The sequence below is a fragment of the Helianthus annuus genome, chromosome 15 (assembly GCF_002127325.2).
Source record: "Helianthus annuus cultivar XRQ/B chromosome 15, HanXRQr2.0-SUNRISE, whole genome shotgun sequence".
In the NCBI taxonomy this organism is placed as follows: domain Eukaryota; kingdom Viridiplantae; phylum Streptophyta; class Magnoliopsida; order Asterales; family Asteraceae; genus Helianthus; species Helianthus annuus.
The window spans coordinates 12,744,486-12,888,145 of NC_035447.2; the positions used below are offsets into that span (position 1 = coordinate 12,744,486).

At 36.9% G+C, this 143,660-nt stretch overlaps 12 protein-coding genes and 2 long non-coding RNA genes across 44 annotated transcripts in view; 10 read left to right on the top strand and 4 right to left on the bottom strand.

The window, feature by feature from the left end:
* The window catches only part of LOC110910732, a 1,876-nt gene extending 248 nt beyond the window's left edge, over nt 1-1,628 (bottom strand). Inside the window, exons 1-2 of the long non-coding RNA XR_002576427.2 lie at nt 1,446-1,628; nt 1-378 (exon numbers count right to left, since the gene is read on the bottom strand). The exon at nt 1-378 is cut by the window's left edge and continues 248 nt beyond it. This is a non-coding gene — a long non-coding RNA (uncharacterized LOC110910732). The remainder of the gene's footprint in view (nt 379-1,445) is intronic.
* A 1,133-nt stretch (nt 1,629-2,761) lies between these two features.
* LOC110910730 lies at nt 2,762-14,411 on the bottom strand. 7 transcript variants are annotated; one of them, XM_022155335.2, is made up of 14 exons: nt 14,157-14,411; nt 11,717-11,835; nt 11,552-11,636; nt 11,372-11,474; nt 11,078-11,243; nt 10,577-11,004; nt 9,933-10,014; nt 7,736-7,912; nt 7,601-7,654; nt 7,382-7,474; nt 6,362-6,427; nt 6,053-6,099; nt 4,132-4,740; nt 2,762-3,290 (listed from the first exon to the last, which is right to left on the bottom strand). In XM_022155335.2, exons 2-14 carry the CDS (start codon nt 11,831-11,833, stop codon nt 2,951-2,953), a joined length of 2,367 nt encoding a protein of 788 aa, XP_022011027.1. In that variant the 5' UTR covers nt 11,834-11,835; nt 14,157-14,411; the 3' UTR covers nt 2,762-2,950. The 7 variants fall into 7 exon arrangements, with proteins under 7 accessions (XP_022011027.1, XP_022011023.1, XP_035840067.1 ...); XM_022155331.2 differs by having other exon boundaries at nt 11,717-11,914; XM_035984174.1 differs by having other exon boundaries at nt 11,717-11,845; nt 14,144-14,411.
* A 15,136-nt stretch (nt 14,412-29,547) lies between these two features.
* LOC110914791 lies at nt 29,548-29,927 on the bottom strand. The gene is made up of 2 exons (XR_002578596.2): nt 29,865-29,927; nt 29,548-29,782 (listed from the first exon to the last, which is right to left on the bottom strand). It is a non-coding gene; the product is annotated as an uncharacterized LOC110914791 (long non-coding RNA).
* A 1,803-nt stretch (nt 29,928-31,730) lies between these two features.
* LOC110910728 lies at nt 31,731-37,456 on the top strand. 21 transcript variants are annotated; one of them, XR_002576416.2, is made up of 12 exons: nt 31,732-32,026; nt 32,328-32,501; nt 32,570-32,687; nt 32,807-32,923; nt 33,048-33,152; nt 33,802-34,012; nt 34,718-34,821; nt 35,454-35,553; nt 35,635-35,732; nt 36,150-36,217; nt 36,705-36,801; nt 36,900-37,456. XR_002576416.2 is itself a non-coding variant. In XM_022155328.2 (5 exons), the coding sequence occupies exons 1-5, from the start codon at nt 34,824-34,826 to the stop codon at nt 36,478-36,480; spliced, it is 501 nt and encodes a 166-aa protein (XP_022011020.1). In that variant the 5' UTR covers nt 34,057-34,823; the 3' UTR covers nt 36,481-37,456. The 21 variants fall into 21 exon arrangements, 1 of the variants encoding a protein (XP_022011020.1); XR_004881657.1 differs by adding an exon at nt 33,502-33,715 and having other exon boundaries at nt 31,731-32,026; nt 36,150-37,456; XR_004881658.1 differs by adding an exon at nt 34,962-34,994 and having other exon boundaries at nt 31,731-32,026; nt 34,718-34,865; nt 36,150-37,456.
* Nucleotides 37,457-45,543: 8,087 nt separating this feature from the next.
* LOC110910727 (acyl-CoA--sterol O-acyltransferase 1) lies at nt 45,544-46,944 on the top strand. The gene is made up of 2 exons (XM_022155327.2): nt 45,544-46,211; nt 46,332-46,944. The coding sequence occupies exons 1-2, from the start codon at nt 45,599-45,601 to the stop codon at nt 46,763-46,765; spliced, it is 1,047 nt and encodes a 348-aa protein (XP_022011019.1). The 5' UTR covers nt 45,544-45,598; the 3' UTR covers nt 46,766-46,944.
* Nucleotides 46,945-50,966: 4,022 nt separating this feature from the next.
* Nucleotides 50,967-51,606, top strand: LOC110914790. Its single transcript, XM_022159510.2, has one exon. It carries the CDS (start codon nt 51,213-51,215, stop codon nt 51,504-51,506), a length of 294 nt encoding a protein of 97 aa, XP_022015202.1. The 5' UTR covers nt 50,967-51,212; the 3' UTR covers nt 51,507-51,606.
* A 3,071-nt stretch (nt 51,607-54,677) lies between these two features.
* LOC110910725 (formin-like protein 20) lies at nt 54,678-56,853 on the bottom strand. Of its 4 annotated transcripts, none has more exons than XM_022155325.2 (4): nt 56,682-56,853; nt 56,443-56,535; nt 55,225-55,440; nt 54,678-55,142 (listed from the first exon to the last, which is right to left on the bottom strand). In XM_022155325.2, the coding sequence occupies exons 3-4, from the start codon at nt 55,330-55,332 to the stop codon at nt 54,837-54,839; spliced, it is 414 nt and encodes a 137-aa protein (XP_022011017.1). In that variant the 5' UTR covers nt 55,333-55,440; nt 56,443-56,535; nt 56,682-56,853; the 3' UTR covers nt 54,678-54,836. The 4 variants fall into 4 exon arrangements, with proteins under 4 accessions (XP_022011017.1, XP_035840070.1, XP_022011016.1 ...); XM_035984177.1 differs by having other exon boundaries at nt 55,225-55,734; XM_022155324.2 differs by having other exon boundaries at nt 55,225-55,354; nt 56,682-56,852.
* A 2,152-nt stretch (nt 56,854-59,005) lies between these two features.
* Nucleotides 59,006-64,615, top strand: LOC110910724 (transcription initiation factor IIF subunit alpha). The gene is made up of 10 exons (XM_022155323.2): nt 59,006-59,161; nt 59,245-59,427; nt 60,875-61,030; nt 61,650-61,795; nt 61,889-62,262; nt 62,432-62,547; nt 63,364-63,507; nt 63,608-63,856; nt 63,940-64,131; nt 64,221-64,615. The coding sequence occupies exons 2-10, from the start codon at nt 59,257-59,259 to the stop codon at nt 64,308-64,310; spliced, it is 1,638 nt and encodes a 545-aa protein (XP_022011015.1). The 5' UTR covers nt 59,006-59,161; nt 59,245-59,256; the 3' UTR covers nt 64,311-64,615.
* Nucleotides 64,616-67,282: 2,667 nt separating this feature from the next.
* LOC110910723 (phosphatidate cytidylyltransferase 1) lies at nt 67,283-73,564 on the top strand. Of its 2 annotated transcripts, none has more exons than XM_022155321.2 (11): nt 67,283-67,425; nt 69,568-69,885; nt 70,910-71,061; nt 71,171-71,312; nt 71,882-72,038; nt 72,141-72,188; nt 72,268-72,354; nt 72,617-72,745; nt 72,831-72,887; nt 72,972-73,055; nt 73,146-73,564. In XM_022155321.2, exons 2-11 carry the CDS (start codon nt 69,578-69,580, stop codon nt 73,233-73,235), a joined length of 1,254 nt encoding a protein of 417 aa, XP_022011013.1. In that variant the 5' UTR covers nt 67,283-67,425; nt 69,568-69,577; the 3' UTR covers nt 73,236-73,564. The 2 variants fall into 2 exon arrangements, with proteins under 2 accessions (XP_022011013.1, XP_022011012.1); XM_022155320.2 differs by having other exon boundaries at nt 67,287-67,425; nt 69,542-69,885.
* A 584-nt stretch (nt 73,565-74,148) lies between these two features.
* On the top strand, nt 74,149-78,224 carry LOC110910722. Its single transcript, XM_022155319.2, has 4 exons — nt 74,149-74,317; nt 74,503-74,576; nt 75,082-76,732; nt 77,484-78,224. The coding sequence occupies exons 1-4, from the start codon at nt 74,149-74,151 to the stop codon at nt 78,152-78,154; spliced, it is 2,565 nt and encodes an 854-aa protein (XP_022011011.1). The 3' UTR covers nt 78,155-78,224.
* Nucleotides 78,225-103,498: 25,274 nt separating this feature from the next.
* LOC110910717 (uncharacterized protein DDB_G0285917) lies at nt 103,499-107,964 on the top strand. Its single transcript, XM_022155318.2, has 3 exons — nt 103,499-103,974; nt 106,782-106,916; nt 107,639-107,964. Exons 1-3 carry the CDS (start codon nt 103,657-103,659, stop codon nt 107,744-107,746), a joined length of 561 nt encoding a protein of 186 aa, XP_022011010.1. The 5' UTR covers nt 103,499-103,656; the 3' UTR covers nt 107,747-107,964.
* A 434-nt stretch (nt 107,965-108,398) lies between these two features.
* On the top strand, nt 108,399-111,075 carry LOC110913306 (mediator of RNA polymerase II transcription subunit 11). The gene is made up of 3 exons (XM_022158147.2): nt 108,399-108,653; nt 108,718-108,834; nt 110,884-111,075. The coding sequence occupies exons 1-3, from the start codon at nt 108,564-108,566 to the stop codon at nt 111,073-111,075; spliced, it is 399 nt and encodes a 132-aa protein (XP_022013839.1). The 5' UTR covers nt 108,399-108,563.
* A 5,837-nt stretch (nt 111,076-116,912) lies between these two features.
* On the top strand, nt 116,913-117,482 carry LOC110913304. The gene has a single exon (XM_022158146.1). The coding sequence runs from the start codon at nt 116,913-116,915 to the stop codon at nt 117,480-117,482; it is 570 nt and encodes a 189-aa protein (XP_022013838.1).
* A 6,212-nt stretch (nt 117,483-123,694) lies between these two features.
* On the top strand, nt 123,695-126,281 carry LOC110910716 (cytosolic Fe-S cluster assembly factor NBP35). The gene is made up of 3 exons (XM_022155317.2): nt 123,695-123,846; nt 123,939-124,040; nt 125,152-126,281. Exons 1-3 carry the CDS (start codon nt 123,801-123,803, stop codon nt 126,063-126,065), a joined length of 1,062 nt encoding a protein of 353 aa, XP_022011009.1. The 5' UTR covers nt 123,695-123,800; the 3' UTR covers nt 126,066-126,281.
* The last annotated feature ends 17,379 nt before the right edge of the window (nt 126,282-143,660 follow it).

Genomic DNA, 143,660 nt, shown 5'->3' on the forward strand with positions numbered 1-143,660 from the left:
AGCTTTCAAAGAATGAGGCTTTCCACGCTTCTTTTTCAACCTTTCCTCGTAGCTTTTTCTTGACTAAAATAACCTTTGGAATTACAAGATCTTTATACTTATCTACCTCCATGTCATTACTGTTAGTTGCATGCAAATCGTAACCAAGAGCATAACAGATATCCTAGATGAGTCCTTACATTAAACATGGTATCGTTCTTCTCGAAATTAGTCACACAAGCCACTTGTGCATCAGCCATTACATACTCTGACCCTCCAACATGGACTTTAGATGAAACGAGATTGACATCCAAGACAACGTATTCCATAAGCTGTTTAGAAGAAATGAGTGATATAAATGATGTCCTCCGGTATTTCTCAACAGCAAGAAAACAATGCCTGAGAGTTAATGGGTCAAGTGAAGCGATGAATAATACTATCTTAGTTTAATTAGAACATGGGACGGTGAAGAAGTTACACATGTTTAATGCAGTTGCACATATGTAAAATAAACACAAATATTTGACATGGGACAATTTACACATGTGTAATTCAACTGCACATATATACAACATATACATATAGGTGGCAGTTAATAGTTTACACATGTGTAATCAACTACACATATGTAAAACAAGAATGCGTATGTGACTGAGAATAGGTTACACATGAGTGATTCAATTTCACATATGATGGAGAATAGTTTACACATGTGTAATTCAACTGCACATATGTAAAACATACATAAATATGTGACCTTGACCAACTTATACACGTGTAAATCAGCTGCATATATGTAAAACATTCACAAATATGTGACAATGAACAATTACTCATATAATCAATCAGACTACTCCACAAAGATAAAGTGTATATGCAACTAAATTCACTCCAAACTTGAACACTAATGAAATCTTCAAAAAGAACCATATATGTTTTTCAAATAGTGTAATTATAAATCTAATACCTAACACTGATCAAAATTTCAGTTTTAATCCAACTTAAAAATTAATTATCAAAAATTTTTGTCTTGAGTGTTGCCAAAGATAAACATAACCATAAAAAAATATATGAACTTTTAAAATTGAAACCCATCACCCCCAAAATCCAAATCCATTTTTGCTCAGAGCTTATTGTGTGTAGCAAAAAAATGTGTTTCAAAGATACAATCAGTATTAAAGAAGTAGACCGGTTGTTATCAATTTCAGTTGCATCATCCTCAACCTTGAATTACACTGTCTACAAGACCTCGATGACCACACCCTTTATATTCAATTTGGAAATCTAGGAATCCTAAATTCAAAAGGAAACAAAAGCTTATCTAAAACTTCTATGTATCTTAGGCTATAAAATTTCTACGATCAAGCAAATCTTCTCTACCACTCCCCCAATTACACACACCCTACAAACCCTAACAATAGTAGTGATTTCAGAAATTGATGGGAAAAAGAACAGAGTAAACCAACCTGGATTATGAACACATGGAATCATCACTATAACACTTGGAATCACCCTACTTGTAATCACGGAATTGCTTTGTGTGTAATCATGGAATCCCTCTTTGTGAAATTTCTCAGGGAAGAAAGAGATGAGAGATGAAAAGTCTCTGTTTATGACATAAGAGGCTATTTACCAGATTACCCTTTAAATTTAAATAAAGGGAAACAAAATTGATTGGCTGAGAAGTGTTCTCATAGTTCTCATAAAAGATGGATGTTCTCATTTAAACCCTCCCCTTAATTTGAATATCATTATTTAATAGGAGAGATAAGAATAAAAATTATTATTTAATAGGAGAAAGATTTGAGAAAATAAGGGTGAGGAGAGACATCAGAGAATGACATGGGTGTTCTTGAAGGTTTTCTTTTTTATATATGGTATAGATAGATACAACTATATATGTAGGTCGCGTAATTATATTTACTTCATGCGTAATGATGCGTAATTGTGATACTTTAATGCGTAATTATTTTACTTTATGCTTAGTTATATATGATCGTAATTATCATACTTCATGCGTAATTCTCTCTATCTCTCTCTCTCTATAGAATGAAAACTCAGCTAAGTTATGATAACCTTGAAAACCCTTGTGTAGCACTATCTAAAACGTCTTTTTTATAAAAATAAAAAATAGGGCATGCATGTAATATACATATTTTTAGCATTTTGGGCAAAAAATGAAAAAAAAATGTTGAGTGGGTTTAAAAAATATTATTAAATTAAGTTTCATATGTTACATATATAACAACTTTGTTTTTTATAAGACGACGTTACACGCCTATTATGTATGATTTTTTTATTCCGCTAGCGCTTTTTTATTTACTTTTTTTTGTCTAAAAAACGCTTTGCGTACCCTAATTTTTTTTATAAAAATACGTTGTTTTAGATAGTGTGACACAAAGTTTTCAAGATTTTCTCATCTCAAATAAGTTTCCAAAGCAACCCTTCCTTATATATATATATATATATGTTACGTGTGAGAGAGAGAGAGGGGGCACACCATCATTCGTTATGCATTTGGAAATCCAGAAATAAAGGCCCAAAAAACAGCCAGCCATCTCCAATGGTGATGTTCGGTTTCAGACGTCACATATATGCTACATTGCCTTGCCACCTCTGAAATTTTCCATTGGAGAAGCTTTTACAAAAACCAACGGTTGTGCACTAATATAGTGGGAATACTTTTACTAGATTAATAATGTAAGGGTGCTGATATTGGAATGGTTGTGGTATGAAGAAGTAATTGGTGATACAACTTGCTTGCTAGCTAGCTATCATATGGTTTTAGGTAATTAGTATTTCGAGATATTGTTTGGAATTTTAAACATGATATATCAATCTTAAACATGAGTAAACAAGTTTATTATACCTGCATGCCATGCTCAATCGTTTCGCCCCATCATATTTCCCAAATAAATAAAAGGGGGGTTAGAAAGATGTAGTAAAAAACTCGTTCAGAACCACATAGGATCTATACAGGTAGCGTCGATAGTAGAAACTCGGGCTGCAGCCTTTGCAGCAGTATCCCACAAAACGGACAGAACGGTTTTGACAATATTATTTCACTCTTTTTGTGCACGGGTGGAGGGTATTTGAGCAATGTGAAAAGAGTCTCCGGAGCCAAATTCGAGACCCATCTGTTGCAAGACACACAAGACCATAACGGAGAAAGAGGACACACGACCATAGAAACCGCACATCTTGCCAGTTTATGCTTCTCGGCTCCTTCGCAATACGCAACCTCTGTATCGTCAAACGGAACCCTTGCTGAACAGTAGCTACAACACTCCGTTTCTGCTTCTGCTACAGATCTGCATACATATATACTTGCTAGTAAAAACAAGAGTAAAGTACACGGACGGTCCCTGTGGTTTACCCAAATTTTAGATTTGGTCCCTAGCTTTCCAAAAGTACACAGATGATCCTTGTGGTTTGCGCTTTGTAACGCATTTAATCCCCAACTTTTTCTAAAAGTGCATGGATGGTCCCTGTGGTTTGCGCTTTGTAACGCATTTAGTCCCTAACTTGGACATGCTAAAACCTTTAGATTTGTTGGCTGGGGACTAAATGCGTTACAAAGTGCAAACCACAGGGACCATCAGTGTACTTTTGGAAAGCTAGGGACCAAATCCAAAAGAGTTAATAAGCCAAAATGGTCCCTGAATTTTGCTCACTTTTGTCAATTTAGTCCAAAATCCAAAATTTTTAAATCTGGGTCCCTGAGGTTTGCATTTTATTGCCATTTTAGTCCAAATTTCAAAAACTCTCTTTTTTGACTGTTGCAACCAGCCTATTTTGTCCTTTTGTGCAGTGGTATTTTGGTCATTTTTATGAGATTATAACAAACTCAGATCAAGAACCCAGAATACCCCTGCGCAAAAGGACAAAATAGTCTGGTTGCAACAGTCAAAAAAGGGGGTTTTTGAAATTTGGACTAAAATGGCAACAAAATGCAAACCTCAGGGACCCAGATTTAAAAATTTTGGATTTTGGACTAAAGTGGCAAAAGTGAGCAAACCTCAGGGACCATTTTGGCTATTAACTCAATCCAAAATTTTGGTAAACCACAGGGACCATCCGTGTACTTTACTCGAAAAAACTACAGGTAAAAACAGCGACAAGTAAATCATTGTCTTTACAAAAACACTATACCTTTTCTCAATCTTTTTGACTTCAGAAGCAAGGAGTTTTACACGACTTTTTACCGTATCGACATTTTTTGCGACCCACAGTCGCATTTGGGTCGATCCAACACATTGCTCGTCACTGTTTAGCATCGCCGAAAAACTACAACCAACAAGCCTTTCTTGAATATTTTTTTCACATGTTTCAAGAAGCGTAACCCATAGCTTTGAATCATTCAACTTGGCTTCTTTAAGTATAACATGCCTGTTAATAACATTAAGTAGATGCAACTGACGTGAAGTCAAGTCGGAAAGACATCGATAGACGTGCGGCAAAACGCTTCCAAAAGAAGGGGCACCCTCAAATCCAAGACTGGACGTTAGCCACTTAACCAGTATTTGTTCTACGTAGTTAACTTCGGATTTTGTGAAAGCCGATAATGCTGCTATCATGTCCCATACGACTAAAGGCTTGTCGGGATGACGTTCGTACTGGTTTAAAGACCATATAATGTTACGCCCCCAATTAACCAAATCCGTGTTAGGAAAACCGGGGAAGTTTTCGTCGTTAGATTCGCTATCGTCTTGCAGCTTTTGCCCGCCAATCCAGAAGAACTCAACAACAGCCTTCTGTGACCTGCATTAGAAATTATATATGCTATAAATATGCTATTTTGTCAACATCAAACAACTTTAGCCACTCAACTTTAATAATGACATTTTTAGCCCCTTAACTAAAACAACTTTAGCCCCTCAACTTTAATAATTAACAACTTTAGCCCCTCAACTTTAATAATTAACAACTTTAGCCCCTCAACTTTAATAATTAACAACTTTAGCCCCTCAACTCTAATAATGACATGTTTAGCCTCTCAACTTTAATAATGACATGTTTAGCCCCTTAACTAGAACATCAAACAACTTTAACTCTCGTGATTTGCTTATTTTTATCTACGTTTCGAACCCGCTGCGTAGCGTGAGTGGTAACCCACTGTGCAAACGAGCCGAGCTACTCGAGCTCGGCTTGAAAAAAAGCTCGAACGAGCCGAGCTTAAACGAGCTCGAGCCCGAGCCCGAGCCTAAAAACAAGCTCGTTTAGTAAACGAGCTCGAGCCCGAGCTTCGCTTATCGAGCTCGAGCCGGCTCGCGAGCCTTAACGAGCTTTCTTTTTATATAGTTTTTTTATTAATATATTGAACATATATTTAAATAATAATATTTACCATTTATATAAATATAGAAAATAACTAAATTATATGTATAACAATAATTATAATTAATAAAAATAAATTAATAAATACTAAACGAGTCGAGCCCGAGCCCGAGCCTAAAAACAAGCTCGTTTAGTAAACGAGCTCGAGCCCGAGCTTCGCTTATCGAGCTCGAGCCGGCTCGCGAGCCTTAACGAGCTTTCTTTTTATATAGTTTTTTTATTAATATATTAAACATATATTTAAATAATAATATTTACCATTTATATAAATATAGAAAATAACTAAATTATATGTATAACAATAATTATAATTAATAAAAATTAATTAATAAATACTAAACGAGTCGAGCCCGAGCCGAGCTCGAGCTTGAAAAATTACCTTCGAGCCGAGCTCGAGCTTTAGAAATAAAGCTCGAATCGAGCCGAGGCCGAACTCGAGCTTTCATATGTTAAACGAGCTCGAGCTCGAGCCTGGTCGAGCTCGGGCTCGGCTCGGCTCGTTTGCTCCCCTAGACTTACAAGAAAGATCAAAACCAATAAGCTTTTCTGATTATGCAACATTTCGCCTTGTGGCAGAGTTAAAAATCCACAATTACATATAATAATTTTCAAGATTATCAAAATGGTGGATCTATCATTCTACATTGTTCTATAAATTCTCTTGCATTGTTCCCTGCACCTCCATACAACACATGTGAACATAATTGAAATATATAGTGTAGAGCATTAAACTTACCTTTGCTCATACATTGGATTTAACAGATTGACATCAAAGCTTCGAACCTGCAAAATTTGGAAAAACTATAGTTTAAGAGTAGATCTATAAGTATATGAGCTTATTTGCTAAGCACTTTGTCGAATACTTTGCAAATTTAGCAAAATGGACATGTAAAAATGACTACAATACTAATTTAATGATATGTTTTTAGGGACAGATGAAGGGTCAGATGTGGGTGCATCACAGGGTGCAAAATAATGATATATGGATGACTTGACAATTTAATATATATTTTTATAGATATATTTAAAGGTGAATAAATCATACCACAGCAAGCACGAGATTCGCAGGGGATACTGCTATGCCAAAACAGGCATCGGAAACATTAGGGACCTGCCAGAAGATTTATGCAAATTATCTGCCTTTAGTAGTCATTATAAGATAAGAATTACGGATATTAGACTATAATGAAACTCTTTCATCAAACCATGTCCTAGGCAAACATTGCTTTTAGAGTAAAGTACACAGACTGTCTTTGTGGTTAACTAAAATTTTGGATCGAGTAAACTGCCATTTTAGTCCCTGTGGTTTGTTCAATTTTGCCACTTTAGTCCAAAACTCAAACTTTTTGCATCTGGGTCCCTGTGGTTTCAGTTTTATTGCCATTTTGGTCCAAAAATGACATCAGGTCATATTTGTCTTATAAAATCCTGTTATTTTGTCATTTTCCGAAGGGGCAAAATGATCATTTCTTTTTTACAAATAAATACCATATTTTATAAGACAAATATGACCTGATTTGCCCCTGAGGAAAATGACAAAATTACAGGATTTTATAAGACAATTATGACCTGATTTCATTTTTGGACCAAAATGGCAATAAAACTGAAACCACAGGGACCCAGATACAAAAGGTTTGAGTTTTGGACTAAAGTGGCAAAAGTAACCAAACCTCAGGGACCAAAATGGCAGTTTACTCTTTTGGATTTAGTCCCTAGTTTTTCAAAAGTACACGTGTGGTTTGCACTTGTAACATATTTAGTCCCCAATTTTGCCAAAAGTACACGGATGTTCCCTGTGGTTTGCAGTTTGTAACGCATTTAGTCCCCAACGTTTAGTGACTAAATTTGTTACAAAGTGTATACCACAGGGACCATCTGTGTACTTTTGACAAAAGTTGGGGACTTATTGCGTTACAAAGTGCAAACCATAGGGACCATCCGTGTACTTTAAAGAACCTAGGGACTAAATCCAAAATTCTGGTTAACCACAGGGACCATCCGTGTACTCTTGCTTTTATATTGAGACAACAAAAAATGCTACAAATAAAGAAGAGCCAAATCATACATCGGTGGACATCTTAACGCCAAGAATATTTGGAGGTAAAGGCACTTCGTGGAGCGAATCTCCTTTTATTAACCAACTATGCAAAGAATTATCCTGTGAAAAAAGGCACATAAGTTTTGCTATGAAGAAAGTTAACAATGCAAGCAGACATGCTACGTTTAGCTATATCATATATTCATATTGTATTGTTTATGCACATTACATGGTCGAATTCGGTACCTGGCTACAGCTGTACAAGCATTGTCCATCATAAGCCCAAGCCAAACCTGTAACCTGATTCACCACCAACAGGATAACGTATTGAGTTTTATGCACGATAATCAATATTATTAGAAGAAAGTTGTGGAAGCTTACAACTTGGTTATGTGCATAATGCGACGCAGATACATCAAACTTTCCGATCGAGGTGTGGTAGGTCGCTATTTCTATAGATCCGGAACCTCTGCCGACAGCCAAGATTATCTTGTGTGGGGAAGTATCGGGAACATGAAGTGAAAGTACAGAGGTAGGGCCTGATCCAACATTTGTAACCTATTTACATTCAAAAATAGATATATCTATATTAATGGAGCTCATATGAAAATAATTAGGGCTACAAACGAACTGAACGTTCAGCGAAGGGTTCATAAACCTTTCGGCGGGAAGTTCGTTTGTGTTCGTTCGTTTAATAAATGAACGGACACGAACAAGAAATTTCGTTCGTTTAGTTGAATGAACGAACATGAACAGAGGCTGCATTGGTTCATTTATGTTCGTGAACGCTTGGTAACGTGTTCGTTTATTTTCGTTTGTGTTCGATAGTTCATTAGCGCTTTTAGTGTTTATGATTTCTTTAAATACTTCAAAATTCCAACAAATAAAATATTAAATAAGTATCACTGTACTATATATATTACGTACAGAGTTAAATGCCCGGATAGTCCCTGTGGTTTGCCTTTTTTTCACCTTTAGTCCCTAACTTTCTAATACTACAGCAATAGTCCCCAACTTTTCCAATTTCGTTCCCGGATAGTCCTTGACACGAATGGGGGTTAGTTTTCTCAGTTAAACTGATGCTAAATGACTATAATGCCCTTACTATTAAAAATTAATAAATAAAAAATTTAAAAAATACATGTGTCAACCCACCCCACCCCACCCCCACCCCACCCTTTTTCACTCTACTGCAACTTCCACCATCACCACTACCATAACACTTCCACACCACAAAAATCCAAACCACAACCACCATAATACCTCCACCCCGCCGTCGGCGGAAAAACGCACGACCATAACATTTCCAACCCGCCGCCACCCACCCCACCCCTATCCCTTCCTCTGCCGATAAACCCACCCACGACCACAAAACGCCAATGAACCTGCAAATTTTCCTGTTTTTCAATCACATCTGCAGCCATTTGATTCACCTCGCTGGCTTCTTCGTCCGTGGGCTTGTCTATCTCCATTTTATCAGCAGCAACAGAAGCTGCAGGGACTTAAACAGAGTGCTCTATTTTTTCGCCATTGATGAACACAGATATGTTGAACTGTATGATGTTGTAGATTATCATGGTCCGATTGTTGTCAGCTTTACTGCTCAACTTCTCTACAAAATGTGGGACAATTTTTGACTCCTGAGAAGTTTGTTCTTGCTGATCAATGATATGCTGATCCATTTTATCATTTATATCTGATTCAGAAGTTGTTGATGTCACCTCAGATTCATCATAGTTCATATAATCTTGATTAATCTTCAAATGTTGGCACGAACTGTCTGATGCAGAATCACAATCTTCCTCTGACCAGAACGATAACCTTCTTCCCATTCGATGTCGGAACACTCCGAATCCTGAGCGCCTTTGTTTACCTTGTCATCACAATTATAGGCTCTCTAACGACGGGGTAAGTGGTGGTTGATTGGAGGCGGTAGGCGGTGGTTGGAGGCAGTGCATAGGGTGGAGGTCGTGGTGGTTCTCCGCTGGATCCAGTGGACACGAGAGAGAGAAATAAGGGATAGGTTTATAATAAACCATGTGGGCCCCACCTGAATTATAATATATTAATTATTTTATTTTAATGACTTAATAGTTATTTTTATATTAAGTGCATTTTAGTCATTTCACACTCACTTAACTGAGAAAACTAACCTTCATCCGTTTCAGGGACTATCCGGGAACAAAATTGCAAAAGTTGGGGACTATAGCTGTAATTTTAGAAAGTTAGGGACTAAAGGTGAAAAAGGGGGCAAACCACAGGGACTATCCGGGCATTTAACTCTTACGTACATGAACAAGGAACAGTTTGTTTGTTTCAACTTGTGTTCGTTTGCGTTCGTTGCCTAAAATTAGCAAACGAACAACATAAAATCTCGTTCGGTTAGCGTTCATGAACAGTTCGTGAACACTTATATTTCCTTAACAAACGAACACGAACTAGAAAATCTCTTTCGATTAGTATTCATGAACAGTTCGTGAACACATATTTCCTTAACAAACGAACACAAACAAGGTCTTGTTTGCGTCCGTTCGGTTCGTTTGCAGCCCTAGAATTTATACTAGTACAAAATACTTACTTCCTTCAACAGAGAAAAGGAAGCATGACTATCTTCAGTGGACTTGAGGATGTCATCGATATATCCCCGCCAGAGTTTAACACTGAAATCGCCAAAAACAGAATAACCAGTGAATCGCAGCGAGTTAGCACTAAATGTATAACTGAAAAAAAAAAACAAGAGTAAAGTACATGGATATTACGGAAATTTTGGATTTGGTCCCTAGCTTTCCAAAAGTACACGGATGGTCCCTGTGGTTTGCATTTTGTAACGCATTTAGTCCCTAGCCAACAAATCCAAAGGTTTTATAAAGCATGTCCAAGTTAGGGACTAAATGCGTTACAAAGTGCAAACCACAATGACCATCCATGTACTTTTGGAAAAATCCGGGGACTAAATGCGTTACAAGGTGCAAGCCAGAGGGACCATTTGTGTACTTTTGGAAAGCTAGGGACCAAATCCAAAATTTTGTTAAACCACAGGGACTATCCGTGTACTTTCGGAAAAAGCCGGGGACTAAATGCGTTACAAAGTGCAAACCACAGGGACCAGCTATGTACTTTTGGAAAGCTAGGGACCAAATCCAAAATTTTGTTAAACCACAGGGACCATCTGTGTACTTTAATCAAAACCCAAACAGGATAAAGAGTTGAAGACCAACTCACCTGCCATCGGAGGATCCGGTGGATATTAGAAGCTGAGGTGATCCGTCAGAAACAAACTTCGAGAAACCGATTGCCGTGATCCAAGAATCGTGCACTTGGATAGATCCTATGAGCAATGCAACCGGAGGGGGATTGCTTCCCTGTGTTATGGAGTAGCGTTGCGGTCCGTCGACTCTCCAAAACGATATTTTTCCACTTTTGGCACCAATGGCAAGTATACAAAAGTTCCTTGATGACTCACGATCAAGCATCGGGGACCACGCAACAACCAGTGATGAAAGCATTGCACTACGGCGCGCATACTGCTCTGCGGTTATAAAGGGGCGATTTTTTTGTCTTCTGCTTTTGTTTCTGATTCCGATATGAGCTATCGGTGCATCATCATCATCACTGTCGTCTTGCTCGGAACCGACTTGAGTAGCTTCACACTTGAAAGAAAATTGACTAAAGATCATTGCAACGAGACATTAGATAGCAAGTTAACATTATTAGTCAACTTACATCTTCCGGGGATTCAATGTGAGCTTCCGCATATCCATTTTTTGCAAAATATGTATGTAACATTTCTGATACATCCATAACCTCTACCCACTCTGCAGAAAATTCACGAAAAGGGGAGCGGTAAACCTTAACGACCCCTTTAGTGGTGCAAACAGCAAGCAAACACCTATACGGAAATATAATTGACACAACGTTAAACGTTTCTTGGGGTTATTACTGGAAAAAGGTGAAACTTATAGCCTATAAGTCACTTTTACACTGCTTCATGCCCTGATGGATCATAGAAGTGCGTACCCAGCATTAGGAGCCAATCCAAGAGGAGACCAAGATATTGAGCGTACAAAAGGACGCACATCACGAGACAAACACGTAGGCAACATACAACCAGAGGCCACGTCTGTGAACATTATATATCATATAAGAAAACATAACATAAGCACCAATTAAAAAAAAAAAAAAATGATTCAAATGTACCTTTTCTCTCAATAACACCAATTGGAAAAGGTTTGCTGTCGGGAATTGTGATTAAACCTTTAGGTCCAAATGGCATAGCAGGGTTCTGGCAAAAGATAATATGAATGTGAAATAAATTGAAGGTTTAGGCGTCAAGCTATAATAACACGTAAATGATAAAATTACCATGATGGTAACAAAGTGTCCGGAGGCAACTGCGACCAAGTTTTCATTCGACCATGCAACTGCATTTGAGTACGTAGGTGATGATACAAGTGCCACCGCCTGGAACCTTGAGGCCATCACTGCGCCCAGCTAATACAAGAATTTGTGTACACAAATGTAAGTTTGAACTGAGAATATTGGTACCGAAAGTGCATTGACCTACAATATATAAAATTAGAAAATGATATATACACCTAAACATACATGCATATATCATAAAACAAAATAAAGATATCAACTGCAATTGAATGTGATATAATCCATGATCCATATTGGTGCATTGAACTATAAGTTTTTACTTTTTAGTAGAGTAAATTACGATTTTGGCCCCTATGGTTATATCACTTTTACCCTTTTAGCCCAAAAAAGAACTTTTTAACATCTGAGCCCCCAACGTCTTTTTTTCTAACCCTTTTGGCCCCTAACACTAACCCCGTCCATTAAATGTTAGGGGCAAAAGAGTTAGTAAAAAAAGACGTTAGGGACCAAAAGGGTTAGAAAAATAGACGTTGGGGGCTTAGATGTTAAAAAATTCTTTTTTGGGCTAAAAGGGTAAAAGTGATATAACCACATGGTCCAAAATCGTAATTTACTCCTTTTTAGTATTAAGAACTTGCACCCCTCCCCACATCTTACATTTTCGTATTTGGGTTACTGTTATCTGGTTTATGAGCTTCACATGATTAAGAAAAAAGAACTGTTTCATATATTACACATGATAAAGATATTTGTTTTTGGGCTATTGGTGTCTATTTTTTTCAAAATGCGGTCTTCATTTTCCATAGGTAGCATTCGTTTCATGGAATGAAATGGAATCTTGATTCCATTTTTTATTTCGTTGGTTTCAACTTTCAACAAAAAAAATGAATTAGAATTGAACAACGACATAAGATAGAGAATATACATTCTAATTCCATCCAGATTCTGTTCCCTCTCTATGAAACAAACACACCTAAATTCCAATTCCATTACATTCCATGAAACGAACGCTACCATAGTCTTAAGCCTCTTTTGGTTTAAACACTAATCGTTTCCATTTACATAGCATGCTTCAACTAAAGGGCTTATATAGTTCAGTTGCGTCTAATACGGGCAACAAGCTGCACCGCTAGCCCTTTTTGAATAGCAAAACTAAGTCTTTAATAAACCACATTCATAGATTTTTGGGCCAACATGCACTATGAGATTGATAACCAATTGATCCATGAGAATTTGCCTAAACACTAAAAATTAAAAGAAGCACAGACAGACAGAAGAAACAGATGATATATGTCATAAAAAAAAAAGAAAATGATTAATTAGGCATTTAATAAATCAAAACTCTTTTCCATGCTACTGATACCTATAGATTAGACTGTGGGGTGTGGGGCTTGGGTTGGGGCGTGGGTTGGGGGAAAACGCCCAAGCCATCACCCCTTGGGGCTTGGGTTGGGGCGTGGCCCTTGGGGCTTGGGTTTGAAGCCGGGCGTGGGTTTGGGTTTGATGTGGCGGCCTCCTATTCGCCTTGGGTTTTAAATTTTTTATATATTTTTTTTTCTTTTAATAACCTGCCAACCAACGCAGTGCACCCACGCCCCGCCATACCCCACGGACACGTCACTAGGCGGTGGGAGGGCTCGAACTCCACGTGTCAACTCATGCCCCCAACCCAAGCCCCACCATACCCCACGGTCTTAAATTCAGAGGATGCATTTATGTACCTAAACGTTTCTATCTGATGGGTTAATTTAGAAGCAAAGATTATAGGTAAAAGGATTTTGCAGACCTGCTCTATTGCTCGACTTATTCAACGAGTCGACTCTTGACTGGCATATAGATTAGATTAATTAGGATTCTTCAGAATGCCTCCATTAATACCAATAGACTTGAGCCTGTTGTTTGCCTTTTTTTTCTTTTTCAGTTTAGGTTCAATCTGACCCTGGTACTTTAATCCATTTTATTTTTTAATAAATTTATTTTTCTCTAATTTTTTTTAACGGCAAAGATTACATAAACGAGTTAAATGCTTGGTTGGTCCTTGTGGTTTGCAGATATTGCAGACTTGGTCCCAGTGGTTTACTAATTACAGAGTTGGTCCAGTGGTTGCAAATTTTGCACTCGGAGATGATCCTTATCAATAACCCATGTTAATGTTCTCAGTTAAATGTATGCGAAATGACTAGATTGCCCCTGAACAATAAAAAAAAAAAGATGTCCACCCTCATCTTCTTCCTCCCCTCCCTCTAAAACCCACCACCGCCACCACCTTCAACCCACCACCACCTAATACAACATATTATCTATCAGTCTAAAAACAGGTAATCGTAGAATCAGTTAGGGCACATTTTCATCATCATTTTTTGTAAGTTTTATTAACCAAAATCAATTAACAAATGAAAAGTAAGTTACAGTTAAAGGAGACCTGAAAATGGGGCGGAGAAGAGCTGAGGAGTCGTGGAGCCAAAGGCGACGGTCGTTGGAGAATGAATCGGAAGCGATTGCACTGCCGACCGGGCGAGTCTGGTGGATCCGAACCTGGTCAAGCCACCGCAAATAGGGCTCCGGCGGCCCGTTTCTTCGTTTTTATCAACGTCGGCGACATCTACCAGCTTTGCATTTCAACTGCTCAAATTTAATTTAACTGAATACATAATAGAGTTAAATGCCTTGTGGTGGGTTTTAGAGATAGAGAGAGGAAAGGAAGAAGATGAGGTGGGTGATTTTTATTTTTTGTTTTTTTATTATTTAGGGGCAATCTAGTCATTTTGCATACATTTAACTGGGAAAGTTAATATGGGTTAGTGATAAGGATCATCCGAGTGCAAAATTTACAATTACTTGGACCAACTCTGTAATTAATAAACCACTAAAATCAAGTCTGCAATATTTGCAAACCACAGGGACCAACCAGACATTTAACTCTTACATAAACACTCCTTCTAAATTACATCAATTCTACCTCATACCAAGATTTGAACCCTGGTCTCTCTCCAAGAGGCACAAAACCTCTACCACCCACCAAAGTAGTGATGGCAAAAAAATTTTATTATTTTATTTTTTTTTAATAATAACTTATGTAGTTGTGTTTATTAGGCATTTGGGTTTACTTTAACTCATTTTAATTTCACCTAAGTGTTACATCAACCTTTCTTTCCCATTTTATTTTACCACACTCCAATGAAATGGTTTAATCCCGTAAACTTCATTTGAGCATATTTTTTAGTGGTTTATGGTTTAAAAAAATAAAGAACAATTAATTCAGTCTCTTAACAACTGGTTATAGTGGTTTATGGTTTAAAAAAATAAAGAACAATTAATTCAGTCTCTTAACAACTGGTTAACATGTTAACATACAACCCATTTAATGTCCTTTAACATAAGGAGGAAGGGGTTTTTTCAATCTTGGTTACATGTCATGTCACCGTTAACACCTCAAATGTTAGAGTACACTCATGGCCTTAGTTTCGATTAAGGTTTTAAATGAACACGAACGAGACCATGTTCGTATTCGTTTGTTAAGGAAATGCAGATGTTAGTGAGTTGTTCGCCAACACATGTCAAACAGAATTTTATGTCTATGTTCATTTGTTAAAGAATTTTATATGTTCACGTATAGTTCGAAGACCCTAATCACGAACACAAACAAACGCAAACGGACACAAATAAACACAAATGGACATTAAACTTGAAATTAAAAAAAAAAACACCATTAACCTTAAAGATCCGACACAAGAATACAACCATCAAATAATAAATCAAGAATTCAAGACACGAGAATCTACTACAAGCACCATATAATAAATCAAGTTTAACTAACTTCGGGTAAGAGAAAATCCTCTGATTCGACTAACTTCGAGCCATTCTGTGACAACAGGTAATTAACGGTTTCTAATTTCGCGATTAACGAACGTTTAAGGAGATAATAAATAGTGTTTAAGGCACGAGTTAACCCAATTAGGCTTTTGTAATGCCTAGGAACGCTCATTCGACCTTACAGTACGCGAATGGTGAATTGCGGAGAAGTTGCATAACGATAAGCGGTAACGAGCGGACACCGTACAAAATACTGACAACGCCGACTAATACAAACTTTGTACATATAATTTATATTTGAAGGTTTTGTTTTGCGAAATATTCATGCTTTCGAACAACATAAAACGCAAACGTGAACGGAAAACGCGGAAACAGTAACACAACGACAATCAACGACGAAACGAAAGCATCAGGTTCGCGTATTAACTTAAAAACTGAAGTATTTTGATATATTTAGTTTCGCTTTAGAATTTTAATGTTCGCAGTTGAAAATGGATCGAGAAACGGATTTAAAAGCGACAATCTGCGCCGTTTACGCGAATTAACGCGACCGACGAACGAACGCGTTCAATATCAAGCTCCGACGTGATATTTAGCGGTTCGACTCTAAGACTTTATTAAACGACAATTTATGACAATCACGTTTAAAAACGGGCTTCGAAAGCGTGTCGGGCCGCGTGAAACGGGCTTGTGGGCCTAGGGCCCAAGCTCACTTAAAACCTAACTATAAATAAGTAGTAAACCCTAAAATCCCCTCATTTGAAACATGAGCACACAACTACAGAACCCAGCTCCTCTTCTCTGCGTTTGTTTTTTTTAGAACCCTAATCCACACCAACAGTGCACTCTCCTCTCTCTGATTGATGTAATCCGGCAGTCGGCGGAGCACCGGCAAACAGATGAAGGTCGGCCACCATTCAGGGTGGTCCGACGATGACGCAGCCACCCTCACACGCACACCGACTCCTCTCTCTCTCTCTCGTTAAACTCCGGCTACCGGAGCCCCGTTTTCTGGCCGGCTGCCATTCTCCGACAAACCCAACACCCCTGTTACACGATTCAACGGCCGGCCACCACCATTGCTTGGTGGTGGCGCACAGCAGCGCGACATCAGAGAAGCGAGAGAAAGAGAGGGGAACCGAGGGAGAGAAAGAGGCGGCGGTGATGGAAGCGACGCCGAGGTTCCGATGATGATGATGATGATGACGATACGATGATAATGATGACAGTGGAGGTGCTCGACGTGGAGGTCACGGCAGTGGTCGCTGGAGTTCCGGTAAGCATTTTTTTTTCGGGTAAACTCGTAACGATTACGCAGATTGTAATCAATATATTTTTTTTGTTTTGGTTCGGATGTGTTGGTGACGGCCGACGACGATGACACCGTCGGAACCAAGTCAGCGGCGGCGACAGTGAGATGGATCGTGATACGGTTTAGATATTTTTCGGTGTTCGGGTCAGATCTCAGGTTCAGGTCAACTCGGTCAAACCGAGTTGACTCGATCAATACTCAGTCAACTGGGTTCGGTTACTGTTCGACTCAGTTCAGACTCATAATTGGGTTCCGGTTAACTCAGTATGGTTCGACTCGGTCAACACCCGAGTCAACTCAGTTTCGGCTCAGTCAAGATTGGTCAAAACAGGTCAACAAAAGTCAATCGGTCAAAGCAAGTCAATGCAGTCAACACTCGGGTCAAAGGCGGTCAACTCAGGACCGGTAAAGTTTAAACGTAGCAAGCGTTATTTTTAGAGTTATAGTTATACGCGACCGAGCTCGAACCGATTCAATTTGAAATTAGTTTACAGTTAATATACTCGACGAAAATTTTATATTGATTACTTATAGTATTAATTGTTGATTGATTTTTGACAAATAACGACAACTTGAGTTGTCGAGGTTATTCCAAAAACAGGGGAAACTCTGTCCGTTTTCCGTTAAAAATTCAAAACACGACACACGATTTTATTCTAAAAACAACACTTGATGAAGTTCAAGTTTTCTTATATAATAAATACGAAAGTATTATTTATTTGACGACGTTTTACGAGTTATAAAACGAAGTTATAACACTTCAACCACCCACGAGTTATACTTAACGAAAGTTGAAACTTATACAAAATAAATATAAAAATTTATAATTATTTCAAGCGTTTAACAATTTATATGAAAGGATAAAACTTTTATGAAATAAACTTAACGGTTTATAATTATTTCAAACGACGTTACTTCGTGTTAGATTATAAAATCAATTTAATCGCTTACATTTATTTTAAAGGTCGACTTTAAACTTTCTTACGAACTAAATATAGTTTTTATATTTAGTTCAAACGACTGAATTCGGAGTTTATATTTTAAACTCACGACTTAAAATATATGTGTATATATATATACACACTTTTATTTCCATCTTACGAAAACTACAACGACACGAACCGCTATCCACCTACGTATGTCTATTCACGACGACTAACACGGCATCGCAAGTATATATTTATATTTGAATATATATATATACACCTTAATCACTCGAAAACTAAGTCGATCTCGAGACTTAGTTTTATCCCGAATATACACGGGATCAAATAACCATCGATCGATTATCCTAAGTCAAGATAACAACTACCTTAGGGTCGTTTAATCAACGACTCGGTAGAGCTCGGATACGTAGTTTAGCTACGTTGATTTAACTAGAAAACTCATAGTTATTCCTTGATTAGGAATGCTTTAGTTGCACGCTAGCGAGCTCACATTCTTGGAATGATATCATGGAATCATGTTAAGCTAGCTTTGCACAGGAATGTCAAAGTGAGTTCATAACCCCCACTTTTCACTGTTTTACATTTTTTTATAAAATGTTTTTCGGGGGTGGAAAGGCATGCAAGTTTTGCAAAATCACACAAGGTTTCGATAAATCAATATCACATATTTATAAACCATTTTGCGACAGAATTTCAACGAACTCAAATGGTTTACGAAAAGATTATACTAAACATACCGGTTTTATGAAAACATAAGTGTTTTTCGAAACATGCATGAGTTTTAATAACACAAATGACGTGGGCAAAGGCCCAAGGACATGGGCAGAGGCCCAAGGACATGAATAACTCACACATTATACGTTAACTAGGGTATGGTTAAGCTAGGGAATGAACTGTTAGATCAGGTGAGCGAATAGTAATCTCTCTTAAGTGCCATTAATCTTGTATAAGACCGAGGGCAAAAGTGGTAGATCTATCGGGTGTAGCGAGCCCCACTCTTGGGTCCTTGTGTGGCCCATGTAGTGCTTTTGTTGTTCTAACCGGGTGGACCGGGGGAAATCCGCTAGGGTTGAGTACTTCCTATGTCGCCACACATATTAATGTCCTTGCAAAACATTAATGATCTGTTCATAGACGCTTACATACCAGCTTTTGATACTCAAGTTTTCAAATGTTTTAAAGATTCATTTGATTGAAACTCACAAATACATCGATTTACAAACTTTGGTAACGCTTTTCAAACTATACCTAAGTAAGAGGACACGCTGATCCTGCTTACAAAGGTTCGTTTGGGCTTGGCCCATTCTCTCTCGTGCAATGCACAAAGACTCTCGTGGGCTAGACTCACAGTTTTCATATATCATGCCAAGAAAATGATTTTACTACATTTTCCCAACAACTTTAAAACCGGTTATCAAAAAGATTTATTTTAAATCTTTTCAAAACAAACTATGAACTCGCTCAACTTTATGTTGACTTTTTCGCATGTTCTTTCTCAGGTTACATTGTCAAAACTACGGAACGGTTGGAATAGAAGAACCCACGGGATTTCGAGTAATTAGCGGGCGTTCATTTTTTTTAGAAGTCTTAGCTTTTTGCTTCCGCTGTGCAATGAAGATACCGGTCCAGTCACGCCAGCTCTGATATTTCGGGGTGTGACAGATTGGTATCAGAGCTATAGGTTTCAGCGAATTAGGTTTCTATAGAGATACCTAGGCTTTAACCTCACTATCCTCTGTGGACTTAGATTCATAAGACGTTGAATACACACAGAACGCCTAGTACTCGAATATGGGTTCCAACCGTTGCTGAAAAAATGAGTCAACAATTTTGGTTTTAAACAAACACAAGTGTTGTGTTGATACACAGTACACCAAACAATTACACACATAAAGCAAAACCTTGAGAGTTTTGATAACAAGCATTTAGGACCTTTGGAGAACTTATGTCAAAATCCATTAAAGGTCATTACGTAGGAACTGCGACTGTTAACTTGGGCAAACACCATTATATTATGTCGTCTATGCTATCTTACTTACCCGAGCAGGTAACCTACGCGAAACGAAACACTAGTGCACAGGAATACATGAAACTCAAATTATATGTCAACATATGACGGAGCACATCACATTCTACATGGAACGAAACACTAGTGCGCGAGTACATGTGAAACTTAAATTATACGTCAACAGATGTCGGAGCACATCACATTCTACGCGAAACGAAGCGCTAGTGCACAAGTATACATGAAACTTAAACTATACGTTAGCGGACGTCGAAGTATATCACACACGACTTTCGAGGCAGGGCCTTTGGAAAACATGATTGGGCATGACAACAACGATGCTAATCCCGTCAGCGGGAGAACTACGGGTCGAAATGCGGCAAATAGCCACGCGATCATACAAGCGACATGATTCACGCTGAGGTACGTTTAAACAAGATTTCACAACGATCGATACTTAGTCTAAAGAGACTCCCAACTATTGACGCTGCAAAAGAAGTCACATGTCTTCGTATCCCCCTATTTCACTATGGCGATTACGCTATGTTCGAAATTCCAGGTAAAGTCCTTAAATTTCTTTTATTGAAATTCTGGCTTTTGCATATAGCGAGTAGATTTTTGCATTTCTACTCCCCCTAATGGTTATTGCGTCACAGAGATTTTCTTTCATAATAGCGAATACTAATTTGCTTCATTCTTGACAAAGTCATATGTTACACATGCGTTATTTGTTATGCATGTGGCTTCACTCGAAATTGTTGCTTTATCAACGTTCAATATTGTTTCGCTATGTCGATTATTGCATTGTGATTTGGATGATTTCATTGTTGCAAAGCGTTGACTTCTTGATATCGAGTCAACGAAACTTGTTGAAGCTCATTTCCTTTTCAAGCTACATACATGGTTTTTCGTTGTGGCTATGTCGAAACTTCCTTATTGATACATGAATTTATTGTTGGATTATGTTTCAATCAAGTTCAATTGATTGAACTTGCTCGTAATATATATTCGATTCAAGGTTCCATATGATGGATTGAGGCCATATATTCGAAATAATCCCAACAAGCACTTCATTTACTTTGAACTATACAATGCTTGTTTGGTCTTTGACTTCATTGAATCGTTTCCTTGATCACGATCACCTTGTGGTGATGTTTTCACAAATTTGAATCTTGCGCTAACCTCGTTTACACACATCATGTATGGATTTAATTATTTATCTATTTGTTTATTGTTATTAAATCCGCTCTGTTGATTTATCATATTAAAGCAATCTTAATACAATCGTGTGTTAAGATAATGGTACACAAATTCATTTCGTATTTCGTTGTACCTCTTAACGGTTCTTTCAACATCGATCGAACATTTTGTGATATTCATTGCTCTTTCATCTTCGATCGGAAAACATTGTTTATTTGTTTCGTTTTCAGTTGAAAATCCTATGAGATTTGTTTGAAATAAATATTCAGATTTACTCCGATGAACCTTTCATTTGATTTCAAACACGATGAACTTATTTGCTCACCGCTATTATTGAATTATTTCAATCACTACGACACCTTGTGGTGTCGGTATAAATTTGTAGCTTGGGCTAATTATCATCGAGCGTTTCATGTAAAACACAGGTGATACTTTTTCGATCACCGCTATTATTGAATTATTTAAATCACTACGACACCTTGTGGTGTCGGTATAAACTCGTAGCTTGGGCTAATCATCATCGAGCATTTCATGTAAAACACAGGTGATACTTGTTCGATCACCGCTATTATTGAATTATTTCAATCACTACGACACCTTGTGGTGTCGGTATAAACTCGTAGCTTGGGCTAATCATGATCGAGCGCTTCATGCAAAACACGGTGATGCTTTCTTGATCACCGTTATTATTGAATTATTTCACTCACTACGACACCTTGTGGTGTCGGTATAAACTTGTAGCTTGTGCTAATCACGATCAGTCGTTCATGCGAAACTACGCATGCTCTTTGTTTGACTAATCACACAAATAGTCCTAATGCAACTATGTATTAAGACGATGATACACCAGGTTCGGTTGTATTTCGTTTTGGTGTATCCTTGCAACACGTTGATGTTATTCATTTAATGGTTCAGTAGTTAATGGTTCAGTAGTTGATAAATCATTTTTATGATTCTATTTATTTGAGTTTGTTGAATTCGAGTTTCATTTATACAATAACCAACACAAGATTCAGTTGGTAGTAAATTCTGTTGTTTCAAAAATTGATTTGCAGTTTGTGAACGTTCATTTGGAATTCCATTGGTTGAATTTCGTCTTTTGTTGGACCCCTGTAAACATAGTCACATTGGTGATAGTATCACTATGCTTCGTTCACTTGACATCGATTTCTGGAACAAACTCATTTGAACCGTTGGGTTCTTATTGATACAAAATGTCCTTACAATTACGTAATCTGAATAAGTATTGATTCAACTACGTGGTCATTCACTTTGGTATTATTCGGACTTACCTGCGAAACGACACAACCATGAAAAGATAACATAGTCTAAATTTCGAGGACGAAATTTTTGTAACAGGGGGAGAATGTGACAACCGGTAATTAACGGCTTCTAATTTCGCGATTAACGAACGTTTAAGGAGATAATAAATAGTGTTTAAGGCACGAGTTAACCCAATTAGGCTTTTGTAATGCCTAGGAACGCTCATTCGACCTTACAGTACGCGAATGGTGAATTGCGGAGAAGTTGCATAACGATAAGCGGTAACGAGCGGACACCGTACAAAATACTGACAACGCCGACTAATACAAACTTTGTACATATAATTTATATTTGAAGGTTTTGTTTTGCGAAATATTCATGCTTTCGAACAACATAAAACGCAAACGTGAACGGAAAACGCGGAAACAGTAACACAACGACAATCAACGACGAAACGGAAGCATCAGGTTCGCGTATTAACTTAAAAACTGAAGTATTTTGATATATTTAGTTTCGCTTTAGAATTTTAATGTTCGCAGTTGAAAATGGATCGAGAAACGGATTTAAAAGCGACAATCTGCGCCGTTTACGCGAATTAACGCGACCGACGAACGAACGCGTTCAATATCAAGCTCCGACGTGATATTTAGCGGTTCGACTCTAAGACTTTATTAAACGACAATTTATGACAATCACGTTTAAAAACGGGCTTCGAAAGCGTGTCGGGCCGCGTGAAACGGGCTTGTGGGCCTAGGGCCCAAGCTCACTTAAAACCTAACTATAAATAAGTAGTAAACCCTAAAATCCCCTCATTTGAAACATGAGCACACAACTACAGAACCCAGCTCCTCTTCTCTGCGTTTGTTTTTTTTTAGAACCCTAATCCACACCAACAGTGCACTCTCCTCTCTCTGATTGATGTAATCCGGCAGTCGGCGGAGCACCGGCAAACAGATGAAGGTCGGCCACCATTCAGGGTGGTCCGACGATGACGCAGCCACCCTCACACGCACACCGACTCCTCTCTCTCTCTCTCTCTCTCGTTAAACTCCGGCTACCGGAGCCCCGTTTTCTGGCCGGCTGCCATTCTCCGACAAACCCAACACCCCTGTTACACGATTCAACGGCCGGCCACCACCATTGCTTGGTGGTGGCGCACAGCAGCGCGACATCAGAGAAGCGAGAGAAAGAGAGGGGAACCGAGGGAGAGAAAGAGGCGGCGGTGATGGAAGCGACGCCGAGGTTCCGATGATGATGATGATGATGACGATACGATGATAATGATGACAGTGGAGGTGCTCGACGTGGAGGTCACGGCAGTGGTCGCTGGAGTTCCGGTAAGCATTTTTTTTTCGGGTAAACTCGTAACGATTACGCAGATTGTAATCAATATATTTTTGTTTTGTTTTGGTTCGGATGTGTTGGTGACGGCCGACGACGATGACACCGTCGGAACCAAGTCAGCGGCGGCGACAGTGAGATGGATCGTGATACGGTTTAGATATTTTTCGGTGTTCGGGTCAGATCTCAGGTTCAGGTCAACTCGGTCAAACCGAGTTGACTCGATCAATACTCAGTCAACTGGGTTCGGTTACTGTTCGACTCAGTTCAGACTCAGAATTGGGTTCCGGTTAACTCAATATGGTTCGACTCGGTCAACACCCGAGTCAACTCAGTTTCGGCTCAGTCAAGATTGGTCAAAACAGGTCAACAAAAGTCAATCGGTCAAAGCAAGTCAATGCAGTCAACACTCGGGTCAAAGGCGGTCAACTCAGGACCGGTAAAGTTTAAACGTAGCAAGCGTTATTTTTAGAGTTATAGTTATACGCGACCGAGCTCGAACCGATTCAATTTGAAATTAGTTTACAGTTAATATACTCGACGAAAATTTTATATTGATTACTTATAGTATTAATTGTTGATTGATTTTTGACAAATAACGACAACTTGAGTTGTCGAGGTTATTCCAAAAACAGGGGAAACTCTGTCCGTTTTCCGTTAAAAATTCAAAACACGACACACGATTTTATTCTAAAAACAACACTTGATGAAGTTCAAGTTTTCTTATATAATAAATACGAAAGTATTATTTATTTGACGACGTTTTACGAGTTATAAAACGAAGTTATAACACTTCGACCACCCACGAGTTATACTTAACGAAAGTTGAAACTTATACAAAATAAATATAAAAATTTATAATTATTTCAAGCGTTTAACAATTTATATGAAAGGATAAAACTTTTATGAAATAAACTTAACGGTTTATAGTTATTTCAAACGACGTTACTTCGTGTTAGATTATAAAATCAATTTAATCGCTTACATTTATTTTAAAGGTCGACTTTAAACTTTCTTACGAACTAAATATAGTTTTTATATTTAGTTCAAACGACTGAATTCGGAGTTTATATTTTAAACTCACGACTTAAAATATATGTGTATATATATATACACACTTTTATTTCCATCTTACGAAAACTACAACGACACGAACCGCTATCCACCTACGTATGTCTATTCACGACGACTAACACGGCATCGCAAGTATATATTTATATTTGAATATATATATATACACCTTAATCACTCGAAAACTAAGTCGATCTCGAGACTTAGTTTTATCCCGAATATACACGGGATCAAATAACCATCGATCGATTATCCTAAGTCAAGATAACAACTACCTTAGGGTCGTTTAATCAACGACTCGGTAGAGCTCGGACACGTAGTTTAGCTACGTTGATTTAACTAGAAAACTCATAGTTATTCCTTGATTAGGAATGCTTTAGTTGCACGCTAGCGAGCTCACATTCTTGGAATGATATCATGGAATCATGTTAAGCTAGCTTTGCACAGGAATGTCAAGGTGAGTTCATAACCCCCACTTTTCACTGTTTTACATTTTTTTATAAAATGTTTTCGGGGGTGGAAAGGCATGCAAGTTTTGCAAAATCACACAAGGTTTCGATAAATCAATATCACATATTTATAAACCATTTTGCGACAGAATTTCAACGAACTCAAATGGTTTACGAAAAGATTATACTAAACATACCGGTTTTATGAAAACATAAGTGTTTTTCGAAACATGCATGAGTTTTAATAACACAAATGACGTGGGCAAAGGCCCAAGGACATGGGCAGAGGCCCAAGGACATGAATAACTCACACATTATACGTTAACTAGGGTATGGTTAAGCTAGGGAATGAACTGTTAGATCAGGTGAGCGAATAGTAATCTCTCTTAAGTGTCATTAATCTTGTATAAGACCGAGGGCAAAAGTGGTAGATCTATCGGGTGTAGCGAGCCCCACTCTTGGGTCCTTGTGTGGCCCATGTAGTGCTTTTGTTGTTCTAACCGGGTGGACCGGGGGAAATCCGCTAGGGTTGAGTACTTCCTATGTCGCCACACATATTAATGTCCTTGCAAAACATTAATGATCTGTTCATAGACGCTTACATACCAGCTTTTGATACTCAAGTTTTCAAATGTTTTAAAGATTCATTTGATTGAAACTCACAAATACATCGATTTACAAACTTTGGTAACGCTTTTCAAACTATACCTAAGTAAGAGGACACGCTGATCCTGCTTACAAAGGTTCGTTTGGGCTTGGCCCATTCTCTCTCGTGCAATGCACAAAGACTCTCGTGGGCTAGACTCACAGTTTTCATATATCATGCCAAGAAAATGATTTTACTACATTTTCCCAACAACTTTAAAACCGGTTATCAAAAAGATTTATTTTAAATCTTTTCAAAACAAACTATGAACTCGCTCAACTTTATGTTGACTTTTTCGCATGTTCTTTCTCAGGTTACATTGTCAAAACTACGGAACGGTTGGAATAGAAGAACCCACGGGATTTCGAGTAATTAGCGGGCGTTCATTTTTTAGAAGTCTTAGCTTTTTGCTTCCGCTGTGCAATGAAGATACCGGTCCAGTCACGCCAGCTCTGATATTTCGGGGTGTGACACATTCGATAAGTCGATGCCAAACTTGAACGACAAAGTTAGCCCAACACAACCCAGGACGGGGGCACAAGTTAGGACTCCGGGTTCGTCAAGCCAAATTACAAGCCAAATCGGATTGGTAGGCGATGAAATAAGAGCTTATGCCCAAAAGAAGGAAGCGAGGATGCAAGCGTTGGCCGATGCAAGACAAGAAAATATCCTAGCCTCTACGGCCTTGATTAGTGAACAAGCGAAAATGTCACCCAAGCGACGAAAGACAATTATTTTCAAAAGTATACTACGCCTCACAAAAATCTCTCCGTCAAAGTGTAAAAAGTCTTTGTAGCCCGCAAACGAAAACTTGCAGAAAAATGGGTTGGCCGACGAGCCATTTACCGGATTTCTAGGTTGTTTTTATTTTAAAAATTATCGTTTTTTATTTGCCTTCCGGTTAATTGTTTAATTTCAATTATGTGTATTCTCTTTAGTTTTAATGAAGTTTGTTATTTATATTAACATTTGACTTTATTAAAATTAAAATTTATGACATGGGTAGACGCCGTCACTACTTACTAAATAATGGATACTTTGAACCAAATTTGACATTATAGGTGATAGTTGATCGATGCTAGAATACTTACTTTTAAGTGTCTCTTCCTCTCTAATTGTTTTCATGTTTATCAGGGTTTTGCCCCTTTTTTAGTGGGTACACACTAAAATAAAACCACTTCAAGCATATTTTAGCTTGTGGTTTAGAGCTAATGTCTTAACCCACTTTAATCATTCAGTGTCACCTTACTTTTTTTTTTTTTTTGAAAGGTGAGAGTCTACTATTAGGTTGTCAGAGCAGCTCCCACACCCCCCGAGCCAGGGGGCCCTAGCCAAGTCTGCCCAGACTACGTTGTCTTAACCGAGTCCGCGCTGGTTATCAGACTTGGTTTCGGCTTTCCCCCGGAAACCGTTCTGCCTCCACACGAGAAGCGTCGCTAGAGTAACAGTCGGATGAAAACCGGGGACGGGCTCAGGCTCAGGCCCGCGGTCCTTTGTGTCCACGGGACTCCTCGCCCTCATTGCCCTTACCCCCAAATGTAGCAGGTGGGGATCGAACCCGGGTCTCCAAGGAAACCCAAAGTTCTTTCCACCACTCCACTACAAGTGGGGGATTTACTATATTTACTATCCTCTTTTAATTTAAAAGATTAAAACATTTAACTAAATAAAAATAAACTAAATAAAAATAAACATTTAACTATCTATATTTACTATCCTCTTTTACTTAGTACTTGCTATATTTACTATCCTCTTTTAATTTAAAAGATTAAAACATTTAACTAAATAAATTTATACGATTAACATTGAATTATTGTATATACTAGGGGGAACACCCGTGCGATGCACGACATGCATAATAGTTATTGTTTTTTCCTGGAACGACGACTGATATAGATAGTGCGTGACACGGTACGAAAGTGCGAATATAGTATAGATTTTTAAAACAAAAACCGTTTTTTTTAAAGTTAACCGTTTGACCATGGTTATTTTGACCAAAGTCCACTCCTCGTTCGGCGCTTTGTGGTAGCACTACCAGTCAAAAAAAGGCCCAAAACGCCCGAGGGTACAGTGTTCCCCCGCGTTTTTAAGACGCTTTGAGAGAGGTTTGCACCCCACCACATGTGGTCTCACAAAACTTCAATTCTGTGGACGTGTGGTTTCTCAACCCTCTTCAAAAGACGTCACAGTTTTCAAATTTTTTTATTTTTATTTTTTCTTTTTCATTGTTTTAGATGGTGTAAAATAGATGTTAAATATATATATATTATACTACATACACATATACATATAAATTCAGTTTTGACATCTAAAAGTCAAATTGCAGGTTTTGTTCCCTTTTATAGATAAGAAAGCAGTTTATTATTTATTACTAAAATGTTGTATTAACTTTATTCTGCAACATATTCTTTATAAACTATGCTTACCTTGACATAACCTAATAGCTATATTTCCTTATTAGAAGTCTCTTATAATTGAAAATTAGTACATATTATTACCTTGCTGGTGAACACATTTACTCTATGTTTAGGGAACAATTTGATTAGGTTGCTGATATTGAATTGAATATCACACCAAATTACAATAGCAGTTTATATTGCTACTATTCACCCAAATCAAGCACCTTAAATAAGTCAGTGTTTCTCTATATTCAAAAAACGAACTATAACTGACGATTATTAAATTGCAACAGTCAATTCAATCCAAATACTGCAATAGAAACATAAAATCTACCACAATTCGTTAGTTAATCACGTATAGTTCTTAATCGATTAGAATCAGAAAAAAAGGAAATTGACTCACCGTAACTTAAAATCAGGAAGAAGGCGAACAAAAGGGCGGAGTTTTTCGAAATCAATGACCCCTGTCTTTCATTGTTATTCCTTGAATGAGGTAAGCAAGACCCCATACTACACACTACATACATATACATAAAAATTGGGTTCTATATTATTTGTATAAACACCGATTGGAAACCCTCACATTGCATTTGATGAAACCCTAATCAATATAAACACACACACTAACACTCATGAATCGAATCGAATTTATAAAAGGAAAAATTCGGGCTGTTTTTACCTCTTGCTGCTCCAAATCTTCATTACCATACATTATCTTCATCTTAGAGATATAGATATTGCACTTAAAGGTCTCAACCATCAAAATACGATCCAAGGGCTAAAAAGTGGTTCCTAATTATGCAATGGTTATCATTTGAACCTTATTCCATGAGACTTGAGGTAAGATGCAAAGAGCATTCTTTTGAGTTTTAAACCATCTGTAATTAAGTTCATTATTTAATCATTATTGTTGCAATTATTAGGTATTATAGATAATAATACCCCATGAAATTACCTTTTAGTAATTTTCGTTTCTAATTGGTTAGCATCTTTTAAGTTTTAAAACCATTTATAGTTATAATTAAATTCATAATAACGTTGATTAAGTTTTTTTATATTTAATTATTATTATTTATTTATTTTTATTTTTATTTCATATGATGTTCATCAACTATCTGATAAAATTGCAAAAAAAGTTGTAACCTTATTTGTATGATGTTTAGCAATTACTAAACCAAATAATAATGACTTAATTATAAAATTCAATCAAGTAATCGGTTACGGAGAACTTGAAATGGAAAAGCAATGTAAATATGAGGAAGGTGATGATGTTCAACTAAGTCAAATGATTTAATTCTTTATCAGGTATTTAACAATACTTAATTTATAAAGTTATCAATTTAATTGTATTTATCAATTTATACTCATGTAGAAAGACTAATTCCCTTTACTAACTTCATTGAGTTGTTGTACTATAAGCATAATATGTTGCAATTATTTAAATTTGGTTGGAACCCTTGTGAAATGCTTTATACGATAGTATAGATAAACGCAATCAATTTAAATCTTTTGCGCGGGTTGAAAACATCCGAGCCCTTAAAGTTTGCTGCCCAATCCTGTCAAACAATACCTCCTCAAATATTTCCTCTGCATCTATATTGCCTATATATAGTATCAATTAAATCACACAAAAGCATCATATGTTTAAAAAAAATAGTAAAGTAGAAATTAAAAAAGGAAATACCAATAGGCCAAATAAATGTCTATCTCCAAATGAATAACTTTTCTCGTACCCACCCTTTTACACCTCCATATACATGAAGCTGCAAAAAGGAAAAAGACTATAAATTTATGAACAATTAAACAATACATTGGTAAATGGTTCCAGATACTATAGTCATGCAAGGGTACCTTGATGAAGTATGAAGTGTCTGTCTTTTTGTATCCAATAACCTGTGTGTATACTTTATATGTAATATAAAATCATAATTTGAAAAAAAAAACCACTAAATCACCAAAAACATAATAAAACATCAATATAAACTCATAGATTATGTAAAAGAAAACTGTTATCCCATTTGAATATTTTAAGAAACAAACCAAAGTTTTTTCGAATAAATGTTGAAATGGGTATAAAATAACACACCTTTCCACCAAGATAAATAAATTTCATATCAACTTATCTCTTTCTTATCTCTTTCTTTTCGACTCTAACTCGCACAATAGTAGACAAAGGAGTTGATGTTGAGTGAAATGGTGAATTTATAGCAATGATAGGAGATTCCTTAATCGGTCAAATTTATTACATATTGATTGAAATTGGACCTTTGGAGTGCTTTTGCGGTTTATCCCAATAGGTTTCGTTTATTAATTGCATTTAAGAACCGAACTTATTATTGTATTATTATAATTAATTGTGATTATATTCTCATTTAATTATTTTTTTATTTTTTAATATTAATGTAGAAAGACCATTTCACCCCTTACTAACATCATTAAGTTGTTGTACCATAAGTATAAAAGATTGTAATTACTTAAATTTGGTTGGTATCCTTATGAAATGCTTTATAATATAGTATAGATAGATAGATATAGATATAGATAATTATTTTTTTTATTTTTTTAATATTAATGTAGAAAGACCATTTCACCCCTTACTAACATCATTAAGTTGTTGTACCATAAGTATAAAAGATTGTAATTACTTAAATTTGGTTGGTATCCTTATGAAATGCTTTATAATATAGTATAGATTAGGTTCTAGCATTAATGTACTGTACTATATGTTAATATGGTGTTTCATGCATTGCTTTGTTGCAAATTGTGTTGTTTTATTTGTAAATTATTATTATTATTTATAATAATCTAATTAATTTAGCCAAAATCTTGTTAATAATATATTAGAATATATATATATATATATAGTTATTTTAATACTTTTATTATTTTAATATTATAATAATAATTCCTTTTTTACTGTTTAACTTTAATTTAATGATTTTTTAGTATCACGGGGTGGGATAAGCTTGGTGTCAACCGGTATTGGTATCGAAAATACCGGTACGGTCTTGTTTGGTATCGGTACAAATAGTAATTTTAATATTTTAATAATATATATAGTTTTTTATATATTTTTATTATTTTAATATTATAATAATAATTTTTTTCTTTACTTTTTAACTTTAATTTAATGATATTTTTATGATACTTATGATCTTTCGGTTTAAATTTTATCTTAATCTATTAAATTCTGATACTAATATCATGGATAAGTTCTTAATATTTGATATCATTTGGATCCCTTTACCTATTTTTTTTATTATATGTTTTCTTTGAAAATATATTGTTGTGTTTTTATTACGAATTATATTTGAGCTACTTTTAATATATTAGTTACTTCGAAATTTAAATTTATGGTTACCTTGTCAAAGATCATTTTATAGAATAATCATAAGTTTGGAATAATTATCTTTAAACCAATTATCTATATTACTATATAATACATCTCCTATGGACATAATTGGTAATTTCTATCATAATTTTAAGATGGCATGTGAAAAGTCAATTAAAATCCTCAACTTTTTGCAATTTTTTTCCATTCTTGCCCCTCTCCCTTAACACCGGCCTCACACAGATTAGAGAAAACTCTTCATTGTACCATCACCCTCAACGCTTGAATGGGTTTCAATTCCCTCCCTGCCCGATTGAAATTCCACTCAATTTTCGCATTGAATGCAATTGAAGATTGAATCTCATTTAACCCTTACAAGAAACTGAAGAAGTTAAGACGTTCCTTTTATTTACTCATCGTCACCACCGTCACCGTTTACTTCATCAACGGCAACAGTTACGATCACCAAATCTGTTGTTCCCCAAATTCTCATACCCAAAGACAAAATCTGGCATGTAAGTTTTATCATTGTAACAATTTATTACAACCCTATGTGATTTGATTGATGTTTTAATTGAAATATTTTTATCATCGTTGTTTTTATATTTAGGGTTTCTGGGTTCGGCATATGGGACAATTGGGGGTGTTGGTGGAGGGGGCATAAAAACATTGTCCTGCTGAAAAGCTTTGACATGCAGATTGTGTTAATCATTATTTTTTTAGTATTCAGCATAATCATCACGAACATAATGCATATAATGTTAGTTGATTCCTACTTCCTCATGGTTTTATTTGAATGGTTATTGATTTGTTTAGGAAAGGTGTCCTTGCAAATGGTCAGAATGTTGTGAACAAGCACATTATCAACGGTGGTGAAAAGATATAGTCAGAACATGAATCCAATGTCTTTAAATCGGCTATCGATTGTGCTCAGTGACTATGGTTTCTTCACACGTACCCTGGAGGATGCAGAGTTCATCATGATTAAAGGTATCTAAGCCATTGAATGTTGTTTTCTTTAATATTCTGTGGTGATTTTAAAGTATAGATATTGGCAGATGACGAATATCTCCTAATTATGAACTTTCAAGCGAAGCCGGCCGACAAGGATAAGCATAATGTCTAAGAAAGCAGCAGCTGTGAAATACACAATTTGACTTGGACCTAATCTAAAAGGTCGAGGTATTTCGAATTGGGTTGGCTGATATAATTGGTCAACCCAACATGTAAATTGTCACTATTACATGAATTGTTTGTCTTCCCAATAAACATAATATTTTTTTGCATTTCTCTAGGATGGGAGGCTTCAATCATATATAAAATCCGAGTCGATCCCAGAAACCAATGATGAACCGGTGAAGGTGGTGGTTACCAACAACTTAAAGACATGGTTTTGGACTCTAAAAAGAATGGTAATTTATCAAATGCTTGGTTGAACATGCATTTTCTTTTAATATTATAGCAAGTAATCTGAATATTTGATCCATTTATACATGGATCTTACCATGTTTAATCTTGGTTTTACAATTCTACTAGAGATCTATGCATCATGGTGTGGACACTGCAAATAACTAGCCGCAATCTTAGAAGAAGTGGCTTTCTAATTCGAGTATGATCCAGGTGTTAATCATCGCAAAACTCGTAAGTGCTCGCGTGCTTTCTCCTTTGTAGAGGTGGCAAGACTGGCAATGGTGATTGAGCCAGTCTATAACATATAAACTTTACGCCCAAAATTTTAAATGGCCCCAAATCATAATTTGTTATGTTTTTGAAAAAAAATTGTTATTTGTTTCTTAATTCTTGATATCATATTATTATACATTTATACTACATATATTCATATTTATACTAGATATATTCTTATTTCGACTGCACGATAAGATCTATTTTTATGCTATCCAGCCTGCTCATGTTGTGTTTATTGTTAGTAAGGGTTACTTTTAAGAATAAATTACATTTAACAATTATAATAAATCGGTGAATATGAAAGAATAAAGACATGTGGTGAGAGAGTATGGGCAATTGGGACACGAACTAAGCATATATATCGAGTATGGTCGACGGATCAAGATTGGCCTGGACTTGCAATGTCACGAGCTTTCGGGGATTTTTGTTTGAAAGACTATGGACTTATATCCGTTCTGAATGTATATTATCATAAACTTACAGACCACCATGAATTTATGGTCTTAGCAACTAATGGAGTAAGATTTTTTAGTTAATTTAAGTTTTAGAGATGGAAGATGCTCTTCAAACATTAATGTTTTATGTTTGTTTTGGCTTGATGCAGGTGTGGGATGTGCTTAAAAATGATGAGGTGCTAAAGATTAATGGGTCAATGAACAACAGATCAATGGCAGCAAGATCTGTAGTTGATCATGCAGTGAAAGCTTAATTGGAGACACATGTACCCAGCTTCAAAAATCGATGATTGCACGATTCTATTATCTTTCAAGAAACGACTGTGTTTAGCCAACTCGGCCCGGAAGAGATCAATCTAGGTTCAAATCATGACTTACTTTAAACGATAAATAAGACTCATGAGTTAATATTTTAATATTTATGATTAAATATCATGAAAAGTGTTTCGATTTTTACTCTAAAATGTTCAAACTTTTTTTTCTTAACTTGGTAGTTGAATATCATCCGAAGTTTGAATTGTCGCCACCTCAACGTGCGGCGAGCCAAAACAAGAAGTATTTGCGGCAACGTGCGGGCATTCCCACTTATATACACACACACACACACACACAACATATATGATTTTTTAGCATTTTTAGGTTTGAATTATGTTCTCGGCCCATATTATCGACTCCGCTGCAACGCGCGGGTTCCCCACTAGTACTATAAAAAGGAAAAGTGATGTACACAAACGTAATTTTAAATTGTGTCTAACTCTTAAAGCTATATATACAATTAAAAAAGCTTGTTTTCAGAGGGTAAAATCGTAAAGAGTTCAAGTTTTTAAGACACTAGGAGGATTTAATAGTAAATTACACCTACACTCCATACTCACCGACTCACAATTCTTTCCTTCTCTGCCCTCAAGAAACCTATCGACAACCTCTGAATCAAACCCCCATCCCTTGATTATCTCAGACATTCAATTAGGAATTCCAAACATCTTCCTCTTTATTTTCCTCATTCTACTTATTTTGGTATCCGTTAAAGGTACTTATTGTCACCCACTTTAAATCTTTATCTAGAGTAAACTGGACATTCCATCGCAGACCTGTTGCCCCGGCCGGAAAATCCCCCCGCTGATTCGCTGGCGACCAGCGTTGCTGCTTGCTCCTCTAGGTCAAACAAGGTATGCACAGATTAGGGCAAAATCGTGAGAATCTATACGAGAAGGTATGTGTTTGTGTTCAATAATCAATATCATGTGTCATATGATTGATTTCTTGAATACCCATTTGGTTATGAGCTTGTTTGTGTATTGAATGCAAGGTGTTTGATGAACTGCGCCAATGGGTTTAACAGGTTTTTGTAACCTTTGAGTTTATTTTTACATTTATTTGTTGTGATTTAGTGGGTTTTTGTTTTAGTAATCAGTATCATGTGTCATATGATTGATTTCTTGAATACCCATTTGGATATGAGCTTGTTTGTGTACTGAATGCAAGGTGTTTGATGAAATGCCCCAATGGGTTAATTGAATATTTGAATACCCCTTTTTAATTGTAAACTTACATTATGATTTCGAGAGTCCAACTGCAACGTGCTCGTTTATTTATTTCTGTTCTCTATGTTCTTCTTTTAGATTCTATATAATAAAATATTGCTCAGCCATCTCCGTGTGGAATAAAACATTGATCAAGAATTACGTCTTGAAGCTTAAACAAATGAGTGTCGATTGATTACTTGATTAAAATAGTTTTTGACAGGTTGACGTGAATCACGATCTTTGTTGTTAATACGTGCTGCAAAATTTGTTGTCAGGAACATATTATTCAAACCGGCCATGGGTCCGTGTCTGTAATCGTGTATGGAGACCAAGAAAAGCCACCCTTAATTACATATCCACATTTAGCTCTAAATCGTAAGAATCTGTAACTCTTTGATTCTTTTCATGTTGTTTTATCATACTTTTGGTCTGATTAAGGTTCAATTTTGTGGACAGATATGTTGTGTTTTCAAGGACTATTCTTCTGTCCCGAAGCCGCTTCATTGCTTCTTCATAATTTCTGCATTTATCACATCAGTCCACCTGGAGACGAGGTCTGTGAACGGACTTATATTAATATAGGGTTGTTTGGATGTTCATTTTGAACTTGATTACTTAATATTAAATAATCAGAATTAGATGATAAAAGTTGGTTCTTAGAGGGTCTTTTGTAAACTTGAAAATTATGACTTATTATGAAATTAATAGATAAAATGACTAAAATCACATTTTTGTAGAAGATGGGAAGACGTTTTGTTAATTAAGAGTAAAATTATTTTGATTAGCTTAAAAGGAAATAATTTTGTTTTGAGTAAAATGGCAAAATCGTCCTTGAGGTTTGGGCACTTTTGCCTGTTACATCTAAAATAAGAATTTTTTGTCTGTTTTGCACTTGTGGAATGTTGATTATGAGCTAGCCAAACTGTCGATCTCTGAGATGAAGCTTAAGAAACCTTAGAATTTCTTTGTAGCTTCCGGTTTGCTTGGAGACAGAGGGTCTCTCACGTTGACTTTTCCTGGTCCAAGTGCAACACTCGAGGTGCCATATTTCTTTCTTTACAATAACATGTTACCTTAACATCTTCATTATTCAAGTTTAATATATTAATACTAATGTTTCAGCTATGGAGATCATCGTCTGAGTTCTGTGCTATTAGATCAAACCTAATACGAAATTCATGGGTTTGGGTTTGGTATAACCGGTTTCGGGTCAATTTCAATCGAACCCGCTTAGCTAAACGGGTCGTGTTTGGGTCGAATCCAACGGATTCGTGGGTTACCTTTAACCCATTTATATTTTAAAATGTATATTATTTATTGTTTTAAATATGTGAATCAAAGTAACAACAATTGAAAAAAATAAGAAAAAACTTTTGGGTCAAATGCGTTGTGTTTGGCTCACGCCCCATATTGTCGACTCCGCGGCAACGCGCGGGTTTCCCACTAAAGATTTTAGTTACTATGATAATATAGAATACATTTTGTATGTCTTTTAACCTGACTGACCCGTTTCCTTAACGTTGCAGCATATATCCTTGAGCCCGGATCGCAAACTCATAGCTGTAGTTGGGGATCATCTTAATGGATTGCTTGTACACTCTTCAAATGGAAAGCCAGGAACTTGTGAATACAATATATTATTTTAACTCTTCATTTTGATTTTCTTATTTTCTTTTTTAGATAATGTCATCATTCTTGGCTACTCATATTTTTTTTGGCAGAGGGCTGCCACAATGGAAGGCCACCTAGACTACTTGTTTGCATCTGCATGGCATCCAGATGGCCGAATCTTTGCTACAGGCAATCAAGACAAGACTTGTAGGCTATGGGATATAAGAAATCTTGCAACCCCGGTCTCAGTTCTTAAAGGCAACATGGTTGCGGTTCGATCGGTTTGTTTTTCATCAGACGGGCAGTTTTTGGTGGTTGCAGAAGCTGCGGATTTTGTTCATGTCTGCAATACCAAGCTAAACTATGAAAAACGCCAAGAGATTGATTTATTTGGGGAGATGGCTGGTGTCTCTCTTAGTCCTGATGATGAAACGCTTTACATTGGCGTGCCGCACTGGATTTATTCGAGCTTGCTACAGTACAACAAACGACATAGGTATGGGTATCTTGATTCGTTTGTCTGATAAAGAAAGCCGACTTGTTTGTTTCTGTTTGTTGGAAGAGACCAAGTATCATATAAGACTTCCATAAAAGAAAAAGTGTACCAAAAATCTTTGAAGTTTAGAAAGGCTTGTTGATATTTAAATTATGTTTGGCTTATGCGGGATCGCTTTATTTAGTTTTGTTTTTCGTTCTACTGTTCTATAGTTTCTATAAAATTACCGGCCCATGTTTCGGTTTGGTCCAGAAACCCAAAGGAGTGGAATCAGAAACCCAAAGGAGTGGAATCGCTTTATTTAGTTTTGTTTTTCGTTCTACTGTTCTATAGTTTCTATATTATTAAATTTAATAATAATTAACTTTATATGCAAAGAAGGAAATATTGCTTATAAAGGGGTCTATTCAACATATATTTTTTAAACTTTGCTCCATATTAACTTAAACATCATGTTTTAAGTGGTGCATTTGTTTAATTGACAAATCTATTGTTTTTTATAACTTTTATTTTCTTAAAATAGGGTATTGTAGATGGTAAGTGTTGGTGGTAAGTTGGTGATTTGTTCATGTCCTCATGTTATTGACTCCGCTGCAACGCGCGGGTCTCCCACTAGTTAAAACAAATTAAGATCAAAGTTAACTTTAAACTAATCTACCTTTATCTATAATATATTATTTAGTATAATGTGTTATTGATGATATTAATTTTAATGATTATTGATATATAATTATTTTATTTTATTTTTTATTTTATCTTTTATTTATTTAATATAAATTAAATGCAATTAATAGGATTTTTATAGGATGATGCATTTAAAACAACCATAAATTTTGGTTTTAAAATAGAACCTATAACTAAACTTTAGAATATATATAGATATCTTTACAAATTTACATAAAAAAACACTTGTAATAAAATTAATAAAATATCAATATCCTTAAAATAGAGCGACCCGTGGGTACCACGGGGTATAACCTAGTCTATACTATATAATAAAAGAAACCAATAAATGGACACATGCCATTTATTGAAGGCATCTATTTTTATAAATAATTAATATTAATTAAAAGTTAATTATAAAATTAAATTTAATATAAATTTAAACAATTTATATAGGAGATAATATAATATTTTATAATATTTATAACTTTGTTATAGTTTCCTTCTTACCCAAAACTTTATCAAATTTTATCTTTACCATTTCTTATCCCTTAAGTTCAGAAAATCCAATTTTTAACCACTTAACTTTTTATGAACTTTGTAAATGTCACTTTGACCCCCTCAAGAGTTTTTGCCTTGACGATATAAATTCGAGTTAGTCGGGTCGCGTATAATATGTTATGATTGTACGATATAAATTCGATTTACGTTACGTTTTAATCCAATCGCAATGCAACTATAGGATATATTGAGTTCAATCGGATACGTCAAAACGTGCGTTTTCATATGGTTAACACATCACATAACGCTTGGACTAACCCCTTCGATATAAATTGATATAATGTAAATGATTTATTTATTTTATTAAACTAAAGTAGTTAAGGATAGAACCTATTTCAAAAATGTTTATAAGGGGTAAACAAAAATATTAATCAATGTTTTGTTGGTTCTATACTTTTATTTCCGTGTTCAATTCTCAACTCAAATACGGTAATCACTATGTTTACGTGACATTTATAAGAACCATCACCGCAATCACCCCATCCATCGTATATCGAGAATATCCATTAGTTTTTTTTAAAGATATTAATACACAAAATTACATTTATGCAACTCGTGTAATACACGGGGTTTTAAAAAATATAATTTTTTATATGTAATATATAAAATTAGATTTATTCAATCCATATAATGCATAAGGTTTATAAGGATATAACTTTTTATTGTTTGTTATATAAAATTACATGTGCCCAACCCGTATAACAAATGAGCTTCTTAAAAATGTAACTTTTTACATTATTTAATATATAAAATTAAATTTACTCAACCCGTACAACACAGAGGTTCTCAAAGATATAACTTTTTTATTATTTTATTTATAAAATTACATTTATTCAACCCGTGTAATATACGGGGTTATAACCTAGTTAAAAATATAAATGCGACAAACATAAATTAAAAATAAACTAAAGAGATACTAAAAATATAAATAAACTATTATGAGTCCTACAAGAAATATTTTACATCTTCTTCATTAGTTTCAACATCTACAATTTGGATTATCACAAATCATTTAGTGAAGCAGAATCCACAAAATCAATCTCTAAGACCTTGACTTTCTTTGACAGTATTGATGGTTTTAAACTTAAACCCCACATCAGAACTCAAATAATCAAAAACCTATGAAATCATTAATAAACATAAAGAACTCAAGATTTCGAACATAAAGATTTTAACTGTAAGACCGACAAACAAAATTGGGAAAACAAATCAAGATTTAATTATGATCAATCAGTGATTGATTAATCGGTGTCTAGTTAGAATTTTTACAATCATGCTAGAAGGAAAATTTTCCTTCATAACTAGAAGAAAGTGAAAGAATACACATCTAAGGTTTTTGCATTTACCATTTTATCCTCTCACTTAACTAATAATAAAACCCAACAAGGGTATAACCCTAAAAATTAGGGGTGGCAAAATGGGTGGGTTGGGTAAGTTTGGGTAATGGTTTAGGATGAATTTATTAAGAAATGGGTTAGGATGGGTTTAGGTCAAGATGAGTTTTTGTCAAGATGGATTTGGACATGATAGGCTAAAAATATAAATAAATTAAAAAATCAAAAAAAAAAAAAATTAAAAATCAAAAAATTTAAAAAAATCAAAAAAAGGTCAACCCACCCAAAATCCAAAATCCTAATTTTCAATTTTTAATTTTTAATTACAAAATTAAAAATCAAATTTTAAAAAACTTAATAAATCCAAAATCTATTCACACACAACAGTTATGCATATCAAATTGACCTTACTCTCTAAATTTACAAAACATGCTGAAACCACACATAATCAATACGCTAAATCGGATTCAATGGAGATCACATCACTTTGCATCTCCAGTATATTCAGCTACCTACCAATCCTAAGAACCTATCACCAACACTTTTATCAATTTCACCTAAATCAAACCCAATAACTCCAAAATCTACAAACAGACAGTGGCATATCTTAATGATCTCATTCTCTAGATTTATAAAACATGCTAAAACCACACATAATCAATACACTAAATCAAATTCAACGGAGAACATTTAATCTGTTTGCATCTCAAGTATATTCATCTTCTAACCGAATCTAAGCACCAATCAACAACACCTTTTATCAATTTCACCTAATTCAAACTCAATTAAATCCAAAATCAAACTGATCTTACACTCTAGATTTACATAACACGCTCAAAAGTCAAACCGCACAAAATCAGATTCAACGAAGATCATGAACTCAACAGTTGCCTCTAACAAAAGTTTCATTCAATTAACGCAGAGTAAGTACGACAACAACATGAGACAACACGAGATCCAAAAGGTGCACCGGGGATATCATATTCTTGCTGCTGCTGAACGATTCTGATTCAGACAAAAAGGGGTGAAATTGTCACTTGTGATTACGAACGATTCTGATTTGATTCGGTGGTTAGGGTTACCCACTTACCCATCCTGACCCAATCAGACATTTTAAATTGATATCTAAAAGCTCATCCTGACATATATCTTTATTTTGTCTCTTTTTTTCAACTCGGAAACACATAAAATTTTTAGTTTATTTTGCTTTTCTTCGAACTTTGGAACATTAAATGAAATTATATACTTCCCTTTTCCATACTTTCTTTTCTCTCCTAAATTCCATCTCTCTTCTTTTCTTTCCTTTGGTAAACTCAGGAACCCATCGTTAGATTCAAAAAAAAAAATCTCAAGTGCAGTGTTGGTGGTCACGTGTGATCGACAATCTTTTTTATTTCTATAAATGGTCTTTGTGATTAAATGTGATTTATTACATAAATAGTCCCTGTATTTATAAAAGGGTATTTTATTAATTTAACTGAATTTAATAGAAAAATTATCGTAAGTTAGTCTTAGTACCCCAATATGTTACAAAATTCAAACCATATAACTTGAAGTTGTTACTCAAAAACCTTAGTACCTAAATGTGTTATTTTTAATAAACCACGAGGACTATCTTTGTAATTAACTCTAAGTTATATTAAAAAACATTAAACCAATGTGTTCGTATTTTTTTAAATGTATTTTTTGTTAGAATGACAAATGTTATTCATTTATTTTACATTAATAAATTACTCTTTTGCCCAAGACCTTCCCTTTAAGTGACGTATGTCTCTACCAAGTGGGCTACCCCACATTATCGTTTTTAAATGTATAAGTACAAGTAGGTTATGTGTGTGTTCTATAAATAAATAAATAAATAAACTTTGTTTATAAATCTTTTGTAACGTTAGAACTTAGAAGTATTGAATAAACATTTCATCTCAACCATGAACCATATTCTTATATTTTAGTTTCTTTTTAATTTAAAAATAACATAGTCTTTCTGTTACCATACAAAAATGTCTTTGTGTGTAAAATCCTCCCTTGATAATGATATGATATTTATTTTATTATTGTAATATTTTTCTATATAAAATACCCGTAGAAGAATATAGTTTGTAATTGCTCATTTAAGTTGGTACACCACATCAATTGACTAAACAGTAAAAGCATGATAAATACATATATCTAAATATTGTTACAATAGGTATATTTCATATGTTTTGAGTAATAAACACATGTTTCAATGAAAAAAAGGTCAAACCATAACTATAACCAAAGACAACTAAACAAAAGAATCAAATATTAAGCTCTGGGACAATAGTTTGAAATTACTGCTTAATTAGCATAGAAAATCTTCTAGTAGATTATCATCAATTACCTTAATTGTTAGAGAAAGAATAAACTAAACAAATTAATAACTAAGAAACCTTTAGTATGCACATGGAAATTGATTTGTTACAAGTCATGTGCATTGGTTTCCCTGGTAGGAAGTTAGTACATATATCAGTATTCACAACCTTATCAATTTAACTTAAACACTATTCACTTAGAAATCACTCATTAGTTCTTTTATTAGAAATATAAGAGTCATATATTTTTCAATTTAATATCTTATGTTTTTATAATTACTTATATATTTTTCAACTAAAACATCGTTTTGTAATTCGAAAAAAAAAAAAAAAAACTTAACTCCGTTAAGCTATTTTAACGGCGGACTACTTTACAAAAAAAAAATGACCAGTTCGGATTATTATCGGCCAATAACTGACTTGGGATTATTATCAGCCATATTGAGTTAGGTGGGATTATTTATTTCGAATTCGTCTATTTAAAACCGTATTTCGATATATTAAAACCAGAAAGTACATAGTTTATTGACAAATATTGACTAAAAGTCAAATAAGTCAAACTTTATGTAAAATCTAACTAAACCTAAGTTTGAGGTTAAATAAGGTGATAACCGAATATTAGTTAGTTTACTCCTAGTTCGTTGCATTTGATAAGCAAAAGCCTTACATTCCACCTAGTTCTTGAGTTAAATAATGGGGTTTGCTACCCAACTAGTAAAAGTCGGTTTAAAACCAAAATGTGACATAAAAAGTTTTATGTTGTTTATGGAAGATGAATCTGAAGTTGCATTGATTTTCATGAAAAATGAATTATTTTTTTTGCCTATAGTATATTTTTGAACATGGATTGTTAAATGTATATTGTGACTTGTAAATGACTAATATCACCTATGAAATGTGTTTGATTGAAAATCCCAGTAGACCTCTATAGATGATCTAGCTTTGTTTGACTTTAAATGGTCAAACTGATAAATTGTTAGTCAATTTGACCAACTAGTGTTTTGGAAAGTTCTAATGTAAAACCAGTGGCGGAGCTTGAACGAAAACTTGGCGGAGGCTGGATTTTTAAAATCTAAATCGGTGGGGATTGGGCTCTTAAAAATCCAATATTTTACACTACAAATATATTTTTTTTCAAAAATTTTCGGTAAAATTTAACACTACGAGCGAAAAACAGGCGGAGGCCGGGGCATCGCAGGCCCCAAAGAAGCTCACCAATGTGTAAAACGGTTTTTCAAACAAAAAAAATAAAAATTTGGCCAATAAAGTGTTGAAGTTGATAATAATAGTGATGACGAGTCAAATGATTTAGTGATTCTTAAATTTGGAATTCATTTGGAACATGTATGTAAGTTTAGTGAGATTTATACCGGTCACGATTAGTATAATTGCTCTATATCTAACTAATTTGGTGAAATTTGACTAGATATACAAAAGTTCGTCGAAATGATGAAGACACCATGTTCATTGAATTATACGTTGTTGTATAAAGTTAGAAAGACACGAGGTTTGGTACTTTGATAGTAAGAAAATCACCTAGCAAATCCAAAGTGAGCACGTGTTGTTTAAAATGAGAGTGTACATCTAAAGTACGTGTTTAAATGTTAGACATCATTCGAATGAAATATCACATTTATAACTTATAAAAAGCTAATGATATTATCAAGAGATATGAAATGGTGTTTTGTTATGTTTACATAGCTATGTGTTGGCTGTTAACTAACTTAGCGCATTCGTGTTTCCAATGTAAAATGGTTATTTAAGAGATTAGGAAATATGATAATTTGTTCATAGCGAGATAGATGATATGTGTGAACCTAATAACTAACAAAAGGATCAAAAGATAATTTGAGATTTTTCAAATGAGCAGGAAGTTGGATTATACAATCATTGAAAGGCGACATTAAGCCTATGCATAAAAATACCCATACATACACAATCAACAAAATACACCAATATCATTCAACATAAGCACATGAAAACCTAAAATTTTCAACATAAAACATGATTTGATACTCATCCAATTACCCTGAGTTATCTACCATAAACAAACACTAAATGACCAGCCACTTATATTCATTCAACCATGGGCAAGCAATTAATCAAAATAAAATGCTTATGTTAATACAAAATGGAAGAACAAACATAAAGTATGGGTGATGTATGTTAGTTATTCACCTTTTATAAAATTATAAAATAATCAACAAATTAATTATTTTATTTTGGACAACCATAAAATAATAAAGTCTTGAACAGATCTAGTAGCCTCTAGAGTTGACTTTCAAATTCTGTCGGTTTTCAAGAAAGTTTCACCTAAAACAAGTTACATATAAAAACAAAAAAGTATATAATTTACCATTTACCACTATTATTTACAAAATTTTCTCTTTCACAAAAAACACTATTCTTTTTCTTTTCTTTTTAACCCTTTGACTTTCTATCTTTTACACTTTTAACCCAAATTTTTTATCTTTTACACTTTTAACCTTATAGTTTTCATCTTTTACGTATTTGTCATAAACTTTTTCTATTTCCACTTTTAACTTTGGTCTCATATACTTTACATCTCTTACAAGTTTGTTATTTTACGATTCGTTCTAGATCTTTGTGAGTTACACGCTGCAACACACGCGTGTAGTTCACCATTTTTACGTCTATTTCTTACGGTTTAACAGCTCACTTGAAACTCGCGAATCTTAAGTCGGCTTAGTTATTATTTTCTATGTTTTACCTTTTCAGTCTAATTTTTGTAAGTTAACACATTGTAACGTGCGTGATTCATCATTTTTACGTTTACTTTTTGTTCAGCTTAACAGTCCCGCTGCAAAGCACGGATCATAAATCAGTAAAACTATATTTATCTTAGATAAGCAGAAGAGTAAATTTTTGTATTTATTAACAGTCCCGCTGCAAAGCACGGATCATAAATCAGTAAAACTATATTTATCTTAGATAAGCAAAAGAGTAAATTTTTGTATTTATTAACAGTCCCGCTGCAAAGCACGGATCATAAATCAGTAAAACTATATTTATCTTAGATAAGCAGAAGAGTAAATTTTTGTATTTATTAAAAAAAATCCCCATATAAGATAAATTTGTAGTCAATGTCCTAATTACAATTACATATTATTCAAATTGGAGAAGCCATGATTTTTCCAAATTCCAATCACTATTACATCAGTAGATTGCAAAAAAAATCTCAGAGAATATGTAACACAACTTTTTAAAATACTTTTCAATAATATAATAAAACTTTACCAAATCCATACAGATCCTATTACAAGAATATTAAATATATTCTAAAAATGAATAAAATATATTTGTGGTGCACAACTACACATAAATAAATACAAAAGACTGTTACATTTGTTACATTCATTTATTCAGTTAGTTCACAGATACAGATCTGTAACACAATCACAATGGAGGGTGAGGTTAACAACTTAATATTTGTATGGGCAACAGCCCTGATCTCCCTTTACTACTGCAACAAGATCACCAACTTGATCGCACCCGGGACAAAGCGCCTAAGCGCTTTCGTCCCAGTAATATGCATCTTCTTCTATCTCCCGATTCGTCTCACCACGGTCCATCTCGCTGGCACAACCTCCTTCTTCATCACCTGGCTTGCCAACTTTAAACTTATTCTTTTCGCCTTCGATAAAGGCCCGTTGTATTCGAACCCGCCTCTTCCTGTGTCTAAATTCATCCTTACTGCTTGTGTACCGATAAAACTGCGATCTAAAGACGGAGGTTCTAAGTCGGGAAGCAAGTCGCCGATCAATTACTCGCTTAAGTTTGTGGTGTTTCTTTTGTTGCTTAAGGTGTATAATTATGAGGAGTACTTGCATCCTCTTGTTAAGATGGCTTTGTTTTGTGTTCATATTTATGTGGTGTTGGATGTGGGATTGGCTATGGTTGCTTATGCGGCTCGAGCTGTCGTTGGATTTGAGCTCGAGCCGCAGTTTGATGAGCCGTACCTGGCTACATCCCTACAGGATTTTTGGGGAAAGAGGTGGAATCTTATGGTCACAGGTATTGTATACTTTTTTTTTTCTACTTTTTTAAAATGTAATAAATTTTTAAAAATAAATACACCACAACCCGCATAGTAGACTACAGGATTTGTATCATTAACCATTGGGTTGGTGACAGGTATACTGCATCCTACGGTGTACCTGCCCGTCCGGTCAATCTCGGGCAGGTATTTGACCAAAAAGTGGGCCCCATTTCCCGCGGTTATGGCAACATTCATTGTATCCGGGTTGATGCACGAATTAATATTTTATTACATTGGGCGATTGAAGCCCACGGGGGAAGTCACGTGGTTCTTCGTGATCCATGGTTTGTTGGCGGGGGTGGAGGTGGTGGGGAAAAGGATGTTGGGTGGGAGATTGCGTGTGCCAGCGGTTGTTTCGGGTCCGTTGGCGTTGGGATTGGTGGTTTCCACCAGCTTCTGGTTGTTTTTTCCGCCGTTCTTGCGGTGCAATACGGAAGTCCGGTCGTGTAAAGAGTTCATGGCATTTTTGGAACTTGTGGTTCGTCGACGATTTGTTGCCCCAAATGACGTTTCTTGCCCGTACTATTGAGGATAAACGTTCAAGGTTTGGAAGGCATATACGAGTATTGGATCTAACAATTGGTTTGGTTGCGTTCATACCAGCACTAATGCATTGGAGTCCGTCTAAAAATTGGTATCATCGAAACTTTTGTATTACATTATTTTTGTAATATACATTTGGGTATAAAATTACTTCTTTAGATCAAATACCTGTTGTTTTGGCAACAAACTAGTTTTGTTTAGGATAAAAGATCAAATACGTGTTGTTTTGGCAACAAACTAGTTTTGTTTAGGATAAAAAAAGATAGATCAACAAATGTTCTTGATGATCTAAATCTCAGTATAATCGAATCATATTTATTATAACTAAATTATTGGTGGATAACAAATAACATGCTTATAAAATATTCTTTTTTTTAACGGCAAGGAACGATGAGCCAACCACCGTGACACCGGGCGTTGTGGCCAAGGTCGACTACTCGACCGCGGCCAGCTCCTTGGCTCTCCCAGATGCGCGGAAACCCGACCTCCACCCGCCCGAAGGCACAAAAGTGGAATAATCAGTAAAACCTTGTCTCCCATCCAAGACGAACCGACGTCACCCGTATTCGCCCTGATCACCTAGATGGCGCTAAAAATAATGGGGAGAGTGAAAGTGAAACGTGGGTCACAATGATAACAAGTCTTTCCACAACCCCTCCACTAGTACCTCATTGGCTATAAAAATATTCTTTTTAACTCAAATTGAATTCTAAATGGGAAATACTTGCAGAAGCAACAAAAACGTGGAATGTGATATTTGTTCGTTGATAATGACTGCATCGTCTATTTGACTTTCAAAATTTATTTTTTTATAAATAAACAACTAACAACATTTTTTTACTCATATATATCATCTAATAAACTAAAGTTACTTGTAGAGATTTGAATTTATGTAAGGTAATAACTAACTCCACTAGTTCCACTAGACCACAAGACCGTAGCAAAATCATTAACACCGCTAAACACTTATGGATCATTAACACCACTAAACTTAACCATATATTGTTCACAAACAATTCATCCATTTCGTAGAACTAAAGAGTCATAACTCATAACTAATGATTTTGAAATTAGTTAATAAAATATACATTTGGGTATAAAATTACTTCTTTAGATCAAATACCAGTTGTTTTGGCAACAAACTAGTTTTGTTTAGGATAAAAGATCAAATACCTGTTGTTTTGGCAACAAACTAGTTTTGTTTAGGATAAAAAAAAAAAAAAAAAGATAGATCAACAAATGTTCTTGATGATCTAAATCTCAGTATAATCAAATCATATTTATTATAACTAAATTATTGGTGGATAACAAATAACATGCTTATAAAATATTCTTTTTTTGAACGGCAAGGAACAACGTGCCAACTATCGTGACACCAGACGTTGTGGCCAATTAAGGTCGACTACTCGACCGCAGCCAGCCCCTTGGCTCTCCCAGATGAGCGGAAATCCGACCTTCACCCGCCCGAAGGCACGACAGTGAAATAATCTATAAAACCTGGTCTCTCATCCAAGACGAACCGGCGCCGCCCGTATTTGCCCCTTCACCTGGATGCCGCAGAAAATAATAGGAAGAGTGATAATCGAACCTGGGTAAACACCAAATCTTTCCCCAACCACTCCCTCATTACCTATAAAATATTCTTTTAAACTCAAATTGAATTCTAAATGGGAAATACTTGCAGAAGCAACAAAAACGTGGAATGTGATATTTGTTCGTTGATAATGACTGCATCGTCGACTTTTTCAAATTCTTTTACAAATAAAACATCTAGCAACATTTTTTTACTCATATATATTATCATCTAATAAACTAAAGTTACTTGTAGAGATTTGAATTTATGTAAGGTAATCACTAATTCCACTAGACCTAAAGACCGTAGCAAAATCATTAACACCACTAAACTTAACCATCTATTGTTCACAAACAATTCATGCATTTCGTAGAACTAAAGAGTCATCACTAGTGATTTTGAAATTATTTAATAACAAGAGTCGGATATAAGTTTGGTCTAAAGATAAATCTAAAAAAAAAAAAGAGTCGGATAGTGTTTGGTCTAAAGTTAGGGACTAAAAAGAGTCGGATAGTGTTTGGTCTGAAAAAAAAGAGGGCATGGAATGCAATATTCTGAGTGAATAAAAAAACGGTGTTTGATAATGCAAAAAATGGTATTTGATGGTCAATGGAATGGAAGCATTCTATTTCTTTAATCATTATCTCACTAATAGATTTAAATAGTTTTTATCCTCATCGTTTAAAAAAGCTTTACAATATATTGCAATTTGTTTATTAGACATTTTTAGTTTTGAACACAGAATATTACATTATGTACATAACTAAAATAGGATTCCAATACGTCTTAATTCTATCATCTTTTAAGTAAGATTGTATTATTAATTTTTGATTAAAATAGAGTTACAATACGTCTTAGTCCTACCATATTTTCATAGGTAAATAGTATATCAAAGTTTATTTAAAAAAAATATCTTAACGACTATATTGTTAACCGATTATATTATTGTTACTCAACATTTGCAATACATGGGTTTATTCAATCCATGGAGTGCAAAACACGAGTTCTTTTAAAGATATAAGTTTTTTATTTACTTAGTTTTTTATTTACTTAGTAGTGTATTCAGAGCGTTTGGTTCCAAAAGGAATGATGTCTGAATGGTTCAAATTGTGAATGAAGCTGAATGATTCAGACATAGATGTCTGATTCCGTCAGATCTTAACCATTCAGATCCGAATAAACCAAACAGGCCTAACCCGTAAACCTTTTTAAGTAATTCATCCATCGAGAAACATTCGTGCATTCTATATTTAATTTTCATAGCTGAATTATTTATTATTATAATAATAAGTATTTAGTTTTTGATATTGCTACAAGTTCAATACATACTTTATAGTTATGTATACATTTTGTATTAGCTCTTGTATAAAATGAAAGTTTAAAATATTCAAAAACAATTAAGAGGCATTTTCGTGTTTGCTACTTACTTTACTTTTGGCTCCAACCACAAATGGAGTAAAGATGGTTCACGTGACTCTGACTGCCAGCCAATTCTACAAAATCAAGAGAGACGGACCCTGCAAACACCACCCAAAAACCAAGGAGATTCCAGCCGTCACTTTTTTTTTAACGGCGTACGGTTATGATGATGCTAACCGGGTTAGTAGTTAATGTGTTAGTATCACCAAGTTAATATTAAAATCCGCCATGCCTGGATCCAGACTTCCAAGAGCTTCCCACCTCCCCCTTAACCACTAGGCCAAGAAACAGTTACTTTCTACTTGTGATCTATTTTTCGCTGAAAATCATCTAGCCCTTGAACAAAAATGAAAGCCGGCCCCACCCTCGTGTACGTGACCGTCCGAACCCACAATCGGATTCATCAAAACGGACGGTCATCCGAACTCGTGTTTTTTGTTAACTATGCATACCATTTGTTTTTTCTTTACTTACACAGTTACACATGTACATGTTATTGGTAAATGTATTGTGTAGTTTGAAAATGCACATGTTTAGTTTGAAATATAGCTTGATGTTATTAATAATACAAATGTTTAGGTGTTTCCTACATATGTGTTAGTTGAAATCGTATGGTGATGTTATTGAAATGGTACATAACAACTCAAAACAATATTAACAGAATAACAATGTACGTATACGTGTGGCTAGGCAATAATTAAAAAAAACTAGTAATCGAAAATTACCCATGTTCATATTGTCGATACACAAGTGTAAAAATATTTGTCGAAATCATAAGATATGAGAGAGCAGTGACGGATCTAACCCAAAAATTCAAGGGTATCTCAAATATTTTTTTTTAGGATCGGCCCAATCGAGTGTATCCTTTGTATAAAATCTAAAAAAAAATACACTATATAGACAGAGCTAAGAGGTAGCATGGGCTACCCTGCGAGAGAGGGGATATGAAAGATTATTAACTAATTGAAAAATATAACTAGTTCATAAATAATCATTATATTAATTTTATTTATTTTTGTTTTAAAATAAAAAAATGATTCAATTTATCATCTAAATTGACATTTCATCTCTTCATACATATCACAAACAAAGGACAATTTAATGTGATAGAGATGATGTGAGCAACCCAAGGAAGACTAGGGAGATTTAATGTAGTGAAACTTATTGAAGCATTAAGTTAGAGTAACTCATATTTTCAGAGTTTCAGCACTTATAAAAATCCCTGCATCAAGATCTAGAATAAATATTTGTTTTGCTTTTATACTTTTATTTCTAGCAATCAACACATAAATTCCCAGCCGTTGGATCAGCTTTGGCAAATGGTTATGAAGTCATTGCACCCCACAGATCATTTTTTTATATAAATCAAGTAATCAACATCTACACTCTACACCATCAAAGGGGAAAAACACTTCATTTCACTTGTGAACATTTGTTAGTTATGGGATCAAAAATATTGATGTGCTTGGTGCTACTAAGTCTAATCATGAGTTCTCGGAGTCTCGGGTGCTCAAGCGACTACGGCGGAGATTGCAGGAGCTGTATCTCGAACGCAATGAGTAGAGATTGCCCAAAGTGTTTCCCGATAATGAGGTGCATGGCGCGATGCTTGTGGAGTAACAACCCAAAGTCCAAGTGTGTGAAACAGTGCGATTGCAACGTTGGTTCTTATCCAAGGCTTTTGGATTGTAAGAGTTGCTTGTCTCGTTGTAAATGTAATTGTGGTGCCTACTAATGTTCGTGTGCTTGTGTTTTAATTTCGTTTTTAAGTTCGTCCGTCCTGTCTGTATTGTAGTTGTAGTTTAATGGAAATTTGAATAAGTACCTAGCTTCCATGTCGCATATTCTTCATGTTAAATTGGGCTAGACACTAAGCATTGACCAAGAACACATACATGCATGTGCTTGGTTCCGGTTCAGGCCATAACCACATACCTTTACTCAGTGGTGGACCCATGATTTTCTTTTTCATGTGGACGATTGTTTGGATTAACTTTTAGCTTATAAATAACACTATTTTTTTCCTTTAGAGACGGTTGCCCCCCATGGCTTCTACATAGGTCTGCCACCGCCTTTACTCACCAACTGATCCGTGTTCGGTCATACAAGGCTGATGTATGACCTAGTTCTAGATGGGTTGAAGCATCCTCCTATCTAGGTGTGTTTCCTTAACATCTTGTTCGTCTTAGAATATCACAAACAATTTTGTACAACTTCATATATAGCTTTTGCACACACTTTTTCTTCCATCTATACACTTAGTGCTTACTTTGTATTAATAGCTTCTACAATTAGTGTTGACTCACAAAGCACTACAACAGAATCAATCCCGAACACTTTTGGGGCACTCACTGGATCAAACGGAGTACTCTGAGAGTAACCCAGGTCCACCACCAATTCCGGGAAAAATTTTGGTATTAAACTTACTATATGATCGCATCAACCTTGTACAAAATTTTGGTATTAAACTTAAAAAACCCTAAACTTAAAATACTTCAAAAAAGATTAATAATTTCTTTAAAAATCCTTCTTTTCACAATTTTCTTAGGGTCTGTTTGGTATGTGGTAATGAAATGTAGAAGGTAATGGAATAGTTCACTACCATTCCATGTTTTGGTTGGTTACCATGTGGAATAGATTGAATTATCATCGTGTATTATTTGGTAGGCAAGAAAAAAAACAGAAGGAATAAAATCGGCGGTGAGTGTTGGTAGTGGTTGATGGCGGTGATTGTGGGTGGTGATAGGTGGTGGCGGCGGCGGCTGTGGTTGGTGGTGGCGAGTTGCGAGTGGCGGCGGCGGCGGTGGGCGTCGATGGTGGGTGGTGGCGACGATGATGAGTTGTGGTGTTGTTAATGAGGGGTGTAAAAAGGTTTGAATGAAAAAAAAATATGGGGGGATGGAATGATTTTGAGGGAATGAAATGCGTTATGTAATAGGTGATTTCATTCCATTGGTCAACCAAACTCTTTTCTTCATTCCATCGTAATGGTCCATTACATTTTGCCTTTCATTCCTGCATACTAAACGCTACCTTATACTGTATGGGGCAAATTGGCGTGTCCGGATATGTTCCTGACCCGATCAGCCGGGCCACCTAATTCGACATTATGACATTACTTCTTCAGATAACATAGATAACATAGGCTGATTGGGGCTTGCAATTGGGCTGAGAAAAAAAGGTTAAGTGCCGAACCCCATGGGCTGGACATTAAATGTTATATTGTTAGAGCATTCCAATCCGTTCTACATGTTTTATGTGAGTGAGATTTGCATATTATTAAAGGTGGATATGAGTGAATGAGAGAGAAAATATTACTTTTTGTTTATATACGAGTTTATGCAGACCCGTGCGTTGTGGCGGGCATGTTTATTATAAAAGTTGTGAAAGTATGATTTTAGTGTTGGTAAAAAAACAAATCGCATCGCAAATTACATTTTTTATTAAACGAAAACATAAAAAGAAGTGGGGTATTTGCAATAGCAAAATTTTAGAAGAACTAAAAAAATAATTTCGATTGGCTAAAAAAAGTGACTTTTACATACAGATCCACATATACTAAAATTGTAGGGTAATAACATAAGATAGGCAAAGATTTAGCATATCGATGCAGTTACGGAAGCATTCAAATGGCTCAAGAACAATTAGTTATCAAAGACGATAAAAAACGAATCAAAAGGTTCCCAGAACAATATTCTTTCAATTCAAAATCAATCAAAAACTAAAACTAAAAATGTTCATCAACACCTCTATTTATACTAGACCCTAATAAACTTAGAGATAAACATAAATATAAAAGATAAAACATAAAACAAACTTTTAAAATTCAAAAAAGAAGATAGCCCTGCATTATTGTAACACCCAAAAAATAGACTAAGTTTACTTTTTTTAATTGAACGTTGGCATGCTTTGGCTAAAACCAAAAATTCAAGTGTTATACATAAGAGGTAAATTAAGGCACATGAACTCATCACATTTGGATAGAAATATATCTATTCATTAAACGTTTAACCGGTGGGTTGCGTTCATTGTTTGACTATTCTGGTTAATTTAACTTTCATTGTTAGTTTCTTCATTACAAACATTACATATCATCATTCATCAATAAACCAAAAAATCAGTAGAGATTCTTACTGATCAATAGAAAAGAATTTACGGTTTCCACTTTCCAGCAACGCCATTTAATTCCCTATGGTTTGCGATAATTGTTAAAAGGGCATCTGGTCAGGTTATCTATTGAATTCACATCATGCCACACAAAAGAATACATTTAATAATATTTTTTTATTTCTAATTTTGTAATGGAGACCAAAACGGAATCTTCGTCAATAAAAGATCATCAACCAAGATAATAATGAATGAACAAAAAATTAGTTGTTTTAAAAGAAAAAACAACATTAAACAAAACAAAAATCACAGTGTTTGCAAAACAAATTGACCATCATGAGTTATTCACTTTAACCATACAAATAGATCAACATGAATTCACACATTATTCTGAGACTCTACAAACAATAATCCAAATCCAAATACAAATTGTAAACCTAAAAAAACATGTTTTGTTTATACATTAATAGGAAAATAACCAAAACAGTAAAAAGATGGGAGTATAAAAAAAAACATAAAACAATCAGAGTAAGAACATACGGGAATCAATACTTAAGATGGAATAATGAAAACATACCGCACCAAATCTGGGACGAACAAAACTGAATGACAAACGGAAACAGAGAAAAGAGAAGCAAGACACAATCGGCACAAAGAAAATAAGAAAATGTCTGAATAAAGGGCGATAATGATAATACGGTTATGGGTGGTCGTATGTGGCGGTGGTTATGTTGCTTTTTTAGTATAAAATCATTTGCTTTTTAATTAAAGGGGTATGTCTCTTAAACAAAAGGTCATGTGTGTTTAACAAAAGGGCATGTATTAAACAAAAGAGTATGCCTTAATCAAATAGCCAATAGGTATGTGTGTTAAACAAAGGGGTACATGTTGCTTTTTGTAGTGTTATATAACTAGGAGTAGTACCCGGCGCGTTGCGGCCGGTTCTACTCAATGTGCTTCATTGTTGCGACCACCGTGCATCTTCATACCAAACTAAAATCCTGTTTTCAGGTTTTTTGTTCCCATCATCTGGTTCATAGTCTTCAAATGCATCAACTTCGGATTCTGGTACAGGTCCTTCCTTCAAGACTATATCACCATTTTCAGCATCCACCTTAATTTTTTGCTCATCAACCGCATTACTAAAAATCTCTTCGACCTTTAAACACTCTTCATGTGTAGGACTTTCGGTCCCATTCTTGTCGTCAAATTCTCCTTTTGTGGTGATTATAGATGGTAGAGCATCAGCATCCAAAAAACATACCTGATACAAATATAAGGATATATTCATTCAACTTCTAGTGTTTGCAAAATAAGGGCATACTCAGTGTGAAAAAAAGGCCTACCTTTGCTTTAAAGTTCTTTTGCATCTGGTCTCTTGCATCCCACATAACATCAACTTCATCACAACTCAAATTGAGTACGCCACTTCGCACAAATGCTGTGTGAAACATTACTCTAAATATAATCTCCTCCCTAACATGATCCACATGTACACATTCAAGAACCACATCTCCTTGAACACGGTGATGAATATCAATTTTCACCAATTCACACTCTTCCTACAATCACAAAGTCGGAAGATTTTTTTTTTTTTTTGAACGGCTAACTGCTTTCCACGTGTAAACCCACCCTTTCGGGGCTATGTCCAAAGGCCGACTACTCGACCACCGCTAGAAAGCGCAGCACACCCCTGATGCGCGGAAACCCCGTTGAATAGGTAAACCCCCCCCCCCTCGACTCGAACCCGGGTAAAACCCCAGGCCAAGCCCTCACCGAGATGTCCAATACCCAGCACCAGCCGGGGATCGAACCGACGCCTCCAATGGAGACAACCGGCCAACCAACCAACTGAGCTGCGGTAATGGACACAAAGTCATAAGATTATATCAGAGGTTTTGTTTGGATTTGCATTTTGAAAAAAAAAATTATCTTATCTTTATTTTTACTTGTAATCACAAAAATCAGTTTTCAATGTTAGAATTAACATATTCTGCATCCATTTTTAAAAGGCAAATAATCAATTTCTAATAATTAGTTTCATACCAGTTACACTTGATTATCAAAGGGTAACATAAAATTGCCTATTTTCAAAGACATGAAACATATATACCTTTTTTTTCTCAAGAATGTCATTTTTGGTCATATATGAACTAATTACCTAAATGATCAGGATTTCTGATGCTCAACTGTTTCACTGTTAATTACAACTTCAAATAGCAAAAGCACATTTAAACATTATCTTTTACAGCCCGGTTTATTACAGCTAACTAACTGATTTTCATTATTTACAGCAAAACAAAAACACATCCAAACACTATCCTCTTTAGCCTATTATATCACGGCTAACTATCTGATTACTAGCTAACTTATATATATACCAGCTAACTTTTACAAAAAAAAATATATATATATATACCAGCTAACATCTCACAATCACATCCAATCCACAAATCAAACTAAAAACCCACATCAGTTTCACATAAATATGAGAACCAGATCATCAAAAACCCTTAGGCATTCATTAAAACCCTTGACGCACAGGAAAAACACAAATTGCGTACCTTGCTTCTAAGAACTTAGACGGCGAAGCTCAGTCTGTGACTCACAATCGACCACAACATGAGGGTTCAATACGATTATTTGAAAACCCTAACCTACTCAATGGGTGCAAACAAAAATACAAACCAAATAGATTAGTGTTTCAAAGAAGAAGAATGCCTCGTATGGGTTGACTGATTGCAAAAGATACAAACGAAAACCCTAACTAATTCGGTGGAAAGAACAAATCAAGGTTACCAACCTGTACAGTTAATCGCGAGCTTCAAATGCGAAATATCTGGTGGCCGACGATCTATGGTCTAGTTGTAGTTGCCGGAACCGTACGACCGTGTCGTGCTGTCTCTCCCTCTATATGTTTCTCTCTCTAACCATCTCTCTCTATGGTATAATGAGCGGTGGTATGTGGAAAGCCAGAAGCAAGATAGCTTCAAAAGCATGAAGAAAATGACTTAAGCACATGGTACAACACAAGATAGCATATAAAATACTTTAAGCATAAGTTACAACCCAGTTAAACACAAACATGTTGCAAATTAGACTATTATATAATTATATAATTGCAAATTAGACTATTATATAATTTGAGGGAACACTGTATTTCTTGTACGAACTAAAACATGGCTCCAAAAATAATCATATTTTTTAGGTGAGTTAACATGAGCCGTTTTATTAAATATGACAAACATAATTTGTTTAACTAATGGATTAAGCCAAATGTGGCCACTTTAATAACGTTTTTTTTTATAGTTTATATGTAGATTTTTAAAATGAAAAAAATGTTAATATCTAGAGTTAAATATTATGATTTTTAATTTTCCTTGTAACTATTAACTTTTAAAATTGAAATTAGTTTTTTTCATTTTTTAATCCATTTCATAAACTCTTCATTTTCAAAATGTCTATTCATTTATTAACTAACCGTTCTCCAATTTTTTCATGTCGCATATAGCTCATGTTTGTGTACTTAGAAATGGGTAACTAAAAAACAAAATCAAATGATTAAATCATACCAGTTGCAAAAAAAAAAAAAAAAAAAAAAAATCATTTTAGTCGGAATAATTGATTGTCTAATTTGTCTCGAACTCACTAATTATTATTCATATTCACTAACGAAGATTTTATGGGTTGACACAAATCACAACCCAAACAACATGATTTTCAATTAGTTGGACACTAGGTGACACAAATAAATATATGAGTTGGGTTAGGGTTTGAAGAATTCAACCCACCAACATAAAACCTATCAATCAACAAACTTGTATTTGATATGCTTTAAAGTATACATAATTTTATAATAATATTTTCCACACTTTTAATACTTTTTGGGTTAGTTTCTATTGAATATCACCCCTAATTGATTTGTAATTGGATTATAAAGGTTTTATGAGATAACGAGATAAAACATTTTTTTTATCACAACAAAAGTATATCTAATTACTAAATATTATCTTAATTGATTAATGATTTTTTTGAACGGCCAACAAAATCAACCCCGAGCACTCTCGGGGCACCCACTGGACCAAACGGAGTACTCCGAGGGAAACCCGAGTCCACCACCAATTCCGGGGAAAACCCGGTAACCCATCCTCCGTAAGCACGCAATGAAATTACCAATAAAACTCGTTTGGTTCAATGATCGAACCCAAGTTTCCATAGGTCTTCTTTTATTGCCCACCAGTGTTTCACTATGCACCAAGTGAGAGTTGAACTTGTATCTCCCAATAATTATTAATTAATTATGATATAATTGTGCTCAACTAATGTTAACTAGAGTTGATCCCCTGCGTTGCAGGGTTGGATTTTTTAACGTGATTTAAATGCGTATCTTAAAATAGAAACTGAAAGCGAAATACCGGTCGTTACAAATTGTATACCGAAACGTATATAAAAATAGAAACTTTCAAACGCATTAGCGTCCAATATCATGTTGGGCAGTACCAAAAGGATATTGAAGTGAAAACATTTAAAGAATTATTAAAAAAACATTTAGCTAAATAAAAAAGCCCTTTAGTATACAATTTAGATAGAGTTATCAATTAAAATAAAAAATATAACAAATTTAAAGTAGTCCAAAGCCAAATTATTATTAAAATAAATTTGTTATATAAATATTCATACATTATTTAAAGATTACACACATACACATATTTGATTAGACACTTATATGTCTATGTGAAGACAAATCAAAGAGGGGCCAAAATAAAAACTTAAAAAAATATAGTGCTCAAAGTAAAGAAATAAAGACATCACTATTCCTAGTTATGATGTGAATTAATATATATGAACAATAGGTTTTAATGTTTAGAGATTAACAACGTTGGCACCCCGATAAAAATAGGCAAGTCACACGATTAAGTAAGTACGTTTATAACTTACTTAAAAAAGAATTAAACGTATAGAAAAAAAGGAAAAAAATATTAATTAAAAAAGAAAAAATAACCTTATTAGTTTATGCTTGTATAAATAACTTTTATTAAAGTTTAAGAAAAAAATAAATTGGTTCCTATTTTGTGAGATGACATGTTCTTCCGTTTTTCTCTCACTCCCATTGGAGACGGTCCGTTTACATCAAACCCGACCCGAAAAAAATCTTTACACTATAAAAGCAGGGGAAGGTCCCTTCTTTCCATTAAGACGTTTTCTTCCCCAAATCCCCTAATCATATTCTCTCATACGGAACCCTAACGACCAAAATTCTCGTTCAATTAACAGATCCACAAGGTTTATTTCACAATAATCAGATTCTACAACTGCCGGATTTCCTTATAACCTGTTAATTCACAATTCGGAACGTGTTATTGCAGGATTTAGTAGAGATGTCGTTTGATTTGGTGCTGAATCCGTCGTGTGACGGTTGCAGATCGACGGTGGAGTTGTATGGTAGCAATTGTAAACACATGACGCTTTGTGTGGCTTGTGGCAAGACCATGGCTGAGCGCAAGGACCGGTGCCGTGATTGTGGCGCCACCATCACTCGTTTAATTAGGGTTTGTATTATTATTTTTATTATATTATATATGTATGTATCTGCAAGAACAGTTACTGAATCCTATTTATTATTATATCATATATGTCTATCTAGCATTGTTACTGTTAGGATCAAGTTGCAAACACACACACACACAAATAACTGCAGAAAAGAATAGAACACAGAGTATTTTAAGTGGTTCACTCTAAGCTGACCTGCGCACACGGCCTGCAACCAGGATACAGTATTATTGCTCTATGCAACCAGGTCACCAGGATATAGCTTATTCCCCAAGAATTAATCTGTCCTTTACTCTCTTTTGCGTGTTCCAAACTGGGCTTATATAACTAATTGAGCCTCCATAAACCCGACGGTTACGATTAAATAGCTTTCACTCTATAAGTAAGTGTTTCAGTGGGGTTTCACATTATCAAAACATGTGCATTTGGTGGTTAAAGATTGCTCTGACTCACTATTTTATGCTTCATGCTTGTATATGTATTAGGATTTTATAACGCCGTAACTTCTGATCAGTCACTGGAAGCAGTTCGGTAAGTGGCGTTAGAATCAATCAGTTTGGGTCTGTTGTTAGAATTTTGCAGTTTGTGATACATGGATTATATTGACCGTTACTCTAGAAGTCAAGGTCAGTGTTGGCCCTCATTTTGTATGGTTCAAAACCTGATATTGGATAAGAATTGTTTTCTCATTTGGATAGCGGGGTTCTGTGCATGAATTAGACTCTTTTAACAGTTTTGATAAACATAGTGAGCTCTATAGTGTAATAAGATAACCTTTGTTCTTCTTCAATTTGAATCTCAGGGTTATGCTTGATATGATTGGCTCCTTCACATTCCTTTGTTTCTCAGTTCTTGCCGTTATCCTAATATCTATTTATAAAACCCTTTTATCGTCACATATTCTTGGTATCTTTTGAGCTATAATTCGTATTCTTTTACATGTATGCCGCCATCTATAGTTTTGTTGTCACTGCTCAAGAACATATTTAAGATTGGTACACTCTAGACTTTCATCTTTTCTTTTGTACCATCTCTCCTATATTTAGATGGCAATTCATAGTAAACTACTTACCATTTTAGCATTTGAGCCCAAAGCATATCTTAAAACGAATTACAGTTACTTTTACTTTGTGGTGAGCTAGTTTGGAAAAATGTTTAATCATATTCACACATAGCAAGCTTTAATGCTCTTAGGGGACTTTGAAGACGCTTCTCCATTCTTCCAACTTTTCCTTTATTTCTGATATGAAAAATGGCCTTTATCAACATTATTAACTTGAAAGTGTAAAAGAAGCGTAAACCCAACAGTTCCAGTTTAGTAACTACCATGGCCCCATTGCTGTTAAGCCTTTTGATATTTATGTATTTGCCATATGCATCATTGTTTCTTCTCTATCTCTCTCTCATTAGGTTTCTTGACATTATGTTCTTACTTGTTTTGAATAGGAATACAATGTGCGTGCAAGTGCAGCCAGCGATAAGAATTACTTCATAGGAAGGTTTGTGACTGGTTTACCAAGTTTCTCAAAGAAGAAAAATGACAACAAGTGGTCTCTCCAGAAAGAAGGATTACAGGGACGTCAAGTCAGCGACACCCTACGGGTATATTTACTTTCTAAGCAAATGTACTTTGCTTCTGCTTTGTTGCTCATCAAATCTTCTCTTCTGATTATAAATATACAAAGTCAATCCGTGCAGGATTGCATATACACGGATTTAGAAGGCACCGACAAAATAATACGCATGTTTTATATTTTGGTCTTAGATGACTTAATGAAATACAAAATGAGTTTTTCAGCTGTATTGCTATTAATATTACAGACTTTAGAGTAACGTACACAGATGGTCCCTATGGTTTACCAAAATTTTGGATTTGGTCCCTAGCTTTTCAAAAGTACACGGATGGTCCCTATGGTTTGTGCTTTCTAATGAATTTAGTCCCCAACTTTACCAAAAGTCACATGGATGGGCCATGTGGTTTGCACTTTGTAACGCATTTAGTCCCTAACTTGGACATGCTGAAACCTTTAGATTTGTTGGCTGGGGACTAAATGCGTTACAAAGTGCAAACCACAAGAACCATTCGTGCACTCTTAGAAAGCTAGGGACCAAATCCAAAATTTTGGCAAACCACGGGGACCATTGTGTACTTTACTTCAGACTTTATTATGGAATTCTGCCTCAGTCAATTGTCAAAATGCCACTTTGGTTAATTGTGTAGGAGAAATACAAGAACAAACCTTGGCTTTTGGAAGATGAAACTGGGCAATTTCAGTATCAGGGTGTACTCGAGGGTGCACAAACGGCAACATACTACCTTCTCATGCTGCAGGGGAAGGAGTTTGTTGCGATCCCTGCTGGTTCATGGTATGTATAAGTTATAACTCATCGTCTTAACATTGGTTTGTATGCCTTATACTAGTTCTACATAAAACACTTACATGTTTCTTGCATTTGAAGGTACAACTTCAACAAAGTTGCACAGTATAAGCAGCTTACGCTTGAGGAAGCAGAAGAAAAGATTAAAAACAGAAGGAAAACTGCCGATGGTTATCAGAGATGGATGATGAAAGCAGCAAACGGCGGAGCTGCTGCTTTTGGTGAAGTTGAAAGGTTTGATGACAAGGAAAGCGGTGGAGCGGGTGGGAGAGGGGGGCGTAAAAAGAATAACGCCGATGATGACGAGGCAAACGTGTCAGACCGGGGAGAAGAAGATGAAGACGAGGAGTCTGCTAGGAAAACGAGACTTGGACTTAATAAGAGAGGTGGCGATGATGATGAGGAAGGTCCTAGAGGCGGTGATCTTGATGGTGATGATGATGACATTGAGAAGGGTATTGATTATATCTTCTTTTTTTGTTTGCTTCACTTTGAATAATTGAATGTTTTAACCTATTTACAATTTTATAATTAAAATCATGTTCCATTGCTATCAGAATGGCTTATACCAAGCTCAATTAGTCAACTCCTGTAAAGAATTAGTCAACAATTTTGTGGTTGCAGGTGATGACTGGGAGCATGAGGAAATTTTCACAGATGACGATGAAGGTGTGGCCAACGATCCCGAGGAACGGGAAGATTTGGCCCCTGAAATCCCTGCTCCTCCAGAAATCAAGCAGGTTTGCTTTTATTCTCTTTTTATCTTGACAGAAAGTGGTAATATATTGATTAGATGATTGAAAACTTCCAATTGCTTGAAATCCCAACATAAAGTTAGATGATTGAAACTTCCAATTGCTTGCATAAGAGGCATGCGTAATAGTCACATGGATCGTGGTACGTTCTGATACGTGGAACTAAAACTTGTACACGGTTTGTTCATTCGGAACGCTAATTCGGTACGGTGTACCACATAGTCTGGTACACCATATCATATACAAACTAATTATACACTTCTTATGTAAAAGTTTATAAGTTTAGTGAATAAATGTAAACTAGTTAAAGATAGAGGGGTAAATGGTAAATTTACACAAACTAATTTGAACCCCAAAAGGCTAACCGTCTACTTCAGCGGGAAAAACCTAGCACATACCATAGGAATCGAAGAGTCAAAGTCCAATTTCAGGTTTGAATATGCCTTTTTGTTTCTGGTACGCATATCCGATCGTTCCCAAACGACGAATTAATCAATCGGGTACGCGATTATTAGTGAATAGGGTCGAATTTGTGGAAAATCAAGTACGCCCTGATTTCCCGATCCAGATCGCGAACCCCTGACGTTTGGGTCGCTTTTGTACCCGATTCTGGTACAAGTGATCTGATTCGCGGAACGCGGGGGTGCAGCGGATCCTGTGACTATGGTACGCATTAAGAAGTTCTGAGCAGAACTTAACCAAGGCCTCACTAAGAGCAGCCAAGATACGTAAAAGAACAAAGTAGTCGTACACTTAATTTTTGAACTTGTTGCAACATTTGACTGACTAGTCACTCTCCAGGATGACGAAGATGAGGAGGATAATGAAGAAGAGGAAGGAGGACTGAGCCAATCTGGAAAAGAGTTGAAGAAGCTGCTCGGGAAAAATAGTGGGGCCAATGAATCCGAGCCAGAGCAAGAGGATGATGACGATGACGACGATGATGTAAATTCTTTCCGTCCTTTTTATATTCAAAAAAGTTCAACAGTTGCATTTTTTATTGTTGGAATGTGATTTTTGTTTATTTTGTTTTTATTACGAGTAGATTGAAGACGAAAGTTCCCCTGTTCTTGCACCAAAGGCTAATAATAACGGGGGTCCATCAAAGCGTAATAACAACCCTCTTAAAGAGGAACCCGTCGACAATAGCCCCTCAAAGCCAGCAGCTGCTACAACATCAGCTCGGGGAACCCCATCTTCAAACAAGTCGGCTAAGGGAAAGCGAAAAAGCACTGAAGAGAACAAACCGTCAAATGGTGCCGCCACAGCTTCAAAGAAAGTCAAAACCGAAAATGTGCCATCTCATTACTATTTTCATTTTCATGTTCAGCATTTTAGTCAAGAGTATAGATGGTTTGAACTTGTTTTCGGTTTCAGGACGTGAAACATGTAAAGGAGGAGCCTGCAAAGGCCGGTAAAGGTTCTTCTTCTAAACCAGCAGGTGCAGGTGCCTCATCTGCTACCGGACCTGTCACGGAAGAAGAAATTTCGGCGGTTCTGCTGCACAACGCACCTGTCACCACACAGGATCTTGTTGCTAAGTTTAAATCCCGCTTACGCACCAAAGAGGTGTGTAATTTTGCGTTTACTTGAAACATTTTATATTGTTCCTTCCATGTGAATCGGAACTCAAATCATCTCTTTTTTTTCTATTGCAGGACAAAAATGCGTTTGCAGAAATTCTGAGAAGGATTTCCAAGATACAGAAGACCAACGGTGCCAACTATGTGGTGCTGAGAGACCGATGAGGTGCTGAGAGAAACGGGCCCCGGCCCTTTACCCGACCCAACTGTTTTATATACATGGATACTTTACTTGACGTCAACTGGATTCCTTTCCCTTTCCTTTGCAGATGACTTTTGGTAGATGTTGCTTGTGCTTCATTGTCATTTGAATCTGCACATGTTAATCATATTTTGAAATAACTTTCAACACAGAAGCTTGTTTAAGATTTATGTATTATGAGTCCTGTTTACTATAATGATTTGTTTTCTATTAATAAGTATAACAATCAGGCTGCTTTTAATCCTAGATTGAAATCATTTTTAGCCAACTTATTGTACGTTTTTTTTTTTTTGGGTTGGATAGGTTTTAAAGCTTTTGTTGTTTGAATGCAAAATAGAGACAAAACTGGTTGGATACGTTTTAAGTTCCATTATTTATTTATTTATTATTATAGTTGTTTTGATCATAATTTGTTTTTTTCTTACAACTTCTTAAACAAACATTGTGTTGTAAAATTCTAAATATGTTGTTGTGATGTGCTTATTTATATCTACACACTTTTTTTAAACTGATTTGTAGTAGTAATGTATAATTAAATGAAACATAAACATATATATTATTAAAGCTACTGAACTGGAGCCTCACTGGAAGCTGCCTCTCTATTCCTTCAGGGTAGAAGTAAGGCTACCTACATCTTACCCTTCTCAGATCCTACCTTAGTTTTTCTATTGGTGCGATTTACTGAGTATGATGATGATGATGTAAATAAGAACTAGAGGATAACTTTTTTCGTTTCATACAATATTAAATAAGAACTTTTAGTTACGAATAATAATCATAATATATAAAAATTACGTAAGATAAGTAACATATATAATAAAAATAAGTAACAACTCAAACTAAAATAACCCTGGGCCGGTACCATTACGTTTCAAACCAGTATACCGGAATTTACCGCTGGTACAAACCTTACGCCATTTCACTTATTTACCGGGGTGCTTCGTACCAGATTTACATCTGGAAACGGTAATACCGGTATAATCGGCCGGTATTTACCGGTTTTTTAAAACATTGAGTGTGATACATTTTTCATCATTACTTCATCTTTATACAACGATATTGCTAGGGGTGTTCATGAGCCGAACTGAACGGAGATATGCTCGTGCTCGGTTCGGATTTAGAAAATCGAGCAGAAATCTTATGCTCGAACTCGGTTCGGTTTAGAACCGAGCCGCTCGGTTCGGTTCGCTAAAGATCCCGCATATGTGCAAGTATTGCAATGTTGAATACATGTCCTCTAAAGATCCCGCATATGTGCAAGTGTGCAACTTCATCCTTCAACTCCCGTCATACTTTATTAGCTTTGTTCTTATAACTATCATGCCAGTTTTTAAATACCATTCACATAGTTGTTAAAAGCCATCACCTCTTGCACCTAGGCCCATTTTTCAGGCGAGGCGAGGCAATTGCGCCTTGAGTCAAGGCAATTGCTTTAATTCTCCAAGTGATGATTCCGGAGTAGATTCCGACGCAATTCCTAGAATCCTTAGAGTTTCCGGCCAAATTCTCTAAATTCTAGCAAGATTCCAGCCAAATTTCTATTGTTATCTAATGAAAACCACTTTTCTACACCAATACACTAATATTCTTGAACTTTTGGTACCAAATACATGATGTTAAATGTTATATAAAAGGTTTTGGTTTATTTTCTTTGAAGAATATTATTATTTTTCTAGTACATAATATATTTTTAATTTTTTTCGTTGTGTGCTTTTATTTTCTCAGGCCCTCGTTTTTTTTACGCCTAGACCCCAGATGAGGCCTATGCACCTTGAGTACGCCTAGCGCCTTTAATAACTATTACCATTCATATCTAAGGGCAAAACCTAACAATACAAGTATTCTTACAATGGTGGTCCCTAAAAGGCCAACATTCGAAGTTTGGCTTGGGGTTGGTTATACAAATACAATCAATACGGAGGCGGTGGTTGAAAACTTGTGTTTTTTTTTACCTCTTTTTTAATACAATGACACTTTAGTTATGTTAAAAAAAAGTAACCACCCATGGCATTATAGCCTAGTGGTATCTTGGTGGTGGGATAAGGCTTATGACCATTAGGTTATGAGTTCGATTCCCACAAAGGGGTTTTTTCCCAGATTTATTGGGTTTTCTCCTGAATTGGTGTATAAGGCATTATATTGCCTAGTGGAGATGGATATGATCAGGTGGTTCTGCTCGTGGCACGAGGATACTCCAGTGGTCCGTCAGTGATCCAAATTTGCCGTTAAAAAAAAGTAACCCTAAAATGGAAATCAACAACTACAAAAAGCAAATATATCTGTCACCACTATATCATATAGGACTAGACTTACAAATTTAAAAGTTTCGACACAATCAATTTATATTTATAATAAATATTATTAAAGAACAAGTTGGGGTTACTGTAGTGTCCGGCGCATCGGCGCTACAATAATTTTTTTTTTATTTTAGTACTTTAGTCTATTTAGTTTCTGTTTTTACACTTATATCCATTTAGTTTTAAGTGTTTATTTTTACATCTTTACGTGTCGGTATAAATTCAAATTGATTTACGTTTCGACGTAATTTTTTTTCTTCAGAAATGAGCCAGGTCACATATAAATACATTTTCATGAATATTTTTATGTACGTTTTCAGATGGTCTACGTTTTAACGTAAATGTTGTTCGGAAATCAGTCGAGTCAAATATAATACATTTTCATTAGACCGTACAATCAACTTACTTTACGTTTCGACGCCGTCGCAACACAATATCATCTTTGAACTTAAAAAAACACTAATTTGTTACATTTCGAAGTAATTTTTCAAGGAAATAAGTCAGGTCAAATATAAAATATTTTCGTGCTTATTTTTATATACGTTTTCTTCAGTTGATGCAAATTATGTGCGGAAATGAGTTGAGTCAAATATAACACGTTTGCATTAAACATTATAAATTTGCCTTACTTTAGGGAGAAATTTTATAGTTTAACTCTATGATTTAGTATAGAGATAGATAGATATACATATACATACACGCATGTGTGTTTAGTCTGCAAAATATCGAGAATTGATTTCACTCACTCCTACATACTGATTCAGATTTGACTGACTGCTAGGTTTGCTTCTGTTACATCACTTGATTTCTTTACTCTTTCATACATTCATTCATTCATGTTACGCATCTTTCTTTTTATGGTTAATTGATATCAGAAGCTTAATTTGAACGCTTGCTTGCTTAGTTAGGGTTTTGAAATTTGATGTGTGAAAGAAATATGGTTTTAGAGGCTGATTGGAATAGAAGTAGACACTCACTAGTCACTAGGTAGGTAGGTAGGGCTTATATAGGAGTAAAAGATACACAAAATCTATATGTACAACTTGTTTTTCTTCTGGTTGTCTTGCTAGCTATATGTACAACTTGTATACGGGTCATGTATACGTTGACATCACGCCACACGACGAAGCTGACACCCCTGACAATAGGTGTATACTGGTCCTATAGTTGGCATTCCCTTGAAAAACGCGACTCATATAAGTGTATATGGATCTTAGACCTTGTGTAATGGGGCGTTTTTTTTAAAAAAAATTCAAAAAAAACGCCTGAAAACGCCCATGCACCATTACATGGGGCGTTTTTTTTAGCAAAAAATCAAAAAAAGCCCCTTTGGCGTTTTATAAACCACGCCCAACACCCTTTGTCTTTGTCCAATCAGATTTCATCCCCTTTTTCCTATCCAATAAGATTTTTTCTTTTTTTTTTCTTTTTTTTTATTTAATGCCCCAATAATGCCCAATAATGCCCCATCCCCACTACACCCATTTTAGAAAACGCCCAATAATGCCCCTTTGCTGACTGGACCGCCACATGGCGTAAAATGCCCACACTTGGGGGCATTATTTTCCCCTTCCACTACACATGGTCTTTATAAGACATTCCCATATGTAATTGTAATATTTGTCTGAGCTAAATGAGAAAACCCTAGTTGCAGCTCGTGGGCGTAGGTTCCCCACTGGGATCGAACCACGTTAAATTCTTGTGCCGTACACATTTTTTATTCTAAGTGATTAATCGTTTGTATTGTTTTTGTGTGGTGATTCACTTTCACATACCGCTTTGCAATGGCATGTCTTTGAGAATTCATGTACCCTGTTCGAGCTCTCAAAAAAATGTGCCATTCCGTAATGTCTTATTATTATTATTTTCTAAAATCAAATGGGTATTGGGCTCACTAAACCTAATGCCAATGGGCTAACCTAAACCATAAAAATTGTTTTGTAAATAGGCCTATCTTGGAGTTAGTATGGGTATACTATTTAAAAAAAATTAACATATATATATATGTGTGTGTGTGTATATATATCGGATTTAAAAAAAAAAAAACATGGCCCTCGAAATCACTGGTCCTGTGTGGTGATCCTCCCCGCACACCCTCATCACCGCCACTGCCGCTTTGATCTAATAGTAACAATTTGTATTTACTTTGTCAACACAACTGCTTAAATATGGCCAACTAAACCAGAAACTCATATATGTAGTTATGTACAAGTATTCATTTCTAGATATTGTGTTTCTGAATCATACATGCATGTTTGATGTATGATTATCGTATAAGTGGGGTCAATGCCATTCGGAAGTTGTTCTGTAATGATGTCACATTCCCTTGATTGGTCATAGATATAAGCATGAATGTGATGCTACCAAAGGGTTATAGAATTGAATTTATGTTTGGCAATCACAATGGTTGCTACTTATTGTCATACCAAGTTGTTGCAATCCCAATTCCAATTCGGCAATTCCAATCAACTGGCTTTCTTTAATGTATTGATCTTCCTAAATATTATCATTGATCATAGTTGTCAATAGCGAGCGTAGCAATCGCGCTACGTAGCGTATAGGTCTAGGCTCGCTATTAGGGTTGTAGAGATAGAAGCGATAATAACGACAATTTATTTATTTTTTAATATAAATAGCAATTAAATATAGCTACAAGATAGCTGGATTTTAAGTTTTGTTAAATATACATGTAAAATAGCATATATTTGATTTAATATACATATAAATTTTTAAATTTTTTTTTCTCTAGTGTATCGCTATTTATAAAATAGCGCCCGTTATTTATCGCTATTCTCTATGTAGCATATATGTAACTTATCGCTATTCGCCATTAGCAACTATGATCATGATATCAAATTTTATTCTTTTGAGTCATTTTATTGCATTATGTTGTTTAGGCTTGTTGATTAAGTACGCATTGTAGCTTTGGGACCATGATAAAGGAGAACAGTGTTGGACGGATGCGACGGCGTAAGGGTTCAAATGAGGTTCCAGCAGATGCAGGGCAAGCTAATGGAAAGCAATTTTTGGTTAATGATCAAAATAAGTACAAGTCAATGCTGATTCGCGCTTATTCAAGTATGTGGATGATCGGTGGTTTTATATTTGTCGTCTACATGGGGCATCTCTATATATGGGCCATGGTTGTCATCATCCAAATTTTCATGGCAAAAGAGCTGTTCGGTCTGCTACGAAAAGCAAACGAAGACAAGCAACTTCCCGGATTTAAGCATTTAAATTGGTAAGAAAAATGATTTTAGGGTTTGCTATTGTCAAGAGTTCACTCCTTATAACTGAAACCATATTTTTGAGTAAATTGCATTTTACGTCCTCTAAGTTTTAGCCAAATTGCAGACGTTGTCCTTTAACTAATGAAATTACACTACATGTCCTTTATGTTAGTTGCCCCGCTTGCGGTGTGCACATATAATGTATATATGTGTGGGCGCTCGGGGGGGCAAAAGTGAAATGGTACTAACTTTAAGGTTAATTTACTAATTTCGTGAAAATAACGTTAAAAGCGGCCGATGGTTAATCATGCATCATGTGGTGGCGTTGATAGCTGAAAGACACGGGGGTACATGCACCAATTGGTCTCTGTCCCGATTGTTTGAGTGTTATGTGCCTTAGGTTTAAGGCTTGATACAAAACTACAATCGAGCCGGGGGTCTCACTGGAAGCAGCCTCTCTATTCCTACGGGGAAGAGGTAAGGCTGTCTACATCTACCCTCCTTAAACCCTACCTTAGCTTTGCTATTGGTGGGAATTACTGAGTATGATGATGATGATGTCCTTTATGTTAGTGTTTCTCATCAGGCCGTATCCTTTTGCCCTAACCCAGTTAAATTTTTTTTTCTGTTAACTCTTAACGTGTGCCACTCACATGAGGACATAATGGTCCATTTCAATTAATAACTAAAACGAAATTAAATATAAATAATATATATTAACATAAAATTAGTTAAAATGACGATTATGCCCTCATGTAAGTAGCACGTAATAAGAATTAACAGAAAAAAGTAACTGGGTTTGGGCAAAAGGACACCGCCTGATGAAACAGTAACGTAAAGGACATCAGGTGTAACTTTCGTTAGTTAAAGGACAACGCCTGCGATTTGGCTCAAACTTAAAAGGACGCAAAATGCAATTTACTCCATATTTTTTTACAAACCTGTGTTGGACAGAACTCTACCAGCTAAAACGTTCGTTGGGTACGTTACAAGACCAATTGTTTGGAAGTTGATGTTAGTGAATGTTCATTGCAGGCATTTCTTCTTCACGGCGACGCTATTTGTATATGGTCGTATACTTAGTCAGCGGCTTGTCAATACCGTCACAACTGACAAGTTGTTGTACAAAATTGTGGCCAACCTTATCAAATATCATATGGTTACCTGTTATTTCTTGTACATAGCAGGTTGGTATCCTAGTAAAACTTCAAAAGCAAACACCAGTTTTTTTTTTTTTTTTTTTCTCTGACAACTTCTGAATAGTAATTGGATTTTTTTTTCTACTGTGTTGGTCAGGTTTTGTATGGTTCATTCTCTCGTTAAAGAAGAAAATGTACAAGTATCAGTTTGGCCAGTATGCATGGACACATATGATCCTTATTGTGGTGTTCACGCAGTCCTCTTTCACAGTCGCCAATATTTTCGAAGGGATTTTCTGGTAACATAACTAACAGATATCTTAACATCCATTAGTTTATAAGAAAAAAGTCTTTACATAGCATAATGAGTAAAATGCCATTTTCGTCCCTGAGATTTGGCCAGATTTGCGATTTTCGTTCAAAGGTTTGTTTTTCCGCGTCTGGTTCCAAAAGGTTTGAAATCTTGCCATTTTCATCCGGTTTGTTAACTCCATCCATTTTTCTCTGTTAAGTCAGGGGTATTTTTGTCTTTTTTGTTAACTTAATACACAATTCGGTCTTTTTCCTTTTATGTACATTATGCTAAATGCTTGTACTTACATGAAGTGAATAAGACCGAATTGCCCTTTAAGTTAACAAAAAAGACGGAATTATCCCTGACTTAACGGAGAAAAATGGATGGAGTTAACGAGCCCGATGATAATGGCAAGATTTAAAACCTTTTGGATCCAGATGCCGAAAAACAAACATTTGGACGAAAGTCGCAAATGTAGCCAACCCTCAGGGACGAAAATGGCATTTTACTCAACATTTAAAATGTAACAAGTTTCAGATGCACATGTTTGAATGCAATCCAATTGTACCACAGGTTTCTTCTTCCCGCGTCACTGATCGTTATCAACGATATTGCTGCCTACATCTTTGGCTTCTTCTTTGGAAAAACTCCATTAATCAAATTATCCCCAAAGAAGACCTGGGAGGGATTTATCGGAGCATCGGTTACAACAATTATATCTGCCTTCCTGGTGATCATAAATTTTTGCCTATTTATGTTATCTTTTTACTTTTTTTTTCGTACAAAAAAAAAATGTTATATGCCAATTAGTAACACGCCATGTCATCTGCAGCTTGCTAATTTTTTGGGTCGCTTCCAGTGGCTAACATGCCCCAGAAAGGTTCTTCATTTAACTAAGAAATCATCTTTGCATTAACAAGTTTAATTTTGAGACATTAACTTTGAGAATCGTGTTGCAGGACCTATCAACCGGTTGGCTTCAGTGTGACCCTGGCCCGCTGTTTACGCCAGAGACGTTTGCATTACCTGGATGGCTTCCTGAATGGGTAAGTTGAATAGAAATAACGGTCTCAGCTAGCTTAATATAGTTTATTAAGTTAACAAAAAAGACGGAAATACCCCTGAGTTGATGGAGAAAAATGGATGGAGTTAACGAGCCGGATGAAAATGGCAAGATTTCAAACCTTTTGGATCCATGATGCGAGAAAACAAACCTTTGGACGAAATTTGCAAAACTGGCCAAACCTCAGGGACGAAAATGGCATTTTACTTTTTATAATATTAGTCTTGTTACTTTTCCCTATGCAGTTTCCATGGACCGAAATACATGTTTTGCCTGTGCAATGGCACGCTTTGGCTCTTGGACTTTTTGCTTCGATTATTGCACCTTTTGGAGGTTTCTTTGCTAGTGGTTTTAAACGAGCCTTCAAGATCAAGGTGCAACATGTCTACAACTTTCAACTTTTGTGATTCATGCCACATTTTCCCATGTTCTTATGTTATTTTATTGTCATTTGTGTAGGATTTCGGGGATAGTATTCCTGGACACGGTGGAATGACAGACCGAATGGATTGTCAGGTGAGCGAAAATAAAGGACAAAGAAAAGTTTTTGTAGGTTCATATGTTTGGCCGTTAACTCGTTTAGTCTTTCGATGCATGCAGATGGTGATGGCTGTCTTTGCATACATTTACCACCAGTCGTTTATCGTGGCTCAAAGTGTATCGGTTGGGATGATTTTCGACCAGGTATATATGTTATACCTAGTTTATTAAGAAATAAAAGCGAAAAAGTAAACTGTGGAATTTAAATACCTTGATTGTGTTTTAATGTTTCAGATTGTAATGAACCTGTCTTACAAGGAGCAACGAGCATTGTACGCAAAGCTTGGGCAAATCATCGGAGATAAGCAGTATGGCGAATCTTGAAGAGTGGTTTGTATTATGCTGGACTTTTTGTATTGGTCCTGCATAGACATAGACACATACGCGTGTACAGTCGATAGAAATATTTGTCCTTTGTTGCTTGCGTCCATCGACCCATCTCTCTTTAAGTCTTTAAGATGTAGATGAGAATGTAGGCGCGCGTCTTTTGTATCATTTCAGGTTTGTCCCATAAACAGATTAAAAAAAAAAAGTATACTCACTTTATGAGTTTTTAGTTTGTATGTCACTTTTGAGGATGCTTACTTATATTGCCAAAACTCCTATTGGAGGATTGTAATTTTTTATTATTATTAATTTATTATTATCATTAATGTTATTATTATTATTATTATTATTATTATTATGATGTTACAATAATGATAGGCTGTTCACTCATCTCATCTGGCTTGCAAAATAGATTCATTGAATATATTAAATAAACATGCTTGTTTTAGAAAGAAATATGTTTGGAATAACAAAAAATGTACACTTGGTAAATAAAATAAAATAAAATTATAAGGTAATACCTTAAAAACATATTTGTCTGAATGAGGAAATAAATCATAAATCATAAAGAGGGGGCAAGTGGATGGTAAGCATATAAAAGTGGATGGATGTGAGGGAGAAAAAACAGAGAATCAAGATTGGTTAGTTATTTTCTTTCAAAGGTACAAACTTTCTTTCATCAAAACAAGATCAATTCTTCATGTGTGTCTATGTCCCTGCAATATCTCTTCTTTTTGGAACACATACATGTATTGTTTCAACTTTTTCTAAACAAAAATATATGAAATGTTTCTTAATCAACGACACTCCTTTCGTCATTAAAGGCGTGATTGATGTTTAGATATCGTTGATTGTTATGTTAACATGTTTGTTTGTTTGTTTGTTTTGGACCAGATTTTGAACAGACGAAATGGGAAAGAGCATGCGGATTCCGTCATCTAAACTTTCCTTACCAAATAATGGTAATGGTAATTCCCGTGTGACTAAGATACTTGATGCGCTTAATCGCCGCCACAAATGGCAAAATACCCGCAAGGGGCTGCCCAATAAGAGGCAAGGTTCTGGAAAGCAAATTACTGGTAATTATCATTCCATTCCAACTTATTATTGTTTCAACAACCATCATACAACTCCATAAAATTCCTTATATTTCCTAGCAGGCGTTACGTACTAACGCAAACTGTCAATAACTAATGAACTAAGCCGTTTACGTATATCGGTATATGCCTTAGCATGTGTAATTAAATTTTGAAAAAAATTGTAGATGGGGGGAGTAGCGAAGCGACCGCTAGCACAAGTCAACCGCCAGAAGTTCCTAAAAAGAACAAACCCCCCAAAGTCAGTAAGATGCATGTTCTGGCTAATTGGCTTCTTTGTCCTGGATTGATTCTAGAGTAAATTACAAAAATCGTCCTTTATATATGTCACTTATTGCAAACTGTGTCCTTTGTTTTCAATAATTACAGAAAACGTACTCGATGTTTGCAAACCCTTGCAAGTTGTGTCCTTTAGCCCTAACTCAGTTAATTTTTGTGGTTAAATCTGACCAAATGGACCCACGTGAGGGTATTTTTGTGGTTAAATCTGACCAAATAGACCCCACGTGAGAGTAAAATGACCAAAATACCCTCATGTGGGGTTCATTTGGTCAGATTTAACCACAAAAAGTTAACTGAGTTAGGGCTAAAGGACATAACTTGCAAGGGTTTGCAAACATCGAGTACGTTTTCTGTAATTATTGAAGATAAAGGACACAGTTTGCAATAAGTGACATACATAAAGGACGATTTTTGTAGTTTACTCTTGATTCTACAACTACACTCACAACAATATCTATGTGCAGCTCAATGAACAAGAAAGCGCAGAAACTCGTTCGAAGAAATTTCGAATCAGATCTCTCATCTCAAGTGAAATGGCCAAACGAAGGGGAAAGAATCAATGGCGACGCTCCTCCTCGTCCCCGACGCATTCACCAAAAAAGAAAGCCAACTCCACCTCCAACTCCAACTCCAACACCAGCTGTCAGAGCCCAGGAACTATTAAGAAGAGGAGAAAATGCGATATATGTGCAGCCATGTTAACCGTCAGTTACTTGAGACAACGAGCAACCGACCACGTTCCAGATAGAAAGCCGGCTCAGATCAAGTCCAGAAACGTTGGACTAACAAAGTCTCTCTCCTTCCCCTTACTTGCCGCAAAAACAAAAAAACGAGATGCTGAGCTACAGGAACTTAAACATAAGTTGCGGAACGTTAAAGATATACAGACTACAAAGGACAGGTTCATTCTACCTATGAACCAATGGGCCGAGTTTCCGAAACCAATGTTAACAAGACCAGCATCTTTTAGAGCCACTGCAGCGTCAACTTCACGAAAGGATAGCAAAAAGCAAAATGCAAATCAATCCAAGAGTCTTAAACAAAAGATCGGGTTGGTCATCAAAGTCGACGGGAGAAAGGAGAAGCGTCGGATTCTTATGGACGCCGTTTTTCACAAGGTCCCGTACGGTGGTCGTAAATCTTCCAAAGATCCAAAGAAAGTCGGCCCCGACAAGCTTAAGAGCAGCAAAAACTCATCTGGTGATAAAGCACATCATAAGAAAACATCTTCCACTAGTGAATCGATGAGCAAGTATCGTAAGTTGCTTAGCCAAACATCGACTAGAGACGAAAAGTTAATGAAGCAACATAGTACTGATCATAAACCAAAGCTGTTTGTAGCTGGGAATCGGAAAACACATAAAAGAATGCGTTCGTTACCTAATATCAGTCCCGATGATTTCACGCAAAATCACGAGTTTCCGGAGAAACCCACTATGGAAATACATATAAACACAAACTTCGATGATCAGATATCAACAGATCGTCTTGTATATCCCGAAAGACGAAATGCGCCAGATAAGCAGGAAACCAAATTAGTTGAGAAAGACGATGAGGATGTCGATGAAAATACGGGAGTCGGTACAGATGAATCCACTCATCAAGAAAAAAATTCCGAAAGTGAAGCCGAGCACGAAACTAGTTCAATTGAGAAAGACGAGGCCATGCACGAAAATCATAGTCATGAATCTCAAGAACAAAGTGATCACCAAAGGCATGTTGTTGATGAAGATCTTGGAGTCGAAACAAATAGTTCCGACGGTCAAGAGGAGCCTCGTGTTGCTATACAACTTGAGAACGACAAGCCTTTTAACGAAATTCTTGGAATGTTCAAAAAGGTTTCCGATGAAAAGCTAAGAAATGAGAACAAGTCTAGCGGCGTTGTACGAAAGCAGGTAGCCGACAACACTGCAGATCATCAAGAAGAAGATAATTCATCATTAGCCTCAGATTCTGACCATACGGGTGTTCCTCAAAACGCAGAAGTACACAACGAAGAAGATACATTATCATTAACCTCCGGTTACGAGGTTGATGATAACCTAGAAGTTGAGAAAGAAGATTCAGCATTTTACTTGTCTTCTCTAATCGACATACGCAACTCACTGTTGGAATGTATTCTTCCTTCACCCTGTCACTTGCTCCGTTTAAAAAAAAAGTTCATTGTCATATATATATATATATATACATATATATATATAGGATTAAGTTCAAGAGTGAACACTAGTGTAGCTTGCGAACTGAGTGAACTAATCCTGGCCATACACGTGTGTAGATCAATGGCCAGGATTTGTTCACTCAGTTCGCAAATACACTAGTGTTCACTGTAGAACCCCACCCTATATATATATATATATATATATATATATATATATAGGGGAAGGATAAATCGAAAACCCACTTGAGTTGAGAAAACTCAGAAAACCTTTGTAAAAAACCCATGTAAACTCAAGAAACATTTTTTAAAAAAATAGGAAATGTAATATACATATATTTGAACATTTTTAAGAAAGAAACACAAAAAAACACCAAGTAGTTTTTTTTTTAAAAATGTTACAAATTACAGGTTACATAATATCTATGCCCAAAAAAAATGTAACATACAAATTTTCAACATTTTTAAAAAAAAAAACTAGTAAGCGTTTTTTACATTTTTTTTCATAAATAGGTCCGTGTACATTTATATTACATTCCCTATTTTTTTAGAAAAAAATAAAAATGTTACATAGGGTTTATTTGGGTTTTCTCAACTCACATGGGTTTTCGATTTATCTTTCCCCTATATATATATATATATATATATATATATATATATATATATATATATATATATATTCCTAACATGGAACTACATTGATGGTTGCAGTTGAAAACAAACGGCGCATGTCCTCTATGAATGATGTTAACGGCAAACGAGCTAACATGGGCACGAGTGCAGCTAATAAGACGGTTAAAAATGGATTCTTACACTTGGATCTCGAGTCGGTTAAGGACAACGCTGAATTCCAATTTGTAAAACAAGTGTTGGAGAAGTCAGGTTTTCTGAAGAATACACTCCTTGGAGAATGGTATTCTAGTTACCAACCGATCGACCCTTTGTTATTCGAGGAAGTAGAAACTAGTTTCCTTCAAACCAAACTTCTCGAAGACTTGGATTCCATGAAAGACGAGGAGGTTGTTCAAAAGATTATCAACGACCATCATCTTCTTCTTTTCGATTTAATCAACGAGGCGTTATTGGAGATTCATAATAGAACATACACTTATTGCCCACATGCGTTGACTTACCGTTCAAAGGTGAGTCCTATGCCTGTAGGGTGTCGTGTTCTAGAACAAGTATGGGATATTGTTAACATGTACTTGAGTTGGAAACCCGAGTTGCAACCGTCGTTAGATGATATAGTGAGCCGTGATTTGGCCAAAGGGAGTGGTTGGATGAACTTACAAGCTGATGCGGAGTTTGTAGGCATTGAGCTTGAAGAGTTGCTTGTTGATGATCTGTTAGATGAGCTTGTTTTTGATGATTTGTTGATGTAAAGGACCAATCCATATATGTATAAAATACAACATGCATGTAGCATATGATAATGGTAGTCCTTTCAAAAAAGAGATACATATATATCAGTTTACTTACATCAAACACTTGACAAAGAATTTACATTGTACACCATGCACTGCAAGAATGATTGATCCAAAAGAAAAAAAAAAGGATTATGAAAATAGCAAGTGGAATTATTACATAACCAAAATTAACTGTCATCGCATGTAAATGCCTTAATTTGGTATTTTTACCATTTTAGATGTAGTGGCGAAGTTGAGATTTCCGACCGAGAGGGGGGGGGGTCGAAAACGTATATACCAAAAAATTTCTATAAAACGGGGGTCGAAAACGTATATACCCAAAAATTTCTATACGAAAACTATATACTCTCCACTACTGAGCGAAAAGTTCGGGGGTCGACCGCCCCCTCCCGCCCTCACTATGCTTTGCCAATGTTTAGATGGCTATATTCTAGTTTTTATCTCTAATTAGTTCGACAAAATATTTTTTACACTTAGGAGGGTGTCTGGGATTGAGTTTGGAAATGATTTATTGGCTTTTTCAAAAAGCCAATAAGTTAAAAAGGTGTTTGGCAATGCTAAAAGTGCTTTTTATTTTGGCTTTTTGATTAGAAGTAAAAAGTTGTTTTTCAAAAGCCGCAAAATCCTGGCTTTTTAAATAGCTTTTGACTTTTTGATCATTAAATTACCAATCTATCTATCCCCTTTAAAATATCAACTAAACATGTAAACTTATTATATCCTTTTTTTAGTTATTTTACTCTTTTCACCACAAAACCTAAACCAAACACTTTTTGAAAGACTTATTTTGAAAAAGTCATAAATCAATAAGCAGTTTTGACAAAAAAACACTTTTAGAGTTAAATAAGCAATCCCAAACACCCTCTTAACTACGGGTTAATATTACGGGTTAATATTATGTTATATTTATTGTATTTATTGTTCATGATCTTTAATAGTGTAATATAAAATATTTTTAAATATTTTTAAAAAATCATTGTTCGTTTGTTGTTAGTTTTTTTAACAGCCAACCCATGATTGATCTTGTTGTTGGTCTCTTTTTTTTAACAGCCAACATGAACCAAACCATATCATTCCACTCAAAAACATATAGCAGGATGCTAAGTGGAGCCAAGGTACAACACCCACATTATCATATAGTTACACACTTGCTAAACATACATCAATTAATATATACAACCCACACTTAGCTATAGGGTGTGTAGGAGAGCCAATCCTTTGAGGATGGTCCTTCACCTAAGCTGCCACGCCATTAAAAGGTCATTCTCACACCTTGATGATGTGCCTAGGGTGTAGAGGATGTGCCTCCTCTTATTGTTATTTTTTTTGTTAAATAATATTCAATATATATAAAAGTAAAATTAAATTAAACACTTATATTAATAATAAAGCTTACATTTCACGAAAAAATAAAATCTAAACTTAAAAAAAAAAAGAAACTAGTCGTCATTTTCGTCGTCATTTGGTTCGTTGGTTGCGTTGTTCCAAATGTATTTCACCAAGTCCGCCTTAAGGTTTTCATGTATGTACTGTTATGTAACGAGAACAAGTTCAAATCTTGTTCCATACTTACCGGAACATTATTATCGTTAACCGCATTTTCATCATACTCACAAATCGCCCTACCTTCATCTTCGATAATCATGTTATGCATCAAGATACAAGTGTACATGCAATATCACAACCAATGTTTTAAAATCCGGTTTTTATACTGTACCGGATTTGGCTAAAAAACGGTTTAACCGGTTTTACCATATGGTTCAACCGGTATAACCGGCCGGTTTGAACCGGTTTTTAAAACATTCATCACAACTGCTTTGGTTTAAAAGCACGTGTTGGGATCTCAATGATATGTCATTTTTTCTGTAGAATCCCAAAACACCGTTCAATGTCCTTTCTCGCCGCCTCTTGAAACTTGTCAAATTTCTTAATTTTTGGTGAAGAACTCTAATTGGTGGATGACGTTAAGGTCGTTATTCGAACCAGGAACACCGATGAAAGCATGCCAAATCCACAGATCTTGTGACACAACGACTTCTAGCGTTATTGTTGGATGTCCATGATCGCCTCGCGTAAATTAACCTCGCCATGCATTAGGAGAATTTCGCAACGACCAGTGCATGCAGTCAATGCTTCCGAGCATTCCTGGAAAACCATGATTTTGTTCGTGGAATTGATACAATTATTGGACGTCATTGTCGTTAGGTTTTCGCAGATATTTCTTGTTGTACAGCTTCACCACACATTTGCAAAACTTGTACAAGCATTCTCGGGCAGTTCTTTTAGACATCTTTAAATACTCGTCCCACGCATTGGTTGCCGTCCTGTATGCCAATTGGCAAATTGCCGTTGTGCATTTATGTAAGGTGGTGAAATCACTTTTGTCTCTAACATCGAACCATAATGTAAAGGGGGGGGGGGGTCAATCCTCGACACGTCATCGGCTATCCATAAGAAGTTATCACACATTATATCTCATATAATTCTGAAGTTATCAAAGAAAAGAACAATATCTCAAGAATTAATAATGAGACTAAAGAAAATGAGGCATATCAGCGAAAGTGTAATGCCCTGCTTCTATATTTGGAAACACTTGTTTAAAATCCTATTTTTGAAAACTTTGTACTCTCGTATGTCGCCTTTCGTTGCAATCGCTATATTACCCAAGACTCTTGGCTCGTTATTACACAATGAAACTCGATGCTCGTTAAACTGGTCAAAACTCTTAAAATGATGAGATTCGAATCCTAAATCTCGAAACTCGAAAGCTTTGTGAAACGAATAAACGTTTAAATATTTTATTCGTTAAAAATATGGTCATTATTCAAATTTAAACTAATTAAATTAATTAATTTTGTTATTTAAAAAGTTTATCTTATAATATCTAGTAATCTCGTTAGATATTAAAGTTATTAAACTAACTTAGTTAGTTAAAACTATAATGTTAGTTTTCTTTTAAGATATTATAACTTGGTTAATTCAAGTTTAGGGGTGAATTGTGTAATTTGCTGAAACATTAAGCTTACAGGGACTAGTTGGGTAATAAATGAAAGTATAAGGTCTTATTTTAAGTCAAAAAAAATAAAGGAATAAAAACTGCAGACCACGGGACTCGAACCCGGGTCGGCAGACTTAACAAGCGCGCGCCCAGCCAGCTGAGCTGGGTATTCACATTGAGTGCTTGCGATTGAAATACTCCGGTAGCGCAAGTAGTACGAAAACCATCGGGACCAGCTCATATTTCATTTAACTACTCGCTCATATGACCTGATCAGCGCGACCAGGCTCTTCCCAGCTCGATTTTTAGCGCGATTTTTGTGTTTTTCTTTGAATTTAAACCTTGTTTAGCATTAATTACCCAACTACAAACTAACCTAACTCTTCCCTATATAAACCCATCATTCCCCAAGCATTTTACACTTTTCAAACACCTCAAAATCACTCTCAAACACCCTCAATCAGCTGCAAATTCGGAGTCTTGGACAGATTCAACACGAATTCTTCAAACAAGCACAACTCCTTCATTTCTTGTCCCTTTTCATCGATTCTTCTTCCTACTTGCTTGGATTGACCTAAGGAACATTTCCACAGGTTTTCCATGGAAAATCAAGCCCTGGAATGTCCCCGAAAAGGCTCCAAAGTGGGCTGTTCGTTTTTGTTTTCATCTAAACTTTGTTAAACTTAGTAAACTTGAGTTGATCTCATCTCAAACCTATGTCCTAATGCTCATAATCAATCGAATGGTTAGTTGGGCTTAAAAACAAGGTTGAGACATTCAAAATCAGAGGATTAATCCTCACAAACTTTCTGTTTTGTTCAAGGGTTTAACCCACAAGTGATGTTCAAGTTCAAGACTTAATGTATGTGTGATTTCGGATTAACTTGGGTTCTCCTACATAAAAATCCACACATTGCTTGATGATTTCTCATAGATTAGTGTTTAATATTCTTGTGTTACTTGTAAGTTCATGACCCTCCTTGAATGTTCTTACATCAAGTGTAGTGGTGAACACTTAGAGGTGCCTAAATGGAAGACTTTTCTTCCTACCTCCTACATGAATTCTATGACACTTAAGAGGTTCCTAAATGGAGGATTCATTCTCCTACCTCATGCTTGACATGTTTGACATATTACATACTACATAACTTATATATATTACCTAAGTAATCAAACTTTGATAATGATATAATGGTCACTTGTCAAAGAGTTTGGTTACATCATCTAAACACTATGTGTTAAAAGATGATTACTTTTCATATGTTTATTTTCATGTCCACAAACTCCAAATCATTAGACCATATGTAGATATCTCTTAAACTCCTAATCGAACACATTCAACTTGTTAGTCTTAACAAATTCGTCACATTGGATAATCGGAAGAATTAGCAATATTGTGAGTATACTCGAACCCATTTTACTTTTTAAACACTTTTGGGTGCAACATGTATTCTATGTAAAAACACTAAACACTTGAAACTTTTTGAATCATATTCTATCCACATTAAACATGTTCACCTCCCGCTAGTCTATTGGGAGTTAGTCTATGAACGATTTGATGCTTGTTAATCTCATATGCTATGTAAACTATTAGTGTCTATATGCTCATTAACTTCGTACAAGCCCACCTTAATAATTATAACGCTATAGGAGTAATGCACCGCCCATTAGACTTGTGGTATTGTTAAGTTAAACATGCTACCACCCGCTAAACTCTTGGGATTAGGCTCTTTTAACGCATTGTATGCTCGGGTTTGAACATATAGTGACACCATTCCAGCGTATTAGTAACTTGCATCATGTCATTTATGTTGGATATGAACACGTTAAACAATTTTATTCTATTTTATGCTATGTAACAAAACTTGTATACTCGCCAACTTTTTGTTGATTATTTTAATACATGTTGCAGGATGATAGACAAGATGATGCTAAGTGAAGAAACAAGATTTAAGTGGACTTAGAAACACACCTAGATTAAACTATTTTGTTGTTGTATAATCGAAACAATGTTGTTTATGCTGAATTCTTGTATTATACTTTAGCAATTTATGAAATTCAATTTAATTTATATTGTCACATAGTGTTATGATGTTTTGAGCAGTTTGTTCGTCTCATCCCGATGTTTCCGCCATCGGTTGGGGTGTGACAGATTGGTATCAGAGCCATAACTATAGGGAATTAGGAAAAGTATGAATGCTTTTGCCTAGTCTATTGTTTTAGAGCCTTATTCTTTTGTTTTGCTTGAAACTACATGCATGCCACTTTATGTGTTTTTATTTATTCTCTTTGAGCCTTTTAAACATATATGTCGTTTTATCCTTGTGTACCATACTTGACATGCTATTCCTATGTGTTAATACTAGTTTTATTATGTGTTAATATTTGTTTTAATATTTCATTCTTTATGTGCCATTCTCGTCAAGTTTATACTTGTTTATTTAATCTTCAACATACGCTTTTCCTCATACATTTTACTCGACTATTCTAAATCCGCAAAACACTCGTATTATACAAAACGAGACAACTTCACCAAAATAGGCGTGAAACCCACAATTTGGTGAACGACTCTCAATCTACCTATTCTTTCTTTTTTACACGAGATTCGTCATCAAGTTAGGAGTGAAGTCCTCACCTTGATGAAGAATTTCGATTTCAAATTCTAGTGGACCCTCGTCAATGTGTCGAAATCACATTTTGACCCGACGAGTACCAACCACACTTAGGGTACGAAATCGTCAAGTTAGGGGTGAAACCCGCATCTCGTCGACTAGTCCCACTCCTTGATTTTCCATAAATCTCGCCAAGTCTCGAATTTTCGATTGAATGGGAGCATGTAGTAATCGGAAGGGTGAATACCGTTAACCGACTTGTCGGCGAGAGTATACCACCTATTAGGCCAAAGCATGCTTCTCAATTTCAAAAGACTTTTCGACCACTTCGGTTAGTCAAATTTCCATTTTGGAACTATCCAAATTTTAATCGAACTTACACTTTATTATTTTCGATCTCTTATGATACAATTCTCTCTTCTCAATTTTGAACCATTTTTGAGATTTCACTTTTGCGCATACATCAGACTATTACCTTTCATACGATTTTACACTATTAGCATGCATAATTTCACGTAATTTTATTTACACTTTTTGTAACAACAAGTGGAGACATATCATCGAGATAGGAGTGATTTCCTTACCTTGACGATTAACTCCGCTTCTTTTTCTCCTCTTACAACGACCTCGCCAATGGGTTAGGGGTGATTCCCTTACCTAGGTGATCGTTACCGATACTTTCTTTTAATAGACTATATTATGTAAACACCATCATGCTTATATCCAAATCGTTTATCATTAGCCAAACCTCTAAATAATTCAACATGCATTGTTTATATGAACGAATTTCTTATCCTACAATCTATTTTCATATAGCTCACACACAATATTCTTAACTTTTTCCATAAACGCTTATTCTTCGATTTTCAAAATTCACGAAATGCTACTTATCCATCTAGTTGGTCTAATAAATCCATTGCCCACGAAATTTTGTATTCAATGTAACTATTGAAACAAGCTCATCTCATATCATTAAACTAGAGATTTCTATCTTCAATTGGGAATCAAACCAATTTTTTTCGCACACACCTATAAAATATTACCAATATTATTCAATCATTTACTAAAAAATTCTTTCAAAATCAATTAAATGTTTTATTAAAGACGCTTTTTCAACAATCACTAAGTTCGTATACCAAAATCCTCTTTTCTTAAGAATCAACATTGTCACAAGAATCTCTAAACCTCGAATTTTTTTGGTTAATGAAAAGTTATTTAAAACAATGCAACCTTGTGTACTTCTAGAACCTTTTTAACCATTATTCAATACGTCAATTAAATTTAAAACGTATGCGCACGGAAACTTCATAAGAACCAATAATTTTTCAACTTATGTTAAAAAAAAAAACAAGAGTAGCATTTCATCCTTTTACAAAGTACCATTTCACGCAACCAATAGATATTGTATATTCTCTACAACTTCACAACCTAGACTCCACATTCCAAATAGACTCAATCTATTTTGATTCCATTTTGCTCAAATGACTATACATACATACCATCTTACACGTTTTAGTCAATACATCACAACAATCGCATGCATACGATTTGTTTTCTTTTCTTTCCTACCTAAAACTTCGTGCTTAAATACGTATATTACGATTAATATTGCAAACAAGAATCATTATTACTTACACTCATACTTATACTTTTTTTTTGTCTACACTTATACATACTTACACATTTATGTTATAACCCAAAATTTATACATTTTACGTTTACACCCATACTCACAATTATACATTTACTTCATACTTATATTCATGTTTATATTCGTATCCATGTTCATACATTTTACGTTTATATTCACACTTACACACTTTTCACACTTAAACGTATTTTACACTTATATTCAAATTCACATTCATCTCATACATTTCACTTACACCTACATTTATACAAATTATGTTTGCACTAATATTCACAACCATGTTTATACTCATACCTCCTACTTATACTCTTTCTTATTCAATTATGCTTACACTTATCTTCATGTTCATACACTTTGTTCACACTTATACAATTATTCTCAAACTTATATTTACACTCATACATTTTATTCATACTCGAACCTTCATGTTTTCACTTATGCTCACATGTATATTCATGCTCATGCATCTTATGTTCATACGTATACTTATACTCGCATTCATACTCACACGATTTGTATTTAGTACTCATCACAACACATTTTATACTCATATTTGTACTAATATTTACACTCACATTTTTGCAATTTATGTTGTACTCGTACTTGTATATTACTCTCGTTTATACGATTTATGTTTGTGCTCACGTTCATTCGTTTATGCTCAAATTTGTACTCACATTTATACTCGCTTTTCATATACGCTATACTTGTGCTCATACTCTTAACATGTGTTTTGTGTTTATGCTCGTATACACGTTCATATTTAAGCTTATACTATGCTCATGCTTTTTACTCAAAATTCATACACTCGCACCTGTACGCAAGCGAAACCCGAGGGATTCGCTTACGTTGGCCTTTTGCTATTTAGAATACAAACATGCTTATATGCTACATTTCTATACACACGTAATTTTATTTTCAGAATTAATGTATACCTTAATTCATACGCAACTAGTACAAACTATGCAGATCATGCGACGATTGGTATAATCGCGGGTGCACACGGGATTATAGTGATATGCGTATGAGAACCATAGAGTGTACTACTGCGTATGGTAAGACACGAAACGTAACATTGCACCGAATAACGAAACAGACGTAACATGATCGAAACATGGTGGATACGCCGCTGGTACATCTTATATATAAGTGTTTCCGCCATATTACTAAACTTTCGTAAAACGTGCCATGAGAAATTCGGTGTTTTGCAGACCTTTTTGGACCTAATACAAACTTAAAAAAAAAACTCACAAATGCATTAACCGATTATCCACGACGAGACTTTATCCTTAAGCATGCTACTTTCGTCTATCCAGCACTTATGCAATTTCTGACCCTCGCGTTCGTGTAATCAACACCAGTCATTCACTTTTATACTCTCATTATTCTCCATTATTCCTTGACCTCTTATGCGAACCTCGTTCACAATCACATCGGTTTAAACATTCGAATCCTAACTTATCTCTTTACCTTTAAAACCAGCTTTATTCTTGTGTAAACATACCTAGTAGACCGTTATCACTTATTTACCAAAACCTCTCGTTCCTCTCAATAAACAATTTTACAAATGTGCGATTTTATACCCTTAAAAAACTTCATATGCAAGCTACCCCACTTTCATCAAAACACAAACCGTTTCACACAAGGTTCCCCTTCCTAATACGACGCACTTTAATACATATCCAATTGAGATTTTTTCAAACTTGTTTAAACTCACCTTAACCATATACGCACCCTTACGTTTTCAATTATGTTTGGTACCTCAAATCAATTTAGACAAACGAACTCCTTTACAAATGTATCTTGTCGTTCTTCGAAATTTCTTATTTTTTACACTTCGAAATTTCCAAGTCTCAGTTTTGAATAATCACCTTTTGCCAAAACTCTTCAAGTCTTCCTCTTGAATAAATTTCGGGACGAAATTTTCTTAAGGAGGGGAGGCTGTAATGCCCTGCATTTTCATATTTTCTATATTTGGAAACACTTGTTTAAAATCCTATTTTTGAAAACTTTGTACTCTCGTATGCCGCCTTTTGTTGCAATCGATATATTACCCAAGACTCTTGGCTCGTTATTACACAATGAAACTCGATGCTCGTTAAACTGGTCAAAACTCTTAAAATGATGAGATTCGAATCCTAAATCTCGAAACTCGAAAGCTTTGTGAAACGAATAAACGTTTAAATATTTTATTCGTTAAAAATATGGTCATTATTCATAATTAAATTAATTAAATTAATTAATTTTGTTATTTAAAAAGTTTATCTTATAATATCTAGTAATCTCGTTAGATATTAAAGTTATTAAACTAACTTAGTTAGTTAAAACTGTAATGTTAGTTTTCTTTTAAGATATTATAACTTGGTTAATTCAAATTTAGGGGTGAATTGTGTAATTTGCTGAAACATTAAGCTTACAGGGACTAGTTGGATAATAAATGAAAGTATAAGGTATTATTTTAAGTCAAAAAAAAAATAAAGGAATAAAAACTGCAGACCACGGGACTCGAACCCGGGTTGGCAGACTTAACAAGCGCTCGCCCAACCAGCTGAGCTGGGTATTCACATTGAGTGCTTGCCATTGAAATACTCCGGTAGCGCAAGTAGTACGAAAACCATCGGGACCAGCTCATATTTCATTTAACTACTCGCTCATATGACTTGATCAGCGAGACCAGGCTCTTCCCAGCTTGATGAAACAATGGTTAACCGGGCAGGGTTAACTCACTGGTCTCGTCAAGAAGGGTTAATCCCTTCCTCTCGAGGATCGCTGGCTGGTCACCGGTGGGTTGATCTCCTGCACAAGGAAACAAACCGTGACTCGTAACAAGGAGGATGGGGTGGGGGGTGCTCCTTGTTACCACTCTCCGGAGTGAGAATCAGGAGTCTGCTTGGGAAGCAAAGTATGATCGTAGTAGTAGTGAGAGAGTTTTGAAGAGATACCTCAAACCTGGTTTGGGGGGTGCTCCTTGTTACCACTCTCCGGGTGCCAGGCCGTATCGCTGTGAATACTTCCGTTTTCATACACCAGATGCGGTGCCGGCCGCATCGCTATACCGTTCTCATATTCCAGGTAAGTCCTCCTCCATTGCTGGACAGATTGGATTCAACTACTGTGTCGATGCGTTCCCGCACGGACATAAGTAGGTTGTTAGCTAGTGGGGGTTTTGATAAGGGTAATGGTCACTCGCGGTCGATGCTGACGCGAGATCTGGGACCATACCCCTTCAAGTCCCCCCAGTCTAGTGTTGCTGCCATATGCAAGTTGCATCTGGGAGGAGTACTGGACTATAGTGTTTAGAAGGTAGTTTGGAGTCTGGAGAAGATCCTAGGCCATGTAGATGGTCTTTGCTCTTTGTAAATCATGCTGGAGGTCTAGAAGGGTCATTTGATGCCTCTTCCGTACCGGTGAGAATGTTTCGTCTGATGCGAAATTCTCAGCCTCGGGTTGGGTGCCACCTGTTGGTGTGTCGAATCAACCTTGAGACCTTGCTGGACGTATGCACAAACTTTGAACCAATCTCTGAGATGGTGGTTGAAGGTGTGCACAAACTTCGAACCAACCTTTGAGGTGGTGAATGAAGAAGAGAGCTTTCTGATGTCATGATTGGACATCAAATGATGATCCCTTTGTGGGGTGTTCATGTTCTTCCAATTAGCTCTCTAGTAACCGCACGTCCTTTGCGGTTACCTCGTTGCTTGACATTGTTGGCCACGGTTGTGGGAACAATGTTGGGTACTCACGTCATTGTTGGCCATGTTTGGTCGAACAATGTGATTCTGGATAATGGTCAAATAAACATGGTCATAGGCATGGTAATGCCTACCATTGTTTATTCTATCCGTCTTACAAGTAGGGTAACAAAGTCATAAGCAGACTTGTTACCGCTGTTCGGCCGCTTGTTGTTCGACGAGATCTCGTATGAGCATTGGGGATCTCATCCGCACCTCTTCCTTAGCCACTTTCCTTCACGCTCCAATACCGAGGAGGTTTCCTTGAAGCAGTTTCGTTCATCGATGTGAACTTAGTTGTGGCTCTTCCGTAGCAACCGTTTGCGGAAGCTATGGTTGTGTCCGCAGTGACTCATGAGTGTCCGGTTTTGTCACCCCATATTCGCTTGAAACGGGTGTGTTGCTCGGATGTGGCTCTTGAAGGATCAGGAGTCAGGGTTGCTGATGTGCGTGCGCGTACATTCCCTTCCTTCTTCTCGTTGAAGAAGTTGTTTATGCACCCTCTGTGGTTGTGAACCGGACATGAGGGATTTGAAGCTTGAAGAGAATGAAGGCAATGCGGTTTACCTGTTTCTGAGATGCGGTTCAGTCCAAAGAACAACGCTGGTTCTGAGTATCTGACACACCTGTACGGGCTCGTGTGTGTCATCTCCGCATATTCCATGTGTGCTCGTGGGTATGTGCGGACATGTTTATACCCCTTAACCATGGAAAGATATAATTTTTTGGCTATTTTATGGGGTATGTAAAAAAACGACATGCGGTATGGGTTATGGTGCGGTATACCAGAGAAACCGCATGCCGCTTGTGTTTGGATAATGTTGTCGCTTTTTGTTGTCCACGTGGCTGAGCGCACGTGTGAGTTGGTGGAAGTTGGTGAGATTTTCTGGCATGTGCTGAAATGAAAGGACAGTTGCACTGCCCGAGGCCATTAAATGCACTGTAGCAGGAGTGTAAACGTCTCCTTTGTCAGGCGCGTGGGCGGCCACGCGCGCGTGATAACCGTCAGCGGAAACGGCGCTTGACACGTGGTGCCGCATAATTCGCTCTTTTTGGATGTGATGATTCAGTTTCCATGCTGCATTTATTGCGATGAGTATATAAGGGGAAACCGTTCATGGTTTCCCCTCACTTGTTCAAAATTTCAAAAAATTTTCGGTGAGAGAAACAGTTTCCTCTTGTCTTCTCCGATAAGATTTTCTGAAATTCCGGTGAGGTAGTTTGAGTTTTTCCACTCACGTTCTTCCGTTTCTTCTATATTTCTGATGGCTGAACCATCAAGTCCACACAATGTGGAGGGTGAAAAACCTGAACAGCCGGTTGTGGCGGCTGATGAAGATGAAGATGATGATGGTGGTGTCGTCGGTGGTGGTTTACCGGTATTGAAGTGGACAAAAGGTGGTTTTAAAAACCTGATGACCACTATTCAGATGGCTGACGATTGGAAGGCCACTTACCCACAAGAGGGTGATACTGGTGCCGAGGCTCCGGCCGGCTATATCACATTGTGGGCTGATTTTTTCACCGATAGCAACCTTCGATTGCCGGTGACTGTGTTTGTTGCTGAGGTGCTAGAGTACTATCATCTCCATATCTCCCAACTAAGTCCATTTGGGATGTTCAAGATTAGGAACTTTGAGTACACCTTTCGTGCCCATAGGTTGGACGTCACCGTTGAGAATTTCCGACGGTTTTACCAGTTGACGGTGAACACCGGATTTTTTTCTTTTAATCAACGACATGGGAGTTTGAAGTTGATGACACCCCCCAAGGGTGTGACTGGTTGGAAGAGGAAATTCTTTTACATCAAAGCCTGTGCGGTCTACGCCCATATGACTTTTCGGGACGTAAATGTGGGTGTTACGGATGAGGATATTCCTGTTGCCACCGCAAAGACTGTGGATTGGTTCTCTAGGCTGCGGCCTATTGAACTGAAGAAGTTAGACAACAACCAGTTGTGGGTGTTGCGGATGATGCTCAGCAGGCCAGATAGGAAGGCAAGGCCCGTTCTTCGGGAAAAGAGTGGTGGTAAGCTTGTTACTCTTGATTATTTTCCTTGCTTCATTATTCTTTTAGTAATGTGCATGCGTTGTATCAGTGGATGCGGTTGGTCTGTGGAGGATGTTTGAGCCCGATTTCGAGGGCAAGGTTGAGCTGATTCCGGTTGATGTACGGGAAGGTTTTAATCTGGAGATTGTTGGCAACTTCCGCGTACCCACACGTGCTGTGCTGAATGCCCCTGTGCCAGAAGGCGAAGAAGGTATTTTCTAAGTTGCTCTTGTTTTCAACGTTCACCCTTGTAAGTTGTTTGCTTGATTGTTTCCCTGCAGGTATTCTTAGGGATCTGGGGAAGTTTGAAAAGCGTATCCCCAAGAAGCACGTGGAGAAGAAGCAGGTGAAGAAAACCGCGCGGGGCCGCGGTAAGGAGAAAACTGAGGGTTCTGCTGCCCCTCTCGTGGTGCCACAGGCTGCAGGTACCTATCGTTCTTGTTACCGCAGATATACCGATTACATGGTAGTATCTGATACCCTTGAGGGTTTGGGTGTTCCAAGTGGTGGTGCGGCTGTAGGCGGGGCTGCTGCAGGTTCCACCCTTGATGGTGGTAAGAGGAAACCGGAGGAGGCAGCTGTTGCTGGTGGTGAAGTGAAGCGTCGGAAGCTGCAGTCTAAAAGGATTGGTCCGACTCAAAAGAAGCCTGCGGTCGCTGCTGGTAAGTATAACTGTTGCAAGTGTTTTGTAAGCACAACTTGTTTATTGATAGTTATTGCCTTGTTTGTATTGCAGAACCCCAAGATGCAGGATATTCTTTCTTTGACGCTCCTTTGTCTCCCTCGCATACCACAGCTGCGGATGCGGGGGTACCAAAGGAGCCTACGGCACCTTCTGTTAAGGTGGTTCCTGATCCCACCGTGCAGGTGGAGAAAACGGTGGAGAAGACTGCGTCCCAGATTTTTGATACTGTGGATTCCTCCAACAACCTAATCAGTCCAAATGATGAAGGATTGGACTTGAGGTTTTCTGATGTTGGACCGCAAAAATCTGGGGCTGGACCGCAGAAGTCTCCCAGTGCTGAGAAGGTGTCTGGTTCCGCGTCCGGTGGTGCGGGTTACGAAGGAACTCCAATTCAGCCTGGAGAGTCTGAGTTGGAGTGGTACTACCGTACGTACACTCCGGGTCGGAGTACCAGTTATCATCGACCCCCCTGGGCTGTTATGCAGGGGGATGATATTTCTAATGATCCTTCTGCATGCAAGGAAATTCTGGGTGGTCTGGGCACCCCATTTGAAGTTGAACGTGCCTGTTCTGCACCCCGTGAGCTGCGCATCAACCAACTTTCTACTATGTTAGTAGGAAGTTCCATAGTGGCGAACGCCATTCTGGAAGATTACAAGGCGCTAGGCCGCATGGAGGAGGAAGCTGCTCGCTTGCGGGCCGAAGTAGAAGAGTTGGTGAAGGCTGCTCGTACGGGTGCGGAGCAGCTTGAGAGGGATAGGGCTGCTTTTGAGAAGCAGAAACAGACCGCAGAGTGGGCTGCAACTGCTGAGTTAAAACAGGTTCGTACTCTTGCCAAGTTACTTTCTGAGGAGCGCAAGAGTTGGCAAGAAACTCTTTCTAGTGAGCGCAAGTCGTGGAAAGAATCTTGGGCCAAGGTGAATGAAACACTGTTTCGTGTTTGTCAGGAGTTGACGAATGCCAAGGTCGCGAATGCTGCTCTGGGCAAAGAGAAAACTGCGGCCGAGGTGATTGCGGTTAAAGCCCAACAGGCGGAGGCCCAGGCTGTAAAGGCGTTTGAAGAGGCCAAAGAGGCGGGGGCTCGTGCTGCAAAGGCCCTTGAAGAGGCCAAAGAGAGGGAGAGCCGTGCTTCTAAGGCTCTTGAAGAAGCGAATGCTGAGCGGACCCGTTTGAATCAGGTTGCCGGCAGCCTTCAGGTATGATTTGTTTTACCTGTTTTATCTTTCCTTCTGCCTTTCAAGAATGTTTACTAACTTCATGTAACATGCTTCTTGCTTTTTTGAAAGGTTGAGGTTCAGTCTTGCGAGGCTAAGCTTGCAGACACTACTGCCCGCTTGACTGTAGCGGAAGAGCGAGCAAATGCGGCTGTCGAGGCCAGGGATGCCTTGACGTCTTCGTTTAACCAGCTTGAGGCTGACCGTGAGTGGATGCGGTGTCACGGCATTGCATGTGTAAGTACTCCATGCGTTTGTGTTTACTTGGATTAGCATGTGAGTCTTATTATTCTTTTATTGCAGATTGTTCAGGCTATCATGGATGCACCTGAAACCGCAACTGGTTTGGACTTCGTCAAGGAACGTGCCCGCGATGCCGGTTTTAAAGCTGGTTATAGCCGCTGTATCGGTCACATAAACGTCATGTCTAAAGGCGGTTATACGGTCCGGGTTTCGTGACGTGGACACCGAAGCGCTCCTTAACGCGGCTGTTGCCTCCTTTTACGATACGTCCCTCTCTTGCGTGGAGAAGTTGGACGAATGTTTAGAGGCCGCGGATTATGTAGACCGGTTGTGGATGCTATATGCCGATGTAGAAGAGGAAAATCCTGCTGGTGGCGGCCAAGATGGCGCGGGTACCAGTGGTTCAAAATAGAATTTAGGTTGGCCTGTGTGCCCCTTTTTTGTTTTCCTCTTGCATATGTTGGAAACTTTATGTAAATCCATTTATGCACCGCGTGGGTGCCTGAATTTTTTGAATATAAAGTTTGTTGTTCAATTTGTACAAGTGTTTTTATTTCTTGCATGATTGAACGTGTGTATGCGGGACTCTACCCATTGTGAATGGGGTTGAGTATACTCCATACCGTTGTTGTAGGAGTATGCGTCAATTCCATTGTTTGCCTTATTAGGGTTAGGAATTGTGTAAGTTTTGTAAAAACTTGTCCGGAGCTCTACCCATTGTGAATGGGGTTGAGTATACTCCATATCGTTGTCGTATGAGTATGCGTCAATTCCATTGTTTACCTTATTAGGGTTTAGGAATTGTGTAAGTTTTGTAAAAACTTGTCTATCCAGCTGGATAGACACTTAATATTCTGCCTTTTGCTGGCCTATTACAATATTTGTGTGTGGTTGGCACTTTGTGTGGGTATCGCGAATGAAGATTTTGCCAATCTGTTTTTGCGGATACCGCAAAGTGGAACACGCATTTGTAATAGTAGTAACAAACAATATTGCATTGAATTGCTCGTTTATTTATTTGCAAATGGCCTGCGGCCCGATAGGTTACATGAAAATGTAAAAACATGGCTTACATGTAACAACGTCTAAGCTGTTGTGCATTCCATGTACGTGCGATAGGTTCGCCTTCTAACGTTTGTAATTTATACGCCCCTTTGCCCAAGACCTCATTGATGAGGTAGGGTCCTTCCCACTTTGGGGCAAGTTTCCCTGGGCGTTCAGCATTAGATGCCTCGTTGTCGCGGAGTACGTAGTCTCATGGGTTGAAAGTACAAACGCGGACGCGTGAGTTGTAGTACTTTTCAAGTTTAGATTTGTACTTGGCCTCGTTGATGGCCGCGTTTTCACGTCTTTCTTCCAAGAGGTCCAAGTCAATCCTGCGTTCCATACTGTTGTCTATTTTTTCAATAGCCAACATTCTGGGAGAAGGGATGCCTACTTCCGCGGGGATCACTGCTTCTGAGCCATAGACCAGGCTGAAGGGTGTCTCCCCGTTGCTTGTTTTTGGGCTTGCGCGGTGAGCCCATAAGATGCTTGGGAGTTCATCGACCCAGCCACGTCTGGCTGTTCCCAACCTTGCTTTGATGCCTTCGAATAGACTTTTGTTGATACTCTCAACCTGGACATTCCCTTGCGGATGTGCCACAGATGAGAATATGTGTTCAATGTGTAGTTCTTCTAGCCATTTTTGAAATTCATTGGCAGCAAAGTTGGTGCCGTTATCGGTGACGATGCACATTGGTAAACCGAAACGGCAGATGATGTGTTCCCAAATGAATTTCCTTGCTATCATAGCAGTGGTTGAGGCGAGTGGTTTCGCCTCTACCCATTTTGTGAAGTAATCAACCGCTACTTTGATAAATTTGATCGCACCTGGTGCGTCTGGGAAGGGTCCGACCACGTCGATTGCCCATTTCTGAAAGGGTCATGCGGTGGTGACCGGGACCAAGTTGTTCTTGGGGCGCAAGGTTTTTGGAGCATGTCGTTGACAGTTAATACATTTGCGCAACTCTTTGACGGCGTCCAGGTGCATGCCGGGCCAATAATACCCAGCATTCATGATTTTGGCCACTACCATGCGTGGTCCTGCGTGTATGCCGCACATACCCTCGTGTATCTCTCTGATGAGGTATGTGGCATCCTGGGGGTTGACGCATCGTAGGAGTGGCCCTAGGTATGATTTACGGTATAAGATACCGTCTCCCATTTGATAATGGCACGCTTTGTATTGTAGCTTGCGTGCCTCTGACTTGCTTTCGGGAGTCACACCCGATTGCAAATATGCAATAATTGGTGTCATCCAAGATGTTGTGCCATATTGGATGACATTGACCTGACGCAGGGGTACTGAAGGATTTTGTAGAATTTCAATGCGTATCTCCTTTGCCAGGTGTTGGAAGCTGGTGGATGCAAGTTTTGAGAGTGCATCCGCGGATTTGTTTTCACTTCTGTTAATATGTCGGATATTGAGTGAAGTGAACTTTGATGTTAGTTGTAGGGCTTGCTCGAGGTAGAGGATCATGATATCCCCATTTGCGGCATAGTCGCCGCGTATCTGCCCTGCAACCAATAAATAGTCGACGCGTGCTTCCAAATGTTGCACGCCGAGTTTGACTGCTAAACGTAGTCCTGCCAGTAGGGCCTCATATTCTGCCTCGTTATTTGTGCTTTTGAAATCGAGGCGGATTGCATATGTAAGTTCTTAGCCATCGGGGCTGACGAGTCGCAGACCTGTGCCTGCACCTTCTTCGTTGGAGGCACCATCAGTAAAAAGTGCCCAAATTTCAGAGGAAGATGGTGCTGGCGAGGGATTTTGTGCTTCTTCGCATTCTTGAATGCGATTGGCCGGTACCTCGGCGGCGAAATCAGCTAAGACTTGGCCTTTAATCGCGGGGCGCGGTTCATAGTGTAGCGTGTGCGTGTCCAGCTCGATTGCCCATTTTGCTAACCTCCCAGAAATGTCAGGTTTGGATAAGATCGGGCCGATCCTGGAATTGGTTAGAACCGTGATGACATGGTTTGCAAAATATCGTCTCAACCGTCTTGATGCATGTACCAGAACTAATACCAATTTCTCCATTATTGAATATCTTGTTTCTGGGTCGTTGAGCATCTTGCTGATGTAATAGATGGGCGTTTGAACCCCCTCCCGCTCCACTATCAGTACCGCACCTACCGCGTTGTCTGCGGCAGATAGGTATAATATGAGTGGTTCATCCTTGCGTGGTGCGGTTAGAGTTGGGAGTTGTATCAAACATTCCTTCATTTCCCGGAAGGCATTTTCGGCCTCTACGGTCCACTGGAATTGTTCTTTCTTTAAACAGTTTCGCAGGGTCTTGATGAAGGGATAGGACTTAGCTGCATGGTTGGCTAAGAATCTATTTAGTGCGGCTAGCCTGCCGGCCAGCCGTTGCATTTCTTTCATCGTTGAAGACGATGACATGCGCTCGATCGCCTGCACCTTTTCCGGGTTTACCTTGAATCCATCTTTGGTTACGATGAATCCAAGGAATTTGCCTTCTTCCATTCCAAACGAGCATTTCCCCGGATTGAGCTTTATGTTAACGCTTCGCAGAGTTTGGAATGTCCGTTCAATATCAGTGAGCATGGTATCTTCCTCCATGCTCATGACGACTAGGTCGTCCATGTAGATTTCGACACTTTTGCTTATTTGCGCGCGGAAAGTGTCGTTCATTAGTTTTTGATAGGTTGCGCCTGTGTTGCGCAACTCAAACGGCATTTTTGTATAGCAGTAATTCCCGGTGGGAGTGCGGAAACACTTGGTAGTAGCCTTCATAACAATCGAGGAAACACTTCCATCTGAATGGTGCGAGGTTGTCGACTTTTTCGTCGATTTCCGGAAGTGCGTAACAATCCTTGGGACAGGCTTTGTTGAGATCTTTGTAATCGACGCACATGCGCCAGCCCCCGGATGGTTTTTCTACCATGACTGGGTTGGATAACCAAGTCTGGTATTTAACTTCCCGCAGGATGCCTGCGGAGAGCAGTTCTTCCACCTGCTCATGCATCGCCTGGTTTTTAGCGGAACCAAGGTGGCGTTGGCCTTGGATCACCGGCTTAATACCTGGCATGGTATTTAAGCAATGTTGCGCAATTTCACGCGGGACCTCAGTCATGTCTGCGGGTGTCCACGCGAAAATGTCTTGGTTCCTGAAGAGAAGCTGCTTCAGGTGCGCTTTGGTGTTAGGGGACAAGGCGTGGCCCAACGTAACCTTTTTTCTGGGTATCTCGCGTTGAGAAACCATTTTTCTGGTTGGTTGTTAGGGGTAGGCCTTGCTATCTTGGTCGAACGTATTTCGTCCGACATCATGACGTCTCTGCGTGCGTAGATAATCGCGACCCCCGTTTCGGTTGGGAAACCGACCGCAGAGTGGGGTACGGACGTAATCATATTGAAATCACCTTGGGATTCTCTCCCAAGGAGCACGTCATATCTGGAGGTATGAGGTAAAACCATGAAGTTTACCTCTTCTGTTCGTGTGTGCCTTCCGCTGGTAAGGCGCACAGGAAACGTAATTTGGCCGAGGGGAAAGACAGTTTCCCCTGCGAACCCGGCCAACGGGTAGTCCACTGCTTGCAACCGATCTTTGTCCTCCTGATCGAACTGGTTGAAGCATTGCTCATAGATGATATCGGAAGTACTGCCCGGGTCGATGAATAGACGCTCGGTGCAGTAATGAGCCAGTTGACCTGTAATAACGACGGCGAGTCTGTCGCGCGGGCCGCCTCGGACTTTTGGAAAGACGACTTGCTCGTCTTTCCAGTCATTGTCCGGTCTTCTCGCCGCCTTGCGCGGCCTACCATTACCTCCGTTGATCATGTGGGTTGAGGCCACGTACATGGTCCTCTTCCCTGAGGAGGTGCCTTCGCCATGAGGGGTGATGCGCTTGGTGGGTTTCTGCCCACCTGGCAAAAGATGTTGTAGTTTCCCCTCTTTTAAGGCCCGCTCAATCTCCAGCCGGAGACTGATGCAGTTGTTCGTGGTGTGGCCCGAGTCCTTATGATACTCACAATAGAGAGTGAGATCCTGATTTTTCTTAGACTTCATTGGTTGGGCCGGTCGCAAGAGCTGTGCGTCCGTAAGAAGGACTTCGCTTGGCGACACAGTGATCTCGGTCCAGTCGCGTTCCCGAGAATCTTTCTTTGGTGCCCGGTTGTCCCGTTGAGGATTGTGGTTCCGCGGGTCAAACGGGTTGGTCCGCGGGAAGTATGGTTTGGAAATGCTGTCGCGATTTCCAACGTCTCGGTTGCGTTTATTGTTACGCTTGGACCCCTGGTGGGAGGTTTCGGCTTGGGGTTGTGCCTTTGACATAGGCGGTTCAAGGGACCGCTGCGTCTGGGCGTATGTCTTGACTGCGGCGATGACATCTTCCCATTTTTTAGGCAAGCCCTCCTTGCCAGAGATGGTCATAACCATCTGCTTGTCCCTGACGGCCTTGATGAAATGGTTCCGTGCCATTTGGTCTGCCACGTCACCTATTTCTAGGCACTCTTTATTGTATCGGACGACGAATGATTCTAGAGATTCGTCGTCTCTTCGCCAGATATTCATGACGTCTGACGAATCACGTTCGTGACGTCGTTGCTGGCTAAAATGGGCGAGGAACTTCGCATGCAAGTCCTCGAATGAGACCAGTGACGCCACTGGCAAAGAATCGAACCAAGCCCTGGCCAGACCTGTGAGGGTCTGGGGGAAAAAAATGCACCAAGTGGGTTCATCCCACTGGCCGTTGCATCCCGCGCCCATGAAAACGTTTATGTGGTCGTCTGAGTCGGACGAACCGCTGTATTTCACAATGTTGAATGAGAATTTTGTTGTGGTGACATAGGCGTGGGCAATTCGCGGGGTGAATTTTGAGTTTTCGGCCGCAGCTTTCGGCCTATAGGGCTGGTTTTCAGGGCGCTTTGCAGCCCTGAGGTATGTGTTGCGTTGATGAGTGGGAGGAATATAGTTGCGTTCTCCCGGTCTGCTGCTGGTGTCATGCGAATCCCCGTAATATGTATGGTCGTCCGGGTCGGTACGGCCATAACCTTCATACTGGGGGAGCGGTCCGAGCCGGCTTTGGATGCCGGAACCGCGGTGGACTGTGCATTGCCGCCTATTACCACCTTGGGGGCCTAGGCGGCTTTGTATTGGTCCTCTGGTGCGGGACCCGTATAAGGAGTCGTCCTCATCTAATGTGCGGACCTCACAGTAAGAGGATCCGCGGTCCTCACGCCTGCTTCTGGAGGCTGGACGTGAGGGTGCCCTGTCGTCGTATTGTAAAATCCGACCCGCAGGTGTGGTTGGTGCCGGGATAGGCCCGGCCTGTATTTGCGCTTCAGCGCAAGCTCGGTTATATGTTGCGGCCAGCAGGGCGGCCTGCTGGTCATACCAGGTGTGAGGGTCCATGTCCGGAGGGATCACAGATGCGTACTGTGATAGGTCGTGTCCGAACGTTAGGGATGGACCCCTTTGCGTGGAGGTGCCAATGTGGCCCGGATTTGGGTCTGGGGGAGCTGTCCCCGCATTCCCTGGGTTGGTGGGGAGTAGATTATCCCCGGTAGTGTTGTTTTGGTGATCAGTCATGATCTTTTGAGAGGGAAAAGGATGGTTGAAAAAGTGCTAAGAGCAGCGGTGGGCGCCAATGATGAAACAATGGTTAACCGGGCAGGGTTAACTCACTGGTCTCGTCAAGAAGGGTTAATCCCTTCCTCTCGAGGATCGCTGGCTGGTCACCGATGGGTTGATCTCCTGCACAAGGAAACAAACCGTGACTCGTAACAAGGAGGATGGGGTGGGGGGTGCTCCTTGTTACCACTCTCCGGCGTGAGAATCAGCAGTCTGCTTGGGAAGCAAAGTATGATCATAGTAGTAGTGAGAGAGTTGTGAAGAGATACCTCAAACCTGGTTTGGGGTTGGTATTTATAGTCGAGGAGTGAAGGAGGAGGTGGATGGATAGACTGACGGCATGCTGCACCTTTGCAGGTGTGTCAGACATGTCGGCCGGGGAGGCGACGCCACGTCAGTCTGTTGCTTACGTAGTCCTGACAGGCGGCTGCCATTGGTGCTACTTACTCTGTGGTGTCAGTCCCACTTGATGAGTAGACAGGGTGCGGTGCAAGCCGCATCGCTGTCTGCGGTAACTGTAGATGTTCCCGGTTCCTACTCTTCTGATCAAGAAATACGCGAGATGCGGTGCCAGGCCGCATCGTCGACTGTGGTGACTGTTGCTGTTATCCAGCTTCTCTGTATTGATAGAAGTGTTCACTGGATGCGGTGCCAGGCCGCATCGCTGTGAATACTTCCGTTTTCATACACCAGATGCGGTGCCGGCCGCATCGCTATACCGTTCTCATATTCCAGGTAAGTCCTACTCCATCACTGGACAGATTGGATTCAACTACTGTGTCGATGCGTTCCCGCACGGACATAAGTAGGTTGTTAGCTAGTGGGGGTTTTGATAAGGGTAATGGTCACTCGCGGTCGATGCTGACGCGAGATCTGGGACCTTACCCCTTCACAGCTCGATTTTTAGCGCGATTTTTGTGTTTTTCTTTGAATTTAAACCTTGTTTAGCATTAATTACCCAACTACAAACTAACCTAACTCTTCCCTATATAAACCCATCATTCCCCAAGCATTTTACACTTTTCAAACACCTCAAAATCACTCTCAAACACCCTCAATCAACTGCAAATTCGGAGTCTTGGACAGATTCAACACGAATTCTTCAAACAAGCATAAATCCTTCATTTCTTGTCCCTTTTCATCGATTCTTCTTCCTACTTGCTTGGATTGACCTAAGGAACATTTCCACAGGTTTTCCATGAAAAACCAAGCCCTGGAATGTCCCCGAAAAGGCTCCAAAGTGGGCTGTTCGTTTTTGTTTTCATCTAAACTTTATCAATCGAATGGTTAGTTGGGCTTAAAAACAAGGTTGAGACATTCAAAATCAGAGGATTAATCCTCACAAACTTTCTGTTTTGTTCAAGGGTTTAACCCACAAGTGATGTTCAAGTTCAAGACTTGATGTATGTGTGATTTCGGATTAACTAGGGTTGTCCTACATAAAAATCCACACATTGCTTGATGATTTCTCATAGATTAGTGTTTAATATTCTTGTGTTACTTGTAAGTTCATGACCCTCCTTGAATGTTCTTACATCAAGTGTAGTGGTGAACACTTAGAGGTGCCTAAATGGAAGACTTTTCTTCCTACCTCCTACATGAATTCTATGACACTTAAGAGGTTCCTAAATGGATGATTCATTCTCCTACCTCATGCTTGACATGTTTGACATATTACATACTACATAACTTATATATATTACCTAAGTAATCAACCTTTGATAATGATATAATGGTCACTTGTCAAAGAGTTTGGTTACATCATCTAAACACTATGTGTTAAAAGATGATTACTTTTCATATGTTTATTTTCATGTCCACAAACTCCAAATCATTAGACCATATGTAGATATCTCTTAAACTCCTAATCGAACACATTCAACTTGTTAGTCTCAACAAATTCGTCACATTGGATAATCGGAAGAATTAGCAATATTGTGAGTATACTCGAACCCATTTTACTTTTTAAACCCTTTTGGGTGCAACATGTATTCTATGTAAAAACACTAAACACTTGAAACTTTTTGAATCATATTCTATCCACATGTAAACATGTTCACCTCTCGCTAGTCTCTTGGGATTAGGCTCTTTTAACGCATTGTATTCTCGGGTTTGAACATATAGTGACACTATTCCAGCGTATTAGTAACTTGCATCATGTCATTTATGTTGGATATGAACACGTTAAACAATTTTATTCTATTTTATGCTATGTAACAAAACTTGTATACTCGCCAACTTTTTGTTGATTATTTTAATACATGTTGCAGGATGATAGACAAGATGATGCTAAGTGAAGAAACAAGATTTAAGTGGACTTAGAAACACACCTAGATTAAACTATTTTGTTGTTGTATAATCGAAACAATGTTGTTTATGTGGAATTCTTGTATTATACTTTAGCAATTTATGAAATTCAATTTAATTTATATTGTCACACAGTGTTATGATGTTTTGAGCAATTTGTTCGTCTCATCCCGATGTTTCCGCCATCGGTTGGGGTGTGACAGAAAGTTTAATACGACTCTCGCTGAAGTGCAAACGTTATAAAAGTTCATTTATTCAAAGAATTTTTTAATTCACGATTTATCAAAGAAGCTGGAAGTTGCTCAAAATGAATCTAATAGGCTTCAAATAATAATCAATCGATAAATGGAACGCCAACAAAAATGCTTTAACCGATATTGTTAAATGTCAACGACCAACTAATGTAAAAACGGTGTTGGCTCGTTTAAACCCCTAGTTAAAAGTAACGATGCTGGGTAATAAGAATTTCAAGTAACAAGTTAGGGCTTTATTAAGTTAGTTACAAAAATTATCCTTCTAGTTATCAAAGGGGCATTTTAATCATATTTACAAAATTTAACAAAAAAAGTTAATGGGTGTTAGTATTAGTGCTAAACATTGCTACAAAAACAATAAAAGGCTAACTAGTTCTTTGAACCCTTTCCTACTTAACATAGTTACTTTTGACAAACCATGTAAACTAACCATGTAATTAACTTTTTAAATAAGGAATTAGGGTTAAGATCAAATACAAAGTCTCTGAGAAACAAGAAGTCGCAAAAAGGGTATCAAACAGACTTCAATTGACCTATAACATAAGATTTTAGATTTTTACTTTTGTATTTATAACTTGTAGAATTTAGAATTTTGTTTATATCATTGTGTCTTTTTTACTGTAGAATTTAGAATTTTTTTTATATCATTGTGTCATTTCTATATTTGCGTAATTGCGTCTTTTTATGACTTGCCGTATTCTTTTTTGTATCATTGTGTCATTTCTATATTTGCGTAATTGTGTCTTTTTACAACTTGCCGTATCTTTTTTTCTCGATATTGTATTATATTTTGCGATTTTTTTTTTATTTTTTATTTTTTATTTTTAAATTAGAAGACTCTGAACTATACAAAATCTCAAAAGGTTTTCATTTGTCACGTTTAATGTAGTAGTGGATCCGTGTAGTTATCGACGGCTCTTATTCACGTCAACACCGAAGCACGCTACACCCCCCCGCACCTAATCTTCCCCAATCTTTGAAAATCGATACACGTTACCAAACCAACCCCAAACAGAGAGAGATCGTCAAACAAAACAATCAATCGAGCCACCGATCCGCGTTAATAATATTTTTAATCAGAGATGGAAGGAGTTGGGGCTCGACTGGGCCGATCCTCGAGCCGCTACGGTCCAGCCACCGTCTTCACAGGTCCGGTTAGAAAGTGGAAGAAGAAGTGGATCCACGTAACGCCGTCCACTGATAACAACAATAATAACAAGCACCATTCTAACGGAAACTCTTCTGCTAACGGTAACAGTAACGACGCCGTCTCTCATATCTTGCTTTACAAGTGGACGCCGATTCGTAAAGATCATAACGCCTCCACTGACGACGATACTAACGGTGATGATAACGGGGCTGCTGAAGAGCCCCCTCGCCGTAAGATGAAGTATATTCCGGTATGTTTTTTGTTACTTTCTTTTTTTTATTTTTTTTTTGTCCGATCTGATTTTTGTTTGTCCTGATTTATGTTTTCAGAATTATTTTGTTAGATTATCAATTATATATATTTTATATCGCATAATAAATAAACCAAGATGTTCAAAATATTTAAAACAGAGACGATTAATGACAGGTTTTTTTAGTGTAATTAGGTTGACTTGTTGACCATGGTGTATAATGATATACATTAAATAAGCAGGGTCCAAAGGGGAGGATTTTGGCTCCTAAATAGAAGCAATTTGAATTAATAAAAGGAAAACTGCCATCTGGCATTATGGTCCCTAACCCTAGGTTATTTGAAATACCTTTCATTTGGTGATCTTTGTGGTTCATGAGAAAAAAATCACACAAATCACAAACCGGTTCTTGAAGAATTGCGAGTCTGAGTTTTATCCGACTGGAAGTTCGAGTGAGCCATCGAATTGTTTCGATCTTAAAGTGATTCATGACTCGCAGATCAATCCGGTTTTATTTGTTCAACATGCTGTTTTTCAAAATTTTCCATCTTTGTTATTTGTTTTTTAGAAGAGTTAACTGGCATTTTCGTCCATGTTGTTTGGTGGAAAATACCACTTTAGTCCAAAAAAAAATAGCGCCAGTTCCGTCCTCTACATTTTTGAAACGTGCCACTTCAGTCCAAAAAGATAACGCGCCGTTAAAGACGTTGAGGACGGAAGTTGCGCAAGGCGTTATCTTTTTGGACTGAAGTGGCACATTTCAAAAATGTTGAGGACGGAACTGGCGCAATTTTTTTTTGGACTGAAGTGACATTTTCCACCAAACCACAGGGACGAAAATGGCAGTTAACTCTTTTGATAAATTAGAATTTTATGGGTAGGAGGGAGAGGCAACATGAACTGTAATATAGACGGATTCCAACTTTTCAAAAACAGAAGAGACGCAAATAACCGAAAAAACATAGGTAGAGGGCATATACTGTGGAGATGAACACTTTAAGCTTTGATATCTTTGTTGTTAATTGAGGAGCGAGATTGCAGGATATTCTACAGAATGTGTTGGGAGGAGGAGTTAAGAGTTGCCAGTTTAACTTGTGCTATTAAAGAGTCAGTTCTGTAAATTCTCTTATATTGGGAGCTTGGTTTTAAAAAGCGGGAGGCGCACAAAAGCGACGAGGTCTAAAACCGAGGCACAAAGCGCAAAAGCGGTGGGCTTTTCGTACCCGAGGCGCAAGCTAATTATATATATATATTTCTATATATCCCATACGTTTTTAGCTTTCCATATCCAAAATATAGCTATAAGTATGGTTTTTGTATGATTTTAGCTGCATGTACAAGCCAAAAAACCCAGGGTACAACTGTTAGATGCATTAAAACGCCTTGGGTACAAGAGGCGCGCGCCTCAGGCCAGAAAAGCGCGCTTTTTGGCGCTTTTTGTAATTACTCTAGGCGCTGAGTGAAAAAGCCCCAGAGTGTGCGCCTCGCACTTAAGCGCGCCTCAGGCTCGCTTTTTAAAACCAAGATTGGGAGGAGGAGACAGTTCTGTAAATTCTCGTATATTGGGAGGAGGAGTAACCAAATACCAATAGGTAATTCTTATTTAAGTATCAGGTATGTTAAGTTCGGTTCAGGGGTTTACTCTTTTTTTCTTGTTGAGGGCATTGTTGATGTAGGAGCTTCTTGCTATCTAAAGTGTGTAAACTGGAGGGAGTACGCGATCCCATATACGCAAAGGGTGAGCCTTGGACCTTGGTGCAATGCGCTTAAAAAGCGAGGATTTTTTTAGGCAAGGCGTCTAGTGTAAAAATACATCTTTTGGGGGTTTTAGCTTCTTTAGGGCTAGTTTCGATTGTTTTAGGTTGATTCAAGACTTCCAGGCTTGTTTAGGCCTTTAGGGTTGGTATAACTGTTTCAGACTTGTTCAAACCTGTTCAGATAATTTTTGGCCGGAGTTTTGTCGGAAGTTGGCCTGATAACCGCGCCCCAAGGGTCTGAAAGTGGCGCTTTTGAAGCAGAGCAAGAAGGATGTGCTGGGCCTGAAAAGTAGGCCTAGGCGCACGCCTGGAGGCTGTAGTCACACTATATGTCATGATGAATGATAGCTCCTTATTTAACAGCTAATGAACCAAAAAAAGTGTTTTGAAAAAGATGGCCGAGTGTTTCTTGATGGTTTGCTAAGTTTAGCTCTGACAGTCTGACACAATGAAAATCTTTTTCATAGTCTCCTTTGATTCTGTGGTGAGGTGGTCGATGCATAGAATGTAAATCCAAGATGGCTCTTCGCACCATCTTTTTCATTTACTTCAATCTCATTTTGTTTTTCTGAAACTTTGATCTAATACCAGTCCAAGATTTCTAATGGGTTTCGTATTGCTGGTTCCACTGTTTAGACCCAACCCAGTTTTCCGTCGGACTGTACTCGGAAACAACTAAGAAGAACTCAACTCTAGAAGTTTTATTTGTCTTCATCCTCTAGGTACTAGTATCTTGCAAGGCAAAATTTTGATTTGTTTGGTGGTACTTGACCCCCCCTTGATCTTGAAATCGTTACCACCTAGGATATGGGTTCAAATATCACCAATCTAATGTTGATCGATTGCCGTTTGTGGAAGGTGAAACTGAAAGCATTACGGCACTAGTTCATTCGTTGTACAACTTCACTTGCTTTGTGCTTATTTGTTTTGTTTTAGAAGGGCGTGTATATGATGATCATAGACATTTGGAATATTGTGTATTATAACATACACGGAAAGCGATTATCTTATGTTGGGTGATGGTTTTTTTACTTGTGGATGGGTGATCAGATAGCTCTATTGGAGGAACAAAATAATGAGGCGCAGACTGATGAAGCCAAACCCACTGAGAGTGACCCAGTTGCTCCAGAGGCCGAGCCATCTTCCAAGCCTGACATGAATGATGTGCCAATGGAAGAGAATCAGGTAATGCATTTGTAAAAATATAATAAATAAACGGAAAGTTATCGAGTCATTTGTTGGTTGAGTAAATTTTGTTGCTGACAAACCGAAATAGAAGGCAAACGAGCAGAAGATGCGCCGCTAGTCCTTTCTGAATGGCAAAATTTAGTCTTTTTGGCAATGTAAACTCATTAGAGGATATTGACAAAGATACTTGGTTTTTTGCTGCAATGATTGAGGGGTTTTTTAAATTTTTTAGAGTAAACTGCCATTTTGGTCCCTGTGGTTTGGTCAATTTTGCCAATTTAGTCCAAAACTCAAACTTTTTGCATCTGGGTCCCTGTGGTTTCAGTTTTATTGCCATTTTGGTCCAAAAATGAAATCAGGTCATATTTGTCTTATAAAATCCTGTTATTTTGTCATTTTCCGCAGGGGCAAAATGATCATTTCTTTTTTATAAATAAATACCATATTTTATAAGACAAATATGTCCTGATTTGCCCCTGAGGAAAATAACAAAATTGCAGGATTTTATAAGACAAGTATGACCTGATTTCATTTTTGGACCAAAATGGCAATAAAACTGAAACCACAGGGACCCAGATGCAAAAGGTTTGAGTTTTGGACTAAAGTGGCAAAAGTAACCAAACCTCAGGGACCAAAATGGCAGTTTACTCAATTTTTTATTTATAGTCAAAACCTTTTATGAAACAATGTCTGGTCAAATTGATCTGTTTGTTCTTCAGGTTTCTGAGAGTATCCAGGCAGACAAAAGCACTGCGGGTTTAAGTTTGAATTTAAATGCTCGTGATGATGGTGACGGTGATGGAGATGAAGATGAAGACGGTGAATAGCTGCCGGATGCAAGATGAGTTGGCAATTATTTCCTAACAAATCCCAGACAGAATTGATTGTGAGCTAGATGATTCTGGACCATTTAAAAAGTGTGAATGTGCACACTTCTTACATAGAAAACTTTGAAATTGAACAATTTTTGACTGATTTGAAATGTTTCTGGACTCAGACTGGAACTTAAAAGAATTCTGAATGATAGTTTCTCCTATATTTAACATTGTTCTGTTTATTTATTTATTTTTATCCGCATTAAAAATTAAAATTGTAATAAAGATCAGCCACATGCCATAGCAGTGCTGAACTTGGACTTCCTATCCGGAAGGCACTTTCATCTTGCTATATTTAGGTGGTGTTTGTTTTTCTAAAAAAGACCTGCGCATATATTTTACCTCCACGAAGAAAGAAATAAGGCTAGGGCTTTAGGTTAAAATTTTAAGACCTTAAATTTTGAGATATCGGTTACCGTGGTGGGATATCGGTAATTTTACTATTACGCTAAATTTATATATATAACAATTTAACACTAACAATACGGTATACTTTCCTATCATTAACAAATTAACCTTTTGCAACTTTCAAAACACTAACAGTTGTAGTAAGTAGGAACTGACTAAGACTTAAAACATTAACGTTTAACAATAACAACTAACAATTAAGAGTTAAAACACTAATAGCAACAATAAGAAGAAAGACAAATGGTAGAACTAAGAAGAAAGGTACTGATATCAGTCAACATCGCCGATATTGTAACCAATATTTTGCACCGATATCTCGGCAAGGGACCAATAACAGAAACAAAATGCAGCGTGTGATTGGATGGATTCACCGAAACAAAATGCAGCGTGCGATTGGATGGATTCACAGAAACAAAATGCATCGTTGCAACGTCTCCAAACTGTTGACAAGGTAAGCTACCTCAATGATTGAACGGGGCTAGTATATTTGATTTGGATGGATTCCAAGTGATGGTGTTATTCTTAGAGTATTGGAACTCGCGGGTAGGTTGATGGAAGAGTTCGCGATCCCTAGTGGACCCAGGAAGGAATTGATCAACAATCACTGCAGCGAGTTCATGCAATTAATCAAGGTAGTTTTAACTTTTCACAGTTTAATGCATATTGATTTGTGTTTATTTTTTCCACTAAATATTTAACAACAAAATGATAGTTGACATCATATATTGATGTTACATCTGCTTCTGTAATCTGTTTCATGTTTATGTTGTTGATATAATTGAATATTAGCTTAAACAGGACAGGGTATGTGTCGAATACCCAAATCCCTGATGACGTTCAAAGGGTCTTCGCTGACATCGGAATATCCCAGCCTTCGTTGCTACAAAAAAGTAAACCGTTAGCCTCGTCACGGGGGGCCCCGGGAGGGGGATCCGTTGATGGGTTGGTAAGTTTCCAAAGCTTAACGTGTTTAATTTTACCGATTTATGTGAAATTGAGTTTTAGAACACACTACTTTGAGATGGTTTGTATTTTGCAGGCCTTGACATGTTTAAGGTGTATTTTGGAAGCTTAATGGAGATTGGGAATGAAGTTAGGAAGAACGGGAGCGAAAAAACGGAGCTAAACGACGAAAACCGGAAAAAGACTTCTGATACCGGCGTCCCAAACGCCCAGACCAGCGTCCCAGACGCTGGTCCCCAGCGTGAATTTGGGGAAAACTTTAGTTAAAACCCAATTTCGAATACCTAGCTAGGACAGTTACACATACTCCATTCTAGACCTCCATAGGCGATTTTGAGAGAGTTTTGAAGGTTCCAATTGATCCATTATCATATTCCATCAAGTTTTGAAGATTAATCATCAACCATGAGTGGCTAATTTCTTCAAGATCATCCCCGGGTGAAAGGTTGTGAGTTTTCTAGGGTTTAATTTTTCATGCTTTGGTTTGATATAAACATTTTGTAATCTTTTGATTGAAATTGTGCGGATTGATTGTTAGTATTGTTTTGAACTCGAAATTGTTAAGATTTTCTTGCATCATTGACATTGAGAGATGATTACTACTATGAGTTTTGATTCGTGCTAGGGTTTGTTCATTGTTCTTGATTATAAAACATACAATTGTCTTTAATTCATATTGTGAAGGTTTTCTTGCACCATTTGCGTATGTTAGATGATTGTTGATGTCTACAATTAGGTTTTCAATTTACAAACTCAAGAAATCATTGGTGTTCATAAAATAATCAAACCGTTCATGCTAAATAACTCTAGATACTTATTAATCCGAAACCCGGGTGTGATTTGTGTTTACGTATCTTGTGTTAAACCATCAATTACAATCCGTGCATTTGTTTAAGTTCTTGTTAGCTAATAATTAAAACCAAATTGTCGGTTCATTCCGACCCATTTTCTTAACCAACAAAATTCATAAAAACAATCTAGTAAGCTTCATAATTGTGACAAATCTTTAAAATCAATCAAGTCCATTCGCAAACCACATACTCTTCGTGGTTCGACCCCTTGCTACCACTAGCTATTTGTTAAGGGTAAATAGGGCTTATAAATTTTATCATTGACCGGAGCGCGACACTCCGATCATCCGTGACCAAGCTCCGGCGTGAGAATAAGTAAACTTGCCGGAGAGTATGAAAAGCTTATTCCGATGAGTATAATCACCGGAATATTTCTCTATGGTGTGAATCTAATAAATGTGTGTGTATTTAATGTGGAGGAATATCGGTCGGAATAAATGAGAGAGTTATTAGTGAAATACCTTGAACCTGCCTCTTGATCATCTCCTTTCTTCCTTATATAACCCCGAGACCTTATCTCCCATGTGGGATATCTTAATGAGACGATCTAACGGATTCTGCTGGTCTTCGGGGGGCTCAGACACGTGTCTGACCCCCAACGGTAGGATTTTCGCCTCATTAAATGTTTCCGGCTAAGAATTACAGTGCCAACCAAGATCCTCTTCATGTCATGCATTAAATGCAGCCTGTTTTTCTGATCCTTTTCTTCCCGCACATTTTCGTATAAGGGAAACCTTAGTGGGCAAGTTAAACTGCCTTTGGGCCTTATCTGTTGGGCCCTCATGACAGCAGCCCAAGACGGGTAAATGGGATACCCCATTGGCCCGTCGTCAGTATGTATGCTAATAGTTGTATGATGTATGTTAGAATATACAAGTGACCAGTTTGAGGGAAGAGATTAAAAGCGCGTGCGAATACCGTCCATTTGGGAAATGTGATTACATAGCACGAATATCAAATGAAATCTGCTGCAAGAAAGTTGAGTATGTTATTGAGAAATTGAAAGCGATGAAAGAAACAATTGACGCCCCCTACATATTTCATCTTTCAGAAATATGATATCCATCTTTCAGAAAATAAGTAAAAACTTATTTTTTTAACACCAATTTAATCTACTTCTAATTCTACACCATTATCCACCGTCAGGGATGGGCACATTTTACACACTTGGATACCGTAGGCTAAAGGCACTTTGGTAGATAAAAACTATTTATCCAACCATTCATTTATACAATGTAACTTTTCAATTTTCATGAACAATTCGTAGAAATGGCCCAAGTAAAATTTAAAAACATTGTACTATATTAGTGTACTGGCCCACCACAGCCCAATGCATGAATAAATTGATCTGTTTTGTTGTGTTGTGTTGCATGAAATATGATAAAAGAGTACCTGCGTGACACAGCTCTTTGTAGGGGCCTGGACTGCTTGTCCCCACCCTTTTTACAACTTCAAACAATCACTTACAACCAAACAAACATAACAACATATTATTTGTGGAACATGATGAACTCTTCAAAGTTACGAAACCTATCTATTATTGGGTTCACGGATTCCATCTTGTTCCCGCGCATCAGGGGGGGCACGGTCTCCTTGGACAACCCCGAACAGGGTGGGTTTACACGTGAAATTTTTTGTTGTTCAAAAAAAAAAATAGTAGAATTAATTACTAGGATAGTCCACGTCGTATCATCATAATATTGTTTTAGTTTCTAGCTTTTAGAAATTTCATATGTGGTCATCATTGTGCATAGGTAACACATTTGGCCCTTTAATGAAAATGATAGAACAGGTCGGACTTATTTGCAGCAATGGGTATGCGGTGTGAGAAGATGGATCGAGAGAGAGATTCGACACCCGCAGAAAGGGGGCAAGCGGGCCAAGTTGAATTAGAAGAGTTTAAACAACAAATGTTTTGGTTTCTAGTACTAAGGTGTTGTATAAGGTTTTGTGTTTCCAAATGGTGAGGGTTCAATCCGTGTGGTGCACAAAAAAAGTGTAGTTTAGTAACTGAATTAGAGTGTGTGTTGGCGTTCTAAAAAGTGGATTGCCCCAATGGCAAGTCCTAACTGTTTCGGAGTGGTCTTATTCGGACTTTTTGCTAGGAGTGTCAAATATTCGGGTTCAAACATCAAAGTATCAAACTGAACAAAACCGGATTACATATTTGGTTTTAGAAGACGCAATTTGATTTAAATTTCAAACCAAGGAACATAAACACCAATTATGTGTATTAGGCTATGGATTTCTTATTTACACAACCCATTAAACATTTAGCCCATTACAAATGATAAATTAAATACGACTTTGTTATTACAAAATTTATATCGAAACGTGTATAAAAATAATGTGTATATAAACCAGATAAATGATAATTAAATTTAACTATAACAAATGGTAGGTAGAGGATCCTGTAAAAAGTGCTCAAAGTGTGAGAAGTGTAAGAAGTGTATTATAACACTATATATAATACTATATAACACCATATAAACACCGTATAACAATATATAACACCATATAATACCATATAACACTATGTAAAACTATATATCATTATATAACAAATATAACACTATAGGTTGTCTGATAGCATGTGTATTATAGATGTATAGTGTTATATTTGTTATATAATGATATATAGTGTTACATAGTGTTATATGGTATTATATGGTGTTACATATTGTTATACGATGTTTATATGATGTTATATAGTATTATATATAGTGTTATAATACACTTCTTACACTTCTCACACTTTGAGCACTTTTTACACTATCCTTACCCACAAATGGTATACCAATGAGGTTGGTGACAATTTTACCTTAAATTAAAAAAAAAAATGGTGTTTAGTAAAAGAAATGAAAATAGTAAAACCCATTCCAAGACAGAACCAATTAGTGGTTTCAAATTCATGAATAAATTGAGAAGTGAGATGATGAGACCCTCCTTTTAAAAGTTCTAAAAAGTAAAAATATTTAACAATCAATCTCAAATTTCTAAATCACTCCCTTCAATTAAAAGTTCTAAAAAGTAAAAATAATTAACAATCAATCTTAAATTGCTAAATCACTCCCTTCAAAAATGAAAAACTTTTGAAAATCATTACAGATCGACTCGTGTAATTCTACTATCCCAAACATAACATGACCTCTTTTCTTAAACGAGTTAGATAAGTCAAACATGACTTTTTTTCTTAAACGAGTTATTCAGCAAGTTGCACCATTCAACGGAAGATTTGATTATTTTTCTGTGATGTTAATGTTGTGTTTTTACATTTATGGTGTTGGGGAATTTTATAAATACGGATAAACAGAGAGGCGTGTAATCACTCTCAGATCAAATTATTTTGGTGGTCCTCCTGAATAATTTAATCGGATACAACTCTGATTTAAGAAATTGAACAACAATATGTGTGTTTTAGAATTCGTGAATGAACCGTAGTGATGTAACCAAAAACTGATACGAATTTTAGGGTTAGGGATGAGTATCTTTTAATTTTGAATAAAAAGCTTTCAAAATGCCTTGATTTTTGTTTCGAAAATAAGGTCCAAATTCTGTAATGATATTTGAGACACGAAAGTCTCAATGTATATTGCTCCTTCATGGTCATAGGGCCATTGCCATGGATGCGAATGAAACATATAGTTGGTAATGAACTTGTACATATAGTGTCCGAGGTGCTTTTGCTTTCTACATCGACTCCTCTAACTGTTACAAACTTGTACATATAGTATCCGAGGGCGCTTTTATCTATTCATGGAGAAAGATTCCATCTCTAGATATTAGCAAACCATATATCGAACTTCGAGTGGTTGCTAGCTACTTTCTTGGGTGGGAAAGTTTACTTCAAGCTGGAAAAGAATATGAGCGGTTCATGGTGCCTTATGAGTTTTGATGTGGAGGCTGAAAAGCTTAAGGAGATACAATTTCCATGCGCTCCATGTGGGCATTCAACATGGTGTGTGAGTGTAGTAGCTCTCGATGGGTGCATACACTCGTGTATAACGTATTATGAAGATAGTGGTTTGAAGTTTGATCTATGGAGGATGGATGGCAATGGGTGGACAAAAGCGGCGGCATTCTCTAGCCAGATTTTTAACATCCCCACTAGAGTGAGGCGTACACACATTAGGAGGAACGAGGACTGGCTTGCGATTTTGGAGGTAAAGATGAACTCTTTTAAGAATGTGGATCTCGAGGACTTCATTACCGACTATAGGTTTCACTCGCATCCATGACAATGGCCCTACGCACGTGAAGGAGCAATATACATTGAGACTCTCGTGTCTCCAAATATCTTTTAACTTGTTCGATGTATATTATAATTCCCTTTGCTTACCAAGTTAGTCCTGATTACGTTAAAATATCTAACATATGACGTGTTTTGGTTTTTACATAAACACATACATTAGAATACACCAAACGTACTCTTGGCAAATTCAGTGGTACACTTTGCTATTACATTTAGATCTTTTTCCATAAACATATTGGATGTAGAAACCTTCCGGTTAAAGCCGAATCTTAAAATCAAACGTATTTCTTCCATTTTTAATGTTTCTTATTCATGGTTGTAAAAATCCCGACTAGTCTCCGATTAACCACTAATCGAAGGTTCACCGATCAATGGCCGATTTTTCGCTAGGCGGTCAATGGCGGTCCTATTCTGACCAAATTTTGGCCAGACGCCGGCCAAATTTCGACCAAACCTTATAAATTCCTTCGAATTACCTAAAAAATGGGTCAATGAGGGGTTAAAACATGTCTACTTTAGAAAACTACACATAAAAATGTGTGTGTATGTATATAACTAAAAATTAGATAGAAAAATCTCGATCCAATTAATTCTGATTAATCCCGATTAATCGCTAGTCGGTATCCCACCGCCCGACTAGCGCCTAACGATTCTTATAACATTGCTCTTATTCATGTGAGATTAGTCTAGCTCAAAAGAATCAGGTGTAGCTTCATAAGTAACATATGTTTTTTCATTGATACTTATTAGGATATTTGGAAATTTAGCTATAATATAACATCATTTATTGTATTGTATTATATTAATAGTGTAAGTTACTTAAACATTTATAAGTAATTACGTCAGTGGTGGATCTAGCCCAAAAATGGTGTATGCCATTTTTTTTTTGTTTTTTTTTCTATATCAGGGGTATCCATTGTATAATATCGAAAAATAAAAATTTTATACTACGTAGACGGAGTTGAGGGGTATTTTTTATACTACGGAGACGCAATTTTGCCACTTTAGTCCAAATCTCAAACCTTTTGCATCTGGGTCCCTGTGGTTTCAGTTTTGTTGCCATTTTGGTCCAAAAGTGAAATCGACTCAAATTCCTCAAATTAAATCTTGATATTTTGTCCTTTTCCTCAGGGGTAATTTGGTCATTACAAGTATTATTTTAATAAATTATTAACTAAAATAATTAAATTAATTAATTCTTTACCTCATAAAAGAAACTCAGCATACTTATCATCCCTCAACCCAACCATCATCTTCTCCAAACCCAACTTATCATCCCCCAAACACCTGCACCGGTGATGAACGCGAGCTAGAAAAGATGATGGTGGTCACCGGAGTTCACGTGAGTAGAAAAGGATGGATGGTAGTGGTTAGCGATGAAGATGATGTCGGAGGTGCAAATGAGACTCAAAACAGAACTCGAAATTCACTCTGTCACCTGAAAATTCCCCTAATAATAATCATCTATTCAAAACTGTCAACGGGTAGATATAGAGAGAGATTTAGAGAGAAAGTCGGAAGGATGAGAGAGAGAGTGATGTCAGAGATAGAGTGGAAATCAGGGTTGCGGATCTGGTTACTGGTGACGGTGATGACCGGTGGTGTTGTTATGGGTTGTAGAGTTGGTTACCACCACACCCCCACTTATTCTACCTCCTTTCTCTCTGCCTCCAATTTGCCCTAAATCTAACCCCTGCACAACACATCGTCGCACCTCTATCATCGTTCCTCCACCTCTACCGTCGCACCTCCACCGTTGCGGAGCAGGGTTGCAGACCGGTGGTGTTGTTATGGGTTGCGGATCAGGGTTGAATCCGTTGTTTGAAGAGATTCGCGATGTTAAAGAGGCGGTTCCCGATGAATCGTTCCGATCTCTTGTTTAGTTGATGGAGGCGTTGAAATCTACTAAGGAGTTGCTCAGATTGGGGAGTGAAGGGAGTAAGATTTATTTGGTATGGTTTTTGGAATTGAATCTGGTGATTGTTTTTTTAGGGTTTTGGTTTTGTCTGTGTGGATTTGGGAGGTTTGATTGTGTTTTTGAAGGGTTAATTTGGTGTGAATTGTTGTGGTATTTGTAGAGATTGATGTTGTTCTTGATTGTGTGGAATGTTGTCTGGTGATTTTGTTTTAAGATTATTGTTTTAATAAAAGCTTAAATAAAATAAAAAAAGAAATGACCAAATTACCCCTGAGGAAAAGGGCAAAACATCAGGATTTAATTTGAAGAATTTGATCTAATTTCACTTTTGGACCAAAATGGCAACAAAACTGAAACCACGGAGACCCAGATGCAAAAAATTTGAGATTCGGACTAAAGTGACAAAACTGCTCAAACCTCAGGGACCAAAATAACAGTTTACTCTTTATAATAATAATATATAGCCTTCTATAAACCCACTAAATAGATACATCCTCACTTATTCTCAATTCCTCATAGCAAATCTTTACCCTCTAATTTTCTATGTTTTCTCTTCTAACTTGTACCCCAATTATTATTATTATCATCTTTTAATATATAAAAAAACAAAACATTTGTCTTGCAATAAAAACACAAAACCGCCAAACTTAAAAGGCCCCCAACCCTAGCCACCCATCATCATCACTCCCATTCCCACTCACTCTCAAACCCATAAACAACGCCACCATGAAGAAACTCAAACCATCCAAGACCAGCAGCACCGTCCACCCTTCTCCACCACCTCCGCCACCCATCGCCACCCACCTCGCTCTTCTTCCGGCAGCCATCTTCACCCTCACTCTCACCCTCTCCCCAGAAGACAAAGAAATCTTAGCCTACCTCCTCTCCAAAAAAACCACCACTGCACCCACTGACCACTCTCCCCTCTTCAACTGCAGCTGCTTCCGGTGCTACATGAGCTACTGGGTCCGCTGGGATTCCTCACCTAACCGCCACCTTATCCACCAAATCATTGATGCTTTTGAAGATGGACTTTTTCACAACAACAAAACCAAGAAACATAGAAAAAAAAAACCTCCTCCTCCTACTACTACTACTACTATTACTGCTCCTGTTAATAATAATAATGATAATTTTAGTGGAAGTGAAGGTGTGGTTGATGGAGGTGAGTCAACTCGGTCGGTGGAGCTGAGTCGGCTGAAGCTACACGAGTTTGAATCGGTGAAAGGAGAAGAAGGAATGGTGAAGAGGATGGTGAGTTTTCTTGGTGAAAGGATCTGGAGTGTTTGGACATAGGGGTTACAAGTTATAATCAACAATCAAGGCCAAACAAGGTTGTTTTGCTCAAGCTTTTTGTTTAATTTTGTTTTTTTTTTCTTTTCTTTTTTTTTTTGTAAAATATACCCTTTTTTTACAGTGTAGAAAATTGGTGCTTTGTTTATTAATTTTAGTTAAAAGTTAACGTTATTGTTTATTCTTCTGCTCTTGGCTATTGTTAATTTTATACATATCATCAACATTTGCATCCAATTTAAATGGATTCTGAGTACAAAGAAATATATAAGGAATTACTTATTATATTATGGATAAATCATAAATTAGAATCGTATGTTTGTTATGCCGGACGGTGTGGAGGGCGCCACCTCACCTCTTTTAGCGTCATAGGGGCGTCACCGCCCATACCCTGCCCTTTAACAAGGGGCGTCGTTAAAGGGGCTTCACCATGGTAACGAGGAAGAAGAGGTTTCACAGGTGAGGCCCACATCATTTCATCCAATAATATTTTTTTTAATTTTGTTTAATAGGGACGTTATCCCAAACCCTGCAAGTTAAAAGAAGACGTGATAAAGCCACCTGGCTGACGTGGATCTAACGTAGCGCTGATGTGGCGCGATAAAGCCTCTAGGGGCTTTATCCCACACCCTATAGCCTTACAAATAAGGACCAGTTGATATTAACTTCAGCTTTTATTTTGTAGCGTATAAAGAAACACTTTGTTATAATTTGCTAGTAACTAAATTTAAAGCCATGGAGCTATTTACTCGAGTTAAATGGGTTATGTATAGTTATGATTTTCATACGTATGAATGTAAATTTTAATAAACTTAGTTAATTTCCTCACCAAAATATGTTTGTTTGAGTAACAAACCAAAATATGCTTGTTTGAGTCTAACAAAACGGGCGATATGTGGATTTTTTTTTGTGCTCGCGGTTAAAAAAATCTAAATTTTAAAAACTCATTCAATTTGTCGACATGATATTAATTTTTGGGGAATCAAACGATAAAGTGAATTTAATACGAATTAAATATCATTTTCTTTACTAACATGTTATGTTTTTTTCTTGAATGACTAAGTTAGACTAGAAGGTATGGGGCCGGCTTGGCCCGGCGTCGGTCCCCCACACCGCTCCCCATAGGGTCGGCCCGTCACATTCGGGTCCCACCAGCCGGTCTTGCCGTGCCTCTCTTCTCTCACATATACTTATACATACATACATATATATACATAAAGGAGCTTATCCCCTACCCCTAGATCCATCCTCTTCAAGCCCCTTCTACGTGACGCCAACGTAACGGCTTATTCCCTTAAGGATGAGACTCTCCATACCCCTGGTTTTATGTATACAAGAAAAGGAAAAGAAGCATCCAAAAGCTTTCACAAAACCATCCAAATAGTAAAAGTAGTTAATTTTTGTAGGGCAGTAAAAGTATTAATTTAATAATCTACAAAAGACGTAAACTCATTATACACTTTTTATATACAAGTAACAAAGTTCTTATTAATGTATATATTTTGAATGCATAATATAAACTAGTCTTGAGCCCCACGCGTTGTGGGGCGGGGGGCGTAAACTGTTCTAAGTAGCAACTGAATAACGACCAAAACAATGAAAAAGCGTAAAACAAAAAAACGAACTTTCAACACCTAGTGACTCATGTAACGTAAAACGTAGACGAAGACGAATTTATACGAAAATGTATTAGAAAGTCGAGGGGGTCAAAGTTATATATATTGTATTAAAATGTATTAGAAAGTCGAGGGGGTCAAAGTTATACATTGTATTAAGTTTTTAGAAAATGGGAGGCAAAGTTAAGGTGAAGGAAAAAAAAAACCTATGTAACAACCAAACACCGTATTAAGTAGCAACAAAATGACGAACAAATCCGTGAAAAAACGTAAAACAATAACACGTAAGCAAAAAGTTTACGGCGAAACATAGACAAACTTGTATACCAGCACGTATATAAAAATAAGCAAGTAAAATTCGAGGGAGTAAAAATGACATTTTAAAAAAGTTTTAGATAAGTGTAAACGTTGAAAGTTAAACACAAAAAAATAAAATAGTTACACAAAATAATTACCATTATATATATATTGTTAACGAGGGCTGATAAATTGTAACTTTATTTTTATAATAATATATAGTTTTTTATTATTTTATTATTTAATATATTATAATAGTTTATTATTATATTTACTTTTAGTAACATATTTTTATTTTTTTAAAACATATATTTCCTTTACCTTTTTTTAATAGGCAAATTGGATTTAAATAATTCCAACTCACTGTTATTGGCCAATTTTGATGACGTGGCAGCTTATGTGGCAGTCTATATGGCATATTTTGATGACGTGCCAGCTGATGTGGCAGTCTACGTGGCATGTTTTGATGGCAGGTGACGTGGCAAGCCACATCAGCAATTTTTTAACCTAGTTAGTGTTTTTTTAACTAGGAGTATTTTACAAACAAAAGTGAATAGTTCGGATTATTATTGGTGATTAAATGAGTTGGGATTATTATTGGCCAATAACAGTGAGTTGGGATTATTTAAATCCAATTTTCCTTTTTAATAATTGTTTTTTTTTCTTTTTTTAACATATATTAATTTATCCATTAATTGATATTTCTTTAATAATTTACGTTTATAACTTTTTTTTTCTAAAAACTTAAGTACGTGGTTATACTTGATTATTTCCCTGACATTCCGTTATAAGTTTTGTTAAAAACAAAGTTGTACTTAAAATAAAATATTTATTTGGTATCATAAAACGGTACGTTGATAAACTAAATCATTCTAATAGTTTGACTTTCTAAACAACATGCTTTATTTTTAAATCACGTTTGTTTTATATTATCATTTGCTCAATTTCGTTACAACGCGCTAAAAAAACTAGTTATGTTAAAAGAAAAGATTGAAAAAGCCTAGTTACAAAAACATAAAACCATAAAACAATACTATTTCTTGGAATGTTTGAAATTAATAATACTAGATTTTGCCCTGCCCGCGTTGCGGGGCAATAAGCTGAATATTTCTCTCTCATAACATGTATGTCTGTGTTTCGGTTACTTGTATATACTACTCATAACACGATCCTAAAAAAAATTACATTGAGTCAACCAACTAAATTAAAACACTACCATACGTTTGCTTAAGGAAAAAAAAAACAAGCAATAGAAAAACAATAATTTTAAACAGGGGGCAAAATTGTAATTTTTCAGGATAAATGAGTGTGTTCCAGGCAGCCGCCTGGCACGAATAAAAATTACACCGAGTCAAACAATTAAAACAATGCAGTTCTATAGTTTTGTAAAAGAAAAAAAAAACTAAAACGATGGCATGACTGTAATTTGACACTGGAGCAAAATCATAATTTAACTGGGAAAGCAAAGTAAAACGATGGAAAAAATGTAAATTTATATTGAGGGCAAAATTGTGATTTGGATGGGTGGGGAAAAAACAAAACTAATGGCAAAACTGTAAATTTAAAGGGATGAAAATCGTAATTTTGAACCGAGGGCAAAATGGTAATTTTTAGATGGGAGCAAAAGCATAATTTTATTTTGAGCTGGGGGGTAAAAACGTAATTTTGAAATGATGGCAAATTCGTAATTTTAAAGCGGGGTTAAAATCATAAATTAGTTTGGCCAATGGGGGAGTGTCAGGCGCTGCCTGACACTATTCTCTCATCTTGTGTCTGTAGTTATACATAGGGGGCAAAACCGTAATTTTACTGGGAAAGCAAACAAAAACGATTCAAATTTAAATTGAGAGCAAAATCGTAATTTAGTTGGGAGAAACAAAACAAAACTAATGGCGAAACTGTAAATTTAAACGGGCAAAATCGTAATTTTTAACTGGGGCAAAAACGTAATTTTATTTTGAAATGGGGGTAAAAACGTAATTTTAAATTGATGGCAAAATCGTAATTTTAAAGCGAGGATAAAATCGTAAATTAATTGGGCACAAAGAAGATGAACTACTGGTCACCATACTTAGAGCAGGCGGGGTGGTCCGTTATGGCCACCCCATAACGAGTTATAGGACCACGAACACCGCCGCCTCCACTTCCATAACGAGTGATAGGAATAACTCGTTATATATATAACGCGTTGAACTTTTGAGGAGTGATAGGGTATTACTTGTACATTGTGTATTAAATACTTGTACATTAGAATCCCATCACTAGTGTTGACCACCCCCACTACATTTCTATCACTAGTGATAGAATATTGGGTGATGACATGACATGATCTAATTGGATATTGGGAGTGATAGAAATCTATCACTAGTGACCCCCTCCCCCCTATAAATGTTGTAGATGTAGTAACATTACTGTTCATTCACTTTCATTTTTAATACATGTATAATGTATATTATTAATAATGGAGAGTTCAAATGAGAAGAATTTTTTTAAGAAGAAAAAAGAACAAATTTCAACCAATAAGAATGCTTTATTTTATTTCATTTAATATATGTATTTAATGTTATTATAAGGGTACATTGGTAAATCTACATAGGTCATTAATTTGTAGTCTTCCTCTTTAATAGCTAATACATTATTTTTTGTAACTTATCTTCAAAATATATATTTTTTCAAAAAAATAAAATAAAATAATTTAAAGTGTAGGGCAGATTACGAGTTGTGTAGGATAAGTTAGGAGTTGTGTAGGATAAATTTCAACAGGTAGGATGAATTTCGAAATATGTAGGATAACTTTTGATGTGTGTAGGCAAAAAAAGTTAGTGTGAAGGATAATAGTCTTTATGACTAATTAATTAGTCAAAAATGATAATAAATGAGATAAGTGAAAAACTATTTAATGTTTTACAACATTACCATTTGTTCTTTTTCTTCTTAACTAAATTTTCTTCTCAAATGAACTTTCCCCATTATTAATAATATATATTAATATCTATTATATAGTAATTTTACAGTTTTACTAGTGTAATTTCAATCACATCTCTTATTAAAGTTATCACTCAAATTTATAAATGACTATTTCAACTTTACTTGACACCATGACCTCTCCACGTCTAACTTGTTTTTTTATGTGTATGTTGTATGATGATACCAGATCAACGGTGTTTAGTTAGTTAGCTTGATCTATATTCTTTCGTATTTTTTTTCTCAAGGAATATATGCTATGGGGTGGAAAGCTAATGATATTGGATAGCAAGTTTACTGTTTTTTTAAACAAATATGAAAATTAGTTAGGGCATTTCCGATGCGTTCTTTATCAAACATCAAATGTGTCAAGTGAAGTGCCACATCAGATTTCTGCTCATCTTCCAAAGTCCAAACACATTTTCTCTCCAATACCGTGTTCACTTTCTTTCACTTGTAATAAAAACTATACGACCATAAGATAATATGTTATTTTTATATGTGTGTGAGAGAGAGCGCCCGTGTTTCAAAAGCTAGACATAAGTATAATTGTCGAATGCCAAGTCTTCTTCCTAAGGCCATGCGGTATGAGGGGCTCACCCTAGACATGGAGTTGATATGGCAAAAATCCACGTCGCCCAGGCGTGGTCGTGGTTCGTAGTGACGATGGGGCGTGGAGAGATCATAGGTGTGGAGTTTGCGTAACAATTTCAAGTTTTTTAATTAATAGTTAATTTTACACCTCATTTTAAGAGCATTTTGATATAAATCTAACTGAAAACAGATTTAATTTTCTAATAAAGCATTTCTTGATCTCGTATACGCCTTTGCCATGTTTGAGAAATTATTTTCTTTGGGTAGGAACGAAGGGTTCAACCAAAAATTTTAGGTGGTGCAATTAAAGTTTTGCCTATAAAATACACAAAAAATAAAAACTTTAGTTTTTCTTGATTTTTACTTTCGGTTATTATAAGGAGTGTTGCGGGTGAGTCTACACCTTTTAATATTATATAATATAGGGTTGTTTTTGCTAATTGAGTTAATTATTGTTTTTGTCCCTGTGGTTTGTCAAAAATCACTATTTCAGTCCATTAGTTTAAAATTTGCGATTTCAGTCCCCGTGGTTTCACTTTCGTAACCATTTCAGTCCCTTTACTTAATAGAATAATGGATTGAAATGGTTACGAAAGTGAAACCACAGGGACTGAAATGGTTACAAAAGTGAAAACAAAGGGACTAAAATCGGAAATTTTAAACTAATGGACTGAAATAGTGATTTTAGACAAACCACAGGGACGAAAACAGTAATTAACTCAATTTAGAAACTCAAAACGAGTCACGACCAACTCGGACGAGTCATATGTCGGTTAGCGCAGCATAGATTCAACATCAGCTTGCGACTTGGTTCTGGTACACAGAAACCCTAACGGAAGTGCAAAGAAAAATGGAAAACGGCAACCACAAAGAAGTCCCAGAAGACGCCAACGAACGTATGATCAACACCTTCTTCTTATTATTGTTCAATCACTTACTTTTTGCTGTTAATTTTGCCGTATTTAATATAATCTCTGTTTGGTTTCAGATTGTCCGGGAACGCAATCGGAAGATGCCGGAAAATCTGATGCGTGTGCCGGTTGCCCTAATCAAGAAGCCTGTGCTTCTGCTCCTAAAGGCCCCGATCCAGGTCGTCCACTTGATTGTTTTGTTATGTTTTTGTGATTTGATTAATTATTATGTATTTTTTTTTATTAATTATTAGATTCATTTAGGCATCTAAGTTAAACTTTAAGCTTACAAACGGACCAGCATGAACACTTAAACCGGATTTTCTTGTTCTTGTTCGTTTGTTAAGGAGATGAATGTGTTTGTTTTAAACAAACAGTTTACAAAGACGAACGAAACGAAAGTAAGAGTGGACGTGAATGTCCAATTTGTAAAATTAAATTGAAAGAATAAGTTTGAAAGATATTAAATGAAGTTGGATTAAACAACGAGACATGTGTTTATGTTTGTTCATCTAATTAACTTTCGTTTATTTATTAAATAAACGAACACAAACGAACTCACTCACAAACAGTTCACTGAATGGTTTACGCTCAGTTTTCATGTGTTCTAACCTTGAATCGGCTAGTAGTTGTTGGTGTTCTGTTAGGAGTTACTAACTTACTATTACTGTTTACATGTTCAATCTTGGTCAATTTAAATTAGAAAACTTTGAGAATTTGATACTTTGTCATGGAACTAGCTCAAATTTGTTTACAGATAATAGATGAGCGTATACAATTTGAATTAGAAAACAATTCTTGAATTCAACTGAAAATTTTTTTCTATTTGGATGTCATTGAATTCAACTAACCGAACTGGCCACGTTGGTTGGGTTGGTGGACCGGTCAGTTTTTATGGTTTTACGGTTCGCTAAACCCTTTTGTCGGTTTAGCGGTTTTAGACCATTATTTTTTTAACTAAAGGTCAATTTTGTGTTAATTTTTTAAAAATACCGAGCATTGTTGATGAACTTAGTATATATACACATAACAGAACAGAATATTCCTAAAAAATGATAAATGTTAAACAAACGATTTTTTATTTTCATGGCCGGTTCCTTACCATAAACCGTCAAACCAACTGTTAACCAACCATATACATCTCAAACCGACCGACTTTCTTTGGGTTTGATGGTTTGGGGTTTCGGGTGTTCATAAACACCCTACTTGAATATACACCTGCTTTTTATTCTTTTACCTGTTGAATATTCACGAACTTTTTGATTAAATTCGTTTGTTTTTTGGGGACAGATTTGATTGCAATTGCAGAAAGAATGGCAGCAGTGAAGCACAAGATCTTAATTTTATCTGGTAAAGGCGGAGTTGGAAAAAGCACATTCTCCGCTCAGCTCTCGTTCGCCCTTGCTGACATGGACTTCCAAGTAGGACTACTCGACATCGACATTTGCGGGCCCAGCATCCCTAAAATGCTCGGGTTAGAAGGCCAAGAGATTCACCAAAGCAACCTAGGTTGGTCCCCCGTTTACGTTGACTCCATAGGCGTAATGTCGATCGGGTTCATGCTCCCCGACCCGGATGACGCGGTCATCTGGCGCGGCCCACGTAAAAACGGGATCATTAAACAGTTTCTCAAAGACGTTTATTGGGGTGAGCTCGATTTTCTAGTCGTTGACGCCCCGCCCGGGACGTCAGACGAGCACATCTCGATTGTCCAGTTTTTAAAAGAAACGGGAATCGACGGTGCGATTATCGTCACCACCCCGCAACAAGTTTCGCTAATTGACGTGAGGAAAGAAGTCAGCTTTTGTAAAAAAGTCGGGATTCGCGTTCTCGGAGTTGTTGAGAACATGAGCGGGTTACGTCAATCGCTTTCGGATTTCAAGTATGTGAAACCGTTAAAGAATGGGGGAGAAGAAGAAGAAGAGAATGTTACGGAGCGGGTGATGGCGGTTTTGAGGGAAAAAGCACCGGAATTGTTGGATGTTGTAGCGTGTAGTGAGGTGTTCGATAGCAGCCGTGGCGGGGCGGCGAGAATGTGCGTCGAGATGGGGGTCCCGTTTCTCGGGAAAGTGCCGTTGGATCCGAAGTTATGTAAAGCGGCTGAAGAAGGTCGATCTTGTTTTGCGGGTGATGAGTGTCGGGTGAGTGCTTCCGCGCTTTCTGCGATAATTGCTAAGTTGTTGAAGAACGATACGATTGCGTGAGTGTGAAATGATGTGAGTTTATATTCTGATTTTGTGAATCTTGTTATCGGATTTTCGTTTGTGTTCGTTCGTTTAAGTTTAATTGAACGAATGAATGGAAAATACGTTTAAACAAACAAATTCTCTTGTATTGTATTAAGAAATTTTTAGAAAGGTAATGTACCATATCATTAAAAGTAATCAATTTATGCATAATATTCTTTTGTATATGCATAAGTATACTGTTATAAAAATATTGAATATTTGTTTTTGTATTAGTACATAAACGAACACACATGAATGAATAATTTACCGTTTGTGAAAGTAAACGTACAAAACGAGAAGCTTGTTTGTGTTCATTCAGTTGACAACTAAACGAACATAAAATTTTGTCAATAAGTTGACAAACGGTTTGTTTAACAGTCAGTTCATTTACAATCTTAAATGATTCGGTTAGAAATTGTCTTCTCCAACGACACTTCTTGTAAGCGATCCAATTATAAATTGATTTGAAGGGGAATAATATAGATAAATATAGATAAATTAATCAATCTCATCGACTTTGAGTCATTGGTAGTACCATGCTATAACTTTGATTCACCGGGCTATAGTGATGTGATAAATGTTAAAGTCGTTTTTTTTTAGTTAGATCATTCTTGTTCCTCAATCACAGACTATGGAGCTTCTACATGTAAAAAGTTCATTTTTTGGATGATTCTTTTTAATGATGTTCAACTTGATGACTCACATTATTGTTAGTTCTTTTAGTTTATACATAGATCTTTATATTCATTTATTTATTAATAAAAAGGATGTGGAGAATAACAAGAAAAATGAAGAAATCGGTTTGAAGGGGCTGTGCCAATTGAAAAATTGTATAAAACAACCTTTATGTATTCTCAAAACTGCACGCTATGCCTTTCGGTTTAAAAATCGTTCAGATCAACCTATAACTTGATATGCCTTGTTGTAATTAAGCAGAACATCAAAACAAAGTTGAAGATAATCTCCGACGTGATAGGTTCGGAGGTAGGTGGAGAGATGGATGGTAGCTTTCTTCCTGAATCCTCGAGCCAACAGATCTCTTGTTCGAGATCGCGATCCATGGCCGGATTGGGGATTTGGATTTGAGGATGAACCACGTTCTTTTTGTTTCAGTTATTTAGGGATTTAAGAAATAAAATGTTTATTTTATCTTTTTAAGGTTTTTAATCAAAACTACGTAGTTTTGATGGGTTTGACGCGTAAGGTTATACATCTATCCCCATATATATATAGGGTAGGGATCCTAAGAGAAGTCCACCCTATTTGAGAAACTTGAGAAGCAATCTGAACCACACATTTTCTCTAAGCAAAAAATGCAAAAAAAAGGTGAAAAGTGCAATTTTTTTTTTTTTTTTGGAAAAATCGCAGCTTTTTCTTTAAGGATTAAATTTGTTATTTTTATTTATTTTTTTAAAATTTTTTTTTTTGGGATTTATACATATGTGTATATTGTTAATCTTTTAACTATACATATATGTATATTGACAATTATACATATATGTATATACATGTTTAAAATTGAAAAAATATGTGTTATAAATCCTAAACCTTATACCATAAACACTAAAGCTAAACCTTAATGCTAAACCCTAAACCCTAAAGCTAAACCCTAATTCTAAACCCTAAAGCTAAACCCTAATTCTAAACCCTAAAGCTAAAACTAAACCCTAAAGCTAAACCCTTAATGCTAAACCCTGATGCAAACCCTAAAGTTAAAGCTAAACCCTAATGCTAAACCCTAAATAATATTACTAAACCTTAATGCTAAACCCTAATGTTAAACCCTAAAGCTAAACCCTAAACCATAAAGCTAAACCTTAAACCCTAAATAACACTTATTTTTCAATTTTAAACATGTATATACATATATGTATAATTGACAATATACATATATGTATAGTTAAAAAGATTAACAATATACACATGTGTATAAATCTCAAAAAAAAAAATAAAAAATTAAATTCTTAAAGAAAAACCTGCGATTTTTCTAAAAAAAAAAAAAAAAAAAAAAATTTGCATTTTTTTACATTTTTTTGCTTAAGGAAAATGTGTGGTCCAGAATGCTTCTCAAGCTTCTCAAATAGCCTACTACTTCTCACATGATCCTTATCCTCTCTATATATATATATATATATATAGTATGAAAAATAATAAAAAACTAGATATAACACCCGCGCGCGTTGCGGCGCGTTACATCGCAAACATCGAATGGATTAGTCCAAACGTTATGTGATGCGTTAACTATATGAAAACACACGTTTCTACGTATCTGATTGAACTCAATGTAACCTATATAAGCATTGCAATTGGATCAAATATAAAGTAAATCAAATTTATACCGTACAATCATAACATATTATATGTGACCCGAGTCATACATAGAAAATGTAACGGGTATAATGGAAAAGCTGACACGTATAATCAAAAGAGATGAATTAGAGCTTTTGAAAAATGGAAAAAAGAAACCACAATTTGACTCCACTCGGTAGGAAACAAATTTTACAAAACATCACCTGACTCGTTTCCTAAAAAAGCTTCCGTCAAAACATACATCAACTCAAATATATACCGAAACGTACATAAAAATATGCACGTAAAAATATTTTTTAAACGAAAACGTATTATATTTAACATGACTCGTTTCCAGAAAAAGTTTATGTCGACACATAGAGCAAATCGAATTTATATTGGTATGTACATAAAAATAAACACGTGAAAAAAAATTGTGGCAAGTGGCACTAATGCCAAACCACTGCCAGCGAACACCAACATCAGAAGAGCTTGTAAAAATAAATTAAATAAAAAGTAAAACATAACAGCGAACAAAAAACATACGTAAAATCGTTGAACCACGCACGCCCGTTGTGGCGTGTTAATACGAAACAATTAGACAAAAATGTAAGACGTAGAAAAGAATAAGTAAGTCGATCTAGGATCCGCGCGTTGCGACCAACTTGTCAAACGGAGAAACTAGACGCGTTGCGACTTGCCTATCAAACGGGAAAAAACAGGCAAAAATGTTGAACCCCACACGCATGTTGCTGCATGTTGACTCGCAAAATTTAGAACGAAACATAAAACGAAAACGTGCGAAAAATGTAAAGTATGGGGAGACCAAAGTTAAAAAAAAAAGTATTGGCGTTAAATTGAAAAATCGAAAAGCTTTGGGTTAAATTTAAAAAAGTCAAAGTGGTTAAAATATAAAAATTAAAAACAATTGAATTGAAAGTGAAAAATACAAAAAAAAAAATTTTTTAAAAGACTCCCAATGCACATATTACAAGTATATAATGCAAAAAACAAGTTTCTAATATATAGTTTGGAAATAGTTGATCTCGTGCATTATTCAGGTAAATAGAAATATAAACTACAAACCAGTGTGCTGAATCTGATTCAAAGAATATCCAAATAAGTATTGATTTTGCACCAAACTTAATATTTACTAATATATTTTACGACAAATCAACACATTATATTCGGTGTTATCATCGTGATTCATGAATGAATAATGGCCTAGTCAAAGTTTCATTATAGAAATGATTTTTTTATTTCAATAGGCTTTTTGTTTTTATAATTGATGGGGTGCGCGCCGGACATGATGTTTCCGGCTTGTCCAACCATATGTTCCTTCAACAAACAATAGAATAGTTTGATAGTTGCTAGTCGGCTGGTGAGGTGAGAACTAGCGACTACTCGAGATTGATCTGATCAGGTTTTTTATATGTAATTTTCAGTTTTATGCATACATTATACACATTTTTATAGGTAAATATTTTAAGTAGACAAGTTTTATCTCTTTCTTAACTCATTTTTTTAAGTATACAAGATTAATTGTTGGAATTCAGATGGTTTGGTTGGAAACCGACTACTTTACTGGTTTTGGCTGGAATATACATATTTTTTGCCGGAATCTGGCCGGAATCGCCGATTTTTGGCCGCCCGACTAGTTCTAACTAGGCCTGGCTAGAACTGACTAGCGATTAATGGACTGATTAATGAAAAATCAATCAGTTATTCACCGACTAGCGATTAATCGCGATTATTACAACATTGATTAATATGTGGCAGAAACACGTCTTTTAGTATGAAGATAAGAATTTAAGTTTCATGCTGGACTGAATGTCCAAATTTAGAAATATAATTAACTGATGTGTGGAGTTAGTCGGTATTTCTTTTCTATTTTTTGATTCATAACAAAAATTAGATAAAATGAATATTAGTGAAAAATAAAACAAATTGAGGGAACTTTATCCAGACAAATTGCGTAAATCCCTAAACTTTTAACATGCGACCTGGGAAACCAAGCCTTTGTAAATTGGGCATATTTTGTTTTTTACCAATTTGCCCCTGGACTTACAAGGGATGTGTCGCCGTTAACGAGGCCACCAAAAGCAGGAATAATGCGGGGTTCTAATTTCTATAAGAGCCCTTTTATATTTATATACATTATAAAACATAATATTTAAATGTGTGAAATATATTTATTAAGTGGGGTGATTGTAAAACATTTTTTTTTTCCGGCAACAACTTCTATATAATATATAGAATTTGGGCCAGTAACAAGCTGACATACTTGAAAGAAAGTTTCACCTAAATTGAAATTGCGCCACCTCCCGATTCAAAACATTAAATTTAGAGCGACACATAACCCATAAACATGAGTTCTCCTTGATCTATTCAACAAATTTAGCTATCGGCATATTCCATCTCTTGAATTCTTTTGCATTCCTAGCCTTCCAAATCTGTCAAAAGGTCGCCATAAAGATGACGCTAATCACCTTCTTCCACTCCTTTGATTCCTTCACGTTTTGAAGCAATTCCCACACTGTGTTACATGACAACTCCCCCACCGGGACCTGTTGTAAAACATCTACAAGAGGTTTTATGACGTTACAATGATGTAGTGAAGAAAGATTTTAGTTAAATGAGTGTGAAATATATTTATCAAGTGAGGGGGTTGTAAAAGTATTTTACATAAATGTAACTTTAACCAAATGAGTGCAGTTAAAAAAATTATTCACCAAACTATTATTGTTTCATTAATCATATTTTTTAATCAACCCATTATACTTTGTCTCCCTTAAATCAACTTACTATACTTTTTTTATATGAGCCAATAATACTCTTTTAACTTTTAAGTCTTTTTGTTAAATCAACTTACTATACTTTTTTTATATGAGCCAATAATACTCTTTTAACTTTTAAGTCTTTTTGTATTATTTTCTTTTCATTTGATTGTTTTTCATAATTAAAATTTAATTATTATTATTATTATTATTATTATTATTATTATTATTATTATTATTATTATCTATGTATCTTTGTATTTAAAACAATAACAAATCATCATAGACTTTATATCAACACCAAAATAATTTAATATAACCTAATGTAATTTTGTGTAAACATAGAACACATTAACAAAGGACATAGCTCCTTAAGGCCCATTTAGTGTACTTGTCATCTAACAAATGCTATTAACACCTAAATTGACCTAATGTGACTTATTGTATGGTAAATTAACACACTAACATAATGACAAGGCACATTAGTGTACTAATGTCTAACCATCATACACATGTCATTAACATCAAATTAACTTGTTATAACCTAATATGACTTATGTAATGTAACCTAAAGCAACTCAATAGCACATGACAAGACTCATAAGTCCACCACCGTCCACCACCCACCACTATCGTCTGTACACCACCACTAGTTTATTGTAGATGTCTACATACGTTAATGTGAAAAATAGATAATCTTTATTGAAAGTACAGCAAGAATGACAACTGCGGTGAACTAACCACCGATTACAAACAATCAAACGAGTAACAGGTCTTCAACCGAAGAGTCTGTACCAATAAACTTGAACAGCAGCACCACTTGATGAACTCGAACAAGGAGAGAAAGCAACCGCTTATGTGAATGTTCTAGAGAGCATCGATATAACTGCTACACTTTTCTTTTCTTTGTGTGTAAATAACAAGCAGTGAGACAAGGATAGATAAAGGCGAGGAATCCCTAGGACGAGCCCATAAAGCCAAAGCCCAAGAAGGAGAAGCCCATAAACCCTCACAAACGGTAACAAACACAAAAAAGGAAAACATATAAGAGATTGAATTGACACCAAAAATATATAGGATTAATATATTTTAACACCCCCCTCAATTCAATTCTTGAAACAATCAAACATGTTAAGAAGTGCACATACCTTGTCATGCGGACCTGCAGATAGGCCCTTTGTGAGGATATCAGCAGCTTGATCTTCAGTTTTGATTCCCACCGTTTGAATAATACCTTTAGATACTTTTTCCCTTAAAAAATAAAGATCTATTTCGAAGTGCTTTGTGCGTTCATGAAATACAGGATTGGCTGCTCTGGATATAGCAGCTGTGTTATCACAAAAGAGTTGAGTGGGAAGTTTAACATCAACCTTTAATTCTTTTAATAAGTTGGATATCCACATAACTTCGCATGTTGCAGGACACATAGAACGATATTCCGCTTCAGCAGAAGATCGCGAAACAGTGGACTGCTTTTTACTTTTCCATGAAACAAGGTTATTCCCTAAGAAGACACAGAACCCGGTAATGGACCTTCGGATTCCCAAACATTTAGCCCAATCTGAGTCAGAAAAGGCTTTCATTTCCAAAGAGTTCCCTTTTGCAAAGAGAATTCCTTTTCCAGGGGCACCCTTTAGATACCTTAATAATCTCATAGCAATTATAAAGTGAGCTTGAGTGGGGGAATGCATAAATTGACTGAGATAGTGAACCGGATATGCAATATCCGGTCTAGTATGAGAAAGATAAATTAGTTTTCCAATCAATTTTTGATAGACAGTTATATTGGTTAAAGGTTGGTTTTTCTTTTCATATAAGTTGTTTAAAACATGATTGGGTTCCATGGGGTAACTTACTGGCTTACAGCCGGTCATACCAAATTCAGCAAGTAAGTCAAGACAGTATTTTCTTTGGGTTAAGCAAACGCCAGCAGTATTTTTAATAACTTCAAGACCCAGAAAATATTGTAAGTTACCCAGGCCTTTTATAGAAAATTTGGATTTTAGTAACAACTTGATGTCACTAACATGCTTAGGGCAGCTACCAGTAATAATAATATCATCAACATAGACAAGAAGAATAATAAAACTAGAGTCTTTTGTCATAGTAAACATGGAATGATCACACTTACTTTGTTCAAACCCTAGATTACGTAGAACTGAAACGAGTTTTTCGTTCCACATCCTAGGTGCTTGTTTTAGGCCATATAGGGATCTTTTTAATCTACAAACTTTTGAACCGTTAGTTTGATCATAGCCATCAGGTAAGCACATAAAGACTTCTTCATTTAGCTCTCCATAGAGGAAAGCGTTATTAACATCAAGTTGAAAGATTTCCCAGTTAAAGTGGACAACTAAGGACAGAACACACCTGATAGTGACCATTTTTACAACTGGTGAGAAGGTGTCAAAGAAGTCAATGCCTTCTTTTTGGTTAAAACCCTTAGCAACAAGTCTCGCTTTATATCTTTCTATTTCACCATTAGATTTGTATTTTATTTTATACACCCACTTACATCCAATAGCTTTCCTATTAGGAGGTAAGTCTACTACTTCCCATGTGTCATTTTTATGTAAGGCTTCAATTTCTAAGTTCATAGCGTCAACCCAGTTGCTATCAGTTTTAGCTTCAAAAAAAATTTTTGGTTCACAGCTTTTATTAAGCATAGTAGCAAAACACTTCCCTTCGGGAGATAAGTTAGCATAATTAAGGACCCTTTCTAGACCATATTTAACTTTCCCATCTATCACAAAATCATCAAGTTTAGAAGGAAATTTGGTATTTCTAGAAGATTTCCTAAGATTAATGCTTGGTTGATCCTGAATTCCTCCCTCAGAATTGTTGTTGTCCTCATATTCAGTGTCATGCTCAGCCCTGTCTGGTCCTGATTCTTCACTACTGGGTTGCTGATTGTCAGCCATCCCAAAGATAGTACTTGAATCAGTCGACTGCTCAGACCCATGTCCTGATGAGGTGCTTGTTTGAACACTCTCATCATAGGGAGTTTGGTCAACATTAGGGCTTTGGGTGTAGTTTAAATCAGATAAGTCAAAAAAGTTTAGGGTATTAACTTCAGATAAGGTCTCAGGATCAACGGACATTTTCTTTTCTTTAAAAGGAAAAATGGTTTCATAGAACCTAACATCCCTAGAATAAAACATCACCTTTTGATCAAGACTCCAAAGTTTATAACCCTTTTTCTCATTTGAATATCCAATCAAGACACATTTTTCAGCATGTATGTTAAATTTATTAGAGTTATTTAACACAGTGCTAAAACAAAGACACCCTACCACCCTAAGTTGACTTAAGACAGGGGCAAAACCAAACACTAGATCATACGGAGACTTCCCATTTAAGACAAATGAAGGGGTCCTGTTAATCAGATAAGCAGCAGTAAGAACACATTCAGACCAAAATTTGAGAGGAAAACCTCCTTGAAAGAGTAATGTTCTAGCAACATTTAGTAAATGTCTATGTTTTCTTTCAACGATTCCATTTTGTTGTGGGGTATGGACACACGAAGTCTGATGGAGGATAGCATTTTCATAACAAAAATTGTTCATTTGTTTGTTAATAAACTCCGTTCCGTTGTCACTTCTGATAACTTTAATAGTTTTACTAAACTGAGTTTTTAGCATATTGAAAAATCCTTTAATATGGTAAAAAACTTCCTCCTTTGACTTCATGAGGTATACCCATACGGTTCTAGTGAAGTCATCAACAATGGTAAGAAAATATCTAAAGCCATCCCTACTTGGAATTTTATAGGGACCCCACACGTCTAGGTGAACAAGATCACCTAATGATTTTGATTTGTGTTCACTTAAGGGAAATGGTTCTCTATGCTGTTTAGCTCTATGACATATTTCACAAGGTGTTAATTTAGAGTTAACTTTAATGTTTAATTGATTCTTTAAAACATGCAGAACAGGTTGAGCAGGATGTCCTAACCTAGCATGCCATAGATTAACATCACAATTAGCACTACACACCTTATTTGAAACAGAGGAGCTACCACAGAAGTAAAGACCATCAAACTGATTACCAGTCACCAGGACTTTCTTTAGATGAGAATCCTGTATGTAACAGTTATGTTCATCAAAGGAAACAATAAGCTTACAATCTCTAGCAAGTTTATGAACAGAGATTAAGTTAACACAATAGTTTGGAACAACAAAAACATCATAGAGAATGACCTTGTCACTTAATTTTATGTCACCAATTTTGGTTACTAACGCACTAGTGCCACTAGGATGCTTAACTTTGATTTATAAGACAGTCATCAGTCATAACCATATGCTGATTTGCACCAGAATCAATTATCCACCCAACCTTTTTCCCATTGTTAATAAAGTTTGAAAAACAATAGATAGGTTTGGAGTCACAAGTAGGTTTTGAAGTAACAAAGCTATTTAGACAAATAGAATTTGCACACATACCAGCAAAGTTACTATTCTGAGTGTCACCCGTAGGTTTATCATTCAAGAGACTAAGCAATTGAGCAACCTGATCATTGGTTAAAGAGCTCATAACAGAAGATGAATCAGTAGAATCAGTAGTAACAGTATTACTTACCCTGCTACCCTTGTTCCCACCTGTTTTATTTTTCATCCAAGAAGGATATCCGACAAGTTCAAAGCATTTTTCTATTGTATGACCAGTTTTGTTACAGTGAGAACATTTTAGATTAGGATTAAGAGTTTTTACCCCTTTTCTCTTTAAATCAACACTTTGATTTGCTCTGGCAGCAAAGCCAACAACACTATTAGGGTTTTTATCAGAAAATTTTTTTGAGTGTAGGTGAGACTCTTCTCTGGAGATGATAGCAAAGGCATCTTTCACAGTGGGAAGGGTTTCACGAGTCAATAAATTAGTTCTAACAGACTGATATGAACTATCGAGACCCATCAAGAATTGCATTAGTTTTATAAGATGATTAAAGTCATTAAACTGTTTAGATGCATCACAAGAACAGGCAGGTAAAGCAAGAAGTTGATCTAACTGTTTCCACATGCAGTTCAACTTATGATAATATTCAGAGACAGGCATACCATTTTGACTAAATGAGTTGATTTTTTGATATAGATTGAATACAACAGAACCATCTATCTTATCATAAGTTTCTTTTAGATCTTCCCATACTTCAGAAGCAATTTTTGAATAAACCAATCCAAGATATAACTCCTCAGATACAGAATTAAGAATCCATGTAAGCACAATAGAGTTGCATTTATCCCATTGTCTACCCAAGACCTCATCAGTTTTAGATCTAATACAGGAACCATCAACAAAACCTATCTTATTTTTTACTTGTAAAGCAACATAGCATTGGACCAGATCCTATAATTTTCTGCCCCTTTGAGTTTAATACTCACTATAGATAAATTAGCAGAGTCGCTAGGGTGTAGAAACAAAGGATCACCAGCATCAATTTTGCTAACTAGGGTAGTGCTAGGGGATGTAATAGCAGAATCATCACCAGGCATAATGCAAACACACAAAAAACAGTAACAGAGATCAAAGAGAAATGACAGCCAAGCAAGGAGCAGACAAAGCAAATACAGGAACCAAAACAATGCAGAAAATAAGACTCGTTATCTAAAAATAGCGAAGCCTGAACAGAGGTCCGATCAGAGGTTCATCACTCAAAGGTGCCTCCGCAGACGTAATTCAGGGAGCTATGACACACAAAACAAAAACAATGCAGCAAATAAGACTCGATCAAGGCCGGCCCGACTAGTCCGGTAAACAGGGATTCCTAGACACACTGACTCAGTGATGCAGGACAAAAAAAGGAAATAAATACAGAGAAAGAACGGTCTCACAGTGGGTGCGAATATGTCACACCCCGATTTCCACGTGTCTTACCGGTGGGCTCGGTGGGGGATTACCGTGACGATGTTGGCAACAATATAGTCAAACCACACAATTATATAAATGCACAGCGGAAGCATAAGATAAATATATATAAATTTCAACCTCTGGTTGTAATATCAAATGTATTACAGAAGTCGATTATATCCACGGCGGATCAAAATAAATAAATGTTGTTCATTCAGATACGGCATCGAGTTTGCGAGACTATTCGTGATGCTTAGGCAGCTAATACCAGCCAAATTTGTATAGTACCTGCACTTAATCTTTTTGGGGAAAATACGTCAGTTTACACTGGTAAATACATTTAACTGACACATTTGAAAATGTTTATTAAAATTGATTTGAATGCACTTTGAATGCACAAGGCACAAACTCTTTTATAACTTGGGAAAATTATAATAAAATCTTGTGAACGTTTTACATGTTCTTTTATGCGTTCAGTAGCCCGGGTCGTGCCGGGTTAAAGATTTATAGACACACCACATTGCGTAAAACCGTAGTATAAAAACCAACGGCTACGTCTTTTAATTTAATGTCGACAATATATACCGGGTGTACGCCTACACCGGGATGTCGATGGTCGTGGCCATTTCGTAAAATGATGCCAAGGATATCCGGGACAACGGTCATTAAACCCCCCAAAGGCTTATAAGAAACAAAACTGTTTAAATGAGCCGATCATATTATTTAATTAACCACCTAAGCGATGGAAGAATACAATGCTCAATCAAGCGGTATTAATATACCGTAACCCAAGCCCATATAGGGGAAATAAGTTAAAGTATTTACCTTTGCAAGTATATTTCCTTAATTTGGATTAAGTCACCGATAGCTTTTACTGGGGCTCCTAATCTGGAACGAAGGTTTTAATTAACCTCTTAGAATCCTAACGAGTGGTTATAATGGCCGTAGCCTAGACCGGTTGGTTCCGATATATATAGATATGGTTTAATCGCGCGAAAGGCGAAAACCGAGAATGGAGCGTGATTCTGACCCAACAAGTTCAGAGACTTTGTTTTACATGGGTTAATGGTTCACACTCTGGATTTTGGGGTTCAAATAATATAATTTGACCCGTATCGGCTAATTTATGAAAACTAGTTTCATAAGCCGAACCGTGCGCGCAATAGGCGAAACGGTTAACCATGAGAGTCGTACGCTTATTTCCTAAGTCAATATGCCTTAAATGGGTTGTGGTATCAGTAGGATACCTTCCGTGACGCCCGTAACGAGTTTAAGTTATTATTATGCCCCGTAGGGGCTTTTTGGTCCTTTTAAAGACTTTAAAAAGGGCTTTTCGAGTTCTACAGGAAATCTGAGTTTCCCGAACAGCTTATAAAGCTTAAAATACTTTATTTATTATTTAAAATCAGTAGCAACTGGAATCGGGTCAAAAGACCTTGTAGAACTCATGTTTTGGCCGAAAAGGGCATATTCGGTATTTACCGAACCGTAGCCATAACCGCAGGTTATGAGCGAGGTAAAAATTATTAAAAATCTTTAAAATTCCCAAAATATTATTTTAATACAGTGGGTAAAAGTTTTGGTGACGAAATCTTGGTTTAGATAGGTGTTATGCTAATTGCGCCGTTTATTACAAAAGTTTATTTAAATTGCGCTAATTAGCATAACTCTCATTCTAGACCTCGGATTGACGTGAAACTTTAAGGACATGCTCATAATTTAATAAGCAAGGTTTTGGTCCGTTCACGTGTCCGAAATACTCGTTTTAATTTCAAAAGGCCGTTACGGTCAACTTTTAGGCGAATGACGGAAATGCGCAAAAGACTCGGATAACTCATGAACCGATCACAGAGGTTGGTACCATCATGTAACCTGGTCCTAAGAGAGTCCTAAGGTATATCTATACCTCACTAAAACGGGTCAGAACTGAAGTCAAAGCAAAAGTCAAACTTTTGCGACATTCGGCTCCGAACCGGGTCAATATAGCAAATGATCGATCCAAACGAGCGCAAACAAGTTTATATACTTAATATCATGTTTTATAAGTGTCAAAACAGGTTTCATAACATATACATTACAGATTATGCATAAATCGCTAAAATAGCTTTCTGTTGACTTTTTAACCGCACGTTTGACTCGATAATTGACATAGTTAGAGTGGTGATCAGGGGGAACCTTTTTAGAGGTTTATTACCCACATAATTACCTACTCAAAACTACTTTTGATCCGTCATAAGACTGAACCATTTGCAAGTTATTGTAATGACAACCGTTAGTTACGACGGTTGTGTTTTTAGGCTATAACTATGGAAATGTATGACCAAAATGGTTGTGAACGACTTACAGAAGTGTGTTCTTGCTTATAGAGCAGAGAAGAGGACTTGAGAGCTCTTGTAATGACCAGAGATGTGTGTTTTTGGTGTTGTGAAGGTTATGTGTATAATGTGGCTATTTATAGCCAATGCCAAGCATCTATGATCATTACAAACACTCACAACAGTCCAGAGATGATGGGTAGGTGTCCCTGAGGGCTATGGGTCGAGTAGGGGGCGCCCATGCTCCATTAATTGGTTGTTGGTCGTTCAAAGGCTCCAAAAGGCATGTAGTTACAAGTATTCTGCATCTGGGCGTCTAATGCGGCCCGCATGGGAGTTCCATGCGTTTCTAATGCGGGCCGCCTGGGATTTAAATACCAGGCGAGTAAAAGAGGAGGCTCGCGGCCCGCCTCAACTTACCCAAACATGCAATGCGGGTCGCGAGGGGCCTGTTTTTCAGATTTTTAAAATCTTTTGAAATGATTACGAAATCCTGGTAATTAATAACGAAATCTTTCGTAATGATTTACCTGACCTTTCGGGTTTGAAGGGGTAACTTTGCGGTTTGGCCCTCGGTTAATTACAACTAAAGACCTCGTGTTATTTACCCGCGCTATTAAGTCCCCGGTTAGTTAATTTAATTATTCTGAAAGTCTTAACTTTCATTGCCGACGCTTTTAACCCTTCTCATACGAGTTTGAGTATAACTCTCTCGTTTTAAGACGGAACTTCGCGGAATTTATACAGTATATTCTAGTGAGCGTATAATACTGTTACGAAGCCTTGGGAACGTTAAAGGGTCACTCAGAGGTAATATTAAACATGTTGACATAGTTAACCCCTGTAGCTCGTAATCTCTCACTTTCTTCCGCGTTTCGTTCCCGTACGATCTATGATTTATTCGTTTGAAGGTTCAAGCGTTATTTAGGGTTACTATACAGTATATTTACCCTTGTTGACATTTATAACCCTCGAATTGATATACTTTCAAGGTTTGTCAAAATCGGTCCTTTATTTAATATCAATGCCACGTGTAAACAAATGACACGTGTTAACACATTATTGGACACAAAAATTCGAGGTGTTACATCCTCACCCCCTTAAAATAAATCTCGACCCGAGATTTACTCAAATAAATAGGGGTACTTTTCTTTCATTGTAGCTTCGACTTCCCACGTATATTCAGGACCTCTACGAGCATCCCATTTGACTTTTACAATCGGTACGTGCTTTCTGCGAAGCTTCTTCACCTGTCGATCTTCAATCGACAAAGGTTTTTCTATAAATTTTAAGCTCTCATCTATATGCACATCTGTGTGTGGAATCACCAATGATTCATCGACGAAGCACTTTTTGAGATTGCAGATGTGGAACACATTGTGAATTCCATTGAGCTCTTCAGGCAAGTTCAACTTATAGGCGACTGATCCGACACGTTCAATGACCTCAAAAGGTCCTATGTATCTCGGACTCAGCTTGCCCTTCTTGCCGAAACGCATCACCCCCTTCCAGGGTGACACCTTAAGTAATACCTTTTCACCCACTTCGAAGTGAAAATCCTTACGCTTTGGATCAGCGTAGCTCTTCTGCCTATCGCGGGCAGCCTTGAGACATTCCCGGATCTGGACAATCTTGTCCGTTTTCTGGAAAACAATCTCTGGTCCTGATAGTTGGACCTCCCCTACTTCCGCCCAACAAACAGGCGATCTACATTTTCTACCGTTTAATGCCTCGAAAGGCGCAGCCTTTATGCTGGTGTGGTAGCTATTATTGTAGGAGAATTCGATTAGGGGTAGATTCTTATCCCAGTTACCACCTAAATCGATCGCACATGCACGAAGCATGTCTTCTAGCGTTTGGATAGTACGCTCACTTTGACCGTCCGTCTGTGGATGGTAAGCCGTACTAAAGTTTAAACGCGTGCCCAAAGATTGCTGGAAACTTTTCCAGAAGTGAGATGTGTATCTAGTATCCCTGTCGGAGATAATAGACACAGGTATGCCGTGTAAGGCTACAATCTTATCAACATAAAGTTGGGCTAGCATATCGGAGCTATACGTCTCCTTGATGGGTAGAAAATGAGCTGATTTAGTCAGCCTATCGACTATGACCCATATTGTATCGTTTCCTTTCCTGGTTTTGGGTAACTTGGTTATGAAGTCCATAGTTACGCATTCCCACTTCCACTCGGGAAGTTCAGGCTGTTGTAGCAAGCCAGACGGCTTTTGGTGCTCGGCTTTGACTTGAGCACAAGTCAAGCACTTTGCTACGTGGGCGGCTACAGACTTTTTCAAGCCTATCCACCAATAATTCGCCTTCAAATCTTGGTACATTTTGTCCGCACCAGGATGGACTGAGTATTTGGAACTATGGGCTTCCTGGAGAACAACATCTCGTAGTCCTCCATAAATCGGAACCCATATACGTCCGTTCAGCCTCAAGATTCCATCCTTGCTAAGAGTCAACTGCTCCTCAGTTACTCCTAGCTTTTCATTAGGGTAATTAGCTTCCAACACAGCCTCTCGCTGTGCAGCTAATATCCTTTCAATTAGATTGTTCTTGACTTCAATGCTCTTGGCATTGATTCGAATGGGTTTTACCCTTTCCTTTCTGCTCAAGGCATCGGCGACTACATTCGCCTTGCCGGGATGGTACCTGATTTCGCAGTCATAATCATTCAGGGTTTCCATCCAACGGCGCTGCCTCATGTTCAACTCCTTCTGGTTGAACAGGTGCTGGAGGCTTTTGTGATCAGAATAAATCACAAATTTAATACCATAAAGGTAGTGCCTCCATAATTTCAGTGCAAATACAACGGCACCCAACTCCAAATCATGGGTGGTGTAATTCTTTTCATGCACCTTTAATTGCCTTGAAGCATAGGCAATCACCTTGCCCTTCTGCATAAGCACACACCCCATGCCCGTGTGTGATGCATCCCAGTAAACTACGAATTCATCTGTACCTTCAGGTAGTGTCAGCACAGGTGCGTTGCTTAGCTTTTGCTTCAGTATTTCGAAGGACTCTTGCTGCTTTGGGCCCCAAATATATTTTTCTTTCTTCTTGGTCAAGGAAGTCAAGGGCGCAGCAATCCTTGAAAAATTTTCAATAAACCTCCGGTAGTATCCTGCTAACCCCAGGAAACTACGGATTCCGGTAGGCGTCTTTGGCTCTTGCCAGTTCATGACTGCCTCTACCTTAGCGGGATCTACTTGGATACCACGCTCACTCACAACGTGACCTAAAAACTGAACCTCTCTTAGCCAGAATTCACATTTCGAGAATTTGGCGTAGAGTTTCTCACGCTGTAATAATTCGAGAATGCAACGAAGGTGCTTCTCGTGGTCTGCTTGGTTCTTGGAATATATAAGGATATCGTCGATGAAGACTATGACAAATTTGTCCAAGTACGGCTTGCAGACGCGATTCATGAGATCCATGAACGCAGCCGGTGCATTTGTGAGCCCAAAAGGCATCACTAGGAACTCGTAATGACCATAGCGAGTCCTAAATGCTGTCTTATGTACATCTTCATCTCTGACCCTTAGCTGATGATAACCCGACCTCAAGTCGATCTTGGAGAAGTAGCTTGCTCCTTGCAGCTGATCGAATAGATCATCGATCCTTGGTAAAGGATATCTATTCTTTATGGTAACTTTATTTAGTTCTCGATAGTCGATGCACAACCGCATCGATCCGTCCTTCTTCTTTACAAATAGGACAGGAGCTCCCCAGGGAGATGAACTAGGTCTGATAAAACCTTTCGCCAGCAGTTCATCCAACTGGGTCCTCAGTTCTTTCATTTCCGTCGGAGCTAATCTGTAAGGTGCTCTTGCTATCGGAGCTGCTCCAGGAATGATGTCAATTCTGAACTCCACTTGTCTATCTGGCGGCAAACCAGGTAGTTCTTCGGGAAAAACTTCGGGATATTCAGAAATGACAGGAAGATCCTCGATCTTCGGCTTAGGTTCTTCTATTATCACCTGAGCCATGTAAATTACACAGCCTCTGTTCAAACACCTTGAAGCTTTCAGCATAGATACGTCTTCGGGTAACCCGTACTGCGTATCTCCTCGAATGGTAAGCGATTCACCACTCGGAGTCTTTAAAACTATCTGCCTCTTGCCGCAAATGATTCGGGCCTGGTTATGGGATAACCAGTCCATGCCTAGCACAATGTCAAAACCCGCTAATTTGAAGGGAAGTAGAGATAAAGGAAAAGAATGATTCCTAATGGACATTTCACATCCTTCTAAAACAGTAGAGACGGTTTCGATCGTGCCGTCTGCTAACTCTACTTCGTATTTCACGTCAAGGGTTTTGATTGGCATATTTAGTAGTTGGCA

Excerpts from the sequence above, each read along its gene's own strand:
- LOC110910730 (XM_022155335.2), bottom strand. The coding sequence starts at position 11,833 with ATGGCCTCAAGGTTCCAGGCGGTGGCACTTGTATCATCACCTACGTAC. Across the intron at positions 11,637-11,716 it reads GACACTTTGTTACCATCATG|AACCCTGCTATGCCATTTGG; the intron begins GTAATTTTATCA and ends ATCTTTTGCCAG. Across the intron at positions 3,291-4,131 it reads GTCAAAAAGATTGAGAAAAG|ATCTGTAGCAGAAGCAGAAA; the intron begins GTATAGTGTTTT and ends ATATGTATGCAG.
- LOC110910728 (XM_022155328.2), top strand. The coding sequence starts at position 34,824 with ATGCACAGATTAGGGCAAAATCGTGAGAATCTATACGAGAAG. Across the intron at positions 35,733-36,136 it reads TCAGTCCACCTGGAGACGAG|AATTTCTTTGTAGCTTCCGG; the intron begins GTCTGTGAACGG and ends AAGAAACCTTAG. Across the intron at positions 36,218-36,300 it reads GTCCAAGTGCAACACTCGAG|CTATGGAGATCATCGTCTGA; the intron begins GTGCCATATTTC and ends CTAATGTTTCAG.
- LOC110910727 (XM_022155327.2), top strand. The coding sequence starts at position 45,599 with ATGGAGGGTGAGGTTAACAACTTAATATTTGTATGGGCAACAGCCCTG. Across the intron at positions 46,212-46,331 it reads GTGGAATCTTATGGTCACAG|GTATACTGCATCCTACGGTG; the intron begins GTATTGTATACT and ends GGTTGGTGACAG.
- LOC110914790 (XM_022159510.2), top strand. The coding sequence starts at position 51,213 with ATGGGATCAAAAATATTGATGTGCTTGGTGCTACTAAGTCTAATCATG.
- LOC110910725 (XM_035984178.1), bottom strand. The coding sequence starts at position 55,332 with ATGTTTCACACAGCATTTGTGCGAAGTGGCGTACTCAATTTGAGTTGT. Across the intron at positions 55,143-55,224 it reads AAAAGAACTTTAAAGCAAAG|GTATGTTTTTTGGATGCTGA; the intron begins GTAGGCCTTTTT and ends TATTTGTATCAG.
- LOC110910724 (XM_022155323.2), top strand. The coding sequence starts at position 59,257 with ATGTCGTTTGATTTGGTGCTGAATCCGTCGTGTGACGGTTGCAGATCG. Across the intron at positions 61,031-61,649 it reads AAGTCAGCGACACCCTACGG|GAGAAATACAAGAACAAACC; the intron begins GTATATTTACTT and ends TTAATTGTGTAG. Across the intron at positions 61,796-61,888 it reads GCGATCCCTGCTGGTTCATG|GTACAACTTCAACAAAGTTG; the intron begins GTATGTATAAGT and ends TTGCATTTGAAG.
- LOC110910723 (XM_022155321.2), top strand. The coding sequence starts at position 69,578 with ATGATAAAGGAGAACAGTGTTGGACGGATGCGACGGCGTAAGGGTTCA. Across the intron at positions 71,313-71,881 it reads ATTTTCGAAGGGATTTTCTG|GTTTCTTCTTCCCGCGTCAC; the intron begins GTAACATAACTA and ends ATTGTACCACAG. Across the intron at positions 72,039-72,140 it reads CAATTATATCTGCCTTCCTG|CTTGCTAATTTTTTGGGTCG; the intron begins GTGATCATAAAT and ends TGTCATCTGCAG.
- LOC110910722 (XM_022155319.2), top strand. The coding sequence starts at position 74,149 with ATGGGAAAGAGCATGCGGATTCCGTCATCTAAACTTTCCTTACCAAAT. Across the intron at positions 74,318-74,502 it reads TTCTGGAAAGCAAATTACTG|ATGGGGGGAGTAGCGAAGCG; the intron begins GTAATTATCATT and ends AAAAAATTGTAG. Across the intron at positions 76,733-77,483 it reads ACGCAACTCACTGTTGGAAT|TTGAAAACAAACGGCGCATG; the intron begins GTATTCTTCCTT and ends TGATGGTTGCAG.
- LOC110910717 (XM_022155318.2), top strand. The coding sequence starts at position 103,657 with ATGGAAGGAGTTGGGGCTCGACTGGGCCGATCCTCGAGCCGCTACGGT. Across the intron at positions 103,975-106,781 it reads GTAAGATGAAGTATATTCCG|ATAGCTCTATTGGAGGAACA; the intron begins GTATGTTTTTTG and ends ATGGGTGATCAG. Across the intron at positions 106,917-107,638 it reads TGCCAATGGAAGAGAATCAG|GTTTCTGAGAGTATCCAGGC; the intron begins GTAATGCATTTG and ends TTTGTTCTTCAG.
- LOC110913306 (XM_022158147.2), top strand. The coding sequence starts at position 108,564 with ATGGATTCACCGAAACAAAATGCAGCGTGCGATTGGATGGATTCACAG. Across the intron at positions 108,654-108,717 it reads GTCTCCAAACTGTTGACAAG|GTTATTCTTAGAGTATTGGA; the intron begins GTAAGCTACCTC and ends CCAAGTGATGGT. Across the intron at positions 108,835-110,883 it reads AGTTCATGCAATTAATCAAG|AATATACAAGTGACCAGTTT; the intron begins GTAGTTTTAACT and ends GATGTATGTTAG.
- LOC110913304 (XM_022158146.1), top strand. The coding sequence starts at position 116,913 with ATGAAGAAACTCAAACCATCCAAGACCAGCAGCACCGTCCACCCTTCT.
- LOC110910716 (XM_022155317.2), top strand. The coding sequence starts at position 123,801 with ATGGAAAACGGCAACCACAAAGAAGTCCCAGAAGACGCCAACGAAC. Across the intron at positions 123,847-123,938 it reads CCCAGAAGACGCCAACGAAC|ATTGTCCGGGAACGCAATCG; the intron begins GTATGATCAACA and ends GTTTGGTTTCAG. Across the intron at positions 124,041-125,151 it reads TCCTAAAGGCCCCGATCCAG|ATTTGATTGCAATTGCAGAA; the intron begins GTCGTCCACTTG and ends TTTTGGGGACAG.